The following is a 144,179-nucleotide window of genomic DNA, read 5'->3' as shown; positions in this document are numbered from 1 at the left end:
ATAGATAGATAGATAGATAGATAGATAGATATTATAGCAGTGACTGACTGAGACATCATCGAGCGTGCGTCCGCAACTGGTTGTGGCCCCCATCAAGTGACCTTTTGACCAATGGGGCCCTCGCCCCAAGTTGAGTTCGACACCCCTGCTCTAAAGGGAAGGCATTGGCTCTAAAGCCAATGGATCGGCTCTAAAGGGAAGGCATTGTCTCTAAAGGCAAGGAATATGTCTCTAAAGGAAAGGCATTGTCTCTAAAGGGAAGTCATTGTCTCTAAAGGGAAGGCATTGACTCTAAAGGGAAGGCATCGGCTCTAAAGCCAAGGCATGTGGCTCTAATGCCAATGTGGCAGCTCAAAAGGCAAGGCGTTTGGCGCTCTGATGTGATGCAATACAATGTGAGAGTGTGGACTATCCAACACGAACTTGGGACTCGTGAATCGCTGCCATCGCATCCACATCCTCCTGTCTAGCATCAGGGTCTTGAGCTCTGCAGTGTTGCTGCTAGCTCTGCTGTAATCGTAGCTGCGGCGCTCTATACCGCTTGTGCTAATACACTGTAAGCAATGCACTACAAATTCTATACAATTGTGCAATATGCATTGTGATTGTGACGTCCATGTCAAATAAATGAACATAACATAACATAATGCCGCAGTGTGTCTACGTAAGTGGTGCACCTCTTTGCCTTCCTCACTGTGCCTCTTGGGTGCCTGATGCAGTGCCCAGCCAGCCTCACTCTGTCCTTGTCTGTGACCTGTGGTGCTCCAAGACAAGGCGACGGCTCTAAACTTTAGCGCTTTAGAGCCACTTGGAGTCTAAAGGCAAGGCTATAGGTGGTCAGACCAGTAAGATCACCCGAGACAATGCAACTTCAGGACATATACAGAATATCAACCGCTACATAACCAAGAAGGCAATCCAGGTCTATGGTGAGCCCACCCACTCCATTCACACATCATTCAAGCTGTTACCATCAGGCAGGAGGGCTTATGGTCCCACTTATATATATTTTTAAACCCATTTAGACCTCAGGCTGATTTTGGAGGAAAGAAATTGTAATGTAACCCATTTTTCACCCCTGCGTCAATTATCTAATGTGATCCTGGGCTCTACACACCCTCCACCAACCTGGGGAGAGCAACGGACTTGAACACATGCTTCCTTCATGCCAAGTGTCCAAGTTGCTCCTTTACACCTGACAGGGGGGGGAGTTTCCCTGGTTGGACGTAGCACGTGGAAGGAACGCGTTATTCCAAACAGTTCCTTTCCCCTCCATCAGGCCCCCAGGCTGGCCAGGGGGAGGCAGTTTAGAGACCAGGATTACTGCATGTTTTTGTGAGGGTATACCTACCCTAGGGGACACGGGGAGAACATGCAAACTCCACAAAGAAAGGCCCTTTCGCCAAACCCCGCCTTGGGTATGGGCACTGATGACGCGGAGGAGAGGACACGCCGACAGCTCCCACAGCGTCCCGAGCGGGAATCGAACCCATGACCTTCCAGCTGTGCAGGCGACAGCACTACCGACTGTGCCACTGTGCCCCTGAAGAAGTCTTCTAACACAGTTTTATCAAAGACACCCTAAAACCTGAGGTCTTTTTGCGAAACTTCACAGAACTGACTCCGGAAATGAAAAGTCCCGAACGAAGAAAGACTACAAAACTACAAGGGGACGTGCACCCGACTTCAGGATAGAGTACCGTGGCCGAAGCAGCCGGTCTGAATAGGTTAAACAAGGTCATAAAATACCCCCCCACCCCAAACCCACACTCATTTGCCTCTGAGAAGTAGTGATGTAGAGAAAAGAAGTACCATATCATGGTACTTACAGTAAATAGTACAGTGTATTTGTATTTAGTATAATGTGTAATGTATTTAGTTACTTTCCAGCACTGCTCTTTGGTTTCAGGAGTGTAGGCCTACTGGTAATGTGATTTTTGGGGTCACTTTTGGGGTCCTTTGTTTGTGCAGGGCCTCAATATGTGGGTCAGACATTGAACCAACATGCTATGCAACATCTGATCAAAGCAAAGTGAAGACAAATCAGTGTTCCCCAAAACTCACTATAGCAGGCATTGGACAAAGCCGATATTTGTGCTTAAATATCTGTAGGATATCTGTCCTTGCATTGGGAAATGACCTATACAGTTGTTTAAGAAGTACTCCACTGTTTTACTGTTTTTATTTTTCCATAGGGCTGAGCCACCTTGACTTAGAGGCCACCTTATCCTCAAAGGTCATCATCAAAGTTTACAACAGACTTTCCCCCCCCACTGTCAACCTGGTGTCCGCATTGCGAGTGGGTACAGTAGCTACAGTATTTTGTCATTTTCTTCTTTTTGAAAAAAAAACTTTAATCACATTTTCTCAAATGGATTAGAGTTTACATTTATTTTATTTACTTTTATTTATTTATTTTTTTGGTTACAAAACATTGGTAATCTGTGGGCTATGATCCTCCAAAATTGGGATCGGTATCAGACACCAAAATGTTGCACCGACCAGTCTGACTCTAAAATACTCACATTCAGATGCAAAGGGTTATGCGAGAGACAGATTAAACATGAGTCAAGGCCAAACGCTGACAAACATTTGACACACAACCAATGATGATTCATTCATTCATTCATGATACATCATCTAAAGGTTTATGTAAATTAATTTAGTTCCAACAACCGTTATATTTGACAATTCCCAGTGCTCACGAAGGAAATCCTCCAATATTATTTTATGCCACAAACATGACACAAAACTGTGCTGAGATTTAAAAAGTATCTCGTATGGAACTACATGAAACATACATACGCCCACAGTCCCACACATGAGCAAATGTTCACTGGAATAGCTAAGTAAGGTAAACACACCAGCCGGGTCAAGCCTCGTCAAACTGTATTAAGATTACCTCTAACTCAAAGCGTTTCAAAGAGAAGGAGGTATTAAGTGCTCAAATGTGGATTTGATTTTAAACGGAGAGGTTGAAGGAAAATAAACATTTTCTCAGTGGATTTTTTTTTCATCAGAGGAAGCACTTAGGTGAGGAAAAATAAAAAGGGAGGAGGAGGAGGAGGGGGGAGGTAAGGATCATGTCAGCATAATATTGTTGAGAACACAAAACACTGCATGGGTTTAGTTGTCCTTGTTTTTTCTTGTGACAACTTGCAAAATAGAGGAAGAAGGACTCCGGGATTACAGCAATACATTAATAAATTAATAAATTAATTAATCTCACGAGTGAAAATGTGTTAGTCCAGGCTCCAATATGCGATTTGTGCCGCAGCTTGAAAGGACTATAGCGTGCATAGTTTCCTAAACACAATCCTTAATGTATAAAATCATGACGGTATTATTCCCCAAAATGTATGTTGCTGTCGCTGTACTTTAATACCAGTAGAAGAAATGAAGGGTGTGCATTCCCAACAGACATCGTTCTCACCGTGCATCGGGCCTATATAGTGCGTCTATAAATGCACAACATCTCTGTCCGCTTCACACCAACCGGAACCATTTTGACCGTTCAGCTTCAAACCTGGCATGGGAGGAGTGCAGTGCAGAGTGCGCGAGGTCATTCGATGCAGTGCTTCCGCAGAGTCCAGAGTCCAGTGCGACAATGGACCGTCCTCCATACTGTACTGTTACAGTACAGTACAGTATGGAGATCACTGAATAATGCACAAAATGGCCGTCTGACCGATATCAGTACTATGATCAGATCAGGGACCTCCATATACAGTATGTGTGACTCTTTTTGATGCAGAGACAATCATGGCGGCAAGAAAAACTGTTCAGGAGAGGAGAACAACTGATTTTCTATATACAGCTTTTGTGCCCTGCACACATCTCAATATTTGACATTGACAATGTAAGGAGAAATTAGGTCAAATGTCCGCCAAATATGACATAAATGTGTGGCAACACAAACATTAAAATAATGCCATTGACCAATTGATGCACGATGGCAAGAGCGCCCCTCACTTCACACGGGTGTGATTTTTTTAATGCAAAATTAGTTAAAGGTATATTGAGTGATTCCACTTAATTCAAATATCACTTATTTTTTTGTTTTGTTGTGATAATCCTCTCTACTATAGAGTGTGCTGACTATAAGGAGTTCCTCCCTGTCCCCAGTTAACCCCTGGGGGTCAAAAAAACCTTAGATTTCGTTTTTGACTCTCTATCCTGATTGGACGAAGGCTTAGGTCCCACGGCCAAAAACGAAACCTAAGGTTTTTTTTAGTGAAATCACTGAATATACCTTTAATAGCACAGGCAGACTTAGCCTCGGTCAGAAGGGGTCACATAAGAGGGACACAGGCAGACAGAAAATTGGTAGTATGGGTACAAGGGGTGCACTTGTTCCCAATGGGCATCGTGATAGTAGTAACCAGAATTATAATAAATAAAGTAGCAGTGTTGATCTTGTTAGTAATACGTTGTAAATGATGTGTGTATTTCATTAATCATGTATCTCCATATTTCATAGAGGAATGGCCAGTTGTCAAGCAGGGCTTGTATTGTGCTATACTTTTGCTATACTTTTGAAAAGATCTTTGAGAATGTGTGAAAATCTTGAATAGAATAAAATGGGAAGGCCAGGTTGAAAGGGGTTCAGTGTGTCTGTGCCTTATAAACCTTGAACCAATGAAACAAGAGCTAATGACTAAATCATTATAATACAAAAAAACATTGGATCCATTAGATTAGAACATATAGTCCCCTCCCTCCATTTCCTGAAGACAGACATACAAGGTTTTCACCTGACAGCGACAATGTTACACCTCTAATGGACAGCTCATATGACAAGCTGTGGGGCCTGCGGTGTCTATTTTTACAACAATTATGACATGTTTTGTTTCAACGCATTAATATCATGGATGAATGCTTGAGGAGTGGGAGTGATAGATGTAAATAAACCTTGTGACAGGGTCTATGGCCACTGGAGGTGGTACATCAACCCAGGGCGGGAGAAATATAAATAAATCTCCTCGTATACAATAGCAAACATACGCGGACAATTATATGCCATTGGAGGAACAGTTATCGAACTGTGTTCTACAAGCTGGAGGAACTGGGCTGAAACGGTGCATAAGCAGAGGTGGAAGAAGTACGCTTTTATTCGAGGAAAAATAGCAGCGCCACGAGTCAAGTCTAATTCCTGTATTAAAGTATTGGCCGCAAACTAGTACCAAATAATGCATTAAGTGTTTATCACTTTAAATGTAGCAGTTTTTGAGAACGTGGAGAACGGCATTCGAATCCTTTGAAGTGCCACTATCTTGGCCGTGTGATCCAACACAATTGGCCTTATGCAATAGCATTACTTTCCTCAGTGACGAGTAGTGTAACTTATTATAACTGCCAAATATATGATTACATATCGATGATATGATTACTGGTCTGTGGCCTAAATGCTTATCAAACTGTATTATCAAACTGTACCTTCTTTTAGATTAACCAGTAATGAATCATGCGGATCTCGGTATCCTCATGGGAAAGGCATGGCTTCAACAGGGACCTGGGTCTCCATGGTGACCAGCCTGCATCATCAGTCACCGGCCTACAGTATGACGTTTCACTCCAGATTTGGACGAAAGTATGAAACGTGAGGAAAAACAGTAGAGGTACTGTACTTATGGGACCTGCTGGCAGCATGCTCTGAAACGTTGGGGCTGAGCAGTCCAGCAGTTTGCAAGTATGCACACGCACGCACGCACACACGCACGCACGGGCGGCCACTTCCACCACCGATGTAGTACATCTACATGCTCGTTGTACTGTGGATTAGCTCTTTTCTTTTTTTTAAAGGAGGAAAGCAGGAGCGCAGTGCAAAATAAAGCAGGTATTTGAGTCTCTGCATTGATACGCGTAGGGCTCAGTTGGGACTGGGTGCTGCTGGGTGTCAGTCCGGGGAGACAGCTGGTCCAGACAGTGTTTGGAAGGGGGGGGGGGGGCATTTCCACTCAACTTGACACAGTATGGATTTTGTTCCCGCTCCTAATGGAATTGCAGACATATTTCGGCGGGGGGAATCCATCCCATTACGTAGCATTCAGAGTGGATGTAATAATGTACTCACAGTCATTTCCCCGCTGCGGTTGGCCTCCTCGCGCTCCGCCAGAGCCTTCAGGAAGTTATCTTTGAGTTCTCTTCCTGCACTTGCCAGTGTCCTGGAAAGGAAAACATTCAGAAGAGTTTGAAATGTTGCTTTTAAAAGCCCCCCGAAAGCACATGGAGCCTTTAGAGCAAGGAGAGAGCTTTCCTTCTCCTTAGGCGAGGGCTTTGAAAACACGCCGGAGCTTCAGCCCTGCATATTCCCATCCCTGCATGGCAAAGTCCTTTAAAGCTGCCATCTGTATAACTCGTATGTCTGCGGGATTTGAACCACGGTCTCACGGCTGAGAGATAAAAGGTCTACTGCTCAGCCAATGCCCCGGATAATAATAAGCGCTTGGCCAGGGGGTGTATGAGCTTATATTGTATTTACAAACTCTTACCATACAGATGTACTAGTTACCGTTTATTGTATTAACATACTCTACCATACAGATGTAGTAGCTATATTGTATTAACATACTCTACTACCACGCAGACGTACTAATTATACTGTATTCTACCATACAGATGTATTAGTTTATATTGCATTAAAGTTTTGACAAAAAACGGCAGGTGATTTTTTCAATTCCGGTTGTATCTGTTTGCTTGGCAACCTAGAACCATTCATACGTTGGTGAAGAGCGCAATCTATCATAAACCACTGAAAAGACCACGTGACGGAGATCTCCGTCATCAGCTCCACCATACAGTTTGATTCAAATAATGATTTAATCATTAAAATATAAATCCCGACGAACTTTGCTGTCTATCTATATATATATGTATATATATATATACACACAAGTCACACACACACACACAGCACCTTTTCAAATAATTAGAATATTGTGTAAAAGTTAAATTTCTTCCCAAATATATTTCAAAACGTGAAACTTTCATACATTCTCAATTCATTGTGCATAAAGTGAAGTGTTTAAAACCCTTTTTTGTTTTAATCTTGATTATTATGGCATAAAGCTCGTGAAGAAAAATCCTATTTCAAAATATTAGAATATTTTACGTTTCACACTAAACCCAAGCGGTTTAGGTTCTAAACACTTGTAACACTTTTTATACGTGTCAGTGTTTAGATTATAAACAGAAGAGTTTAAATGCCATGATTGCACTGAGTCATCTGGCTACTCCTCATTGTGAACAAGTAGCATATTGCAGAGTACAGTACTATGCATACCTGGCAGGTGAAAACAAGCCACCAGATTAGCATTTGAATGCCTGATCTGCATGTGTACAATAGGACAGGCAGCGGTCCCCGTCCCCCCCCACCACCCCCTGGCCCCTGGCCAGGACAAAAGAGGTGTTAAGCCGTTCAGACTGTAACCCTAAGGTATATACAGGGGGATTGTTCCTTTAACTGTGTTGGCGGGCTGAGTCTGGGACGAGGAGTATTATGGGATATCTTGTGTTTACTTGGTGTTCTGGTGTGCAGGGAGGAGTCGCATTATTAAGAGGAAGAGATATACTACTTTGTTGTTCACTACGGAGGTTGGATACAGAATAGAACCCTGGCTGATCACGTTTGTCCTTTTTTGAATTATTATTTTGTTTATTAAATCACCAGTTCTGCAACACGGACTCCTTTTCCTTGTCAGCGTAACAAGAAAGCACAAGGATTATCCCGGAGAGTAGAGACACGGTGGTTATAAGACTTGGATGGTTAGAGCGGCGCGATTACATACAAAGTCAATGCAAAGACGAGAATTGCGCGAAGGGTCGCGGCGTGACCTGGCGCGGTAGAAACGGGACGGACCGCGGCGGATATATCTATTCCATAGAGTAATGATATATTCAGGTCTAATTGGGGGCTCGAGCCCCGCCGCCCCCACGGAGTCTACGTAACTGTGTCAAGTATATTAATGTATGTACTATGCAGTCAATACTTTGTCTGGGCTATACCAATGGGGCGTGGCATGGAGGTGATCAGCCTTTGTTCACTGTTGAGGTGTTATGGAAGCCCAGGTTTGCGTTGATAACAGCTGTTATCTTGACAATACAACCTAGATTCTCTGTGGGGTTCAGGTCAGGCCAGTTGGCTCGTCAGTTAAGCACAATAATACCATGGTAAGTACACCAGTTACTGGTAGTTTTGGCACTGTGGGCAGTTCGTCAAAACCAAACCCTGGTCAAGTTTACTACGTATTGGGGGAGGGTGGTGTTAATTGAGGGTGCTGTCGCGCCAAGTCCTTCACATGCAGACCCCACCGCTCGTGCTGAAAAACGTCTCGTTATTGCTGCTGGCTTCGCTTAAAACTACAATAATAAGAGGCGCGGGATCTGAATGTTCAAATATACTAGAATTTGGGAAGAGGAATGTCTTTTGGGCCGGCGCCCCCACACTGAAGCTCTTTAGAGGGAATAGCGTAGTGGTGAAAGTGCACGGACAGCACATACTTGGAGGCTTGAGGCCTAAACTCCATCCTCGGAGAGTGAATGAAGGATTGCTGCTGGGTCATGGGGGGCTGAGGGGCGGCCGAGGGGGGGCCGAGGCCCCAAAGTAAACACAGGTGTTGAGGAGGAGGCAAAGCGACTGGGGTTACCCCCTTCCAGTAGCTAGAGCAACACACACAGTCACGCTTGGAGGTTGAATAATACCCAGCCAAAAAAGCCGGGAGCCGCGGGTGCGTGTTTTCAACTTCTTCAGAGAGTTTCCCCCTCCATCGACAAATTTTCTTAACAAGCCTCATTTGGAAAGCATAACGAGGATTTTCGTTATTGGGGGGCTTGCGGTTATTAGATGTTAATGGCCCCGACCGCGATTCATCTGTGCCTTTCTATCGCGTCTCGGGTTGCCCGCTGTGTGGCCAGGTGGACCCAGACCGCTCCGTTGGGAGAAAGGATGTGATGCCGGCGGCGGGCGCACTGTTGAAAAGAGCAGATCTACAAGCTCACACGGGAGCACCATGTGGATCTGCTCTCTTTTGTGGCACGACGCCATCGTTTGCGACAAAGTTTTAAGACTGCACACACACACACACACACCCTGAAACGGATCTAATTTACAGTAAGTGGAGATATTTCAACGGCGTGAGTTTACTCCATGGGGGCTCCAGTACATTAACACACTGGAGGTCATCTCTGTTGGGGGTAAACACTTGTCACCACTGAGGGACTGTCCAACCAGCGTGTTTACACCTGTTTAAACACAGCGTTAAGACTGGAGGCTGGGGGAGGGGGGGGGGGGGGGACCAATTGGAGAGAAGAGGAACATTTAAATAGACACACGCACGCACGCGCACGCACACAATGCAGTCGTTGGCCTGGATTATGACGAATGAAATGATAAAACAAGATATTTGTGTGCAAATCCCTCAATGTCGATATTGGGATGATAATATCAATAATGTACATTTTTATTTCAAAACAAATTCCTAGAAGTTCCACAACACGTTGTGAGATTATATGCTATATTGAGTCCGACAACCGTTCTCAAACAAATGATCCCCAAGATTTGTGCCAGGGTCACCTAAAAATACATATTCCAATCTTTTTTGGGAAATATCCGTAGGGTTGTTAAACTGACAATGATTCTATATCAACACATTTTGCGGAGAACGCCCCCCCTGGAGGTCCATGCACTTTGAGGCCATTATGTTTATGAGCCAAAGAACCACTTTTGCTGCTGCAATTTATTTAACACCATTTTTCTTTAGTGTGTGCACTATGACCATCTGGTCATCTTCCTGTTTGCACTCCCTCACTAATGACTGATCGTCCAACTACAAGTCTCAATTCACCTCGCCAGGTCTCTGACTCCACTTTATTGTCTGCTTGCACAGCTGAGCTGAGCAGCCATATTTTATTGCAGGGAACTGCAACTTAAATTTAAAAGCACTATTAACCACTGATTCTCAACGTATACAAAGTCTGCGGGCGGGGGACCACCCTGGGGTCCACTTGGTTCAATTTGTACACAGGTGTTTACAGTATAGATTGGGGTCCCAGAGATTTGAAAAAAATAAATAAAAATGATCTGTTGGACAGCACTGGTTCTCAAGCTTTCCTGGATCAGGGCCCATACTTGAACATCTCTAAAGTGTTCCGCGGCCCACCCATCTGACCACATAATGCGGTCGGATGGGTGAGCCCACTGGGCCGTACGTGCGTTTTCAGGGCATGTTTACTTGTGTTCCGGCTTGGATCAGTGTGGAACTAAGATCGGTATCACAATGAACACTCATTTTGTCAAAGTAACCCAGGGTTAGACATTAATAACATGGAAGCCACGGGTGAGGCTTAACCGGCCACGTATGTTGGACTAACGGGACGTTGGACTAACGCATGCCCGCCAGAACAAATACAGTGACTTTTATTTTTGTATTATTGTCTCCACCAGGCCGAAGGCATTGGGAGAGAGTATGTTTTGCACTCCGTCCGTGTGTGTGTCCGCCCGTCCGTCCGTCTGTTACCAGCTTATCTCCGGCACCGTTAACCCGGTCGATGCCAAATTTTGCATACACACTCCCTGGATGCCAACGATGACTTTTCCAGAACGGCCTGTCCAAAAACCCCGCAAATCGTTACACACTAGCTCTATAGACTTTTGCAAACACACATTTTTGGAACAAAATGCCTCAAATCATTCAAATGCCATCCAAGGCGTAAGAAGAAATTGCACCCTTTTCACACTGGCCTATTATAGCGCCCCCCCCCCCCAGGAGGCCACAATCTGACCTGCCCCACTTTATCTAGTTTATGTTATGTTATCACTATAATAGTTTTGTGAGTTTCGTGACGCTATATTAACACATTTTGCTGTGGATCACCCTGGTCCCCCCCCCCCCCACCCACCCACCCACCCACCCACCCACCCAAGGACTCCTGGGGGTCCATGTTGGGCTACCTGGTGGTCCCCGAGCCACACATTGAGAACCAGCGCACCCACGCAACACTTAAACTTTGTGCAATTTCATCACCCCCGCGTGTGAAAAGAATAAGAACGGTCTGTCGAAAAGGTGTGTCCTCTTCGCACGATATAGCCAAGCTGTGTTGCAGCGAAGACTTCCACCCATAATTAATGGAATGTCATTAAAAAGGTATTTGCGGGAAGAAATCTCACATTCCCGCTTAACTCTCGCCCCCTAATTTTGCAAATAAATATTCAAGCTATTGGCTAAAGGGTGTTTTTTCTTTCTTCTCTCAGATAGATTTTGATTTCATGACGAGTAACAGATGTTCTCAATTTGAAATCATTTTTCTTGTGTTCTCCAGTCACATTAATAGAGGGTGGGGGGAGGGGGGGGGGGTGTTCATTAGCCCACAGCTTTTCAACAGCAGGGCTGGAAGAAGTACAATTTTGGACTTATAAGTAAAAGTAGAAAAAACACAAATACCATAGATATCATATCATGTTATTGGACTATAGTTAGTTATCGATATGCCCTCTCTTATACTATTTTATAAATACATTTGAAGATGTTGCGTTTAATAACTTGACTAATCATTAAGTAAAAAGTACAATATTTTCCTCTGAGATGTAGTGCAGTAGAAGTACAGTGTATTTGGAAACCTTGCAGTATATGTGCTACTTGAAAAGCACACTACTTGAGTAAATGTACTTAAATTTACACCACTGGCAGATGGTAACTTTCAGTAATACGGTGATCTTGAGTATCAAAACATACTGTACTAGCATATTTTTCCTGAGAGCGCTGCTGGGGAAAATGAATCTTATGGAAAATATTATTTTGGGCTGGTGGACGTCGGGGGGAAATTCCACGCAGCATGACAATTTACTTTATTTGGGGCTTCTTTTTCTAAAAATCCTCTGTCACCTTTGATTACAATGAGCTGGATGTATCGGTTACATGCGTGTGTCACGTGATACCCTACATGTACCTCCGTGCTCCTCCGACATTTTCATGTCAAGGACCCCCAAATTAATGTGTATTTGTCCGCAGACCTCCATCTGAAAAGAGTTTGTGCCAGGGACATACATACATGTCCAAACCTTTTCAAGACCGTTTCAAAAATACAGCAGATGTGCAAAGCTCACAGTGTTGCACAAAGTGACGTGCTGTGACCTTGTACTATCTGCTATTTTTGAATAGCCAAAGCATGCAATAATACTGGTAAAAATTGTTGACACTATATATTCACTCATTTCCCTGGGGACCCTCCGGTCCAGGGCCCCCAAATGAATTAATTTCTGCGAATATGTCGTGCCAGGGACGCACATTATTAAAAATGATTTTCACATATTTTCACTTCATTTTTGAAAATAGCAAAGCTACTAGCTCGTGACCTAACTAACCATTCAAAAGGAAAACAAAATGAAACAATGCCGAAACCCAACCCTAAACCTAATTTTCCCCCTCATCCTAACCATAAACCTAAACGTTGAATGCAACGTACGTACAAATGTAACATTTTTGGGGTCCAGAAACTGCCAACATTTCCTCTGGCGATTGGCTTGTCTGAACGTAATCATTACTTTAGTGTGTTTGTTCAGTAACCCCGTCTCCCCAGGTCTTTAGTAACCAGAAAACGCATGTTCAGGCCAGGATACCAGTGCTATGCAATCAGGAGTGAGGACCCAGAAAATTGTATTTATCCTCTTAAATGTTCCAGTTCTAATTATATATTTTTTCATCCGTTCCAATTTCACTTGTTGTATAAATTGTTGTATCTTGCATGATATTGGTAATTGGAAATTGGTATCTAAACCTGAAAATGTCAGTTTTTTTTTTTCACTTTCAAGAGCTGGAGAGACAGAGTGACCCATTTTACTGAACAAACACTCTAAAGCAGTGGTTCTCAAGCTTTGCAGTGGTTCTCAAGCCTTTTAATTTAAAGTGTCCCATATGGCAGCTTGATGTTTAAGTGCACCGTCTGGACACGGCGCTAGTATGTCACAGTATGTTGTCCAAGTACAGCCAGAACGTTCCACACTAGCTGGTCACACACGGACAGACCGACAAAACGGACTCACAGGAGTGAAAACATAATCCCTCGCCTTTGGCAGTTGCGGCCTGGTGGGGATAACAATGTTTTTACTGTGCTTCACACAGGGATGTTACATGTGGCAGTTAGCCGAGTTAAAGTTACATGATAACGCATTCAGTATGACGAGTTGAGAACATCCAGGGAGACAGTGGATGAAAGCAAGTCATGATTTTGTGCCACGTCTTGAGAAAAGGCCTCACGCAAACAAACAAAAAAGCCCAGTCACGCTCTCACACGGACAAAATGCAAAGGGCAGTCCATAGCAGTGAGCACCTCTGGTTCCTATCAGCTCCGGCGCTGGGCCCGTCATATGTCAGCAGATGCCCTGACCTGGCGTTGTGCTCTCGGTACGGTAGCCCCCTCTGAGGTTTCCATCTAGGCTCGCCTCGATTGCCCCGCGGTCCAAAACCACAGCCACGCTCTTTGTCCATTGTACTGCTGCTGCTCATGCCTTCGTTTTCACAGCCTGCCTCCAGAATTCTTCGCTTACTCTATATTAAAAAAGGAGAGCCATCAGTTTCCCGTGCCAAGGAAAACCCCATGCCGCGAACATGCACGAACGCTGGATACATTTCGGTGCAAATCCAGCCCCCCCCCCCCCCCCCCCCCCCCCCCCACCCCCATCTCCTGGTGGCTTTGGGAAAATGAGATTGTGGATGTTACAGACACGAGAAGCGGACCCCGCGGCCCGTTTCGTATACGGAGCCAAGGGCCTGCCACTCTGCATCACTGCCATGCTTGCACAAGCCACCGGGCTTCTCACTATATCTGTTGTCCAGACAATTGCCTCCACTGCATTCTGGGATTCCTGGACAGGTGTACTATTCTTTCTCTGTAGGTTCTTGTCCAGAGACACGCTCTACTACATCATGACCGGATACTGCATCAACTAAATCAAGGTGTCTACAAACCTTTTTTCAGTTCCAGACACCAACAGATTTTGGCATCTTCCCATGGGAAGAGAGCGTATACAAAAAAATACTTAATCACTTAAGCCCTATTTTAATATTGAAAATAGCCGGTTTAGAAGCTAAGAGCTTCACTACTTTGGAAAAAGTAAAAAACAAAAAAAAAACTAAAAAAATAAATGCATTGTTACTTTTTTAATTTGAGAAAATCATGTATATAAAAAAAGAAAATGGGGGGAAATGTGGGAATTTTCAGTTTTGTTTGGGGTTTTTTTTTGGGGGGGGGGGGTGAAAACTAAAGAACTTGACCTATTGTCTGGCCCATCCCGACCCATTGTTTGGGAAACACTGAAGGAAATAATCCCAACATCCCCAGTTGAGTTCCGGCTGCAGGTCCTTCCCCTCTCTGACCTCGGTGTCATGTCTCTCTACCGTCCCATGTATATAAAAGCAAAAACCCACTGAAAACAAATAATCCACAGACACGACACTGACTTCATATTTTCCAATGGTTTGGCGCAAATTCATCTGTAAGGCATGTGGACGACTGGACGCGTATACTTGTACGGCCATTGGCGTAAGAAGAAGTGGTCAAAGTATATAGCAATACCGCCACAAGCAATATACCGCCACAAGTATAAGTCTTGTATTCAAAAGTAAGTACTACTCATGCAGAATGGTCGATTTCACGATCCCATTATTGCATTGTAATTATTAATGGCATTAATGTTGCAGCTGGTAAAGATGGGGCTGATTTTCATTACTTCATGTGCTGCTGGGTCGTACAGTATGTAACCCTATAATAACACATTAACACACAACAACACAACAACACTTTTTTCAGTTAATGTCAAAACTAGTTTTCTGTTAATATTCTAAATCTACAAAGTAATTACTCTTGCTTTAAGTTGATTTGGGAATCATGGTTTTAATGTTGTTTTATGCTTTAGCTTTTCTTTTCGTGTTCTCTGTATCGCTCTGTACAGCAGTGGTTCCAAAACAGATTAGACGTTTGTACGGCACCCAAACTAGTGAAAAGAGCCGAATAGAATTATGTTATTCATGGAATTTATTTAATTTGTTTGTTTTAAGATTTTATTTAAAAAAAATCTTTTTAAATATATTTTTTTAAATACAGGAAAAGAAAATGTGATTTATCTTTTTACTCGAGTCGTGACCTATAAAAATTGGTCCAAGAACCACAAATGGGGCCCAAATCACTGTGAGCTGCATTTGATGTAATGAAAGATAATTAATAAACAAATAAAGTTTATTATTATTATTATTATTGTCAAATGTGCCTCAAAACTGTACTCAAGTGCAGTACTTGAGTATATGTACTTAGTTACTCTGATCCGCTGCTTATGGTACAAAAGGATAGACCCTGTTTGTTTTAGTAAGTGACTGAGTCCAACCTCTGTGTGGCACACAAGTGTCAGGCTGTCTGACGCGCAGGGGACACCAGCTGCATGTGGTGGGGCACCTGCTAACAGGGTCTATATGCTTTTTTTTTTAAACAACCAGAAAATAATATCCACAGAGCAGCAATTTAGGGGTTCAAGCCAACACGAACTGTTTAAAGTTGTGAGGCTTTTTTAGACCTTTGACAGTTTCCGACACCTGTGTTAAACCATAACTAACAGGTTTTATGATGACCGGACAGCCAAAACTGTCCCGGACCATGGCCTATTTTTGTCTCCACCAGGCCGAAGGCATGGGGAGAGAGTATGATTTGCAACCCTGCAGTCCGTCCGTCCTTCCGTTGTGTCCATCCGTCCGTGTGTCCGTCTGTGAACAGTTAATCTCTGGCATAATTGGCTTTTACGTTTGTATGACACTACAGTTGTATCTACACACATTATCAATTTCAAATGTGGAAAATACATTGCTAGATAGAAATTCAAACAATACAGGTTACGGCTTCTTACATAAAAATAAAATTGTATAACCCGCCACCCCACGCCGTTCCGACCATCTCACTCCTGTAACTCAGCGGTACTCATGCTTGTTCGTGTCAAGGACCCCCAAGTTGATTTGTTTTTATATCAATTTTGGCTGTGTACCACCATTAGAAAGGAACTGAGCCAGTAAGAGAATTTGATTTGTCAAGATGTGGCAACATAATAAGCAGGGTTGCTTATAGGTAGGAGACAGGAGGGTGCATATCCGTACAAATCTAAATATTGAATATCAAGCAACTTAAAACTGTATACAAAAAGGAGTGGTGTGTGTGTGTGTGTGTGTGTGTGTGTGTGTGTGTGTGTGTGTGTGTGTGTGTGTGTGTGTGTGTGTGTGTGTGTGTGTGTGTGTGTGTGTGTGTGTGTGTGTGTGTGTGTGTGCGCGTGCGTGCGTGCGTGCGGGCTATAGTGGTCACTGTATATTTTTGCTACCTTGGTGTATTTTGCTTCTATTGTTGAATTTTAATATAAAGCACATTGAGTCTGCAGCACCTGCATGAAATGTGCTACACGAAGTAATAAAACTGACTTGATTTGACTTGACTAGTGGTTGATTTGAATGAAACTTTCGGGGTAGATTTCAGGTACTGGACGTATTTGTGATGATTGGCTCAACGCTTTGTTGACTTTGGTCTATTTCTGTGCTGAGCCGTGCCCTCTGAAAGGGCACCCTAGAGGACACTTTCTCCGCTGGCAGCATAGCGTTGGGTACGGAATCTCTGTGCCAGTATACGGCCCGCACGGTAGCCTACTGTACCTCCTATACCAACACCACGATGGCCGCATGGTACCTACTGTGCCAACACCGCGATGCACAACATGTAAAAGAGGAACACGCCAAATGTAACCATTCACTAGGCAAACATTTGTAAATGAATGCCCTACTTGATCATACAAAAGCGTCACACAAAAGTATCAAAATGAGCACATCTGCAAACCTACACCCGACAGAGATATGGGCATCTCTGTATCTGTCTGTCTGCCTCTACCCCTTTGATGGCCATAAGGAGATCTCTTCCTGTCTACGTCTGTGTCCCTTTCATGCCCATACGTACAGCATGGAGTTCTGTGTCAGCCATGCCCAAATATGGGAAGAATATAATGCAGCTGTATCTATATTTGTCTACCGACTACTCGGCGCGCCCCCTCCCTCCTTGTTGTTACACGCACACCGAGTTTGAAGTCGAGCGGTTAGAGTGTTCTCAAGATACTTTATAGAAAGAATGCAGGGGTTGTGTTGGCAAAGCCAAGAGTTTGACCTCCGATTCCTTTCTTATGCGGCCGTCATCACCAGCTGTGCCTGGTCACAACAGGGCAGGGTGTATAGCTGTTAAGAGAGAGAGAAGACGGTGGACCATGACCGGAGGACTGAGCGTATATGAAAGTTTGGTCAGAGAATCCCACGGCACACCTGGACGTCTCTCAAAGCACAGTAGTGTGCCTCGGACACAGAGTTTGAGAAGCATGCACTGACCTACAGGGCACTTCATTACATTTTTAATCTACCGTATACTGTAGAGAGGTGGTTCTCAAAGTGGGGTCCCGGGACCCCCAGGGGGTCCTTGAGGCGGCACCATGCGGGGTCCCCCCCACAGAGTTAGGAAGCAAATGGATCTCCGACAGCATGCGATAATGAAACCAACTGGACACTTACAGTACGTTTTAACAGCGGGGCGACAGCCAGAATTTGCCCGAAAAGATCAAATTATTTCATATTTTCGGGCGATAACGGGCGATGTGTCGGCCGAGGTCTGACTGCTGTTAACCCATTCTGACCTGAGATCAGATTCACACGAGGTTTCCACTGGACACATGGTCTGATGAATAACACCATTCTGACCTGAGATCAGATTCTAAATAATGTCAGTCGTTCTTCGATCTTTCAAAAATAGCAGACCTACAAGCTCGTAGCGCGCCACTCGGTGGCGCGCTATGAGCTTGTAGATCTGCTATTTTTCAATAGCTAAAGCACGACATGATGCTAACACCAAAACGGGTTCCCGGTCAGAATGGGTTAAAACGCACTGTTACTGGGTCCATTTGGTACACTGTCAAGAGTTGAATTAACGCAGTTTTGATGGCATAGATAGGGGCCCCGGAGAGAGATCAAATGCATATCAACCTGTGAGTCCTTGAAATGAGCACTACTGCTGTGGAGCCATCCGAGACTAGGGACTTTTCCCCCGAACATATAGTGACACCAGCCAGTGTGTGATGCCCCCTTACTGCCCCCAGATTCACAAGCGGCAACACAAACCTAACCTATACAACCATGTTGAGCATTCTATTCTTTCTTCTCCCTTTTGTGTGACGCCGCGCGCCATGCCAAGCCCTTTCTCTCGCAAACCCCCCGCGGCACTGTCAGCGGCAGCGAGCGGCGCGTGTTGTCTTTTAACCCATTCTGACCTGAGATCAGATTCATACGAGGTTTTCGCTGGACACACACTGGTCTGATTAACCCATTCTGACCTGAGATCAGATTCTAAAAAAAATGTCAGTCGTTCTTCGATTTTTCAAAAATAGCAGACCTACAAGCTCGTAGCGCGCCACTTGGTGGTGCGCTATGAGCTTGTAGATCTGCTATTTTTCAATAGCTAAAGCATAACATGATGCCAACACCAAAACGGGTTCCCGTTCAGAATGGGTTAAAAAGGGAGCAAAAAAGAACCGGGGCAACACCGGGGCTAACATCTGATTAGCATTCACGGCGCTATCTCTCCCCTAGCTCCCGCTGTATTTTATTACCACAGGTGCAGGGGCATTCATTGATCAGATGCACGCTACAGGCGAGGTTATAGCGCTCTAATTGAAAACAGCTCTATTTGTACACCTGCAGCCACTAAAGGGGTCTCCGAGAGAGAGAGAGAGAGAGAGAGAGAGAGAGAGAGAGAGAGAGAGAGAGCGGTGGTGGTGGTGTGTGTGGGGGTAGGGGGGGGGGAGGGGCGGTTGAAAAGAAAAAAAGAAAGGAATGGAGAGAAGAAAAAAAAGAAAAACAGTGCAAGGACAGAGCGCTGAGGAAAGACAGGCCTTATGGGAGGCATATAGGTTAAGGCCTAGAGAGCAGGCGAGAAAGTCATTCCCGAGAAGCAGCAGGACGGCCCGCTCTGAGCCCGGTTTAGTTGACGGCTCCGCAGGTGCAAGAATATTTAGTGGGCCTGCGATGTCACTTTGATTTCCCCGGACGACTCAGAGAGTTGGCTGTATGAATAAAGGTGGTGTACGTCAGTGGTTCCTGAACAAACACTCCATATCAGAATCACGCAGCAGTAAATTGCTATGGGAATATAGAGCTATACGGGATTTAACACTTATATTAACACAAAAAATATCACTTACAGCACCTACTGTATAATATGACACTGAGGATTTCACTGTGTAAGAACTGCAATCGTGTCGCTTATACTTTGACTGCAGGGCAACAAGCGGTCCAGCTTTAGAACAGAGGGGCGATTGTACCGGACCCCCCCTTCCCTTTGCAGGTGGTACATTGCATCCCGGGCCCTGTGTTTTCACAGTGGAACCACAACACTAGGTCACGGGGTCAGATGGGTTTTAAATCCAATCACAAACCACAGAGGAAGGAGCGGTCTTGGTTTAAACAGTGCAGGGGGACACACAGCCCCCCCCCCCAAAAAAAAGCTTGTCCCCGAGCCCTTCTGATTGAAAATGTCTGTGGCCCACCGTATGTTTTTGCCGTCCTGTCGAGGCCTTTCTTTTCTCCAAGATGTCAAATGTGAGGGAAAGCGATACGCAGGCGCCTCTAATTAGTTCAAAAGGGCAAAAATGTGTGGTATATATATTCTGCGACAATTTATATTTGCCTACAGGTTTCTGCCGTTTGCCTCAAGAATCCAAATTGCATGTGAAATCAGCTAAAACAAGTTATTTAACCACATTATACTGTCAAGCAGGGTTCGGCCTTAATAAATAAAAAATAAAATAAATACTGACTACACTCGGTACGAAATAGCCGATCTCCAAGTTCTCTGTTGGGTGAAAATCCCATACTGTTATGTCCAAAACGGTTACAGTATTCAACCAAAAAATAACAAAAGTAGCGGATCTATGCGGTCAAAACATGTTGCTGCTTTTCGAGCTTTAATGCTTTTAAAGTAGGGCGTAAATTAGCAAAAAAATAAGAGGTTTCTGCCCAACAGAGACAATATACATATAATAATATGAATGACCAGAGGGGGTATCAAAAGCAAAGCGTCCCATCCGCCCCCAGTAAATCCAACCATGCTTTTCCAGGCAAAAAGGACATGAGATTGCAGAGTGTGACAAGCTTCGTGACAGCACATAGTGTGAGGAAGAAAATCTAACTATTCTACAGGCTGTCCCATAATGTACACAGGATAATGTAGGGCCACGTTCAATGCGTTTCTGCATCAATATTATTGGTTAATTACCGTGGAAATATGTCTATACATCCACCTCCAGCCCAGCACAGAGAAAGCAGACTAAACTCTCCCTGCAAGTGATGCCTTCCCCAAGCAACGCTCTGTTATTAAGAACTTCTCCAGCTTGTTACTACTGAGCAACCAGATGAAAAGGCAAAACATGCAGTGATTAATAATAATAATGGCCCGGTTTCCCAAAGGACACATGGTGTGTAAGTGTGCATGGTGTTGCACATGCTCAGATGCCCTCTAGGCCGCACACAGGGCCCCCCCCCCCCACACACACACTTTACTTTATGGATCGTGCCGAGTCTAAAGGAGATTCCGTAATTTTTTTAGGAATTCTACAGAGCCCAGGATGGCCACAGGGAAAGATTGCGCACACAAGATAGATACCAAATCAGTCAAATATGATATATACACACACACACAAACACGCACACACACCAGGACTAGGCCTCACAGAACCATTGTCCACACCCCAGGAACCCGGTTTCCCCGCATGGGAAACCAACCTTCTGCACACATTCACGGTAGAACCCCCCCCCCACGTGCCCCACGTATGGGTTTCTGGAGGGACTACTCTATTACATTGGCTTCTGGGAAGCCTGATCAGGGATCGAACCGGGTTCAAACAACTACCTCTCACTAAAGTCTGAGGAGAATTTGACCCTTTGACCAGGGGAGATGTTATGCTTATGAACCATACCACAAACACTGGTGCAGCTTTTTATACCTCGTTGATACGAAGGAGTCGCATATACCGAAAACATGTTCTCCAGGTATTGTGAGCTTGGAGATCGGCTATCTTCGGCTTTATTGAGTATAAACCAGGCATTACAACGCCATCAAAACACATTTTAGTCGAACTAAACTAAAATGGAATTTTACTGGACTAAAACTAAATCAAAAATTGCTGCCAAAATGAACACTGGCCTGAACCGTATAGTTATCATGATGAAGTGCAGTAAACAGAACATTGTTGTAATCACACTAATAGAGTGACTGAACCATAGTTACCATAATAAAGTGCAGTGTAAAACAGAACACTAGAGTGACTGAACCATAGTTACCATAATAAAGTGCAGTGTAAAACAGAACACTAATAGAGTGACTGAACCATAGTTACCATAATAAAGTGCAGTGTAAAACAGAACACTAATAGAGTGACTGAACCATAGTTACCATAATAAAGTGCAGTGTAAAACAGAACACTAATAGAGTGACTGAACCATAGTTACCATAATAAAGTGCAGTGTAAAACAGAACACTAATAGAGTGACTGAACCATAGTTACCATAATAAAGTGCAGTGTAAAACTTACTTCTCACGCTGGCTTCTGGAGGACAGCCTGGAGGCTTGTGCGGCTGCCTTCCTGGCATCAAACTCCTCTCTCTTTAGGACCTCACCGCTGCCCCTGTAGCCCAACTCCACCAGCTGACGAGCCATCTCCTCATCCTGACAATCAATCAAAAATGTATTGTCACTGGGCGCCCGCTGGCCTAGTGGTTCGGGCGCATGCCACATATAGACTCTGGCCTGACAGCGCGTCGCGTGTTCGAGCCCCATTCATGACGACCTTTGCTGCATGTCTCTCCCCTTCTGTAACTATCAATAAAAAAACGAAAGTAAATTATTGTCACAACAAAAATTGTGGCGAAATCCTCATTTATGGAGGCTTTCACTTCTGTGCGTGTGTGCACACACATACACACACACCAGTACTCGTCTGCAGGGTTTGATACTAATGGTTGCCCAGACTGTCTGCGTGTGCACGCGTGTGTATAACTCTATGAAGGCCAAGTTCATAAAGTCATCATCTCTGGACCGGAGGTCCTGCTGAGTGCTGTCAGATCCGGTGTCTTCTTGTTGGAGTTGGATCCAATTCGTTGCCACGTGTCGACATCATGCCCAAAACATCCCCGCCATGCAGCCAGCCGCCCGCAGCCGGCGGCTGTCTGCACCAGAAAAGGAACCTTCTATTTTTGCGCGATTTTGATGTGGCCTGCCAGAGAACAAGTCTCGGACATTCGCAGCAGGTCCCAAAAATGTCTCTGTAAATCACTGTTCATTTCCGAGGCACATGTATACGTGTGTGTGTGTGTGTGTATAATATATATATATATACACACACACACACACACACACAAGATCACAATGCGTCTGTGAGCTTGTAGATCGACTATTGCCGGTGCTGCGGCTCCTGTCGTACAGCAAAGTATAGATCAAGCGCTCGCAGTCGACTGCCTGGCCTATAGTTATTATTGCATAATAGCCAAACTGGATCCTTGCAGGTTCGTTGGACATTATACTTTTTGTTTCTTTTATTATTAAAACCCATATTTATGGCGGGCTTATCAGTGCGAAAGGGCGGGTTAGGTGACCTGGGCTGGCTGTGTTGTGTCAGAACGTCACAAGTTATTGCAGATGACCCCGGCTGATTAGCGGGTCAAATATGAGCCATTCCTCTCCTCCCTGTGTAGACACAGGTGTTCAAGCAGTGTGGGCAATCATGATGGCAAGTTTACTGTTGGCCACAGTGACACCTGCTGGACAGAAAGGAGCACAAAGGCTCGTCTAATACACTGGGGAGGAAGGGGGATTCAAAAGCAATACATTTACTCACATACTGTGGCAACTGTGTAGTACTTTGGTACAATTTCAAGGTACTTTTACATTTTTTCCCCATGTATTGATACTTAATACTTCTACACCACTACTGTACACCTCAGAGGCAAATAGAGTAACTCCGCTGTCTACATTTACCGGTAGGCTAGTTAAATTGACAGCTCCACTAGATTTAGTTAAATTGACAGCTTTAGTTACTAAGTTACTTTGCAGATTTCGATTATTAATAATTAATCACAAAATGAATCATCTATTTTCTCCAAAATAGCAGGTCTACAAGCTCACAACACCTGTTTTAGATCAGCTAAAATAGCGTTTAAGGGCATGGTTAGAAAACAAAATGGAAGTATGCCTACATTTTTTAGTACATTAATTGTAGCAGTGTACCGAATGTCTCTACATTGTAGTATTGCTAGCTAAGCGGCACTATGTAACTTTGGTTTAATGAATACAATTTCATTCTGTCCATATGGTAGAGTATGTAAATAATACAATATAACTTATACATTTAAGGTGGTTGTATTTTGTCTCCCTGCTCTTCCATTGAGATATATAGACCGTGTCAAAGGTCATGACTTCTCACCTAAACACAGGATCTGACATGACTTTTGACCTGGTGGCCAAGAAGATTACATTTATCCCCTGAGCAAGCAGGCAGGCTCTATTAGCTTAATGGTAAAAATGTCAGCACTTATATTTTCATTTGATAGGTAACCAGGTTCAAATCAGGGAGTTACAAAGCTTTTCTGATCTCATGTAGGCTATTTTGTTTTCCCCCAAAAACAAGTTAATGTGGAATAAACCAATCAATGTAAACAAACAAACAGCAGTTTTAAGGTACGACTCCTTGTAATTGGACAAATTATAGTTTGTGGCCGATCTGAGTCGTGTGACTAATTAAATCAAGAAAAGGGAAAAAACCTCAAATGTTGAGGTTTAACAATATTAAATATTATATCTTCATCAACTATTTTCAGATTTCAATGTTTGTTACATCATTTAAAAGCTTACAATAATGTACTTTCAATCATATTATGTAAAATTCTGCTCTGGCCAATAATGTCAGCGTGGAGAAATGGACCTGTTACCTAATTCACCAGTGTGTGACTACCATCTAGTGGTCGCATTGAATAACTACATCAGCAAACATTATCCCGTGCCCCGAAATAATTGAACGTAATTAAATCAGCAAAAGTATCGCAAATAAGTATGTAAATAATACATGAGTTAGATGTTAAAGAGGATCTAGAAATAGTTTACCAGAACCTCCAACACGTTAATTAGCCTAAAATAGTCTATATAAACCTATAAGCCTGAGACAATTTAAATATGCTACTCTTCGTCGCATACATACTGGGTTCCAGACGTTCAGGCTTGTTCCAGTCCCATAGCCTACGTTTGATGTGTAGGCCTACATTTTCAGTGACTTACCTCTAAATAATACAAGTCCAAAGCAGATATTTGTGACTGGAGGAAATCCTCGTAAGTGTTAAACTGCAGAACTGTGCTGTCGAGCGCTGGGACCGACGACGTCTCCTCCATCTTTTCTTTTGCCTCGATGACCACGAACCTGTGAGCTATGGTTGCTGTAGCAACATATCAACAACAGCAGCGCCACGTCCTAAAATGCTGCATTTCATTTATTATTATACTTCTCGATCCGTACGACCGCAGCACGGATCGGCGTCGTTGCTCATAGAAAAGTGTAGTGCAGAGTAAACTGTGTGGAAGATGGAAATTAAGTGAAAGATAGACAATTTTGGTCACTGCTTGAGGTCCCCTTGATTACCCCAACTGGAAACAGCTGGTGCTCTTCTTGGTACTCAACTAACATTAAACTAAAACGCTGAACACTGATGTAGCCTATTACTAATGTTGCAGTGCAATGCAATACACTGATAAATGCAGCAAAGATGAATAGGCCTAACTATGTAGGCTAGATGATGGCAGATGAAGAGCAATTATAAAAGCATCACACACAGTTCATACTAGTCCAGGGGTAGGCAACCTTTATTATCAAAAGAGCCACTTTTGGGCCAACACATTAATACAAGTATACCAGTAAGCCAGCAGCATTGGTGGTGAAAACAAACAAAGATGTAAGCTTGCAATAATACATTCTTCATTTTCCCTCAGTACATGTGTTTATTTTTTATCTTTGTGCAATATCAAAGTGAAAGAATAGCTTTATGCCTACCACAATATTAAATTATGATTAAAAATGATTACAAAATAAAATCTCTTTTTCATACTTCTTTGCCCAAGCAACTGGGAGCCACGGGAGAGGGCCCAACAGCCACATGTGGCTCTAGAGTAGCAGGTTGCCTGCCTACCCCTGTACTAGTGTGTGTGTGTGTGTGTGTGTGTGTGTGTGTGTGTGTGTGTGTGTGTGTGTGTTTACACGAAACTTGTAACAGTCAGTAGGCCTATGCAGTGCCGGTTGGTGCCACAGGGTGGTGCACTGCATACCGACTTACAAACTCCTGTCTCCTTCTATAGCGTGTGTTTTCAGATGGACGCGTTTAGTGGTTGCACACAACAACAACACTCACTTTGAGACGTTAAGCGCGGCTCCGTCTTATGAGCTAATTTAGAACTTCCTGTCTGAGAGCTAGCTAATTTAAGACATCCGGTTGCCTTCAGAATAAGATAAGGTTATTTAATTCGATAATTAAATAATTATTACATTACATTATTAGTATTATTATTACATTACAGTTATTGTAAAGACACACATTATGTTTCTGTGTAAAAATAAGTAATTAAATAACATAAAAAAGTTATCTAAATGGATAAATGCTATTCAATTCAATTCAATTCAATTCAATGCTATTCACTGGAGTGCATGGACTTTATAAAGTGGACACTGGACAAAAGACGGCTCCGCGAGGCAACTATCTGGACATACCCACGCGTTCGGGAAGATGTCCTCTACCACCCCACAGTCTCCGCTAAGCGGGAGAGGTGTAAAATTCACAGCAGCAGAGCTTCTACTGGGGTCAATGCAAAAAAATGTACCGTTTCCGGACCCAGAATGGACACTGGACAAAGAGGCCTCCGCGAGGCAACTATCTGGACATACCCACGCGTCCGGGGAGATGTCCTCTACCACCCCACAGTCTCCGCTAAGCGGGAGAGGTGTAAAATTCAGAGCAGCAGACCTTCTATTGGGGTCAACACTCAAAAAAGTGCCGTTTCCAGACCCAGAATGGACACTGGACAAAGAGGCCTCCGCGAGGCAACTATCTGGACATACCCACGCGTCCGGGGAGATGTCCTCTACCACCCCACAGTCTCCGCTAAGCGGGAGAGGTGTAAAATTCACAGCAGCAGAGCTTCTACTGGGGTCAACACTCAAAAAAGTGCCGTTTCCAGACCCAGAATGGACACTGGACAAAGAGGCCTCCGCGAGGCAACTATCTGGACATACCCACGCGTCCGGGGAGATGTCCTCTACCACACCCCACTCTCCGCTAAGCGGGAGAGGTGTAAAATTCAGAGCAGCAGAGCTTCTAATGGGGTCAATGCAAAAAAAATTACCGTTTCCGGACCCAGACTGGACACTGGACAAAAGACGGCTCCGCGAGGCAACTATCTGGACATACCCACGCGTCCGGGGAGATGTCCTCTACCACCCCACAGTCTCCGCTAAGCGGGAGAGGTGTAAAATTCAGAGCAGCAGACCTTCTATTGGGGTCAACACTCAAAAAAGTGCCGTTTCCAGACCCAGAATGGACACTGGACAAAGAGGCCTCCGCGAGGCAACTATCTGGACATACCCACGCGTCCGGGGAGATGTCCTCTACCACACCCCACTCTCCGCTAAGCGGGAGAGGTGTAAAATTCACAGCAGCAGAGCTTCTAATGGGGTCAATGCAAAAAAAATTACCGTTTCCGGACCCAGACTGGACACTGGACAAAAGACGGCTCCGCGAGGCAACTATCTGGACATACCCACGCGTCCGGGGAGATGTCCTCTACCACACAATGCGACCGCACAATGTGCCGCGTCATGGGATGCCACAGGGGGGATCATTAAGACTAAACTAACAGAGAAAAGGATTTTGTATTATGAAATTATAGTAAGTTCATTTAATTCATCAACTCCTGTTGCATTCATGATCTCTGAAGAACATACTCAATCGGCTATAGAGGAACTACTCACACAATTGAGATGCAAAGAGAAGGAGATATTTGGTACAAACACAACACCGATTCAGATTAATAGTGACAGGTCCATAGTGCTTTTAAAAGCCAGTATGCGTATCTTCAATCAAGATAGCATGAGTATGTACTTGTTACGCTGCTGGAGAATAGTGGTAGGAAAGGCAGATAACAAAGATTTAGATTTCTGTACCATAAGGGCATGTAAAAGTCATTTGATGAAACAGGCAAGTCACATTTGCAAACAACAATACATACACAGAGATAAGAGGTATAATTTGGCTATGTACATCTTCAGCACTTTAGTTAATGCCAAAACACTACAACAAACAAGTACAATAGTACAAGCTGCTTGTATTGTACTTGGTAGTAAAAGGAACTCTAGCGTGGTGCAAGCCAGTATTGACACCATCATGTCTGAGACACAGAAACTAGCGCCACAGAAAGAAATTGTTGATACAAAGCATGATCGACAAGACAGTCCTTATGACACTGTGATTGATCATGACTTCTTTGGTGATTTTGAGGATGTCAGTGAAAGTACATCTCCCTTCAAAAAACATTTTGAAACAGTAAGGACTGAAGCCAATAAAGCAATGAAAACCACCAATGACACAGGTGAAAATACCTACCATGGGGAACTGATTTTAAACAAGCTGTTCAAGATGCTGTCAACTATTCCAATATGGTCAGATCTCCTCTCAGGTGATTTGCAGAGATTCTCTGGAGCCTATGCTGCACAAATAAACCTGTGTAAGAAAAGCACAGCTATTTCTGAGGCCACATTCAAAAACACAAAAGTGTTGCTTTTACGAAATGAGAAACACAGACTTGACGAATGTGTACAGCACATGCGCTTATTTTACAACCAGTCAGCCATAGATTTCTGTGACAAAGCAGCATACAGAACAACACAGGTAGAGTGTGTAAACCCAGCACCACCTGTAGAAAATTGGAACAAAAAACGAAAATTGCCTAAACATCTTAGGGGCTCTTATCAACACCGGCCATCCCCACATTCAAAGATGTTCTTACAAAATCAAAACTGTGTGCCAGACAAAACAAAGCCACAAATCAGAGGCACAGAGACAGGATTTTGCAATAGTATATGCAGGTTTGCAAATAATGAAAATAATTGTTGGCTAAATGCAACTCTACAATCTATACTGCATCTACAAGTAGTACGAGATAAATTGAAACCATTGACACCTACTTCGATGGTTCAGTTGTCATCTATGCCGGGGAATTTAGCAGCTCTCATTCAAGCGTTTTTTCAAAATCCAGGTCACACATTTGATTGCAAAACAATCTGTGGTGTCACTCAACAACTAGTGAATAGCATCCCAGACTTGGCCGTAGGAATGCACAATGACCCATTAGATTTTATACACAAACTAGTAGATTGGTTGAGTATGTGTGGTGTCCACACAGTTGTTCAAGCAAAACATACAGACATCTGTACATTCTGTGCCTGGACAGTTGAAAGCAATTCTTCTATTACTAATATTTTTGCATTACCGCTGCCACAGAAAAGAGAGTCCCTCAATTCTCTTTTCGAACACTCAATCATGGAAGGTGTAAGTCCAGACAAATGTACAACATGTGGTTATGATATGAAGCGACAAATATGTTGGAATGACTCTCCCGATTTCATTACTCTTTCTCTGTCGCGTGTTACTGATCGTGGGGCGGTGAGCCGCAAGCATATACAACCATCTGGTGTAATCGAAATTCCTATTTGTGACGGCGGTAAAATTAAGTATAAGTTGGCCTCAATCATTTGTCATATAGGCTCTATGGCCAAAACTGGACACTTTTGGGCAGACTTGATTTATGACAATGTTGTAATTAAAGCAAATGACACAATGATAGAAATCTTACCAGCAGCAAATGCTGTGCGAGAGTCAAAAGTAAATGGGTGCTTATATTTCTATGTGAAATGTGGTGATGCTGGCATCACAATAGACAAGGATAATAACAGAACAATAACAGGGGACAATTTGGAAGAAGATGATGATGATGTGGTTTTATGCAATGAAAGTCTAAATGACAATATGTGTGAAGCCATACCATTACCAATTCTAACATTTCTACAACAGACATCTGCTTTCAAAAAATGTCACACACGGCTGGAAGAAGCAGCAGCGCAGGACTCAACATTTAGACGGAAACTTGATAAATTCAATCTAGCCAACACATCAGTGTCATTAGTGTCTCAGAAATGTTCTAGGACAGACGTATGCACCATATTAAACAGCTTTGTAGAAAACACACTTCGGTCTCCTTTCCTTGGAGATGACCTGCTTTGCCTGAAAAGTCTTAGTCTGTATAGTTGTACTCAATGTGGTGACAAGGCCTTGCCATCTACAAAGAACATGTCACAATTCATAGTGCAGCCACTTGACGTGTCACAAAAAGGCATCTTAGACACTATTGCACAAATATTACCTGCTCAATCTGAACAATGTGAAACATGTCAGCAGGAAAAGAGCTTATCAACATATGAAGTAATTAACAGCCCACAGACCTTACTTCTCCTGTTAAGAGTTGGCACAAAAATTCCAACTACGTTCAATTTATCCTGTCTGTACCACCAAAATAAGTATGCTTTGACCAGTATGTGTGTATTTTTCGACAGGCCACCATATGCGTCATTGTACATCCGTAAAGATAACCCTAACCCTAACCCTAACCCTAACCCTAACCCTAAATGGCATATCTGGACAAATGAATCGAATGACACAGCAGGCTATACCTTTGAGCTGATGCAAAGAGCATCCGCTCAACAGCACACAGATACATTAGGCACAAGTAGTTTCTATGTCGTGTCATACGAGAAAATAAAAAGTGAAGAAATAATCAAGTTTCGTCAGGACAAACAAATGCATAAATGCACAGACAGATGCAATCAACGCACACAAGTGACACCCATTCCAAAGCTAGAGGTAACTCCTTCACCTGGCTTAGCTTGCGTAGAGAAAGCTAACGGGTGGCTGTGTGATAAGACAATTGATCAGTACCATCAGCTCTTGCTATCTGTTGCTGTTGACAAAAGGGCATATATTTGTCCCAGCATTTTTGTAAGCCAACAGTTAATGAGTCTTTATTGTGGTGACATCAGCATACTACCAGATGTACCAAGAACATCACAGAATTGGTGGAGCTATGAGTTGGTAATATTGCCAGTCAACCTCCAAAAGACTCATTGGGGAGCAATTGTCGTAGATTTCTCTAAAAAGACAGTGGAGGGTGATAGCATAGTCTTAGATGTTGTTCTAATGGATTCAGTCCGTAGGTATGAACAAGACCTGGTTAATGTATTTGGTCCACTGCAAAAATACTTAGCCTTACAGTATTTTGCAATTCATGGTAGAGGTATGAATATCACATTTAGATATGAGTGTTATGACAGTTGCCCTCATTTCATAACACAAACTGATACCAGTAGCTGTGGTCTGTACACTTGTTTATTTTCCAAAGCTGTTCTGTTTGATGTGAGTCTCAACACTTTCCAAACAGAGACTGAAAAGCGAGATATCATATTGTATGAGCTGACAGGAAAAAGATTATTGCTATGAGTACATAGTTTAAGTACTGCACTGCACTAAAAGGCTCTGTTTTATCTATGTTGTAGGAGAACTTCGCCGCCAATGGAGGATGCGAGGGACGCCAAATGACACCTCCCCACGTGATTTAATCCAATAGTGCTTACTGTGATCATCTAAAAACAAACGTTTGAAATGTTTAGACTGAGCTGGTTTTGCTTTAAAAGTACATCTAACTTTTGATCAATTTGTGTGTGTGTGTGTGTGTGTGTGTGTGTGTGTGTGTACAATGTTTGCACTTTATATTTGCAGTGATGCTTTGCACTATACCTTTTTATACATTTGAGTGATGTGTGCACTTAGGTACATTGCATGTTGTACCATATTATTACATTTGAGTGACGTTTGCATTGAGGTACATTGCATGTTGTACCATATTATACATTTGAGTAACGTTTGCACTTGGTACATTGCACGTCTTACCTTTTTATACATTTGAGTAATGTATGCACTTATAGGTACGTTGCACTTATAGTACCATTTTGTACTTTTGAGTGATGTTTGCACTGATTGACTTTGTAGTTTTTGCATGTTTTGCATGTGTTTGAATAATGTTTGCTGTATTAACACAGATGCGCACACACATGCAGTAAATTGATCAAATCTGTGACTACTAAACTATTAAAGTAGCTTCTCAGTCCACATTAAGACAAATTGTGATGTTTAAAAACAAATATTGTAGGGATTTGGAAACTTTTAAATGAGCGTTTTATTTCTGAAGAGTGAACAAATATTTTTTCTTCTTCTGTGTAACAGTGAATGAGAAACACCGTAAGCAAACTGTATGCCTTTTTCTTTCCATTGAATTGATTGATTGAATGATTAATTAAAAGGTATTTATTTCTAACTTTCAAAGCCTTGTCTGTATTCTTTTATTCTTTTATAAATGTAATGCTTGGAGAGGGCCACTTTATATATATAACGATCGATCGTTGTCACCTCATCTATCTCAGGACAGGACAACAGAACAGGAATGTATAAACACATCACTGTAAAAATAACCTATTAGTGTTAATGGCCCATCTAACATTACCATTGTCGTTCATGCAGACATTAGTGTTCAAACACCAGTAATTACCAAAATAATTAGTATTACTTTGAAATTGCATGCAGAGCCATTTTGAGCATTGACCCCAGTAGAAGGGCTCCAGCTGTTTAGTTTTAGTTTAGTTTATTTCGCACAATAAAAACAGTACAAAAAGGTAACATCAATAAAAGAAGTGTGTGCAGGTAAGAAAAGAAACCCAGGGAGGGCTTATAAGTGGTTCTCACCAAAGTTAATATACAATTTAAACAAATAGTAATATACAAATATTAAGACAAAGTAATCAAACATAGGTATGGAAAATAACAAAAACAAAAACAAGAAATACATTATTTACACTTGTGAAGTGTGTGTGCGTGCGTACGCACGCACGCACGCACACACACGCTACATTATGTTAAATTGGAGAGGGTAACTTCAAGAGGCTGGCCCTCAATCTATGTTTAAAGTTACAGAGTGAAGATGCGGAGTTGGCAATAAGTATGTGTGAATTCCAGAGTAAAGAACCTCTGACTTTTATGGAGAACTGGCTAAGAGTGGTACGGCTGAAGGGAGGATGAATATTGTCAGATTGTCTAGTATTATAATCATGAACCTGAGAGTTGGTCTTAAAATATTCTTTGAAAGTTGTAGGAAGCATATTTGGAAGGTAAGTGCATTTATATATGAAAGAACAGGATTGTACAATGTTAATGTCATAGATAGACAGTACATTTAGGCGTCCATTCTGGGTCCGGAAACGGTAATTTTTTTGCATTGACCCCAGTAGAAGGGCTCCAGCTGTGAATTTTACACCTCTCCCGCTTAGCGGAGACTGGGGTGTGGTACAGGACATCTCCCTGAACACGTGGGTATGTCCAGATAGTTGCCTCGCGGAGCCGTCTTTTGTCCAGTGTCCATTCTGGGTCCGGAAACGGTAATTTTTTTGCATTGACCCCAGTAGAAGGGCTCCAGCTGTGAATTTTACACCTCTCCCGCTTAGCGGAGACTGGGGTGTGGTACAGGACATCTCCCTGAACACGTGGGTATGTCCAGATAGTTGCCTCGCGGAGCCGTCTTTTGTCCAGTGTCCAGTCTGGGTCCGGAAACGGTAATTTTTTTGCATTGACCCCAGTAGAAGCTCTGCTGCTGTGAATTTTACACCTCTCCCGCTTAGCGGAGACTGGGGTGTGGTACAGGACATCTCCCTGAACACGTGGGTATGTCCAGATAGTTGCCTCGCGGAGCCGTCTTTTGTCCAGTGTCCATTCTGGGTCCGGAAACGGTATTTTTTTTGCATTGACCCCAGTAGAAGGGCTCCAGCTGTGAATTTTACACCTCTCCCGCTTAGCGGAGACTGGGGTGTGGTACAGGACATCTCCCTGAACATGTGGGTATGTCCAGATAGTTGCCTCGCGGAGGCCTCTTTGTCCAGTGTCCAGTCTGGGTCCGGAAACGGTAATTTTTTTGCATTGACCCCATTAGAAGCTCTGCTGCTGTGAATTTTACACCTCTCCCGCTTAGCGGAGACTGTGGGGTGGTAGAGGACATCTCCCCGGACGCGTGGGTATGTCCAGATAGTTGCCTCGCGGAGCCGTCTTTTGTCCAGTGTCCAGTCTGGGTCCGGAAACGGTAATTTTTTTTGCATTGACCCCATTAGAAGCTCTGCTGCTGTGAATTTTACACCTCTCCCGCTTAGCGGAGACTGTGGGGTGGTAGAGGACATCTCCCCGGACGCGTGGGTATGTCCAGATAGTTGCCTCGCGGAGGCCTCTTTGTCCAGTGTCCATTCTGGGTCTGGAAACGGCACTTTTTTGAGTGTTGACCCCAATAGAAGGTCTGCTGCTCTGAATTTTACACCTCTCCCGCTTAGCGGAGACTGTGGGGTGGTAGAGGACATCTCCCCGGACGCGTGGGTATGTCCAGATAGTTGCCTCGCGGAGCCGTCTTTTGTCCAGTGTCCAGTCTGGGTCCGGAAACGGTAATTTTTTTTGCATTGACCCCATTAGAAGCTCTGCTGCTGTGAATTTTACACCTCTCCCGCTTAGCGGAGACTGGGGTGTGGTACAGGACATCTCCCTGAACACGTGGGTATGTCCAGATAGTTGCCTCGCGGAGCCGTCTTTTGTCCAGTGTCCATTCTGGGTCCGGAAACGGTATTTTTTTTGCATTGACCCCAGTAGAAGGGCTCCAGCTGTGAATTTTACACCTCTCCCGCTTAGCGGAGACTGGGGTGTGGTACAGGACATCTCCCTGAACACGTGGGTATGTCCAGATAGTTGCCTCGCGGAGCCGTCTTTTGTCCAGTGTCCAGTCTGGGTCCGGAAACGGTAATTGTTTTGCATTGACCCCAGTAGAAGCTCTGCTGCTGTGAATTTTACACCTCTCCCGCTTAGTGGAGACTGGGGTGTGGTACAGGACATCTCCCTGAACATGTGGGTATGTCCAGATAGTTGCCTCGCGGAGGCCTCTTTGTCCAGTGTCCAGTCTGGGTCCGGAAACGGTAATTTTTTTTGCATTGACCCCATTAGAAGCTCTGCTGCTGTGAATTTTACACCTCTCCCGCTTAGCGGAGACTGTGGGGTGGTAGAGGACATCTCCCCGGACGCGTGGGTATGTCCAGATAGTTGCCTCGCGGAGCCGTCTTTTGTCCAGTGTCCAGTCTGGGTCCGGAAACGGTAATTTTTTTTGCATTGACCCCATTAGAAGCTCTGCTGCTGTGAATTTTACACCTCTCCCGCTTAGCGGAGACTGTGGGGTGGTAGAGGACATCTCCCCGGACGCGTGGGTATGTCCAGATAGTTGCCTCGCGGAGGCCTCTTTGTCCAGTGTCCATTCTGGGTCTGGAAACGGCACTTTTTTGAGTGTTGACCCCAATAGAAGGTCTGCTGCTCTGAATTTTACACCTCTCCCGCTTAGCGGAGACTGTGGGGTGGTAGAGGACATCTCCCCGGACGCGTGGGTATGTCCAGATAGTTGCCTCGCGGAGCCGTCTTTTGTCCAGTGTCCAGTCTGGGTCCGGAAACGGTAATTTTTTTTGCATTGACCCCATTAGAAGCTCTGCTGCTGTGAATTTTACACCTCTCCCGCTTAGCGGAGACTGTGGGGTGGTAGAGGACATCTCCCCGGACGCGTGGGTATGTCCAGATAGTTGCCTCGCGGAGGCCTCTTTGTCCAGTGTCCATTCTGGGTCCGGAAACGGTACATTTTTTTTGCATTGACCCCAGTAGAAGCTCTGCTGCTGTGAATTTTACACCTCTCCCGCTTAGCGGAGAGTGGGGTGTGGTAGAGGACATCTCCCCGGACGCGTGGGTATGTCCAGATAGTTGCCTCGCGGAGCCGTCTTTTGTCCAGTGTCCAGTCTGGGTCCGGAAACGGTAATTTTTTTTGCATTGACCCCATTAGAAGCTCTGCTGCTGTGAATTTTACACCTCTCCCGCTTAGCGGAGACTGTGGGGTGGTAGAGGACATCTCCCCGGACGCGTGGGTATGTCCAGATAGTTGCCTCGCGGAGGCCTCTTTGTCCAGTGTCCATTCTGGGTCTGGAAACGGCACTTTTTTGAGTGTTGACCCCAATAGAAGGTCTGCTGCTCTGAATTTTACACCTCTCCCGCTTAGCGGAGACTGTGGGGTGGTAGAGGACATCTCCCCGGACGCGTGGGTATGTCCAGATAGTTGCCTCGCGGAGCCGTCTTTTGTCCAGTGTCCAGTCTGGGTCCGGAAACGGTAATTTTTTTTGCATTGACCCCATTAGAAGCTCTGCTGCTGTGAATTTTACACCTCTCCCGCTTAGCGGAGACTGTGGGGTGGTAGAGGACATCTCCCCGGACGCGTGGGTATGTCCAGATAGTTGCCTCGCGGAGGCCTCTTTGTCCAGTGTCCATTCTGGGTCCGGAAACGGTACATTTTTTTTGCATTGACCCCAGTAGAAGCTCTGCTGCTGTGAATTTTACACCTCTCCCGCTTAGCGGAGAGTGGGGTGTGGTAGAGGACATCTCCCCGGACGCGTGGGTATGTCCAGATAGTTGCCTCGCGGAGCCGTCTTTTGTCCAGTGTCCAGTCTGGGTCCGGAAACGGTATTTTTTTTTGCATTGACCCCATTAGAAGCTCTGCTGCTGTGAATTTTACACCTCTCCCGCTTAGCGGAGAGTGGGGTGTGGTAGAGGACATCTCCCCGGACGCGTGGGTATGTCCAGATAGTTGCCTCGCGGAGGCCTCTTTGTCCAGTGTCCATTCTGGGTCTGGAAACGGCACTTTTTTGAGTGTTGACCCCAATAGAAGGTCTGCTGCTCTGAATTTTACACCTCTCCCGCTTAGCGGAGAGTGGGGTGTGGTAGAGGACATCTCCCCGGACGCGTGGGTATGTCCAGATAGTTGCCTCGCGGAGCCGTCTTTTGTCCAGTGTCCAGTCTGGGTCCGGAAACGGTAATTTTTTTTGCATTGACCCCATTAGAAGCTCTGCTGCTCTGAATTTTACACCTCTCCCGCTTAGCGGAGAGTGGGGTGTGGTAGAGGACATCTCCCCGGACGCGTGGGTATGTCCAGATAGTTGCCTCGCGGAGCCGTCTTTTGTCCAGTGTCCACTTTATGAAGTCCATGCACTCCAGTGAATAGCATTTATCCATTTAGATAACTTTATTATTATTATTATTATTATTTAATTACTTGTTTTTACACAGAAACATAATGTGTGTCTTATAGCATCATTTAAATGCTTAATTTGTAGTTTTAATGTGCAAATTAAACTTTTTTTCCAATACTCTAGAGGTACTCTTATTTTGAAGAGATCGTCCACCGGAAGCCTTAAATTAGCTCACTAGATTAGCTCACTAGACAGTGCCGTTAAGGGCGAGGTGCAGAAACTGAAAGTTTGTTTAGTTCTAAATAAACGACACACATTTCAGTGTTAAAGAAGACTTCTGGGTTCCAGGACTACTGCACTGGATGAAAGACGCAGAGGTATGTTTGAGGTTGTTTTAATGTGATAGATAGCAATGGTTGACTTTTCTTTTCTCTTTTCACTTTCTCCATTAACAATTTCCCACCCGTCCAATTCTACCTATCTACATAAACGTTCATATGTCACATATAAAGTGCTCATCCCAGAGCCACGGATGTTACATAAGTCCTCGTGTGGGTATAATTATCCGTAATTATCTATTCAATAAAAAAAGCATTTTAATCAGAACACGGTGGCATTTTCAGAAAAAAATTCAGCCATGCGATACACATTCCAGCCGATAGGGGCGCGTAGTTGAAAGCGCATGGCGAAACATTGATTAAATGGCCACCGATCTGATTCAAAAGCTTTTAATTGAACAATAAAGAAGACAAGGATACTTTTACCCACCCGAGCAGAAATGTAACATCCGTGGCTCTGTGGTGAGCACTTTATATTTGATATCTGAACGTTTATGTAGATGTAAGGGAGTAAAATGTAGCAAGTGCAAAAAGCCTAAACTGTTAAGTTCTATCATGGCAGTCATATTCCATGGGGTAATAAGACAACTCACCCTTTTTGCACCTCTAAAGGCCTATTCATAGTCTGCATTTTCGGTGGTGAGGTGACCACCGCTCCGGTGGTGAGGTGACCACCGGCGCTGAAATAACATTGAGCGGTGGTGAGTAAAAACAGAGAGAAGGGCTGGAGCGGTGGCGGTGGTTTGCTTTTCACCGCGGCTCGTGACGTCATGTTGTAGTTCCTAACCACCGAAAATCCAGACTAAGTAGGGGGTGAGCTCTTTTATATACTTTACTGAATATTTCACAAGAATACTTTACTGAATATTTCACAAGAGTCAAATGTACGGTCAAATGTGTGTGTGTGTGTGTGTGTGTGTGTGTGTGTGTGTGTGTGTGTGTGTGTGTGTGTGTGTGTGTGTGTGTGTGTGTGTGTGTGTGTGTGTGTGTGTGTGTGTGTGTGTTAAACTTCTGAAGAAATGTGTAAAACTGTGTTGGCAACTTGGCCATATAGATATGTCACTTGTAATTTCTCACATGCTAATATATAACTAGCAGTAGCCATCATCGTTGTAGGGGGGGGGGGTAATATTGCTTTGCTATTCAGATGTAATTCAGTCAGTAAGTAGGCCTATTTGAACTGTGTTCGTTGGGAGTGCAGTCTTAATTAGCAACTTTATACAGCTGTGCCTTTGAAGCGCAAACATTATCCCCAAACGATCCCCCCACGTCCCCCTCAATGCTGCATAGAGAGAAAGAGAGAGAGGCCGAGTCCACTCCTTACAACAGTGTTTCACCTGATTTTACTGTTAAATAAATAATTAGCGCGTGACTGCGCACGTCTGTAGGAACCTATAGTTAGAACCGAAATTGAACTAGAACTGCACTCTGCCGAGTGCATACTTGCTTGTTGCACACTAGTAGGCCATAAATGGCCTACTAGTGCGCAAGCAGAGCGTGCAAGTACTTTCGACCGATGGAAACTATCACATCTCAGTATCTCTGTGAAGGAACGTTTGAAATGTATAATCATTACGTGTAACTATTTGCTACCTAACTACTTTTTTACAGAAAAATGAATCATTGATATGTGATGAAAAAAAGGTATATAAACTGAATTAAAATATATTATACAGTATAATTATTTTATTACTTCAAATTCATTTTGTACTATAGTGATATTCAGTGGCGGAACAACATTGGGCCGGGCCGGGGGGTGAGACAGCACGACCGGGCCTCACCGAACCAGACTCCCAACAGCACCCCCCCCCCCCCCCCCCCCCCCCCCCGAACGGAAGAAAAAATAATTACGTTAACAGTTGCTGCTGAGCTGATCACAGTCACAGATAGAGGCCGGGAAAGTGTTATATTTGGTTGATCGCGTCAATGCAATGCACACACGAGAGAGAGAGAGACGTAGATGTGTGTGAGGAGCTGATCACAGTCACAGATAGAGGGAAAGTGTTATATTTGGTTGATCGCGTCTGTGTCATTGCGCAGCAATGCACACACGAGAGAGAGAGAGAGAGAGAGAGAGAGAGAGAGAGAGAGAGAGAGAGAGAGAGAGAGACGTAGAGAGAGAGAGAGAGAGAGAGAGAGAGAGAGAGAGAGGTGCTGCGTGTTAAAAAATAAATAGGCTAGCCGCTACTACTCATCTTTGTGTTCCGTTTCACTTGCTGATTGATCGCACACAGGGAAAAGCAACAAGAAGGGGTTTAGAATCGAAACAGTCCGTTGTGGAGAAAAGGAAGTCCACACGTGTATTATGCACTCCTAAATTCTCACAGAGTGATTAGCCTACTAATGAGTGACAGGTGCTGCCACTTTTGTAGCCCTGGACCGCTTATACAGCGAGTCTCTCTCTGTGGAAGTCCCTTCTGCAGCCCCAGCTTCTCTATAAAATGCACTATTTTAATCATTAAATAAAATTAATCCAACCAGATCGGCGCAGGCAAAACCCGAAAATGCCATAGTAGAAGAAATGACTGCCCGGTAAAATGCAGGGTACATTGCGTTATTAAGATGGCACAAAGTGTATTTTAGAGAAGCTGGGGACCTGAGACGCTTCCCAGATACGAAAATAGACTTTTAACAAGGTCTAGCAGGCTTTGTGTCGGTGAGTAGTTACGTGGTTTTGTTTATTTGCTGGGATTTGAAAACCCGCGCACGGGAGTGAGAATATCACCAGAGGGCTGCGGAAGGGACTTCCACAGGGCGTCAGAGAGAGACTTGCACTTTTGGAGCGTGGCTGGGATGTCTGTTGGAGAGAGTGTGAGACAGACTCCACGGTGCTTGTACAGTCCAGCGCAGTACATTCTCATCATACATGATATTTTGCTAAAGTGTAGGCTATTATAGGCTATATAAGCTCTGTATCTGGTTAATTGCGGGATTCGTGGGGGCCCGCTGGTTTTATCAGTCGTGAGTGACTGTGTAAAAAAATCGTCAATCGATCATCTGACAGCCCGGGCCCCCCGGAGGTCCGGGCCGGGGTGTGACCACCCCCCTCACCCCCCCGGTAGCTCCGCCCCTGGTGATATTAATACTAAATCATGATCAGAGTAATATGTGTCTCTAACTTCAATTTCTGTAATAATACTTTCAAATAATTGTACTTTAATAATTGTTTAAAGCCTAATCTTGACATGAAGGTCTTTATATTTATATCTTTTTCAGTATAATGGTCTTCATTGAAATCTCCTATTATCATAATTGTGGAAGTCGGAGATGATAGATACTTTACCATTTTTTTGAGAAATGTGTTTAATTCCGAAAGGTTTGTTTTAGGTGATCTGTACATAAGAATGATATATAGATCTTTATTTTTTACATGTATACATACGTGTTCTACTTTTTTCATTACAACTACATACAGAGTATGTAGTTGTAATTTGATTAGCAGTATACTGTGGTTACTTGGTTCCAAAAAGTGACAGCCAAGTTTTTTTCAACCGTAAGTCTGTGCCTGGTTTGCTGGGACCAGTTACCACATTACGTCATCGTTGAGAGCTGGGACCAGAGTACATGGTGTGTATATGTATGACTAGCTCTCAGTGATGACGTAAGAGAAATGGTCATCTGTGTAATCTGGTCCCACCAGATACCACATTACGTCATCGTTGAGAGCTGGGACCAGAGTACACGGTGTGTATATGTATGACTAGCTCTCAGTGATGACGTAAGAGATATGGTCATCTGTGTAGTCTGGTCCCAGCAGACCAGGCACAGATTTACAAATTACAAATCACATTTTATTGATTGTGATTACAATCACACAGTTGTAATTTGATTAGCAGTATACTGTGGTTACTTGGTTCCAAAAAGTGAAGCCAAGTTTTTTTCAACCGTAAGTCTGTGCCTGGTTTGCTGGGACCAGTTACAACATTACGTCATCGTTGAGAACTGGGACCAGAGTACATGGTGTGTATATGTATGACTAGCTCTCAGTGATGACGTAAGAGATATGGTCATCTGTGTAGTCTGGTCCCAGCAGACCAGGCACAGATTTACAAATTACAAATCACATTACAACTACATACAGAGTATGTAGTTGTAATTTGATTAGCAGTATACTGTGGTTACTTGGTTCCAAAAAGTGAAGCCAAGTTTTTTTCAACCGTAAGTCTGTGCCTGGTTTGCTGGGACCAGTTACAACATTACGTCATCGTTGAGAACTGGGACCAGAGTACATGGTGTGTATATGACGTAATGTGTAACTTGTAACTAGTCCCAGCAAACCAGACTACTGGATATGGTTTTACAACCAATCGTCAAACTACACAGAGCAGGTTGGTAAAACCTTCACTACTATTACTATTTTCACCATTATATCTTAAATGCAGTGGTGGAAAATAACGAAGTACAATTACTTCGTTACTGTACTTAAGTACAAGTTTGGAGAATTTGTACTTTTATTGACTACTTTTCTTTTGCTGTATTTTTACTTTTACTTCGTTACATTTACAAGGAAAAAATCGTACTTTTAATGCGCTATATTTAAAATCGGACACCTCGTTACTCGCTACAAATTAAATAATAAAATCTTATATTTGTCTTACTGGAGGAATGCGCAGTTGAGAATTGAACAGGGCTGCTCCACTCTCAGATAATAGGGGGGCGGAGTTGTGTTCTGCTGCCTGGCCTGCTTTGAAGACGGCAAGACGCACACAATGTGTTTTGTCACACGCATTCAACATGGATGACCGAGACACAGTCTTAGCAGAAGGATTTTTTATTTTTGTCCTTGCCTTATGCCTTACGCCCATGCCTTAATATTTAGCGGAAAACCAACCAATAAGTCCCTATCCGACACAAATTAACTAATCTTTCTCAGCCGTCACTGGAGCGCGCATCTAGCTACTGCATGATCATGCACGCTGACAGACAGCAGACACTGTCCCAACTCCTAACACAAACACTGAGGGAACTTGTTGTTGTACACACATAATGTGCCACGAAAAATAGCTTCCAATAGCTTAGTTGGTTATTATCGCTTCGAGGAGGTACGTGTCCATAATATCGCCACGAACGGCCAACAAAAGACATCTCTCTTCCACAGTGAATGAAGCGCAGTGATGCCTAATTTATTCTTCGCCGTACAAAGTGTTCCGTGCTGAAAATAGCTGATGTACAAGCTCACAACTCGTCGCGTCCGGACACGTTGTGAGCTTGTAGATCAGCCAACCCCAGCATGCGGAGATGCAGGCTCTGAGAACGTTCAGAAACTTTTGCCTTCACAATAAAAGCATGCAAAAGCCCATAAGGAAAAATAATTCGGTGGCATTTCACATTGCAAAAGAGCAATTTTTGTAAAATGTAAAAAATATATAAAAATGTAATCAAAAAAAGAACGAAAAAGAACTATAATAGTTTGGAATGATGAACTATGAACGGAACTAGTTCATTTTAAAAATCAACAACTGTGAACTGAACTATAGTTCCTAAAAAAAAAAAGAACTTTCCCAACACGATGTATGCTGTTGGGGGTTCTGTATTTTCAGTATTTGTATGCTATTTCATTTTTTGGAATAAAGCCACTTTTGACAGGATGACAATTTTGGAAATTCATTTCTTTGTATTCATTTTGAAAATAATTTTGTATTTTGTACTTTGTACTTGTACTTTGTAATTTTTACTTTTATACTTAAGTACATTTTACGCCGGGAAATCTTTTGTACTTAAGTACATTTTATTTGAGGTACTTTTATACTTTTACTTAAGTAACTTTCTTAATGGGCACTTTGTACTTTTACTTAAGTAATTTTCAAGTAGAGAATCAGTACTTCTACTTAAGTAAAATATTTTTGTACTTTTTCCACCACTGCTTAAATGGCAATGGTGACTATTTGGAATGGAAGAGGAACTAGTATTAACGACATAATCAAGTAGTAAGTAATAATGTATTTAAATGTTGACCATGAATAATCATAGACTGCTTAAAGTAAGCTAACTCATTAAACGTGTTGCACTCTAAGACAACAGAGGATACATCTGATAGCAAAAGGGTTGTATAGCAAATGATAATTTACACTTGATAAACAAGGGGATGCTTGTTTTAGAAATGAAGCATTGTTCATGTTCATGTTCAAACATGTAATGATGTGTTTCTCCTCTGTATCTTCTGTCTAGACTCCATACACCCCCTTGTGTGTAAAGAGGAGGTATTCCCTGAGCAGCAGCAGGAGAGAACCTCCAGTCTGGTCCAAGAGGATCCAGAGCCTCCTCAGATTAAAGAAGAACAAGAGGAGAGAACCTCCAGTCTGATCAAAGAGGAACCAGAGTCTCTACAGATTAAAGGAGAACAAGAGGAGAGAACCTCCAGTCTGATCAAAGAGGAACCAGAGTATCCACAGATTAAAGGAGAACAAGAGGAGCTACTTCAAAGATCAGAGGAGGATGGTGGATCAACAGAGACATTACTGTCAGTGAAACATGAAGATGATGAAAACATGCTAACAGAACCTGTAGCCAGCACCTCATCTAAACACATGGAAACACAATCTGATGTAGAGGACTGTGGACCATCACAACCAACTAGTGATGATCAGCTCCTCTCTTCACACTGTTCTGAATCTGACATCACTGAAGACAGTGAAGAGTGGGATGAGACCACGGATGACCAGTCTGGTTTAAACACAGTGAAAGCACACAATACACAACACATGGGAGGAAATAGTTTGTCTTTGAGCAACAAGCTGCCCCATGACCTCAAATCACCAAAAGAAAGTCACTCCATGAGTCAAATAGGTAAGCAATGTTTTAGTTGTGCAGATTGTGGTATAATGTTTAAGCGCAAGGAACATCTGAAGAGGCACACATTGATTCATTCAGGGGAAAAGCCATTTGTTTGTACAGTGTGTGACAAAGGCTTTAGTCGAAAGGGTGATCTAAAATCACACATGATGATTCACACAGGGGAAAAGCCCTTTACATGTACAGTTTGTGGCAAGGGCTTTATTCATAATGGGGATTTAAAAGTACACATGATGATTCATACAGGGGAAAGACCCTTTACGTGTACAGTTTGTGGCACAGGCTTTAGTAAAAAGGGTAGTCTAAAAACACACATGATTACTCACACTGGGGAAAAGCCTTTTACGTGTACAGTTTGTGGCAAGGGTTGTACTCATAATGGGAATTTAAACACACACATGAGGACTCATACAGGGGAAAGGCCCTTTACGTGTACAGTTTGTGGCAAGGGCTTTATTCATAATGGGGATTTAAAAGTACACATGAGGACTCATACAGGGGAAAGACCCTTTACGTGTACAGTTTGTGGCACAGGCTTTAGTAAAAAGGGTAGTCTAAAAACACACATGATTACTCACACAGGGGAAAAACCCATTACATGTACAGTTTGTGGCAAAGAATGTAGTCAAAAGGGTGATCTAAAACGACACATGAGGACTCATACAGGGGAAAAGCCATTTACCTGCACAGTTTGTGGCAAGGGCTGTATTCAAGAGGGTCAACTAAAAATACACATGATGACTCATTCAGGGGAAAAGCCATTTACCTGCACAGTTTGTGGCAAGGGCTGTATTCATAATGGGGCATTAAAAGTACACATGATGACTCATACAGGGGAAAGGCCCTTTATGTGTACAGTTTGTGGCAAGGGCTGTATTCAGAATGGGGCATTAAAAATACACATGAGGACTCATACAGGGGAAAAACCTTTTACGTGTATAGTTTGTGGCAAAGGCTGCACTAATACTGGGAATTTAAATGTACACATGAAGACTCACACAGGGGAAAAGCCCTTTACGTGTACAGTTTGTGGCAAGGGCTGTATTCATAATGGGAATTTAAAAGTACACATGATGACTCATACAGAGGAAAAACCCTTTACGTGTACAGTTTGTGGCAAGGGCTGTAGTCTAAATAGTGATCTAAAACGTCACATGAGAACTCATACAGGGGAAAAGCCATTTACGTGTACAGTTTGTGGCAAGGGCTTTAGTCAAAAGAGTGCTCTAAAAAGACACATGAAGACGTGTCATAAAGAGGAAAAGGCTGTTAAATGATGAGTGTTTTTCCCTTCTTCAGATAAGGCATTATGTAAATTATTCAGTTTAGGCCAGCTATATACATTAAACATGATGGACTATACATCAATTATTTTATTCAATTTTCAACTTGCATAATGACCTGCTGATATTGATATAACAATATGAGAAGCAGTGTTTGCCCACATTCTTCAGCAATTAAAATGTCACATTCATTAATATTCACAGACTAGTGGTGCAATTGTAACTTGTCTGTGTTGACCAGGGGGGCAGTCAGACGGATATTTTGTGAAGCCACTAAGGAAATGAAAGTTCATATAATGGCCTGTTGTGGCGCTCTCATTGGGCTCAAAAAAACCCATAGCCCCATAGAAGTCCATGTATTTGGGCCCAACTTCACCTAGACTGTATTACCTTAATAAACATGGTCATGAATACTTTTTGCTTCCAGTCACTAGTTTAAAGTCTCATTTCTAATGTCATAATATTCTTTTTGGAAAATTATGGTCCCATTTATTAGAAAAATGACCATAAAGTCGCGCATGTTCTGAGGGGCGTGGCTACCGTTACAGTCTATGAACGGGATCCCCCACCCACTCGAGTCAAAATAAAAACCAACGAAGAAGAAGGGGGAAGTCCCGCCTCGTTGTCTGGGCCAGCCAATGGTCAGCTGGCCTGAACTGGGCCAAAACGGATCTAGAAAGATGGCGACTTCCATTGCAAGGACTGACAGGCTTCATTTTACGTTCACGTTAGACCCGCGGGACGCTTTGTCCATATTTTTTACAGTCTATGGTGTTGACATGTGTTGTTTGGACTAACATATCATCATAGTGTATTTCAATGACTTAGTTTGATTATATGTTTAGATTCTCTGTATTATGCTGTCTTCATGACATTTTAACATTTACTCTGTAAAACACTGTCCGTAAATTCTTCTTTATTAAATAAAGGGTTGACAGCTACACATCCTTTGTGTGTTCATTAGTATTACATAAAGCTCATCATAAGAAATGCTTCATTTTCAAACAATTGTGTGCAAGGATGGTGACACATTACTTAGTCATACTGTGATGATGGTTAAAACTATGACAAAACTAGAACTGCACTCTGCCGAGTGCATACTTGCTTGTTGCACACTAGTAGGCCATAAATGGCCTACTAGTGCGCAAGCAGAGTGCGCAAGTACTTTCGACCGCTGGAAACTATCACATCTCAGTATCTCTGTGAAGGAACGTTTGAAATGTATAATCATTACGTGTAACTATTTGCTACCTAACTACGTTTTTACAGAAAAATGAATCATTGATATGTGATGAAAAAAAAGGTATATAAACTGAATTAAAATATATTATACAGTATAATTATTTTATTACTTCAAATTCATTTTGTACTATAGTGATATTAATACTAAATCATGATCAGAGTAATATGTGTCTCTAACTTCAATTTCTGTAATAATACTTTCAAATAATTGTACTTTAATAATTGTTTAAAGCCTAATCTTGACATGAAGGTCTTTATATTTATATCTTTTTCAGTATAATGGTCTTCATTGAAATCTCCTATTATCATAATTGTGGAAGTCGGAGATGATAGATACTTTACCATTGTTTTGAGAAATGTGTTTAATTCCGAAAGGTTTGTTTTAGGTGATCTGTACATAAGAATGATATATAGATCTTTATTATTTACATGTATACATACGTGTTCTACTTTTTTCATTACAACTACATACAGAGTATGTAGTTGTAATTTGATTAGCAGTATACTGTGGTCACAAAAAGTGACAGCCAAGTTTTTTTCAACCGTAAGTCTGTGCCTGGTTTGCTGGGACCAGTTACCACATTACGTCATCGTTGAGAGCTGGGACCAGAGTACATGGTGTGTATATGTATGACTAGCTCTCAGTGATGACGTAAGAGAAATGGTCATCTGTGTAATCTGGTCCCACCAGATACCACATTACGTCATCGTTGAGAGCTGGGACCAGAGTACACGGTGTGTGTATATGTATGACTAGCTCTCAGTGATGACGTAAGAGATATGGTCATCTGTGTAGTCTGGTCCCAGCAGACCAGGCACAGATTTACAAATTACAAATCACATTTTATTGATTGTGATTACAATCACACAGTTGTAATTTGATTAGCAGTATACGGTGGTTACTTGGTTCCAAAAAGTGAAGCCAAGTTTTTTTCAACCGTAAGTCTGTGCCTGGTTTGCTGGGACCAGTTACAACATTACGTCATCGTTGAAAACTGGGACCAGAGTACATGGTGTGTATATGTATGACTAGCTCTCAGTGATGACGTAAGAGATATGGTCATCTGTGTAGTCTGGTCCCAGCAGACCATGCAGGCACAGATTTACAAATTACAAATCACATTACAACTACATACAGAGTATGTAGTTGTAATTTGATTAGCAGTATACTGTGGTTACTTGGTTCCAAAAAGTGAAGCCAAGTTTTTTTCAACCGTAAGTCTGTGCCTGGTTTGCTGGGACCAGTTACAACATTACGTCATCGTTGAGAACTGGGACCAGAGTACATGGTGTGTATATGTATGACTAGCTCTCAGTGATGACGTAAGAGATATGGTCATCTGTGTAGTCTGGTCCGAGCAGACCAGGCACAGATTTACAAATTACAAATCACATTACAACTACATACAGAGTATGTAGTTGTAATTTGATTAGCAGTATACTGTGGTTACTTGGTTCCAAAAAGTGAAGCCAAGTTTTTTTCAACCGTAAGTCTGTGCCTGGTTTGCTGGGACCAGTTACAACATTACGTCATCGTTGAGAACTGGGACCAGAGTAAATGGTGTGTATATGTATGACTAGCTCTCAGTGATGACGTAAGAGATATGGTCATCTGTGTAGTCTGGTCCCAGCAGACCAGGCACATATTTACAAATTACAAATCACATTACAACTACATACAGAGTATGTAGTTGTAATTTGATTAGCAGTATACTGTGGTTACTTGGTTCCAAAATGTGAAGCCAAGTTTTTTTCAACCGTAAGTCTGTGCCTGGTTTGCTGGGACCAGTTACAACATTACGTCATCGTTGAGAACTGGGACCAGAGTACATGGTGTGTATATGTATGACTAGCTCTCAGTGATGACGTAAGAGATATGGTCATCTGTGTAGTCTGGTCCCAGCAGACCAGGCACAGATTTACAAATTACAAATCACATTACAACTACATACAGAGTATGTAGCTGTAATTTGATTAGCAGTATACTGTGGTTACTTGGTTCCAAAAAGTGAAGCCAAGTTTTTTTCAACCGTAGATCTGTGCCTGGTTTGCTGGGACCAGTTACAACATTACGTCATCGTTGAGAACTGGGACCAGAGTACATGGTGTGTATATGACGTAATGTGTAACTTGTAACTAGTCCCAGCAAACCAGGCACAGACTTACGGTTGAAGAAAACTTGGCTTCACTTCGAAGAGACCAAGCGAAATGATTACTTGCGCGCTCTGCTTGCGCAAGTAATTACTGTAATGGGTACCACAGAAAGTACAGACAAATCACCCCGCCATGTCAGAAAGTGAAGACAACTGGTTGTCCGGACTTTCTGGGTGAGCCCAACTTGCCCCAGCGGAAAGTACAGACAACTCACCCCGCCATGTCAGAAAGTGAAGACAACTCACCGGGGTGAGTTGTCCAGTATTCATCATCATCATCATCATCATCATCATCATCATCATCATCACCATCATCATCATCATACTATAATTCTAACAATGTCTGAGTGTGTGTCTGTGTGTCACTGTGACTGCCGTAGCTCCTTACTGCCTGCACCAATCACACTTTTCACACAGGCATTGACCATATGAATATGGAGGGCGTAACGAAGCCCTTTTTTCGATTTGACACATTAATGATTATTAATGAATTTATTAGTCAATTACAAACGCACCCGGGCGCAGTACCCCCCACGGCCACAAGGGGGGGGGGGGCAAATATCGCACAACGGGTAAGAGCTAGTACTCATAATTATCCATATTTAGTAATTATGCATTATTTAGATTTGTGCTGCTGAGCCAAAGATCATCTGTGGTGTGAGGTGGAGCTATCTATCGTTTGTAAAACTGTACCACCACCACCAGTCACCACATTGTGTCGCAAAACTACCAAACAGAAAATCCTACTCGCTGCACACACACAGCATGACTTTTAACTAAAATATCACAATACATTAACACCAAAGACAAAATACACAAAGTATTAACTACAGCAGGGGTTCTCAACGTTTTTGGCTGGGGACCCCCGGAAATGCTTTGGCCATGTCTTTATTGTCTTGCGACCCGGGACCCGTCCCAATTTATTTTATTTATTTTTTATCATCTGGGGACCCCCGAAAATAAATTCTGGGTCCTCCGAGGGGTCGCGACCCACAGGTTGAGAACCCCGGGACTACAATAATGTAACTTGTAAAATGACATTTTACATTATTGTAGTCCAGAGAGTTGTAATATTACTGAGTTACTATTTAATGAGATGCATTGCTGTAAAAAATAGGATGTAAGAGTTCACTGCTTGGAACACAGAGTTCTAACTTGTGTTTCCTGCTACTACTTGGCCTTACTGAGTCCCAGAACCCACCTCACCCCCACCCTGGGCAAGACCTACGCTGTAAAGACTATCATTTGTTTGGGTGGAAGTTGAGTGCAACACAGATTCGACTCCTTCAAAACCGCTCTCAAAGAGCACAAACTGGCTAAACTGGCCCATTTAAAAAAAGTTAGTCCCCCCCCCTCTATTTTTCCATACTGTACGCGTACAGGTGTGGGGCGGCTCGCCGGAAACGGGCCGGCATCCTGGCCGCGTTCCTGTGGGTCTGGAACTTCTGTGGAGTTGCACCACTCACTTCACATGGGTGTGATTATTATTATTATTATTTTCATAGAAGTGCGTACTGTATGTCAAGTATGGAAAAGTATGGCATTTCATTTCATGCTTTTCCAGGTCTTAAAGTATGGGGAATGACAAATATTGTATGGATTTCTTTTTGTTTCCAAACTATTACTGCTGTTCTGTTTTCAGGGGGGAGGCTCCTGATACCTGCCTGGTCGGCGCGGTCAGTGATACCTTCTTATGCTGTCGCTTTAAGGCCTATTCATGCTCCAGTTTTAGGTGATAAGGTGACAACCGGAAACTACAACATGACGTCATGCAGCTCCTCACGCAGATCTATCCCCATGTAAGTCCCTCTTGACACAAAACCGGTCACTTTTTCGTTTTGTTGTCCGCAGCTTGCCCGATGATCGACCCAATGGGTCCAACATTTGTCTGTAAAAAATAACACCTGTGTGAACCGAGTGGTGCAAATCCCCCCTCCTCTCTCTCTCTCTCTCTCTCTCTCTCTCTCTCTCTCATTAGCAGGCAACAGCACTGTCTCTCTCTCTCTGTTTCTGCATGGCACAACAGAGCCCCTACTGGTACTCATACTGGTGCTCATTAACGTCACATAGGTTAACCAACCACACATAGGTGAAACACACATAGGTGAACACGGACATTGCTGTTCCTTGGAGTGGTTGCACCACTCAAAAAGGATGGATTACCTTTTTGATTGATTACCGGCGGAGACAGATTTTTTCTTTTTTTAATTTGTCAGGTTAATATAATAACCCCAATGGAAACGGGTGGTTTAAATCTTTTGAAAAAATATATAGATCTGTGCACTCAATATTTAAATGAGGAGAAGAATCTTTATTAAACCAACATGTTTCCACCTATACCGGTCTTCATCAGGGCTAACAATACACTAAGGGATAGGCTACACATCTCTGGATCTTTAGTCTTTCAGCCACACGCAAACGGCGTTTTCGGCCACTCAAACGGAGGTTTAAGGAAACGGATAAATAAGTGGAGATTTTCGAAAATATCCGGATGGTGGAGCTGTGTAGTCATGCGAAACGGAGTTTTTGAGGAATGATGACGTCACCTCCCTAGTCGCACACGACAACAAACACGATGGCAGCTAGCGCTACCCGCGTGGGCGGAAGCTCACCTTAAACCCCATTCTGCCAGCTGCCTCGCTAGCCTAGTGGACTACTACGCCGACTTGTAATATAATGCTTCGCTGGTTCACTGCCGCCACTGTTTTTACAACCGCAGACTTTTTAATAGTTTTTGGATTAAGGTTGCCTTAAAAAGACTGGATTAAGGTTGGTGAAGGATGCGTTGCTCCCCTGCTTGCGGTTATGTTTAGGTTAGAGTTAGAGCTGTATACAGAGCATAGAGATACAGGGCCCTATTAACCACGTCCGTTTTACAATGGGTTAATACATAAATTGGCCTATATTGGCCTCGCTCTGCGCACAATGGTATTATAGAAGTCTTATCGTCCCGTGTTAAACGCACACACGTATGGCATACGGCGTTCCTGAATATTTTAGCATTGTGGGAGTGTCCATATGTTAATTATTTTCGCTTTGCGCAATTTGCTATTAAGCCCCATGACCTGCGTATAAGGATTACACTTGAGCAGCTCTGGGACGCTGCTGGAGGAGTGTTGCCAAGTCTGTTTATTATAAGCGGCTTTTTTTTCTGTAAAGTTGCTTGTAAATATTGGTAGTTGTGGTTGCTTTTCTTGTTTCTAAAGGTTTCTCCTAATGTTGTTTAAACCAGTGATCCTCACACAGCACATTCCCATGTCAAGGATCCCCAGATGAATGCATTTGCCCAACTAAGGACGGCTAATACAAAAATGTAATTAAAATTTTCCAAGATTACTTTTGAAAATAGCAGATCTACCAGCTCACAATGAATCACATGCATTTATTAAAACTATGAACTCTGACTGCAGGCGGATATATAATGATCATTATAACAACGTGCAAGAAAATATTTAAAAAGATGGAAAAACTTTATATTTGTGGACAATCAAAATATGTTTTTTATTTTTTTAATGTGGTGTCATTAAAATTAATCTGGATATGGCAGACTCACTATCTAGAAAATAAAAACATGGCACTTCATTTAAAATAGGTTACAGACTCCTGTTATATGCGCTTATTTTGGGATTATTTTTATAGACCTATTTACTTGTTTCTATGAGACATGGCAACAGCGCAGATCCACGTCTTTCTTTTTTGAAATGTTGAGATTAGAAACGACCATAATTATTTCATTTCTCAACCTTAAAAAAAAATAAAAACATCTCCATAATCCTTGGGAAGTTTGCTTTCATACGCTGTATCACACTCGATCCAAGTCTTCAATAAAATGCTACGAGCGAAGACCATACCATCACGGGACCATACCATCACGGGCATACGCATTCAACTCATTACTCATTTCAAATATAATATAATTATAATTTAAATTAAAATATAATTTTACTGGTGTTTCTCAATAGAAACAACTTATTTTGAGGCATAAAGGTGACAGCATGCAGTGCAATAGGAATAATTAACCCAAATGTGACAAAGTCATATGTCATGTCTTCTATGGTGCCAGCCTGAAGAAATGTAATATAAGATCCCCAAAGTGCGCATTCCGTATGTGACATCAGCTGACTGGTAAAGAAAATAGTACGGAAATGTTGATTGGGTAACTCTCAAACACGCCTTAAACACTCCCATGACTAATTCAAGGCCGTTTTGCGCACTCCACAGGGTGTCGAAAGCGCTTCTTAACATGCTTAAAATTGCAATATGACATACCTCACGCCCCCAGCTCATATTACTGTAATCTTATATGTCATATTATTGGAAGTGCTTAATAGACCTGACAGAGTCATGTATCTTTTCTGGGGCACTGTCTAGTGAGCAAATCCAGTGAGCATATTTAAGACGATCTCTTCAAAAATAAGGCTTGAAAATCCTCATTTCAACTGCTTTGCACTGTGAATATATTTTCAATCCCATAGTTGGAACGGTGGGGCGTTGCTATAGGAACCGGACCAATGTTAAAAGCTTCCGTAGGTATACGTTTGGGTACATTATATATACGTACTTGGGGAAAAGAGTTAATAAAGTATTCAATAAATCAAAGGTTATCATAAATATTCAATTGAAATGTTAAAATAGATTTACATTTTGGCAATACATTAAGTTTCAGCAACATAGTTAATACATTTAAACTAGTGGTTCTCAAATATTTTCATATCAAGGACCCCCACGGACCCCCATCTGAAAATAGGTTTTTGCCAGGGACAATATTACATAAGCAATATTCCATAAGCATTGAAATTAGTTTTCAGAAAAACGCTTCTAAATATCTCTAGAAGCTCACAACGCATTGTGAGCTTGTTCTTAGATTCTATATCAAATGGTCAATGTACACTACAGGCCAGGGTTAAACTGATTTTGATGCTATATTTACACATTTTGCTGGTGACCCCCTGGAACCATGTTCTTTATTTCCCCACTTCCATTGCGATTATCTAAAATAAATAATGAATCAAATCAATCAATCAATAAATAAATGAATCAATTACTTTTCTTTTTAACAGTTTGCAGAGAAAAGCACAGGAAAGTACAGTTCAATACCAGATCCACTAAGATTATCTAAAACCCAAGAAAGCCTGTTGTTTCCATAGTCATATTCAATTCATAGGAATAACACACAAACAATGTCTAATCATTTATTCCAGCTGGCTGTCTGAGGAAGAACGCCCGCGCGCGTGTTTATTTACACGGAACTCTTGTCTCCTATAGCGTTTTCAGACGGACACGTTTAGTGGTTGCACACAACAACACTCACTTGAAGACGTGAAACGCGAGGAGCAGCCATAAAGTTAGTTTAGTTCTAAATAAAAATAACACACATTTAAGTGTTAAAGAAGACTTCTGGGTTCCAGGACTACTGCACTCATTCATTCATATCTGGATGAAAGACACAGAGGTATGTTTGAGGTTGTTTTAATGTGATAGATACTTAGCCATGGTTGACTTTCTTTTCGTTTCTCTTTTTACTTTCTCCATTAACAATTTCCAACCCGTCCCTACATTTACATAAACGTTCAGATGTCAAATATAAAGTGCTCATACCAGAGCCATTATTGTTACATAAGTACTCGGGTGGGTATAATTACCCATCTTCCTTATTGTTCAATAAAAAAAAGCATTTTAATCAGAACGGTGGCCAATTTTCCTCATATGTATAATGTAATCAGCCATGCAATACACCTCCCAACGGATAGGGGCGCGTAGTTGAAAGCATAATTATGGCGAAAATATTGATAAAATGGCCACCGATCTGATTAAAAGGCTTTTTTATTGAACAATAAGGAAGACACGGATACTTTTACCAACCCGAGCAGAAATGTAACATCCGTGGCTTGGGTGAGCACTTTAGATTTTAAATGTGACCGTGTATTGTAGATGGAAGGGAGTAAAATGGAGCAAGTAAAACAAAAACGGTTACTTTCGTTTGAAGCTGACGTTTGCTGTTGAACGTGAACGCCTATAGCCTACCTAATTATGCATCATTTAGATTGGTACAGTTTTTCACCCTTTTTACCTCCTATGATGATTTCCTGTTTATGGCTATAATATAAGTGTTTATTTTGTAGGCCTATGTCTCCAAATGTTATGATGAATTTAATATTGGACCCTTTGGTAAACAAGTATATAATCTTTATGGTGTCACTGTCGTCCACAGTTAACAGATTTGTATTGAGTTGTGCTTGAAATGCACTAATTCTCCAATCTGTTAATACATTCTTTAATCAATCAATCAAACTGCTGAGCCAAAGATCATCTGTGGTGTGATCGTAGTGTGAGGCGTAGAGTGTGGAGCTAGCGATCTATCGTTTGTTAAACTGTACCACCACAAGTCACCACATGGTGTCGCAAAACTACCAAACAGAAAATCCTACAGGCTGCTGCACACAGCATGACGTTTAACTGAAATATAATAATACATTAAGACCAAAGACTAAATACAAAAAGTATTAAGTACAGTAATATAATGTAAACTTGTAAAATGTTATGGCAGAAAGCACTGGTCATGCAGAGAGTTGTAATGCTACTGAGTAAATAGTATAGATTACTAGTATATTTAGTAACTACAGTAGTATAGTTAGGCCTACTAGTAGAGATGCATTGTTGTCAAATTATGATGTAAGAGTTCACTGCTACAGACTAGAGTTCTAACTTGTGTTCAATAAATAAATCAATCAGATTATATTGTCACTTACACAATTTATTTTGCACTGGGCATACAAAATACCGTTCTCCACAACTCATGATGCTTCACATTAAAAAACAATAGACACATTAAAAAGGTGCTGATGCATTCAAAGTGCAATATAGGTAGTAATAAGTTCTATTCATCTCTCAGGATGTTGGCCTTGAGGGCAGTATGGTGAACATATACTGCTAAACTGTTGGACAGCCTGCTGGTGCTTCCTCCTTTTCTGCTATTACTTTGCCTTACTCCCAGAACCCACTTCACCCCTGCTGATTTTGATAGGCTGGAATGGCTTATGGTTGACGACAGAGTACAGCAACTTGCAATGGGCCTGGGCTACAAGATTCTCTACACTAAGATACCAATGTACCTGTCAAAATATTCAACAAATCCACAATCACAACACCAGAGGGAGTTAAGAAATGTGAATCCCTAGACTCCTTCAAAACCGCTCTCAAAGAGCACTCTTTAAAAAGTCCCCCCGCCCCCTTTTTCTTCATTGAAGTGTGTATGTTAAGTTTGGTAAAGTAGTATGGAATTGCATTTCATACTTCTCCCGGTCTGGAAAAGTATGGGAAATGAGAAATAATATTATGGAAAAATGTTTGTTTCTTAAACTATTACTGTTGTTCTGTTTTCCTTGGCAGGATGCTCAGAGGGATGCTCCTGGTCCCTGGTCAGTGATTCCTTCTTATGCTGTCGCCTTAAGGCCTAGAATACAGTTGTAGGTGATAAGGTGACAACTGGAAACTACAACATGACGTCAAGCAGCTCCTCATGCAGCTCCATGTAAGTCCCCCTTGACACAGAACCGGTCACTTTTTCCGAATTCCAAATTTTTCCAAATTCCAAATGTGTAGGAACCCTGTTAAATGTTCTGATGAATTGAAAATGGAGGACCCTGATGTAAACAAGTCTTAAGGTCCCCACACACCGAGCGCGTTTTTCGGATTTTTAGCGGCGTTTCTCCGTCGGTTTTCCGAAAAACGCGTCCAGTGTGCAACCACCTTTAGTGCTTCGTCTGGTTTTATCCTCTGGTTTGAACTGTAGCCCAGGTGGGACCAGACCGGCAATTAACCAAGATGGTCTTATCAGACCTTGTATTGAAGTATTGAAGTGTACATTCTGGTGCTTTTTTTCCTTTTGCAAACTATTAATAAAGTATTTAGTCAAAGGTTATAATAAATATTACATTTAAATATTAATGTAGATTTACATTTTGGCAATACATTAAGCCAGTTTCAGCACCATCGTTAATACGATTAAACATCTCAAACATTTTCATATCAAGGAGCCCCACATTAATATATATTTGGCTATGGTCTCCCATCTGGAAACTGGTTTTCGCCAGAGTCTTTTGTGTTGTTAAAATTAAATATTCCATAAGCATTCAAATTTGTTTTCAGAAAAGAATATATCTCTAGAAGCTCACAACAACGCACTGTGAGCTTGTAGATCTTCTATATCTAATGGTCGATGTACAGGGTTAAACTGATTTTGATGCTATATTAACACATTTTGCTGGTGATCCCCCTTTTTTTCCCCACTTCCCCATACAAGACGGAACACAAGACACACCAAAAACTAGGGCTGACCTTCGAACATTCGAAGCTTCGTTCGATGGCACGGAATTCGAAAAATGTAGTTTATTATTTACATTTTAGAAGTTGACGATTAATTGTCAGTCACACAAGTAATTGCAATTAACAATTTGAGTTTTTTTGTTTTTGTATTGAACATTGGAACGTTAAAATTAGTTTTAGACACTTTTAGACTTCGTATGAGATATGACAAATAATGTAAATATACAGGAGAACTGACACACATGGGAAAAAAATTATATATATACACGTATGTGTGTATATGTATAAATTGCAATTATCTCAAAAATAATTAATCAAATAAATAAATAATTCTAATTCTTTATTTACAGTTTGCAGAGAAAAGCACAGGAAAGTGCAGTTCAATACCAGGTTGTCCACTAAGATGATCTAAAACCAAAGAAAGCCTATGGCTCGTTGTTGTAATATTCATATTCAATTCACAGGAATAACGCACAAACGTGTCTATTAACCATTTATTCCATCTGCTCGTACAGGTCGTCTGAGGAGAGAGAGAGATGGAGAGAGAGAAAGAGAACCAGGAAGAACTGTGTGCTTGTGGAGAAGACCGGGCAGCATCCCGACACGGTCCTAAAAGGCCTGAACCGTCTCCGGCTCAATAGAGAGTTGTGTGATGTGGTTCTGTGCTGTGGGGGACAGGAGTTCCCCTGTCATAGAGCTGTGCTGGCATCCTTTAGCTCCTACTTTCAGGTAAACCTCAATGACATTGACTTTGGCTTTCATGTGAACTGAAGACCGTGCTATAACAACTCACCAATTCATTTATTATTGGCATAATGCACATTTAGAGACCTAAGCCAACCCGTTCACCTTTCCGTCCTCCACAGGCCATGTTTACATGTGGCATGTTGGAGTCCAGACAGGACAGGGTTAACGTCCATGGAGTAGAAGCTCACAACCTGGACCTGTTGCTGACCTATGCATACACATCAGAGGTGGCCATCCCCAAAGAACATGTGCAGGTGAAGTAATGAACACACACACACACACACACACACACATGCTGAAGTCCCCACTGTGATGATGATGACGGAGGCTGTACTGTAGGTCTGTCACTGTGGTTTGACAGACAGGGCTGTTTCATTTGTGGACAGCACTCTGATACTTTATCACCCAGTCAAGTCACCCAGAGAAGCTATAGATGAATCCACGGAGGGGTGACCTGGGCACAGCCATTACTGAGGTGTAATCAGCACTGATTAGGTACACCTGACCTGGCCAACAGGATCCATGGATGCACTGGGGAGTGGTAGCCTCGCGTCACCAGGCTTTCCTTTCACTGGCGCTTCCTCCCCGAAGCGTCAGTGAATCCACGCTATGAGTCTGGCCCTGCCAGGCTAAGGCTTTCCACCTCGGAGGAAAGCCTGGTCTGTGTTACTAAATTGCCGCATGATATCGTTATGTCATGTTGTAGTCATTGTTTTGTAGTCATCAGGCCGGAACCCTCAATCTGGAACTCCCTTTCCCTCAAACCGGACGAATAATACCTTCCCAATAAAAGCGTGACTCGTTCTCTCGTAGCCTGCGTCTGTCTGTCTGTCTGTCTGTCTGTCTGTCTGTCTAATTAAGTTGTTTCTTTTATCTAGGACGTTCTAGCAGCAGCACACATGCTGGATGTGAAGGCTGTCCAAGAGAGGTGCTGTTCTTACATGCGGGATCACCTAGATAACAACAACTGTTTAGGCATTAACAGCTTTGCTGAGGCCCATTCCTTAGAGGACTTGGAGAGATCCAGCATGCATTACATCACCCAACACTTCGGAGATGTCTACATGCAGGTCAGAGAAGTTGTTTGTCTGTTGTTGGCTTTTCCTCCTAACAGCCTGTGGTGCCTCACGGTATGGGGCAGATTAACTCAAGACAATAAGATGCTAAAGGTGATTTATTACCATTACCAGGGGTGCACACTTATGTAATATTTGGCAACCATACCCTAGGATTGGGCAAGGGCTAAACAGGACGTAATATTCCAAATATACATTTTCCATACATTATGAAAAATTAATTATGAAAATATTGCAATATAATGAAATTATATTGTTCACGTCACTGTAACATAACGTACGTTTTTGAACAGACTACATTACATATTCAAATACTGTATCGACCATAAACATAGGATACATAGGGCACAACCACTTCTTAATTAAAATCATCAATTTATTAAAAATAAACAAATGTAAAACATGGATAGAATGAACCAGGTTTAAGTGGTACTTTTGGTGGGGTCCTTGTTGCAGACTGAAAGGAGAATGGAGAAGTGTCTGTGTCAGAGGCAGACATATTTAAAGGCGGAGTCAAATCACCTGATTGGCTGCTGCAAATTGCTAGGATTTGAGAACTGATAATGATGAGCCACGATAGTTCTGAAAGACCGAGGCAGGTGAGACCTGAAATGAAGCAGAATATGGCAAATGACACTTTAATTTAGACAGCATGAAGCAACATGGCAAACTACGATTACTTTGAGCAACCACCACCAGCTATATGCAAAATGACAGAATTGAGGCAGAGAATGACGATTTAGGAAGCATGAAAGCGAGATGGTCGTCTAAGACCTAAGGTTAGCAAGGCTGGAATTTACCTTGCATTTAATGGCATGGGGCAACCAGGTATAGAAGCTGTATGCAACTGTTATAAGGCGTGAGCCACCAGCTATATGAAGCTGTATATGCAAATGATCTTAGGCATGTGCGACCAGCTATATGACGCTGGATATGAAACTGTTCTAAGCATGAGCAACCAGCTATATGACGCCGAATATGAAACTGTTCTTAGCATGAGCAACCAGCTATAGCCTATATGCAGCTGATCTTCAGCATTAATAGCATGAGCGACCATGACCAGCTATATGTAGCTGAATACGGAATTGATCTTAACGAATAGGCTATACGCTGAAGGCTTCAGTGAGATATGCAGCAAAGCCAACCATAGAAGGCTATAAGGCCGACCTGAGAGATATCCCCCAAAAACCTATGAAAGGAGCTGCATAATGAGCGGCTGAAGACCAGAAACGGTCTACTAAATAACAGCTTGAGTTCCCTATGCAATCTGCCTCTATTGAGCAGATTGAGAGCCGATTTGAAACGCACCAATCTTGATACGACAAGGTGCCATAAGGCTTGAGTGAGCCGAGACAGCATACTTGAATATGCAATACTAAAATAAAGGGCAGAATGGTGAACAGACACTGAAACCTAGAAGTTGCTGCGATTGAACTTTATGTGGCACCAACAAGCAATGAATGACATACATGAAATACCAATGAGACTGATTGCAGCTGATGATTAAGCATTGGCATGTATGCCACCGAGGTGCTCATGCAAAATATGCATTGATTAACGACAGACGAGGCCTGGCTCTGGCTGCAAACCTGACCATTCCAGCATCCGAGTCTTCCGAGATGAACGGCACTCATTTCCCATCAGCATTGATCATTCACCATGCAGGAAGCCAGACATGGAAAGGAAGCACAAAGCAGAATATCAAAGAATGCTGATGAATAAGCATTATTATGATCATTGAGTCCGGTAGCTAATTTAGTGCTCTGCTTTAGCATGGCCATTATGTTGGCAGCAGACAGTGACTTTATCTGAGGGCTATTAGCAATGACGTCGGCGGGCACATGACTAACCTTTTAGCAGTTTAAGCATTAGTTGAAGCGAAGCTGAAGGAGCAATGCAGTCGTCATGTGCTAGCAGGCTCATGACCAACCGAAATTTTTGCAGACGTAGCAAAAGGTGAAGGAGCAATGTAGTCAGCACGTGTTAGCAGGCTCTTGACTAACCTTTTGCAGTAGTTGAAGCATTAGCTTAAGCTGAAGGAGCGATGCAGTTGGCAGTGTTATCGAGCTCATGACTGACCTTGTGGTAGCATTGTTGCAGACTGAAAGGAGAATGGAGAAGTGTCAGAGGCAGACATATTTAAAGGCGGAGTCAAATCACCTGATTGGCTGCTGCAAATTGCTAGGATTTGAGAACAGATAATGATGAGCCACGATAGTGCTGAAAGGCCGAATGAATGCGTTGGTTAAGATCTTCCTTATTGAACCTACGCTAAAAGCTACATATTCACGTTAATGCCATAACTTCATGTTCAGTTTCATACAACCTTTTCGCCGGGTATCAGAGTCTGTCGGCATTTAGCGTCGGTTTTGCTCATGGGTTGAGCAGTGTCCCCTGACTCTAAACTGTAGTGTACCCCCAGGGGTAACCCAGTGTTTTGAAGGCAGTGGCCTGTTGTAGCCAGAGGGGAGAACCTGCTTTCCCCCCCAGCCTTCCATCTTCCACAGCCAGGTTGCCACTGTGGACCGGGGCGTGCCGACAGTGCGCACAGGAGAGACGGCAGGAGAGTCGGAGTAGGTCGTTGGCAGGCTGGCGACATGGCCGCAGAGAGAGTAGCAGAGCAGGGCGTTGTCAGGCTGGAGCATGGCTTTCCCGGTCAGTCCACCGTCTCCTGTGAGTGGCATCTCACAGGGTTGCAGAAGGTTGCGTGGTGATTGCAGTTGGAAGAGGACGACAGCCATAGCGGGTCAGAGCCTTTTGTTTGTAGTACAGTATACACCATAACAATGGTAACATAACTATTCTCAGGTCACAGAATATCATAGCATACAGTTTTAATCCACATTTGTTGTTAATCAATTGTGCTCTTGGTCAGAGCCAGTTCAGCTTCTCACCTAATGTTGCGGATGTTCCATGTTTAACGTAATTTCAAAGTGTGTACGTTGTTTATGTCACAGTTGTATGGTTTTCATATCGTAAATATATTACGCTAAAGGTGTTTAAGAGCCACTTGTAATGATTAGTCAACACTAGTTCTCTCAAGAGATTGTGAGAGTAGGAACGAAGATTGCTCGTTAGACAGAGAGCTTTGCCCTCTGGCTCAGCTCTCTTTTCATCACAACAGTGCGGTACAGCAACTGCAATACCGCCCCTGCTAAATAAACTGATCTAGTGTGTGTTTCTGTTTCTAGGAGGAGTTCCTCTCTCTCCCGGTGGATAAAGTGACAAAGATTCTTTCCGGTAAAAATCTCAATGTTCCTAAAGAGGAGGTCGTTTTTGAGGCGGCCATGTTGTGGATCAATAAGTGTCCTACACGCAGACAGCACTTTGAGAAGGTCAGTCACTTCTCAATGTTTCACCTGATTTTCTACAAAGACAAAGTGACTTATTTTCTATCAATTGACAATTACACACCCCATGGCATGAAGCCTTGCATTTGTTGAGATTTGTTTAGTTGTTGACACATTCCTAAGCCAATAATTTGACCAGCGGAGTTTCCGGTAGGGCATTGAGTCATCAAATTATAGGCTTTGCAATGTGATTATTCTACATTAATTCAAGGCTTCATGGGGTGTGTCATTGATAGAAAATAAGCCAGTTTTGTTTCGATATGTTAAGGTTTACATAATATATTTAGTTACTAATATATTGTTACACCCCTAGTTGATATGCATTATGTGCAAACTCTAACATAAAACCTGCCAGATGTCATGGAATTCCCTCAAGGCGTACCTGAGATATCACATTCACAATGTTGCCGTACATACGTATGTTCCTCCAAACATAGGTGTACTTAACCTATGTACGTACAAACGTAAAGATAGAGACTCTTGTCTTGAGGCAGATGTAGAGATTTAAAATGTTGGCTTCGCCCAGTTTGAATTGAAGTGTTCTTTTTTTGTTGTTGAAGTTCCTAGAGCTGATCCGTCTTCCTCTGATCAGTCCCTCTTACCTCCACGATGCGATGGAGTCTCTGGAGGTGGTGAAAGAATCCCCGTGCTGCCAGAGGCTCATCTCTGAGGCCATGGAGCAGCATCGCCTGCCCTACAGTGAAACAGTACACCCACGTAGGACCAAAGGTACACTGCTGCTCTACAGTAAAACAGTACACCCATGTAGGGCCAAAGGTACACTGCTGCCCTACAGTAAAATGTCATGTGTACAAACAAAACTTATTTTTCCTTTATTTGTCTCTCTCTCTCTCCCCTCCTCCCCCCCTTCTCTAGTGTCAACCACTTTCTCTCCCTTATGCGTTACAGGAACACAATTTTTCTCTCTATCTCTACCGCCCTTCTCTCTCTCGGCCACTTATATTGGCTCACACAAACGTTTTGCAAAGCTCAGCCTCCTCTCCCCTTTCTCCCCCCGCTCTCACTCTTTCCCTCTCTCTCTCCTACTCTCTCTCCCCCCTCACTCTCAGCCACGTATATTGGCTCATGTAGCACAAACGTTACGCAAAGCCTCAGCCTCCTTCTCTCCCCTCTCTCGACCGTGCATGTTTATGTGAGTGTTTGAGGTGCTACACTAATGAGTTGCACGATTCCACTTCTTTATCGAGGCTAACTCTGTATTAAAAGATGTTGTGTCTATGTTCGCTCTCTGTATTAAAATGTGTTATGTTCACTCTCACTCTCTCTGTATTAAGAGGTGATGGTGATGGTGGGAGGTTGGAGTAACTGCGAGCGTCTTGACCGCGTTGAGTATTTGGATCCCGGGTTTTTGGATCCTCTGTTCATGGACTCTACAAACTACTACAAGAATCTGGCCCGTCTGCCATTCAAAGTACACAAGCATGGTCTGGCTGTGATAGGTGAGTGAGGAGTAGCATCATGAGGGTCAGGTAGAGTAGAGACCAACACACTTATTGATCCCGCTGGGTCATTTCAGTCGGTAACATGTCATCGTTTCGACCTCACGTTAGTCAGACCGATTACTAACACTATCCCTAACCCTAAACTTCAGTCTTAACCGGCCACGTAGGTTGCTAACCCTATAACCTAACCTCATCTCACCTCACCTAACTGCTCGTGACGGAAGGTTCCGCCAGAAGGAATCCAACCGGCAACTGCTTCTGGCCTAATGTTCCGTCTGCTAAGCTGATATTGATATCAAACCGGATCGCTGATTTCAATTTTTTTATAATTGTTTTGGCTTGGCCTTATCTTCTTTAGCGATCTTAGACCGTGTTGCGCAACAGCGCTGCCGTCCACCTCCCATTATACAGGCTGACTAAAAAGCTGAATAACTGCTAATCTACGAAGCTCTCCATGGTTTGGATAAAATGTGCGATGTTCGGAGGTCTTTGCTGATTATCCGGTAGTTTAGATGGAAACATTGGCGCTTTCTAGAGCAAGGATGGCTTCATTTTAGCTCGCTAGCATTGAAGCTATTTATTTAGCATTAAGATGGACGCTCCAAACAGGATGTCAGTCCCAGTGTGTGCCGCATTGAAATAGCCTCAGCATTCTGCGGTTGGCTCTGTGACCAGCAGGTGGCAGCATATGGGTTAACAATCAAGGCATCCATCCAACTTCAACCGCTCCAGACTTTCCTCTCCGTAGAAACATTAGTAACTTCCTCCTGGGGGATCGGGAGGCGTTCCAAGGCCAGTGAGTTGACGTAATCCCGCCACCTCATCCTCGGTCTGCCCCGGGGTCTCCTCCCAGTGGGACGTGCATCGAGGATCTCCCTAGGGAGACGCCCGAGGGGCATCCTAACCAGATGCCCGGACCACCTAAGCTGGCTCCTTTCCAGGCGAAGAAGCGGCGACTCTACTCCAAGGCCGTTTCAATTCTGCTCTTCTCCCAACATAGGTACTGCTTTGTATGTGGCTGGGGGAGAACTTCCTGATGAAAAAGTCGGTAAGAAGTTGTGGCGCTACGACCCTTTACATGATGACTCATGGACTAAGATGGCTTCCATGATTGAGGCACGCTTTGACTTCGGTAAGACAGATGAACGTATGGTCCATTGGGGCTGGTAGATTACTATCTAACCATTAACACACATTACACAATCTAATCGTACTAATCAAATACGAATCGAATATGTATATTCAATTAGCATGATTAAGTACAAAAAACTATGTATCGTGATATAAAAACAAAAGATATTTTCGATGGGTACTAGCCCCTGCCATATCCAGCTTTTGATGTATGTGTGCACAACCTTTGTCCTACACAAACATTAAAATACCATTGACAATGAATGGACACTTTTACGGCATAGTGTCTGATGATGTCATAGTGTACGTCATGATGACGTATGATGATAAGAGCGCCTCTCACTTCACACAGGTGTGATTTATTTTAATTGTGCTGTTTGTAATTCTGCTGTTTGTACAGTGACTCATTTTCTGTGGGATTCTTTTTTGAGGGGCACTAGCCCCTCCTATATTCAGCTATTAGTGTAGATTTTCCTCTTATACAGACATTAAATTGACCAATGGAGAATTGACGCCATATGTAGACGAGCAAATTGGCTATCCTGGTCCTATACAAAGATTATATTAACATTGACAATGAAGGGAGCAAATCTGTATTTTTGTCCTACACAATAGAATTTACACAGAATGTACGTCATATGTGTCTGACAAATCGACATTTTACGTCATGATGATGTACGATGATAAAAGCGCCCCTCACTTCACACGGGTGTTCTTTTTATAATAATAATCAAATATTTTAAATATATTTTAATTATAGACTATTCAAGATTAATTTCTGAGTACCTAGCCCTATGGTCCATAGGCCTGGTGGTGCTGGATGGCTATCTGTGGGCAGTGGGTGGCCAGGACTGCAGTGAGTGCTTTGTGGAGCGCTACGACCCCCGCGCCAACACCTGGCAGCTCAATCGGGACATGCCACGCTGTTCCAACCACCCTGTTGTGGTCGCACTGGATGGACTGATCTACGTTTTTGGTATGGGACACCTTTATGCACCTGCAGGTTCACCTGATGTTAGCTGGGACTCGAACGGTGTGTCATAGGTTAGCGAAGAGCGCCATCGAGTGTAAAAACTGAAAACCACGTCAAAATCTGTGATTGGCACAGAATGAAGAAAAGGAAAAATGTCCATACATTTAATAATCAGAAATACAGATCGACAAGCTTACAACACGTCATTTTGTGGCATGTTGTAAGATTGTTTTTTTTATTACGTGTCAGTGATTTATTTGCATATTTAAGTTATCTGCCCTGTGCAATTTGGGATTACGAAGCCTTAAAGGGAAACAGAAATACAAATTGTACAAATGTTGGAATTATTATATTTTCATCGTTCTGCTGTTGACAATGCATAACTATTTGTCCTGTGTCCTCCTGGTTCCTAGCTGCTGGTTCCCCTGACACAGACACGGCCCAATTGCAACCCTACAAGCAGAGACATCTGTGGCTACCAAGGTGGGATTAGTTTGGTTCCGGCCCACATTGTGATGTGCGTTCCTTTCACAATGTGTAATGTGTGTTCCTTTCACACCTTATTTGTTTTTCATTTGTTCTGCAAAAACGGTTTTCTTTTCTTTTCTTAGTTTTTTTGCATTTTCATTTCCATACCTAGAACAGATAATTTCTCTAAAAACCCAGGCATTTCTTATGGTGCCCTGCCTAGGCTCTTCAAATGCAACATTGAAATGATGCCGTGACAAACTGACAACGGATATAGGGTATTGGATATGCATTCCCGATTTTCATTGTTCCCAATTTGCATCAAATCCCAAGTAGGCCGGTGCCACGCATACATGTCCGGAGTGACAGTGTTGTCAGACTGTTAGTATGTCTAACCAACGTATGCACCCCGTGCTGCGTCGTTTGAGGCTTTTTTCACAATTTACTTTTTTGTTTCGTTCACAGTCTCATGGTCCACATACCGGTTGGCGGCCCACGGGGGACGGGTCACCCGTGTCCCCCGTGCCACATACGTCCCTGCCTACAAGTACAACCCCAAAACCGCAGAATGGACAGAAGTGGCTCCTATGCAGGTTCCACGTACTGATTCAGCTGCCTGCACCCTCAATGGAAAGATCTACGTTATAGGTATCATACCCGTCATTACTGGCTGTACAGGATCTCCTCACCGGTCAGCAAAAGTACTCTAACAGGAGCCCTCATACAGGGTTTCTTTGACTATGCATGCACCTCATGGTACCACAGCACCTCAAAGGCCCTTAAAACAAGGCTCCAGACATCCCAAAACAAACTGGCTACTACTTGGCCAAACTCCAGAACCAGAACCCACCTCACCCCTTCCCGATTCTGATAGGTTGGAATGGCTTACGGTTGACGACAGAGTACAGAAACTTGCAATGGGCCTTGTCTTCAAGATTCGCTCCATGTACCTGTCAAAATACTTCCTCAATGTCAACAAAGTCCATGATCACAAGTTCACAACACCAGAGGGAGTTCCACAAACCACGTTCAACCTAGATACTGCTCAAACAAGGGGTTAAACTCATTTCGCTCATATGCCACTAAAATGTGGAACACCCTATACCACCAGCCGTGTGTATCCCTAGAATTCAAAGTCGCCCTCAAAGAGCACTTAAGGGTGGCTGCAATTCGAAACTGGCCCATGTAAAAATAAAGTTAAAGTCACGTCACGTCACATGCTACTTAAAGCAGAATGACATTTTGAAGATTGTGCCTGCATATACTGTACAGTAGGTTGTTAATGGACCCCAACTTTCAGCAGTTGTCACAGATTCAGGGAAACTGAATTTCAATCTTTGCGATATGTGTAAGACACCTTTACAAACACAAATGTATTGGTAAGGAATCTATTCCCAGATTGGACATTGTTCTGAAACTATTCCCTATCTGGTTAATTCCTCTTCATCTAATAGGTGGTGATGATTTATCAGCAGACAGTACCACGAACAAGGTGGAGTGCTACGACCCAACGACAAACCAGTGGACCATGTGTGCGTCGATGCAGCATTCATGTAGAAATCCTGGTGTGGTTGCGATGGCTGGAAAGATCTACGTACTAGGAGGGATGGATGATTATGGCGCGTAAGACACTACTTACTGCTTCATATAAACTGGAAATAAAGTGTCTGTTCACACCAAACATTTCTCTCATTGCTATTGGTTCTGTCTTTGTTTAGGGATCTCCGTGACATCCAAGAGTACTGTGGCCAGACGGACAAATGGGAAAGTGCGGGTGAGCTCCGCGACTATCGCACCGAACGGTACAGTTACCGGAGGTGCCGATATGTAAGAAGAGGGCCGGCACCTACAGGTCGCAGCTATTTCAGCTGCGTCTCTCTCTGGCTGAGTACAGATGTAAAGGAGGTACCTTACCCTAAGGCTAAGCCGCACGAATCTGACGATTCCAACGATTACTACTGGTAGACACTTTCATGGGTGCAAGAGAGGCCACATACTGTATGTGTATGCTTTCTGGGTAGCTCATATGGTTTTTTATCCCCCCCCCCCCCCTCTCATGCAAGTAATTGACAATACATAAAGTCACAACACCAACGTTGATGAGACAGTATTGCTTTGTTTTCAAAATATAGGGGTTTCTACTTTCTTCATCTCCTGAAGGAAAAGAAAAAAACATTTTAATTTCCTGAACTTTTGGAGCCAAGTGGTTTCTTCCCGACAGCAGTACAATGTGTTCAGGTAATTGTTTGTGTGTTGCTCATGGTAGTTAATATGGGGTACAGGATTTATAAAAATACAAAGGGTGGCTTCTGATAACATTTCTGATTTCTGTAATGATATAGCACACAAAGGACATGTAACAATGCAACCTTCATGGTATTTATCTGTTTTGTTTTGTTCTGTTTTAAATAAAGAAATAAAACAGACCTTATCTCAATTATTCAATTTAAGTGATGCTATCATCTGTAAACTACAGTGAACATTAACAGTAAACTACAAAGATCTAGCAGCAATTGTCAGCATGTTATTGAAACATTATGACATGCGTATATCAATGATTACAATCTGACAAACCTGGGCAGACACTGATGAGCTGTAGTGTAGAGTACCTCCTACTTACCACCAATTAGTTATATTGCATGCAGCTCTTTACTTGTCTGTTGTCTGAACAATTGTCTGAACAATTAGAGCGATCAGGCACAAATATATATATTTTTGAACCAATAGACCTCACATAGTCTCAACATGGGTTTTGACTTCACAATCTCTGCTTTGGATCGTACCACTGTTCCACCAGGTTCACACTGAACTGAAGATAGAGCCAGGCAGGCACTAACTTGGATTTAAAAGTCACACTTAAACAGCCTTCTTGTCTTGGTCTTTAGTTCTTATACATCTCAGTTGGTCATGGTCATGGATCATGGATGTATGATTCAGTCATTCTGAAAGACCTTTTGATCCGACCTCAAATATGCCCTAAAACATCAAATTGATTGCCGGGTGACACTGTAAGAGAAATGGACAAGCTTCACAATCTGATGATTAGGGGTTTGAAATGTAAGACTTTTATTTTGCGTGGTAGTCACAGATTAGCCTATCTCTAGGCGACAGGTTAGTTTGATTGAGTACGTGCGTGTGCGTGCGCGCGCGTGTGTGTGTGTGTGTGTGTGTTGTTTCTTCAAACTGTAGTAGCTCAAAATAAGGAACAACAATGACACCTAGAGGCACAAGTCAATTTCATTTAATTTCTCAAAACTATTATTGAGTGTCCAAAATTCAGTATTTACACATGATTCATACAGGAATAGAATTATTAGGACTGTACTATGCAGACTGCAGATCATTTCTGTACAACTTAGGATCTATATATATTTACAATTTCATATTTTGTTAATAGCTCAGTCATTTAAAAAAAAAAAAAAAATGTTAGAACAGTGGACAGTTCAAAATCCTGCCAATCGTTAATATGGATAAAGCTAGCATGTGGTGAAATAGAAGCCATTGTTCTTACCAATACCGATAAAACCACTGGGAGGCAGGAGCTGTCCACAGCCCTCCTCTGAGACACAGAGTTAAGTAGAAATAAATGGTGGCATCAGCTAGACAAACAAAATGAAAATCTCTTTTTAATTTTCTCCTTTAACTGAATTAGTTTTTAACTATATCAGAACTGAAGTGTTAGATTCTTCTTCACCAGTGGTAGAAAATCACTACTGTACAGTAAGTACATTTACTCAACTACTGTACTTAAGCAAAAATGTTCAATATTATGCTATATTCTGGTCTACATCTCAGAGGTAAATATTGTACTTTTGACTTCCCTAAAATTATTTGAAAACTCTTGAAAAGTCACTTTCTAGATTTGGATTATTCTTACAAAACATCCATTAACCAATTGAGGTCTAATTTATACTTTGTGTATTAAAAAATAGACAATCTACTGTACAAGCTTACAGCGTGTCTTAGTGCGACTAGTTTTGAGCTTGTAGATCTGCCCTGGCACAAAACATTTTCAGATGGCGGTCCATGGCCAAATACATATCATTTTGGGGGTCCTTGGCACGAAAAAGTTTGAGAACTACTGATTTGGAATCTGCCTCAGGTCTTCTGGGTTAAGGAAAATGCACGTCCTGCAACCCATCCATTTCAGTAGATAAAAAAAACTCCAGGGTTGATGCTGGGTGTTGGCTATGCACTTAAAACTGTTTGTACATCATCAAAACTTCAACTCGAGCAAAACGCCAGCCTCCACTCTACGTGTAAAAGGTCAACATTTCCTGGAGTTTGGCACCCTGCTCTGAGTGTGTGTGTGTGTGTGTGTGTGTGTGTGTGTGTGTGTGTTTCGCTGCTTCAAGCATAAAATGCTTCATAAGGTTTGTTGGTTCGGCAGAGGCTTAGTGGTTACGCAAAGTCAACACTGACCAGCGGAATGGCTTCCTTCTAAAGTGTGCAGTTGTTGAAAGTAATTTGAGTACTTTAAATGTATTTTTTCTTGTGTCTTTATTTAATATTATTTATAGAGGGAGTGACATGCAGTAAAGGCCATCGGGATCGGGAGTCGAACCCGCGGCACACTGCAAGGCTCGGGCTACCGGCCAAGGTGCCTGGACCACTGAGCCACGGCCCAGGCTGTAACTGAGTACTTTTACTCAAGTATTGCAGTTAAGCACCATTTTGGAGGAACTTTTAGACTACTTGTGTACAGTATGTCCATGTTTCGATATTTCATGATCTTCTCCATTATATCTCAGAGGGAAATATGTATTGCGATTACTTGACAGTTCTAAGATGAACCACTTATGCACTGTTTAATTATTTGGCTAACTCAAATGATCGGATCATTGGTGGGGGGTGGTATAATGAGTACATTTACGTATTTTAATGCCAATGATTACATACTTTTACTTAAGTAATATTGGGATTTCATGCAGGGCCGTATTATATAACAGTTTCTATCTTCTATCCTACTTGTTATTTCATGTGTTTCATTTTGTTTGCTCGTCGTCTCTGTAAATGAGGCTAACCTCAGTGCCTTTTACAATGGGTGCATGTATTTAGAAAGACATTAACATTTATATCAAATATCTAAATCAAGCAAGTAAAAACTTCTGGGGGTTGGGTACACACCCAAGCCAGAGTAGACGTTAAAATGTTTTAAAAGTGAAATACCCCTTGAACGTTTCTCGTAAAGTTGTACTCAAGTAACAATACATGAGTGAATGTGCTTAGTGCTTACTTTCCACCACTGCCAGAGAGAGAGAGAGAGAGAGAGAGAGAGAGAGAGAGAGAGAGCGATGAGTTGTCAGAAGTCGGCGTCCCATCCAGACAGCTCGTCGGGAGGTGTTTGTTCATCAGAAGGGTATTTGTCAAAGTAGCTGTGGTCTGTAGGGCCTTTCAGCTGCAATGGAATAGAGAACGCAAACATCATTATCAACAATCAATCAATGTGTACAGAAAGGCTCTTCAATTTGTTGAGTTTTAATCAAGTCATAAGGTGAATCTCAAACCGGAGCGTGGACACTGGACAGGGTGTATTTCGGCGTATGTGACGTCACAACGGTGCGCGACAGTACTTCCCAATCCACAGACCACAAAAAGACAGGCGCTGACACTACACAGGGCACCGCACTATTTTCCCCCGTGCGAGCCCGCTTTCAAAGTCCAGCTCGGATGTACCCTGAGCCATGCAGGGTATATCGCCACGGCGCAGCCGTACTGCGCAACCCATGGAATTTCTCCGAGGAAGAAAGACAGCCGCTGAGACAGAGAAAAATGTCGGAAACTAGTAAGTTTTATACTCTTTTAAAAGTGTTGTTGTGTCACGGAAGGTAATTGTAATATGTTTTGGGATAGTATTTAGTTGTTTAAGCTATCAAATGTATCATGATAGAGCCAAATAAAGAAAATAAAAAATGTTGTCGTCGGAGATTTTGAAGTAATGCTATCGCGTTAGTCCCTCGGTGCATTTCCCCAACAGCAAAACTAAACATGCGTTGTTGTCACGACGAATTTTAATATTTTAATATCTTTGGGATAGTATTTAGTTAGTTGTTTATGCTATCAAATGTATTCATGACAGACTGAGCCAAATAAAAAAGATCCACTGGCAGCCATTACTGTTGTGGTTTTTAAGCCCTCTTAAAACTTGTCACACACAGGCCACGGAATTTACTTTCAAGTTATTTTCGCGGAGTATTTAGTTGTTTAAACTTCATATATGTGGTCAATTAATCATTATATTAGATTATAATCAATCATGTCGGAGAATTCGAGGACCGTGTCGTGACTGTCGTCTCGCATTGGGGCGGCCACAGACGAGATGTACCCGTGTGAGAACTACCCTTTTTCGGCGTAGCCCGAAGCAATTCACCGCTGTATGATATGAATGATCCGTTGTAGATATGTACAGCCTACTAGCCTAGGCTACATGCAATTCGTTTCTAATTGTTTTATTTCCCCAAATGTCAAGTGCATTATAAATAACCGCTATTATATTGTTATTATTACTCAGAGATAGATTGTATAAATGGTACAATCTCTTAGTTGAACCCCGTTCCATTTGTACACTCTGATTTTACAATATACATTGGGGTCCCAGAGATAGAAATGCCATTATGGGGGTTCATAGCCTAATTCAGGTCAAACTGGGGGTCCCTTGAAATGAAACTGTTTGAAAATCACTGCTAGATCTGTAAAAACATTTTTATGGGGGGGGGGCTGTCCCTGGCATATATTTTCTAATGGGGGTACGCAGGATAATTAGTATCATTTTGGGGGTCCTTGACATGAAAAAGTTTGGGAAGCACTGCTATAGAGGACTAGAAAAGTCCACACCAAAAATAGAAGATATACAAGCTCCCAACACGTTGCAGTGCGACATGTTGTGACTTCTGAGCTTGTAGATTGGCTATTTTCAGTCATTTATTAATTCATGTTATTTTAAGGTGAAAGTGATCAAACTAGCAATAGAATACAACCTGGCAACCTGTTGTAAAGTCATCATTGGACCACAACAGAACATATTACCCAAGCACAAAAGCCTTTTTTTTAACAATAAGGGAATTCTGAGTTGTAGCACTACTGCCATACAAATAACCTGTTAAGCCAGTGGTTCTGAAACCTTCATTTTCCACTGCCTTAGGATCCAAAGACGGGTGAGGAGGTGGCCTGCAGCGGCGGGCCTACAGCAGCACCACCACGTGAGACTGCCATGTCTGGAAGTCTCTGGAGCGGAGCCGGACTGCTGGCCTACAGCACCACCAGGCCTAGCCGAGGCCATACCAGACCATAGTGGTACAGCTGCACTGGGGTCTGGAGCAGGGTCAGGAACACCAGGGCCCAATGTGCAGGCTGGCCCGAAGAAGAGGGGGAGAGTAGTAGTAGTAGTAGTAGTTTACATTTAAATGTAGTAGAGACTCTAGAGAACAGCCAGTTCATCCTCTCTCTGCAATGTGTAATGTTCATGTTCAGTGCAATCTATTTTCAGTTCAGTGCAATCTATTTGTTTGTGTTTAATGTTCAATGAATGTACTTTTTATTTATGTATTTGTGTTAATTTTCTACTGGAATGACTTGATTTTGATTGAGTCTGAGATACGGTATCCTTGTTCAATGTTCATTCATTTTTATACTGAAGACAAAATAACAATAAATACATTTTGTATTTACAAAGTTGAATTGAACTATTTACATACCCGTACTCATACATACAGTCATACAATATGCACCGAAAGGGAAATTCTTGGCCGAAACTGCAGTGAATACCGAATATAGGAAACAGTTGGCCCCCCGAAAACCGAATATCCAAATATGATTAATATTATATATTTTTTTTCCTATACCATTGCTGTCATGGCCGTACCTTAAAGCTATCTGATTTATGGCGAAACAACTTAAATTAATCACATTAATCATGTTACCCAGATTGCCTTTTTTCACATTAGAAATATTGCACGAATCAGAGCCTATTTGTCTTTGGACGATGCAAAAACGCTAATCCACGCCTTTGTTTTTTCTCTGCTTGATTTATACTGCAATGCACTTTTTTCAGGACTGCCTAAGAAAACAACTGACAGATTACTTCTACAACATTGCTTTTAATTGATCTTTTATTTTTTGTTATTCATGTCCTCACTGTATTGCATTGCATTACTACTTGTTTTTTAATGTCGTTGCCTTGCTTTTCTTTTTTTCCCTCCATTGCTCTGTAAAGCACTTTGAGCTGCATTTCATGTCATGAAAGGTGCTATACAAATACAGTTTTATTATTATTAAATAATCACTATTATGGGTCCATAAAACATTTCAGCTCTTTTGAATGCATTAATTGCATACACTATTCAGTGATATATTTTCTGCCTAAATTAAATAACTGAGTGACAGCATTTGTAAGATTTGTGTTAGATTACACAGTAAAATAATATTGTGATAAATGTAGCCTATCTATTTGGAGCTGAGAGTTGGCCTGGTTTAACCTTTTCATTCATGTAAATGCAAATGTAATTAACTGATTAAGAGTAGCATTCTGATTAATGAATTTCTCTCAGTTGAATTAACAGTTTATACTCACTTTACAGTAGGCTATATAGGCCTATATGTGGTTGTTTTAAATGTAAAAGTAGACCTATATTGTCAAAGTTAAATGTCATTATAGCAATAAACTTAGCCTATATGAAAACGAACTAGCTGTTAGCTGGCTGTAAAGGTATAGGCATACACAAATTAACCATGAACTTACTTAGAAGATCTACAAGCTCATAGCGTAGATCAGTGATTGATCGGTGCCTGCTAATACAAATCAAACAGCAGATGCGACAATAGTCTGTATTCTATCCAAATGTAAAAACATTTATCATTAAGTGAATAGGCTATATATATGCAGGTTACAGGTAGCCTATATCCTTCCTTTCAGCAACTCTTTGCACGGAATCAGGACTCGGGTTAAATCAGATTCGACCATAGACTCGACGTAATAATAATAACAATAATATAATAGCTGTTATTTATTATGCACTTGACATTTGGGAAAATAAAACAATTGGAAACGAATTGCATGTAGGCTGTAAATATCCACAATAGACGGGCATGGGTCATAATTTCGTTCCGTAGGAGAAACAGGGGAAATTGCTTCGGCCTATGCCGACAAAGGAGAGGTAAACACGGGTACGTCTCTCTGCTGGCAGCCCCCAAAGCGAGACAACACGGTTCTCTGATTCTCCGACATCGTTGTTTGATATTTTTAAATAGGATCTTTTATGATTAATTGACCACACATATGAAGTTCAAACAACTAAATACTCCCCAAAAATAACTTGAAAGTAAATTCCGTGGGCTAAAAAAGTAGTTTATAGACCTTTTAAAAACTCTCCGGTCAGTGCGGACAAAACAGTAATGGCTGCCAGTCGAGAAATCTGAGCTCCGCTTGGCTCCGCCCAGCTCCACTCGGCTCCGCCCAGCTCAGTGTCCCAATCGACAGGGTACACTATTCCGTGTACCCTTTGCCACCTACACAGGGCAGTGCCCCCGTTAGTGCCAGTGCAGTCACCACCCTATTCTACCTAGTATCTACCTAGTAAGTGTGTGCACCGCCAATTGAGATCCACCTATAGTCTTTTGAATTTTGATTTCAATTTAGTTTGTCATATTTTGGTCATTTTAAATGTTTTTGGGTTAAGTCTAGTTTTAGTCGACTGAATATAAGATTTCTGTCGACTAAACCTGCAGTTAATTTTGTCGACAAAAAACATTTTTTGGCAGGGCTTGATGGTGTCAATGCCTCATTTTTTACTCCCTTACGGAGCTGTGTGTGTGGGTGGGTTGGTGGCTGGCTGGGTGGGTGGGTGGCTGGCTGGCTGGGTATGAGCACGAAAACAGCATGGTTGTTTTTCACCACCTGTGCGCAACCTAACACACACACACACACATGCTCATATTAACTGTATGATTTCGGGTGTGCCAGTACAGTACAGTACAGTACAGTACAGTACACTGAGTACAGTACAGTAAAGTAGAGGGACCGCCACACGGTAACTGTCATTTCTCTACCGTTTCGGTCGTGGGTCGGCTCACCGGAACCGGGCCGGCACCCTGGGTGCGTTCATGTGGGTCTGGAACCCCCCCGGAACCCCCACACGAAGTTGCACCACTCACTTCACACGGGTGTGATTTTTACACTTGCATGCTGAAAATAGATCAGCTGTCCTGTGCTCCCCTTGGCTGCAATACGGACCTTCTCAGGGCGCAGTCGCATATATCAAACCTGCTAGATATTAGGAAACACACACGCTTCCATCACCTCTGGCACTGGATCTTCTCGCAGAGCCTTTCACACACAGCGAGCAAAACCTCTGCGATCAAAGCTCGATCTTGTCCAGACAGCATCATCGGAGCAAATATCGTGCAGTGTGTAGCCGGGGACCTCTTGGTCATATCGTAGCTTAGTTTAAATTTTGGTTTTTGGCAGTCAACGAACAATTTTCATCATAGTTTTAGTCGCCGAAATCAACAGTGCTTCTGAGGACCCCTAGAGTTACTGTTCAGTGTTTAGTAGGATTTTTTTTACCAGCTGCAAGCTGGTCAATAAGAGCTTGCTATATATCCGACCGGGTAGTACACACTGTTAGTAGACACTGCAGATCATTTTCTGCCATAACGATACAGCGGAACGATACAGAGAAGAAATTGGAACGATACAGAGACGAAATTGGAACGATACAGAGAAGAAATTGGAAGGAATAATGCAGCTGGTAATTAATTGATTTCATCAATTCGGGCTTGTAATATTTTCTTTTACATTAACCAAGGATTTGACTTGACTTACCTCTCTTTTCAGTAGAGATGGCAAAGTCCTGACCTTCAGTCCCTCCCAGTTGAAACCATTAAACCACCTTAGGGTACATTTCAAATAATGTCATTTACATTGTTGTACAGTTTAGTGTGTGTGTGTGTGTGTGTGTGTGTGTGTGTGTGTGTGTGTGTGTGTGTGTGTGTGTGTGTGTGTGTGTGTGTGTGTGTGTGTGTGTGTGTGCGCGCGCGTGCGTGCGTGCGTTTACATTTTATAAAATAAAGAATTATATAATGGATCCTCCTCACCTGTGCTTCTTGATGTCAGTGATTCCATTCTTCAGGTTGCCTAGACGCTCGGCAGGGTTCCGTCTGTAAAGCAGACGTTTGTTAGAGGGACGCTTTCTACCCACGAAGCCCTGATTTAAGACCTGAGGCCGATTCTAAAAATGTCTTCTGAAATTGTTTTCTGAAAAAATGTCTGTCAAGGATATTCATCTTCACAAGTTCAACACCCACGACAAAATATGGACAGCGAGACAATACAGAAACATGAGATCCCCACTGTATACACAACCATCCTTTTTTATATTATGTTTTTTTGTTTTTCTTTCACCTTTAATCTATATTTTTTTATGGAGGGACAGACAGTAGGCTGACAGGAAATGGGGAGAGAGATGGGGGGGAAGACATGCGGTAAAGGCCGTCGGGAACGGTAGTCAAACCCGCGGCACACTGCCAGACTGGATTACCAGCCAAGGTGCCTGGACCGCTGAGCCATGGCCCAGGCCAGAAGTTCAGAACCATCCTATCAGCGAGGAAGTGTCAGCGCGATGGCTGACGGGACAAAACTACTAAAACTCCTATACTTTCCCTGTTTCAATCGGTTACACTGCATTGCATGGTGGAGTCACGAGCCGTCTGTACCTGCACAGCTTTCGTATGAGATCCTCTGGTCTCTTGGTGACCTTCTTGGGGAAGTCCATCTTCTCGATGCCTTTCAGGATGAAGGTGTACGTCATCATCTGGTCACTGCCAGAGAACGGAGGACTGTAGAATGTAGAGAGATGCAGAGATATATGTCTCAATAGAACAGCGAGACCAAATACAACCACTCCTATTGTTGAAGTTATATATATGTTGTATTAACATACCCAAAATAACATTATAAACACACACTGAAACAGTTACATACTGTGGCTTTTGGACGTTTATTGAGGGGCGCTATCCCCTCCTATGTCCAGCTTTTAGTGTATGTAACCCAAATGTTGTCCCAACACAAACATTAAATGCCATTGACAATGAATGGACAATTTCGATTGTTTGGGTAAACACAAACATTGATGACAAAGGTGAGGACGTTGTCATGTGATTGGCCAGAATGAGATGATGTGTGATGATGTTAGCCTGGTTAATAAACCAGACCGAATCAGCCGTTGGCACAAAAAGATGTGCCTGCCGGCGGATTACGGTCTGGAGAGGCTCAATTGTACGCCCATTTCCTACACCAGAGAAATGGGGCGGCCAATCGGGACACGGTATGCAATATGGGCGGGCTTTGGTACGGTGACTTTCAATGCCTGAGACCTTTGACTGACAGTAGCTCTGACCAATTGCATCAAAGAGAAAATGTTTCAACCCGCCGCCCTGGAAATGAAATCCAAGCTGAGCCTCCCCAGACTAATATCCCGCGGTCCGTGCGATATTAGTCTGGTTTATTAACCAGGCTATGATGATGTACCATATGAGCTCCCTGAGCGGGTGTGAGCGGGTCTGAGCGGGTGTGATTTTTAAGAACGAAATACATTGAATGGTCACTGGACGGTGGGACGTTAAGACAGAAATAAAGTTGAATGGGCGGATAATCGTTAATTAAGGTAAACGGACCGTGTGGAACAGAGTGAAGAAATGAAGTGAAATCTTCACAGCTCCAGTATCATCTACCACAGCCTATATTACATCGATGATGAAAGCTTGGTTTACACTTACAGTGACTTCAAACTCAGGGTTTCCAACCTGAATTCTGAAACTATAGCCCTGGGGCATTTTCACAACCCACAGCTATGCACGACAAGCACTTCAAAAGTAACGAGATAAAACATCGACCGGTCAGGCTGAGCAACGCAACAACTGACAATTTCACCAGGACTACAGCGAGTTTTAATGACAGCGTGGCCTCAAGTGGATCTGCACTACAGCGTGACGTCATGTGGTCAGTCAGTCAGACGGCGGTTGTCAAATTGATACATATTAGGGATTACTGTACGCCGTGGACCACCATTTGATGGATTACTGTACGCCGTGGACCACCATTTGAAAGCGTTCTGTGCCAGAGAGACCCCTGTGACAGGAGATCTAAAGATCCTTATTATTATTTTAACATAGCCGGTCGGCTATATTTGAATAGCACAAGGAGAAAATAGGGGTTGGGTGTTAAACTGATTTAGCATGGTGATTGGTGACCCCTGGAAGGCCAATCTTTGAGAACCACTGATACATACGGTATCTATCACGTATGGCTCTAATATCATGGGCAATGTTTCCAGGCAGGGCAGGGCAGGGACGGACGGACAGACAGACCTGCCAGTGAGGAGCTCAAAGACCAGGATGCCCAGGGACCAGAAATCCACGCTGAAGCTGTGACCCTTGTTGAGGATGATCTCTGGGGCCACGTACTCCGGAGTACCGCAGAACGTCCACGTCTTCTGACCACTTCGGATCTTCTTGGCAAAGCCAAAGTCAACCTGGGTGACGACGATGGCAATATATCATCACCATACCACCGGATGCATGCTGGATATCGTCGCTGTTACTTGACTATTTCCAATTTCCATTGTACTTCTACTCCACTACATCTCAGAAGGCAAATATTGTACTTTTACTCTTATTTGAAAACTTTAAAGTTACTAGTTACTTTGTAGATTTTGATTATTATTACAAAACATACAGTACGCTACCCACTACAGCCCATACATTTCGGGCCATTTGAAAATAGCCGATCTACAAGCTCACAATTCTTGATACAACCGGTGCTGGACCAAAATAATGATCACTTGGATCCCATTGGCTGATAACAGTAATAATAGTTTAGTGGAGTAAAAAGTACAACATTAGCCGGTCTTTATTGTCCATCCTATATAGACGAGGCAGTTTTTTCATGCCGCAATGCCTGAGAGAACAAAACTCATGCTAAAATGAACCTTTTCCCCACTTCAAGGTTGTGTATCTTTGCCCAGATAATGGCATGAGTTTGAAGTAGCGATATAGGGGATGATTCAGAGTGCTAAGCGTGTTATTGTTCATTTCAGAAACATCGTGGCTACGTTCTATCACCAGTTTGATGTAGCCCTCGGCGTCCAGCATGAGGTTCTCAGGTTTCAGGTCTCTGTAGATGACGCTGCTGCGGTGCAGGTAGTCGAAGGCCTCCGTCACGCACGCCACGCAGAACTTAGCAGTGGGCTCGTCAAAACTCCCCCTGCAGGCCAGACAAAAAAACCACAGCTGTGAGTGATCAACCTTTTATAGGCAGTGGTTCTCATCAAGAATGGACTGAGAGAGAGAGAGAGAGAGAGAGAGTTATTTTAGGGGAGGCATAGCCCCCCCCTAAGCCCCCCTCAAAACAAGCCCAATAGAGCGCGGCAGTCCCTCCCCCTTTCAGAAAACCGAGTGGCCCAGGAAATGAAACCCCCATGCATTCTCCCATCGGCACTTCTAATATAATTTATTTAAAGACGGTTACGCCGCGGACAAAGCCAACTCGGATCGTGACAAATCATGACAATGAACACAATGTTTTGGGCCGATCAAATCATTAGAAAGAAGAAAAGAAAGTCAGGAGACAACACTATTTGTTTTGTTTTTCGTCTTTTTTTTAAATACATTTTTTAAATTATTTGATCGGCCCAAAACATTGTGTTCATTGTCATGATTTGTCACGATCCGAGTTGGCTTTGTCCGCGGCGTAACCGTCTTTAAATAAATTATATTAGAAGTGCCGATGGGAGAATGCATGGGGGTTTCATTTCCTGGGCCACTCGACTTTCTGAAAGGGGGAGGGACTGCGGCGCTCTATAGACTGACTTCTATGTAAACCAAGATTCATTAGCCACCCCTCTAAATAGCCGGCCCCCCCATAGCACCCCCAGTCACAATTTTCTGGCGCCAGTAGATAGCTGTTATTCGTATTTTTACAGTATTGTGGTCAAACTAGCAATAGAATGCATGTTCAACTTCAATCTTCCAGAAGATGCAATGATCTGAGATATTTCATGAAAGCAAAAGGTTAACCCTCTGCTGTCTGGCATTTTGTTTTAAAATAAAAATACTATCCTATTTTTGTCAGGGCTGGTATGGCCGACTTAAGCATCAGTCTGCCACTTCTTCAACTGGTGGGTTGTATGGCTAGATGGCTACACCATAAGTCTACTGTACATGCAGTAATCGTGCTAATTGTTTGCGAGTGGGGGCGCTCCGTTCACGCCGTTTCACAAATCACATATTAGGACTTGGCCAAACAAACATTTTAAAATAGTTCAAATAGCCGATATACAAGCTCACAACGTGCCGATGCAGATTGGCTATTCGAACTATTTAAAAATGTTTTTCAAGATAGTAAAATATGGCAAGGAAGTTTAGGGATAAAGGGTAAGGCGTGCCCCAGATTGGGCCACAGACAGCAGATCTCCCTACCTGCTGTCTCGGAGTAGACTCCAGATCTCCCTACCTGTCTCTGAGTAGACTCCAGATCTCCCTACCTGTCTCTGAGTAGACTCCAGATCTCCCTACCTGTCTCTGAGTAGACTCCAGATCTCCCTACCTGTCTCTGAGTAGACTCCAGATCTCCCTACCTGTCTCTGAGTAGACTCCAGATCTCCCTACCTGCTGTCTCTGAGTAGACTCCAGATCTCCCTACCTGTCTCTGAGTAGACTCCAGATCTCCCTACCTGTCTCTTAGTAGACTCCAGATCTCCCTACCTGCTGTCTCTTAGTAGACTCCAGATCTCCCTACCTGTCTCTGAGTAGACTCCAGATCTCCCTACCTGTCTCTTAGTAGACTCCAGATCTCCCTACCGGTCTCTGAGTAGACTCCAGATCTCCCTACCTGTCTCTGAGTAGACTCCAGATCTCCCTACCTGTCTCTTAGTAGACTCCAGATCTCCCTACCTGCTGTCTCTTAGTAGACTCCAGATCTCCCTACCTGTCTCTGAGTAGACTCCAGATCTCCCTACCTGTCTCTTAGTAGACTCCAGATCTCCCTACCGGTCTCTGAGTAGACTCCAGATCTCCCTACCTGTCTCTGAGTAGACTCCAGATCTCCCTACCTGTCTCTGAGTAGACTCCAGATCTCCCTACCTGCTGTCTCTGAGTAGACTCCAGATCTCCCTACCTGTCTCTGAGTAGACTCCAGATCTCCCTACCTGTCTCTTAGTAGACTCCAGATCTCCCTACCTGCTGTCTCTTAGTAGACTCCAGATCTCCCTACCTGTCTCTGAGTAGACTCCAGATCTCCCTACCTGTCTCTTAGTAGACTCCAGATCTCCCTACCGGTCTCTGAGTAGACTCCAGATCTCCCTACCTGTCTCTGAGTAGACTCCAGATCTCCCTACCTGTCTCTGAGTAGACTCCAGATCTCCCTACCTGCTGTCTCTGAGTAGACTCCAGATCTCCCTACCTGTCTCTGAGTAGACTCCAGATCTCCCTACCTGTCTCTTAGTAGACTCCAGATCTCCCTACCTGCTGTCTCTTAGTAGACTCCAGATCTCCCTACCTGTCTCTGAGTAGACTCCAGATCTCCCTACCTGTCTCTTAGTAGACTCCAGATCTCCCTACCGGTCTCTGAGTAGACTCCAGATCTCCCTACCTGTCTCTGAGTAGACTCCAGATCTCCCTACCTGTCTCTTAGTAGACTCCAGATCTCCCTACCTGTCTCTGAGTAGACTCCAGATCTCCCTACCTGTCTCTGAGTAGACTCCAGATCTCCCTACCTGTCTCTGAGTAGACTCCAGATCTCCCTACCTGTCTCTTAGTAGACTCCAGATCTCCCTACCTGTCTCTGAGTAGACTCCAGATCTCCCTACCTGTCTCTGAGTAGACTCCAGATCTCCCTACCTGTCTCTGAGTAGACTCCAGATCTCCCTACCTGTCTCTGAGTAGACTCCAGATCTCCCTACCTGTCTCTTAGTAGACTCCAGATCTCCCTACCTGTCTCTGAGTAGACTCCAGATCTCCCTACCTGCTGTCTCTGAGTAGACTCCAGATCTCCCTACCTGTCTCTTAGTAGACTCCAGATCTCCCTACCTGTCTCTTAGTAGACTCCAGATCTCCCTACCTGCTGTCTCTTAGTAGACTCCAGATCTCCCTACCTGTCTCTGAGTAGACTCCAGATCTCCCTACCTGTCTCTTAGTAGACTCCAGATCTCCCTACCGGTCTCTGAGTAGACTCCAGATCTCCCTACCTGTCTCTGAGTAGACTCCAGATCTCCCTACCTGTCTCTTAGTAGACTCCAGATCTCCCTACCTGCTGTCTCTTAGTAGACTCCAGATCTCCCTACCTGTCTCTGAGTAGACTCCAGATCTCCCTACCTGTCTCTTAGTAGACTCCAGATCTCCCTACCGGTCTCTGAGTAGACTCCAGATCTCCCTACCTGTCTCTGAGTAGACTCCAGATCTCCCTACCTGTCTCTGAGTAGACTCCAGATCTCCCTACCTGCTGTCTCTGAGTAGACTCCAGATCTCCCTACCTGTCTCTGAGTAGACTCCAGATCTCCCTACCTGTCTCTTAGTAGACTCCAGATCTCCCTACCTGCTGTCTCTTAGTAGACTCCAGATCTCCCTACCTGTCTCTGAGTAGACTCCAGATCTCCCTACCTGTCTCTTAGTAGACTCCAGATCTCCCTACCGGTCTCTGAGTAGACTCCAGATCTCCCTACCTGTCTCTGAGTAGACTCCAGATCTCCCTACCTGTCTCTTAGTAGACTCCAGATCTCCCTACCTGTCTCTGAGTAGACTCCAGATCTCCCTACCTGTCTCTGAGTAGACTCCAGATCTCCCTACCTGTCTCTGAGTAGACTCCAGATCTCCCTACCTGTCTCTTAGTAGACTCCAGATCTCCCTACCTGTCTCTGAGTAGACTCCAGATCTCCCTACCTGTCTCTGAGTAGACTCCAGATCTCCCTACCTGTCTCTGAGTAGACTCCAGATCTCCCTACCTGTCTCTGAGTAGACTCCAGATCTCCCTACCTGTCTCTTAGTAGACTCCAGATCTCCCTACCTGTCTCTGAGTAGACTCCAGATCTCCCTACCTGCTGTCTCTGAGTAGACTCCAGATCTCCCTACCTGTCTCTTAGTAGACTCCAGATCTCCCTACCTGTCTCTTAGTAGACTCCAGATCTCCCTACCTGCTGTCTCTTAGTAGACTCCAGATCTCCCTACCTGTCTCTGAGTAGACTCCAGATCTCCCTACCTGTCTCTTAGTAGACTCCAGATCTCCCTACCGGTCTCTGAGTAGACTCCAGATCTCCCTACCTGTCTCTGAGTAGACTCCAGATCTCCCTACCTGTCTCTTAGTAGACTCCAGATCTCCCTACCTGTCTCTGAGTAGACTCCAGATCTCCCTACCTGTCTCTGAGTAGACTCCAGATCTCCCTACCTGTCTCTGAGTAGACTCCAGATCTCCCTACCTGTCTCTTAGTAGACTCCAGATCTCCCTACCTGTCTCTGAGTAGACTCCAGATCTCCCTACCTGTCTCTGAGTAGACTCCAGATCTCCCTACCTGTCTCTGAGTAGACTCCAGATCTCCCTACCTGTCTCTGAGTAGACTCCAGATCTCCCTACCTGTCTCTTAGTAGACTCCAGATCTCCCTACCTGTCTCTGAGTAGACTCCAGATCTCCCTACCTGTCTCTGAGTAGACTCCAGATCTCCCTACCTGTCTCTTAGTAGACTCCAGATCTCCCCTCCCAAGCAGGCCTCTAGCAGCATGTACACATACTTGTTGTCCTTGAACGTACGGTACATCCTACAGACACAAACAAATGACAAAGTTAAACTCATAGTAAACGTTTTTGCATCGTATTATGCGCTAACATTGTTCATCACTTTAACATAGCTGGTAAAGATGCTGCTGGGTAGCTTGGCTTCACCTATAGTACTTAATCATGTATCACTTTAAAGGAGAATTCCGGACTAACCTTTTGCTTACCTTAATCTGATATTAAAGAACGAGTGTTAAAGGTGAAAAATGTCATAACTCCATCCTGAGCTAATCTGAGTTCCCAGAAGTTTTATTTTTCGCCACTAGGCGGGCGAGAAAAAAGGAACTTCTGGGAAAAAAGGAATGTATCCCTGTGAGGGAAGTACGTTGCGCTCAGAATCTGAGCGGACACTCCCCTTTCCGGTCTGAAGCACTGTGCATACCATGAAAATAGAAGGGAATCCAATTCCAAATTGAATTGTAGTACTAGGCCACCACCGCTCAAGGAGCAATTGTTTCCCTTCCGTCTTATTTAGATGTAGCGCCCACTCCATGTGGAACCCGCCCCTGTCTTTTGATTCGCATTTCATTTGAAACGCAACGCACTGGGCCACGCCCCTGCTGCACAGGATCTGAGGCCAATTTTCCTAGACTAATCCTGAGCAAATAAGAAATACATGAACCTGGGGACTGACGCCCTCTACCGACAGTGACAGGACAGGACTTCGGTGCTCTATATAGTACTGAATAAGACTGGAAAGTTTGGTGTATGTGAGTGCAACTGAAGTGGAGATTATTTGTCCCAGGTATGAGGAAAGCTCGTTTAGAGAAAACAGCCTTTAAAGTTTTGTATTGTAAAATTCCAAAACGTTTTATTTGAAGCCACTATTTGAGACAAAGAAATCTCATCCAAACCTTGGCAACAACATATAATGCCATATATCATTGGAAAGGTCTGGACCTCGAGCTGACTGTGGTTTGATCCAAATATGGTCACTTCCTTTGTACCAACAACCAATCATGAAAATAGAGAGGGTGGATTTTCACCCAGCAAAACGAGCTGTCATTGGCTAAAATAAACTACTAAAATAAACATCTAAATCTGTATTTTGAATGTTGATTTTGCTTTAGTTTGAAAGAAAACATGTTCAGGAAGCAAAATAGCAAAAAATAAATCAGGATTTCAACCTGCCACGTCTCGCCTAAGGTAAGAAAATCCTCATCATAGATGGGCGGGTATCATGGCTGACCTGACGATGAAGGGGCAGCGGACCTCGGCCAGGATCTTCCTCTCTGAGTGGATGTGTTCCTCCTGCTTGTTGTCCACGATGTGCTTCTTCTTCATCACCTTCAGGGCAAACGTCATGTCCTCGTTTTTCACCTTCACCTGTGCGCGCACGCACGCACACACACACACACACACACACACACGCACACACACACACACACACACACACACACACACACACACACACACACACACACACACACACACAATTTACAATTTACAATTTACAATTTAGCAGACGCTCTTAATCCAGAGCGATTTACATTAAGCAAGAACAAAAAGCATGGGGAATACATCACATAAAAACATTTATCATGAAACATGCGTAAGCTATGAAAGTAACAGTGGAATATCTATAATGAAATAAGCTATACATCTATACTACTATGATATACATTATGTACTATGACGTGCTATGACTACATACAATGCACTTATGCTGTTTACATACTGTAACATGCTATAAGTCTGTATCAAATGCTATCTAAGTCTACAGAATTGCTATCTAAGGGGGTGGGGTAAGTGCTATGGGCCATGATGGAGTCTGAAAAGGTGGGTTTTCAAACTACGGCGGAAGATTGGGAGTGATGCTGCAGTTCTGACTGCAATGGGAAGTGCATTCCACAGTTTTGGAGCCAGAACACACACACACACACACACACACACACACACACACACACACACACACACACACACACATACACACCATGTTTCAACCCCTTTATAGCCTACTGTACAACATGATCAGCTAGCAGGGGGGGGGGGGGGGGTCTTACCAGCAACACTCTGCCAAAGCCCCCGACGCCCAGCGTGGCGATGACCTCTAGGCTCTCGAAGGGCACGGAGGCCGGAATGGAGGACACGTTGTCCTTCAGCTGGGCCTGCTGGAGGACATCTGGGGACACGACGTGGCTCTGCTGGCGTGACACTGACCTCCTGCAGGGACAGTTGGTGGAACAAAATACAAGATTTGTAGTATATTTTACTTAGAGCTGCAACTTTCCTCTTCTGCCCCGGATTTTAACTCTGTTTCCTGTGCTTATAGTTTTATACCATTGAGCTAATAGAGCCTGCCTGCTTGCTCAGGGGATAAATTGAGTCTTGACGACCAAAACTTGTGTCAGACTTTGACTTTGAAATGTCTCAATAGAAGAGCAGGGAGACAAAATACAATCACCCCAATCGTATGAGTTGTTACAGTATATGGTATTACCATACTCTATCATAGTACAGATTGGACAAAATAAAGATGTATTAGTTACATAGTGCGGCTACGGCTAGTATAGGAATACCACAAGTATTGTCATCAAAATATACTTACTTTACCAAAGATGAAACGTGTTGTGAGCTTTTTAGATCTGCTATTTTTGAACAGCTAAGGTATTAAAATATGGCTTTAAGAGATTAATGCATGTTTTGTATTGCTAATCTATGAAATAACCTTTATTGCAGAGTAACAATTATTTTATTTGTAAAATAATTTTAGTGGATATATACTATTTGTCTCTGACAAGATATAGTGAATATAAAGTATCAAAAGATGGAAACACTGAAGTAAAGTAAAAGGTGTCCTCAAGTACATCACTTGAATAAACCGTCTGTGTCGGGTGGAAAACTTGTCCAAAAAAGGCTACTGTTCAAGATTCAAATAAAAAAATAGCAAAAGTATCAGATCTACAAGCTCAAAACGCGTCGCTTTGAGCTTTGAGCTTGCAGATCTGATACTTTTGATACTTTTGTGTGGGACACTGTACTAGTGGCCTATGATCAAGTAGGGGAGTTAGTTTACGAAAAATCACAAAAAGTTAGAATATGGAGAAAAGAGGTTTCTGCATAAACGTTTGAAAGGAAAGACGGATCTGAAGGAAGTGGAGCTCGCGTGTCAGAGCAGAGGACAGGACTTTGTGTCCCAACGACTCAAATAAAAATGCACGGTGAAATCCTGAGTGTTAAATTAAAAAACTTCCAACGGATCCAATGTACACTACAGTAGTTCTTATTTAGTCACAAGCTCTTGTTAATACTTTTCATTGGTTCAGTACTATTAATTATACTGTAAAGCAGGGGTGTTCAACATGTTTTCATGCCAAAGACCCATAGTAACTGAGAGAGACTTGAAGCATAGAGGCCACCACTACATTGGATGAAATTGTGTTACAATGCAGGTTCATCTTTTTCATTGATTTTTGTTTTGTTTCAAGAAAACCCAACCTCTTTAGCGAAAATAGCATTTCTACAAGCTCACAACGCCTCGCTTGTAGCGTTGAACGTTCCCCTCAGAATAAGGGTTCAAGTGGTCCGAGACCCCCATCTTGAAGACCCATGTAGTTAAGACTACCGGTGGTATGTATATACAGATAATCACTTTCAACCTGGCATCCCTACATTGGGCATGTCATTGTGGGGCGGAAGAAGTTGTAAATCTTTCCAGAAATGTCAAAAATAGCCAATAGACAAGCTGTGAGCTAGCACAGTACGTGGTTCTCAAAGTGGGGTCCAGGTGGTCCCTTGAGGGGGTTCTAAATGGACCCTTACAAGTCTATAACTCTGACAGTATAGTCTGAGAACCACTGAGCTAGTACATACACATAGCTAGTCTATTTTCTCTACATTTGTGCAATATTGTCATATGACAAATTATAAATTATGAAACTAATCTTCCGTCCGACAGTGATGATTATGTGGTCATGATATAAAGAAGAATATTGCTGTTATAACCCAACCATACAGTGTTTCTGATGAGCACAGTGTTCTGTCTTTAGGCCTACTTAGATAAAAAGTAACAATACCACGACATAAATATTATCAAAAATGGTCTAAAATGTATCAGTACCAAAGTAAACGTACTAAAACCTTTTAAAACAGATTAGACGAGTACCCTAAAATCGCAACAGAAGGTCTCTCAACTGTTTTTTGTGGTAGTAGGTGTCCTTATCAACATACTAGAAGTTTACCAAAGTTTGACCATGCGAAAGGTGTTATTTTCAAGATGGCGTCCAGATTTTTAAATAGCCTAACTCCATTATTGTTGCATCGCCATACATTGTGAGTTTATAGGTTCCATTAGTTTCGAATAGAGTAAATATCAAATAGGGCTTAATTGGTTAAGTACTTGTTACAATGATAATTATTAATGATCATTACAACACGTACATTAACCAATTTAAATAATTACTAATTATCTAAATGTACAAAGTAATAACTTAAACTAAAGTTATCAAATAATTGTAGTGGACTTCAAAGTACAGTATAGGCTACTCGGTTAACCCCTTGCTGTCCGAGGACCTACTTGGCGTGTCTCTTCTTGTCATCACGCTCCAGAGTGGCCACATAACCCTGAAGGTACTTCTGCAGCTCACTGAAGGTCCCCACCGTCTGGTCAAATGTCCTGCAAAAGAACACAGCGCCTTTAAACAAACACAACATGTACAATCATGATGTTTTAGTAATATTGTCCCTGCTGTTAGTGTATACACACTGCTGGCAAACAGGTGAAGAAGTCACAGATTGAAGGCTTTAACATTTGCATTTACATGACATATTGCAGACCATTAGGATTTGGCTTTTGAACATATTGCTTGTTTCACCACTTCAAATGCTCTGACCTTAAAATAATAACCAAAAGTCTGCGACGCATCGAGAGCTTCCTTGTAGATTAGGTTATTTTTCGCTGGGCGACATGCTTCGATAAGTCATGCTGCTTTATTTGAAATCCAACTGCCCCAAATCAGTCATGGAGACTGAGAACTTTAATCCATGAGTACCGGTATGTATGTAAACTCAAAAGAGCATCACATTTTTATGAAAAGGATATGGAATATGGATAAGGATATCCATATCCATATCGGTCGATAAGGATATGGAAAAATAAATACGGTACATCCAGAGCTTTTATAAACAATCGCACTTGTGTGAAGTGAGGGGCGCGGCGAGGGCACCCCTCACTTCACAAACAGTAAAGTCCATAGACCATGGCTAGGACGGGAAATGTATAATTAGGCTAAAGGCCTATGACATCATTTCGGAAAGCCATGCATTGGTGGGACTAGTGCCCCTCAAAAAGTGAGGAATGAAAGTATTACTTTCCAAATATATAATCATTTAAAATAACTATAGGGCAAGGCCTGCTAATGCAATATGCATTGTTCCAGTTTTACCAGTTGTTGTCAGAGTACCTATAGCCATTACCGCAGGACATGGAGAACAACCTATGATGTCAGAACTTTGACATAGTTTTGGTGACATCACGGATCTCCATGTGCATCAAACGGACAGACAGAAAGATCCAGAGATCTCCAGAGAAGTGGGCATACATGGAACTCAAGAGGACGTTTGGATCTTCAGTTCTGGACAACCATATGGTCCACAATCACCCAGAAGCCTCTGTGATAAACATGCTCAGTTTGAAGTAGATCAGTCAGACGGTTACCAACGTTATTACCAGACAAACAAACAAGCCAGGCAGACATACAATCTATTCTTCGTCACATGTTCTTTTGAGGGGCGCTATAGCTCTATGTCCAGCTTTGAGGGTTTAACTTTGAATGTCATTGACAATGAATGGCCAGCTTTGAGTGTTTAAACATTGAAGACGAAGGTGAGGACGCAAATTGTGATTGGCCGGCCGGAGTGAGATGATGCATGATGATGTATGATGATAAAAGCGCCCCTTCACACGGGTGTGATTTTTACATAAATCAAACAAAAAGACACATAGCTCATTAAAACCGGGAAAGTATCTGTGTTATTTTAGAGTTTTAGCATTGGCAATTAAAATAAATCAGTGAAGTGAGGGGCGCTCTTTATCATACTCTGCAGATAATCACAGATCGGACATATCGGTCGTAGCTTCAACGTTGTGCATCTCAGAAAATCCGGAACTCAAAAAGAGGTCTCGCTGGAGGACGACGACACAACATCGCTATTAAGCAAGCGCTGCGAATCTCCGCCGTCGGCCGTCCTCCCCCTCATCGCCGCCAACCAACACGCCGCTCCGGCGCACAGGAAAACGAGCAGCAGCACGGACGTCACGGTCGCGGTGAGGAGGGCGGCCGAGGGGAAGGAGTCCGGGCGGGGCCCGGGGGGCACCAGCCTGCCTCCGGGCAGCATGGCCAGGTCAAACAGCTCCTGCATCGCTTCGTGGCGCCACACGTCCTTGGGCGTCACCGCCAGGTACCAGTACAGCCTGAAGAGGGCTGTTTTGTCGTGGAAGATCTCACACTGGTAGGTGCCCTGGTGGTGGTCTCCGGCCGCGGGGATGGAATAGAGCGCGTCCTCCCCGGCGGTCACCGTCTTGAACTGGCCCACCCGCGTGGTGTTCAGCCCCGCCGCGAACTTCCAGACCATCCGGACGTGTCCGGGCAGAGTGACGTGAGCGAACGACACGTTGCACCACATCTGAATGCTCTGGTATTCCGTGACCTCTGTGTTCTCTAGGGGGCAGTCCACGGGCAAACCACAGGAGTCTTTTTCATTACACGTCTCGCAGTTGTTCACAGCGTCGGTGTCCTGGAAGCCGCATGGACGGGAACATTCCTTGGCTCGATCCAGCCGAGAGGCGTTTGCGATGAATATATTGGCGGCGTCTTGCAAACTGCTGTTATACTCGTCTGCGGTGTGGACTCCACTTTTAAACTTATCTGACAGTTGTTTATGGACATTCTTCATAATGGTCTTCAAAGCTTCATAATGGTCTTTCCCCACTCTGGCCGACTCTATGACTTTATCATTGTAGTCAAATTCCTTCTTCACTATCAGCGCACATGCTTCAATGCCGCCATCAGATATAGGATAATCTTCGCAGATTTTACTTTCACTTGCCTTTATAAAACATTCGAAACAGCACAGAGATGGATGAAGCAAGAGAGTAGAACATAATTCAAGCACTAAAAGTATCTTCCAGTGCATCATTCACTGGTTGTTTAAAATGAAAATGTATCATATAAATGCTAAATTATGTTGTGACGTCATTGCATGATGACGTTGTTATGTAAGGATCTGAAAACCATATCATGATTCATGCATTTACTGGCCCTCTCTTTTAACACTGTTAACCTCTTGAACATCATCAGCAACAGAATAAAACTTTATGCACACTATATGCCAGTTGAGAGTACCTGTTGTCAGAGTGCCCACTGCATACCCTAGCGGTCCTATTCTTGGGCCAAACGTTCAGCGAAAATAGCTGATGTGCAAGCTCACAACGCCTCGAGGTAGGGTGGGCTTGTAGGTCAGCTATTTCTGCCCCAAAAAATATTAAATCAATCAAATATAGACCTCCTGCTGAAGACCCCTGCTCCATTCCCGTGGGAGGCGAGCGCCATCACGGTGGCACCTACTGTATGAGGCTGCTCACCTGTGTGAAAATATATATATAGATGATTGATTGATTGATTGTTGTTCTGGACAAAAGTGAATTCATATTGTGCTTCCTCTTTGAATCTTTCTCCAAATGTGATTCGTCTTGACTTTTGTTCCCAATCAGTAGGTTGCATTTGAGGCAACATTAACCAGTATTCCTGCATCGTCACTGTTGGGTAGAAACCTTTTACCTCATATAGCCCTGTTAATTCTCTGTTGGAACATAGGTTCATGTTAAATACTATCTAGGAATACCAAACAAGCTGCAACCATCCTTCAATGTTCAGCAATCTCTCTCTCTCGACTCTCTCTCTCTCTCTCTCTAACTCCTAACTTCTCCCTATGAGCAGGTTTCCTCTGCCGTCAGTGTGCAAATGTAAAGTGTGTTGGAATATAAAGGTGGTATATTGTAAATACACCATTTACCATTTTACACTGTACCTGCTGTGTCAAGTATAGACTAAAAAACAACTAAGAAAAAAAGATTATACTCACTCTCGGTCAATAACAAGGCACTCTACTCCGTTCTCATCAGCAATGATATTGGCTGATCGGACGTCATCACTGGAAGACATGACATGTTTATATGTTAAGTCTGAGTCCTACTTCATTGTGCAACTGCCAGCCCGAAAGCGGCAGATATAGAAGCTCACAATGCGTAGCAACGACAAGGTAATTATGGAAAAAAGAATTGGGGTGCCATAGTTTCACTGCACTCTGGGCTGGATTTTGAAGGTGCGTTTTACCATGAGGTAATACATAAATTGGCCTCGCTCTGCGCACAATCGCATTATGAAAGCCTTATCGTCCCGTGTTGAACGCACACACATATGGAATACGACGTTCCTGAATATTTTAGCATTGTGGGAGTGTCCATATGTTAATTATTTTCGCTTTGCGCAATTTGCTATTAAGCCCCTTGACCTAAAAACACTCAGCGCATAACGATTAGACGTGGGTCTGACCACCTCATAAATGCAAAAAGCACTGTTTGATTTTACACTTGAGCGGCTCTGGGAGGCTGCTGGAGTGTTGCCATGTCTGTTTATTATAAGCGTATTCTTTTTCTGTAAAGTTGCTTGTAAATATTGGTAGTTGTACTAGTTGTGGTTGCTTTTCTTGTTTCTAAAGTGGTTATTTGGGCTTTTCTCCTAATGTTGTTTAAACCAGTGATCCTCACACAGCACATTCCCATGTCAAGGATCCCCAGATGAATGCATTTGCCCAACTAAGGACGGCTAATCCAAAGATTTAATTACATTTTTCCAAGATTACTTTTGAAAATAGCAGATCTACCAGCTCACAATGCATCACATTCATTCATTAAAACTATGAACTCTGACTGCAGGCGGATATATAATGATCATTATAACAATGTGCAAGAAAATATTTAAAAAGATGGAAGAACTATATATCTGTGGACAATCAAAATATGTTTTTTATTTTAATGTGATGTCATTAAAATTAATCTGGATATGGCAGACTCACTATCTAGAAAATAAAAACATGGCACTTCATTTAAAATAAGTTACAGACCCCTGTTATGTGCGCTTCTTTTGGGATTATTGTTATAGACCTATTTACTTGTTTCTATGAGACATGGCAACAGCGCTCTTTTGTGCGTCTTTAGTTGGTAAAATGTTGAGATTAGAAACGGCCATAATTCTTTCATTTCTCAACCTTAAAAATAAAATAAAAACATCTCCATAATCCTTGGGAAGTTTGCTTTCATACGCTGTATCACACCCGATTCAAGTCTTCTTCAATAAAATGCTACAAGCGAAGACCATATACCATCGGGGCCACAGGCACAGCATTACACAGCATTCAACTCATTCCTTCATCGTGACTTGAATGAAATAAAATATAATAAACATTATTTTACTGGTGTTTTTCAATAGAAACTAATTATTTTGAGGCATAAAGGTGACAGCATGCAGTGCAATAGGAATAATTAACCCAAATGTGACATGAAGTCATGTCATGTCTTCTATGGTGCCAGCCTGAAGAAATTTTATATCACGATCCCCTGTGACATCAGCTGACTGGTAAAGAGAATAGTACGGACATGTTGATTGGGTACGTCTCAAACACTTCTTAAACACTCCCATGACTAATTCAAGGCCGTTTTGCGCAATCCACGGGGTGTCGAAAAATTGCTATATGACATTCCACACACCCCAGCTCTAAAAACTGTAATATTATTGGAACTGGATAATCGACCCAACCCAGACACTCGCATGAATGTTGCCATCTTTCAAATGAAAATGCATTAAAATAAACAATAAAGTTCATTCATCCCACATAAACAGGATTATATGGTGAATACTGGGGCTCTTTCAGTGGTGCCCAAACCTTTTCATGTCAAGGACCCCAAAAAGTATTTGGCAGCCGACCCCCTTCTCAAAATATATTGTTCCAGGGAATCCAACAAGAGAAGAGTTGAAAATGTTCGCTTAACAAATATCCAAATATTTGCAAGACCTTTAAAAAAAATAGCAGATCTATACAAGCTCATAGCGCGGCACGAGGTGGCACGATGTGACTGTGAGCTTGTATATCTGCTATTTTTGAATAGCCAATGTAAGAAATAATGGTTACACAGCTGCTTTCCCAGTTTTAATGGGTTAACTCTGAGAGTGTTAAGAAATGGAACTTGGCCAGGTCAGACACTAAAGTATGCGTGTCTGTGGCGAGTACCTTATGAGGGCCTTCTCTCCGAAGTAGTCGCCCTTGTGCAGCGTGTTGATGATCTGGGGCAGTGCCTGTGTCTCTGTGCTCTGCGTCACTTTCACCTGCACACAGTTCAGGTGAATCACACACCATTTATTTTACCCATTTAGGCCTGACGTCGAAATAAATAAAAACGTTCGCTCTGAAAGAATATATACCTATTCAAAGAATTGTGCCGAATTTTTTTAAGATTTTTCAAAAAAGCAGACCTACAAGCTCGGTGGCGCGCTATGAGCTTGTAGATCTGTATTTTTCAATATCTAAAGTATAACATAATGCTTAGTTAAAACACCAAAAGGGGTTCCCGTCCAGTCAGAATGCAAGAAATGGACACGTGTCCGTTTAGATCAGCAGTTATCAACTAAATACTTGCCAACGTGTAGGATTTTGACAGAAGTCAAGTCTGTAAATACATACAGTATGTCTTTATTAACAAGACTCTGTCTATGATGTCAGTCGTACTCATCAATGACATAGGCTGTATTTTGCCTGTCTTAAGTACCAGGTCTTATTCCCTAACTTGAGTAAACTAAAGACCTGGAGGAGGTGTGATCAATGCCATTTGGCTATTCTGAGTGGCCAAAGAGCATTGATCACGCCTCCAGGTCTTTAGTTTACTCAAGTTAGGGAATAAGACCTGGCACTTTGGACACGCAAAATACAGCCCATAGCTCCAAAACAAAAATATATTATTGTTGCTGTCAGGCAGAAACGTCTTATCTCCATAATATTTAAACTTGTAGTGTTTTTTTTTTGTAAAGAAACTCTACTACAAAAGCATCAAAAGTAGCTTTGTCAATTGAATTTGAATCCTTGGACATATGAGGTTTCCACCCTATACTTTGTCGACCAGGGTTCCCCAGGTAATATATTTCCCCCCTCTACACTGTCAAATCTCTTTGGCGTGTTGTAGTCATGCTATTTTCTCTGAATGCTGCTGGCCTATTATGACATTCCCAGAAGAGGGATAAGAAAGCCCATGAGGCCCATAGGGCAGGAGCCTATCTCCTGTTTCTGTAGCGTGAGGCAGCTTGATACATTGTACAAGTACTCACCATGGACATCGATGTACAAGTACACCCCCTGGACATGGCGCTAGTATGACTTACCCTAATCCAAACCTTGATGATTGCCAAGCAGGGAAGCACCAGGTTGCAAGTCTTTGGTATTGTGACCACAAGGCCACTGAGCTGGTTAGAAGAGGGATGCTAAAGTGTGTTTGGAACTTTGGACCAAGCATTCTCTTCATCCTCGCTGGCCACTGTGGTGTATATGTTCTCTCCGGCTGAACACTAGCACATTCTATTTGCTCTATACGGTCAGAGGGTGAGGGATAGATTGGGAGGGAGATGGGGCATTTCCTGTATTAGCCTCCCCCGAAAAAACAATTGTGTCTGGGCTCTGGTTATAGCTGCTATCTCACACAGGCTGCTAATGGCAGTTAAGAGTCCCCAGAGGTTGAGCTGCCGGCTCTCTCCATCTCCCCTCACTGCCCCACCGGTGTCGGGTTGCTGACATTATCAGACAAGACAGACACACAGGCGGGTGGGTGGGTGGACGGTCGGAGTTGCGAGCTGACTCCCACAGGGTGAGTCATAGCTGCGTGCGTGTACGTGTGTGAGTGATGCGAGAGGAAGCGTTTACCTTTCCCTGTGAGATAAAGTAGAAGGTGCTGCCCTCCTCACCCTCTCGGATAACGTACTCTCCTTTGTCGTAGTATTCCTGGAGGAAGGAAGGCGCAGAGGAGACGCAAGTCAGAGGAGATGAAAGCGGTACGCTGGATCGATGCGTGTTCACGAATCACGACGCAAGGTGCATTAACTGCACGTGTGCAAATACGAGTTTGACAGCCTGTCAGCGTCTGCCACTGAGGTGAAGAAACAGACTGTATGTAATGAAATAGCACATTAAAACATGTTTTTATTAATAATAATACACTAGCAGCTGTAGATGTGAAATTAATCAAGATTGAGCAATTGAATTAGCAATTTATTGTCTAAAATGAATGGGTTGTTTACAAACAAGCTGCCAGAAATGAGGAATGATTGTCTGTAGGCTACTTCACTTTTTCTCTCCTGGCTGGGCAGAGCTGTCCCTGCTGCTCCTACCACACTGGGAATAGACTTATGTATGTGTTGTTGTGGGACAAATAGATGAGTGATAGTTGTCTATCTACAACTGCTAGTTTATCATAGTTTAATATACTGCACAACTCAGTTATGGTTAGGTGTGTGCGATAGCTTTTCTACAAGCTCATGATGTGTCGCAATGCGTCTGTAGTATCTGCTACCTATAACCTTTTTGAAATAGTAAACCTAACTTCCCACATCTTATACAACCATATTCAGTAGCAACCATTTATCTTCTGAGTACCAGCACAATAATCCTCACAATGACCATTTTGTTAAATTAATTTGGACACACACCACACACACACGTGCACACACACACACACACACACACACACACACAGAGGGGACCTAATAGGTAACAGTATCTGGGAGTGAGCAGTGTCAGGAACAACATGAGAGCCGTTCATCAACAAGGTAATGTGTGAGGGCTTTCCGACCGGAGGAAGAGAAAACATGCTGACACTCGGTAATAGTATATCGTCGTTGTCGGGCGGAAACCTTGCCAATGCCCACAACTGTTACTTGTTAAATGGAATCAGGAACCTGTGTTCCAGCCGATCCAATAGTATAAGACGAGTTATTAGTTGGTCACAGGCTCTTGTTAATATGTTTCATTGATTAAATATCCTTCCGATGTTTAAATTGCTTAGAGCAGGGGTTTTCAACAGGGGGTCCGGGACCCCTAGGGGACGACAACGTTTGGACTTTGCACCAAACCTGTCACGAGCACAGGTCTACCATGACAATAGTTACATCAGGGGCCATGTTGTACGAGCCAGCTTACTGATGTCAGGGACCTCCGGGTAAGGTAGGAGGCTGCCTCAGCTTACTGTGTCAGGGGCCCTCAGGAGCCATGTTGTACAAGCAAGCTTACTGCTACCAGGAGCCCCCAGAGGCACCAAACGTACGTGGTACAAACACTGGTCAGGGGTTTGACCCGAGAATAGTCGCACCAAAGAACCTAAATTGCATGTTTGGGGGGAAATACAGCAGCGTTTAGCACTTCAAATGTAGAAACTTAAATTCTATTATCTGAATCTGCACCCAGTATGTTTCTGAAACTTTCCAAACTGTCCTCGAGTCGAGTGAGCCTTTCCCTTGAAGTGGGTAGCACTTCAAATGGCCATAACTCTGATGACGACATAAGGCATTACTTTATGGTGGATAGGAAGACATATTTGAAATTGAGGTATAAGAATTCTGCCAGACAGCAACGATATGACCAAAATGGTAAGGATGCTTTGGGTCAGATGGGCAGTGAGCGTTGTGCGGTCGCTTGGTGAGGCAAACCACTTTAACCCTGGTGTCCCAAGTTTGGGAATGGAATTATAGTGAAAAAAATAAAATGTATTAATTCAACCTATTTCAAGGTTGTTTTGAAAATAAACATTTTTATTTAATAAAAAACATTTAAAAATCTCACAACGCATCATGCTTTTACAACTGTATGTAGTATGTACACAGACAACTTACCACTTCCAGGCAGTCCACTATTTTGCTCAGCTTGTCCTCTGGTAGATTAGCCAAGAGTGACACACTGCAGAAAAAGCAACGTCCGAAATCAAAACACACATTATAGTCATCGACATCTTTAATGTTATAGTTTGTTTATAAATACAAATAGACCCTGCCAATGGATCCAGTGTAAGTAAGTAAGTCGGAGAGCCTTATTGTGGGTATATTTAGCCAGACCGCGGAAGTCTATTCCTGTTTAACAATGCGCTAGGCCCACGGGAGGTGGATTGCTGAGGTGGAGCGCAACACCTACCATCGGCTCCCAGTACTTACTGCATGACTTGCCACACACAAACTGTGCTACTCATATGCTGTGTTGGCGGTGCCCGCGAATCTAACCCATGTCCTTGTGGTCGGAAGGCGAGTGCTCTATCGACTAGGCTACCCATTTGGCAGCAATAAACAAGAACAAGCGATGATCTGATGACAGCATGGACTCCACGTGTCCATTCTATGACGTCAGTCATCTAAAACATTCACGGGCAACTGGTGGCCCGGGGGGCACATGCGGCCCCCACCATCACTTAATGTGGCCCGCAGGTTAATATCCGAACATATAATATTGATTTCAGCTAATTACTAAAATGCTATTGTCTTTTTTATGTTCAATGTATTCGTATTTAGTTCATAAAGTTAACTTAACTAATAACTCTAACTAAATGCATTTGAAATTAAATACAAATGTTACTTTTCAGGAAAGATTATTCAGGATTTCAATTAAAATATAGCAAAAATTGCTGATCTCATAGCTGAGCTCAAAATGCGTCGCACTGCGATACGTTTTGAGCATATGGATCGGTTATTTTTGCTATACATTATGCAATGTGGCCCTCTGGAGTGAATGTGGAAATATAGTGGTCCTTTCCATTGTCAAAGTTGCCCCTGATCCCCTGATCTAAAATATGACATATTATCAATGATCCATATTTGGACATGGTTTCATCCTGACCCTCCCCCACACTAACTTCCACTCTATAATGTTGTTTAATACTTTGTTGTTTGTTTAAAACCTTATAAAATATATCATTTTCTGTTGGGTGAAAACCTTGTATGCCCAAAATGCTACGTACAAGAAATGAAAAATAAATAAAATAAACTGTGTTCTAATGAATCAATTTAGTTAATTTGTTGATCTGAAACACACAGCAGCAAAAACATAATATCTGCCTTCCTGCCTCTGGCAGAGATAACTTTTAAATAGGCTGCCTGGTCACAGGCACAATCACGTATCCACAAATGACCCATTGTGATAATAAGTTGTATAAAGCTGGAATTATCACGTGAGGATGTTAAGCGTGCCAAAAATAGCTGATCTCCCACGCTCACAGTCTATATGACTGTATTACAAATTTGGCTTTATCTTATTGGCCAGTTTGGCACCGAACCTTTGCAGGAAGTGGCGGTACTGCTCTTGGCGGGTCTCGGCCGTCCTCCTCATGATGTTCTGGAAGACTTCGCGGTCCAGAGCCCATGTCCTCGCTCTGCTGACCACTGCAAGTTCAACAATTCAACAAAATGCATCAGAGAGCATACCTGCAGTGTATACTGTTTCACGTTTCACTTGAAAATGCATAATATAGCACTTTACATTCATTCGCCTGAACTGCTGGAGCAGTTAGGGATTCAGTCTTGCTCAAGGGCACTAAGACACTAATCAAGGGGGGAACAGGCTATCTAACCAGCTGTCCACAGAGAAGATTGTGTGCACCTCTCAATGCCTATATTTAGGCCAGGTGCTGGAAGTCAGGGCCCAGGGGTCAAGGCAAACATCAAGGAAGAGGAAGAACATCCGCACACTATAAAGTAAGGTCACATTCTCACCTAATACTTCGGTAGACTCATGCGTATGGGCGGAGATTTTGGGATTTAATTTGCTGCGGTTTGCCTTCACACTGTCATCCGTAGCAATTGGAAACGCAGCAGGGGGGACCTTTATTAATGTGTTCCATTCATAAACCTAGCCTACAACACAGCCTACAACACAGTGAAATCTATGGTCCCCCTCCCCCTCTCTCTCTCGCTCTCTCACTATACGCACGCAGCCACACACTGTTCTTTTGGGCATGCAGGCACAGCGCTGAGCGCACTGATATAACAGACAGCAGCGCAAAATGTTTACACGTTTATTGAGATGAAAGTTCCAGTCCCCACTAGTCCCCACACAATGACAGCACTCCATGTTTACGGCACGCACAGACAGACAGAATATTCTGTAGGCTATAATACTATTACACTGCACACTGCACACACTCATTTCGATCAGGGCTTCAGTCTCCTCATTCGACCACGTCTATCCACGGTAACGGGACATCTTTGCGCTGCGTAAAATATGCTTTCTCCGTCTCCAACGGTGTTCAGCTCCTCACCCGCCACATTGTTTGCTTCATTTCCTTTATTTACTGCGGATTGCATTCACACCTGCACCGAATCGTAATCGAGTGCGATTGGAAGCGAAGCGAAACCCCCGTTTTTGCTCGGAGTATAATGCGGTTCTTTGATACGCATTAGGATTCGAATGAGCCTTCACACCTGCCAAACAAAGTGCACTTTCTGAAAATGCGCAGCAGAATTCGTTTTAATCGCAGCAAAGCTCTCTGGTATGAATGTGACCTAAGTCTCGGAGCTCTAGAAACTAGTGTGCGGATGTTCTTTCTCTTCCTTGATATCTAACCAGCTGTGACATTCTGATTTCCAAGCTGCCGCCCTATACCTCCCGAGCCCACTGCCACCCCTATAGGGACACTCTCACAGAGATAGATTGTTATCAGGCATGAACCGCCGAGGGTGAGGGATGTTGTTTTTGGAACAAATTTGAATTGTATTTATTTATTTTTGAAAAACTAAAAACTAAACTAACAAACACTCTGAGTCTGAATGTAACCGGATCCAGCCACTGGCCAGCATGAGACTCAGATGTGTCATTAGAGAGAAGCAAACAAGCTTCAGCGGGGGCGCGTTTTACAAAGGCTTTACATTGCACCCCATAGCCCTGCTGCCCTCTGGTTTGTCGTCAGCCCATTGGCATTTGGAAGGCACCATGTATGTGAGAGTGCTCTTTGTCCCCGGGCCCGCCCGGGGTCTGTGAAGCACATATTTGTATATGTTGACTGGTAATTGGCTGGCGGCCTCGTATGGTGGGGTCAGAGGGTACGGTTACTTGACCTTACTGTGCAGGGTAGGAGACGAACGCATCGACAACTCGCCATTTTATGATGCTTATTGGTTGGGTTTTGCATTGTAAAATACATAAATAAATAACCGATCTTCAAGCTTGTAGATCGGCTACTTCAGTAATATAAGCGACACCACCAAGAATAAATCTGACTTCGTTCTATTTGTGTCTCTTAACGTGTAACTGGCACACAGCAAACCAAACGTGCACTATAGTGAATCCAGCTGCTGTCCGTATTAATTCCTAGTCAGGGGTCAGAGGTTAACTAGGGTCTTTGTAAAGGCCATAGCAGTGGTAGAAAAGTACTGCACTAAAGTGACATTTCTAGGTACTTTTACTTTTGGTACTATAAGTATATTTTGATGCCAATACTTTTGCACTTACTTACTCAAATAAAATGTTGAATAATAGAACATCACTTGTAAAAGTGTAGTATTGCTGCTTTTACTTAAAGGTTAACACAATTACTGGCCACAGTAACATGATAATCAAGAGTTGTTTACCTCTGACAGACGCCGTTCTCGTGCAGTTATACAGGATGGCCAGTTCGCCAAATGTGGTCCACACATTTATTGAAGTTAGCAGTTTGCAGTTCTGAAAGACGTCCAGCTTTCCATCTGTCAACATAATAACAAGGACAATCAAGGTTCCCAAACCTGCTCCTCAATTAATATTCGATTAACCTATACATGAGCTAAGGTGAAGTCGCTTATTGAGTCAGTTCCAATATTTATTTTTGGTTAATTGCTCATGCCCTTAACTGACACAGGAATAGGACATGATGCAGCCTCAGAGACCACAGGCGTTCTGCGAATTGATTTGATTTAGTGTATGGAAGCCTGAATGTATAGACATTATCAAAAGAGCAGAATGAGGAATATGTTTTGCTAATGTCGGTGTTGATTTGCACCCTTAATCACATGAAGCCTATGGAGCGTCGCAGTCCCGCCCCCTAACAAAGAATTAGAAAGTAGAAAGAAACGGCAGGTTACAACACTTTTTTGTTGTTTTTCTTCTTTGTAATTGTTTATTTGGTCCAAAATATTGTGTTTATTTGTCATGATTTGTCACGACTGGAGTTGGCTTTGTCCGTGGCGTAACCATCTTTAAATGAATACTTTTTGAAATGTCTATGGGGAAAAATGCATTGGGATTCATTTCCTGGGCCTGGCGTCGTCATGACAGGGGGCGGGACTGCAACGCTCTATACTGGCATTCCTATTCTGAGCTCAACCTAATAGACGGACATTTTTGTGAAATGATCTACAAGCTCACATTGTGTCATGAGATTTCAGTTCGGCTATCGTCAGCCAAGACATTTGGGGCTCCCTTTTTGGGGCTGCCGTTTCCCCCGACGCGGCCCGCAATTCAGCCGCTGCCCAAAGATTACGAGGATAGGAGCTTTCTCTGTCCCTTTTTGGTCCAGCGTCACCCGCTATAATATATACCGACACCGGTATTTGCGCCTAGAGCTGTGGTCATGGGCGTGTTGGCACGCTTTCCCCTAAATTGCATCACAAGTGAGACTTCAAGGCAGCAGCACATCACTCTTCCATGGGCTTTAGACCATAAGGCTATGAAGCAATATAGAACTGGGCATAACGGGCAATGGATATGGGATCTCTTAAAGGTGGAGTGCTGTGATCCCCCCCCCCCCCCCCCCCCCCTAAAACATGATCATCAGGTCTTATTGTTATTATAAGGAGGTATAATATTTTCAAGTGTACAGTATTTGTTAAAATGTAGTTTTTATGTGGACACCAGTTCATTAAGTATGCCTGGTTTGCCTGGTGCACCCACAGTAAAATAGGGCTCAAGTGGTTAATGGTCAATATATCACTTCAATAAAATTGAGCAAGTCATGGTTATTTAAAAAGGACATGCCCCATAGACATGTGTTATGATGAGTAGCAACATGTGGCGACGTCTCTCCATTGGCCAGCAGCGTAGCCTTTCTTATCTATAGATATATCCATGTGCTCATACCTGCCAGCACAAACAGATGGTTGCCAGGCTCTCCCTGCTTGGTGACGTAGTCTCCCTGCTGGTAGGTCCTCTCGTACATGCACTCCACCATGTCTTTGATCTGCTGCAGCTCCAGCCTCTTCAGGTACTGGTTCTTGTTCAGGGCGTCCGTCAGCAGCCTCTTCACACTGTCGCGTGCGCGCGCACGCACGCACGCACGCACACGCACACACACACACACACACACACACACAGCACACGAATGACAACATTTGCATGAGAGGGTATCAGATTATAGATAGGTGTAGCAGAGTGCCTAATGACCTTAAAAAAGTGAGTGGCTCACGAACATTCGGTGAAAATACTACAAGCTAAAGTGAGGGTGTTCTGCCTCCCAGGCAGTTAATTTTGTGTTTAGCACCACCTGTGCCTCTAGTGTGGTATTGCAACAGAAGTAGGACTGGGGGATGGGTAATTTCAAATTTGACTGAGTGTTCAACCTCTTGTGAGTTGTTGGTTGCAAGAGTATCACCTGTTCTTTATTGGGAGTAATTAGGGCACAGGCCAGCTCAGCCATTCATGAAAAAGTTTATGGATTAAGTTTGTTACAGCACATGTTGCAGATTTCTGTGTTCACCATCATAAGCATTGTCTGTTTAGTGGATATATTTATAGTTTGCATTTACATAATTCAAAATGTTACTTTTTGGTGTTTTCTGTTTTGCTTTATAATGCAGTTTACTATGTACCTTACACACATAATTAAAACCGGAGCTATAGAACGCTACAACCTGACTCTCCGTGTGGTGTTTTAAAGGGAGTTTGGCTGGCTGTCAATTAACGGTAGACAGAGACACTGTTAGGAGGACAGCACAGAGGGCATTGGATGCGAGCTTATAGGCCTACATCTGCTATCTTTGAAAATCCTGAAAGTTTTTTAAACATTTTGAATCATTTTGAATAAAGAAACAAACCGACACAAACATATCAATGTGGGTGTCCTTGACACGACAGCGTTTGATTTTGTGGAATGGGCCTCAGGTCTCTCACCTTGCGTCCTTGGGTACGCGTGCCTCCTCAAAGGAGAACCTGGGCAGGCAGCTGGAGTCGTAGGTCCTGGAGCTGGGCTCAGCCGACACGCCTGCCTTGGCCCCTTTCCTGCTGTTGGGGGTCTCCTTGACCGGACCGCCGAGGTTGGAGCCGTTCCTGGCGATGCCTTTCAGCGAGGGAGGCCGCACTGCCGCCGCCGCCGCCGCCTGGCCCGGTTCAAACCCCACCGCTGGGGCTGAGGGGTAGGGCTATCACCATCATGACATTTTACTTGACCAGTACTTGTCATATACGAATAAGTTGCGACAAACTATTTCATTGTGTGGGGGGGGGGGGGGGGGGGGGATTTGGGGGGGACGGACGGACGGTGTATTGAACATAGCAACACAATTTAAACATTACATTTCTGTTTGGTATTTTAGGCTTCGCAACCAGAAATAGCACGTGACAGATATTAAAAATACATATCTCCGATATACAAAGATAAATTACTGACAATAACTGGTAGGCCTACCAAAATAAATAATGTAAGCCTACTATGGAGAAAATAGGCCATTTAATAATGTTATAATTAAACATAATACAATACCAGTAAGACGCGCAAACGCGGGAAGCAAACGCAGCTCGTACATATTTGGGGTTTTTTTAGATTTATTTTTAAGTTATTTTTTTAAGTTAAGTTTTTTTTAAGTTAAGTTTTTAACTTAGCCATAACCATATAAGGAGTCCCCAAAGCAGCTATACGTCCAAATATGGAGTGTGTTGCATCAATCACAAACAAATCACTCAGCTCCATATATTATGGGCACAAACAGACACACACACACACAGACAGACAGACATGAACTGCTAGGTCTCATTGCGAATGCAGTGAGCACCTACTATGAGACCTAGCAGATCATGTCTGTGTGTCCGTGCGTCCGTGTGTCTGTCCCGCTATCCAAATATGGAGTGTGTTGCATCAGCAATCACTCAGCTCCATATATGGGCACAAAAGGGGCCAGGTCCACTCAGCTCCATATATGGGCACAAAAGGGGCCAGGTCCACATATACAGTAACAGCGGGACAGACACACAGACAGACAGACAGACAGACATGATCTGCAGGGTCTCAGCTGCGTTCGCTTCCCGCGTTTGCGCGTCTTACTGGTAGTAAGTGCTCACTGCGTTCGCAATTAGTAGGTATAAAAAGGAAAACGATGCTGACAATCATGCACATTTGCGATTCTATTTCCAATAACTAGGATGCTCCAGACCTACCGGTGGTGGCGGGGCCACGGTGGCCTGCAGGCTCTTCAGCTGCTCCTGCAGCGCGTCGATCTGGAGGCACTTGACCTGCAGCTCCTCACTGAGCTCGGCCAGCGTCCGCGTCTGCCCGGCCAGCTGCTCCTGGAGACCCTTGATCTGGCGCTCCTTGGCGCGGAGCTCCTCGTCCCTCCTCCTGCCCTCCCTCTCCGTCTCCTCCAGTCTGGCTCTCAGGGCGCTCAGGGGGGACGGCGGCCGCGGGGTGCTCTTCTTCTCGGGTCCGGCGGCTCGGTGTCGGCACGGCTCTTTGAGGGCCCTCCCGTTGGACGCGGCGCCGCCCTCCGCTCGTTTCAAACACTTGGACTTGACGACGGAGCCGTTCCCGTTCCCCATCTCGTCGACGTCGGGACCCCTGGCGGGGGAGAGAAAGGGCAGAGATTCTGCTCTTTTTTTCCTACGTCGTCGTTTACAGCAGGCGTTCCCAAAAGCATCTCTCTGGCTCCCCGGTAGGACGTACTATACTGACATGTGGCTCCTCGCCGGTCAATGTCACAGCTGTTTGAGAAACCCCTTGGTGTTTGATTTCAGACTAAAAAGGCTGACATGTCAATGAGGAACACTGGGGGGAGAGAGAGAGAGAGAGAGAGAGAGAGAGAGAGAGAGAGAGAGAGAGAGAGAGAGAGAGAGAGAGAGAGAGAGAGGAGAGAGAGAGATTGAGTATGTAATGGTCTATGAATGTGTCTTGTCCATTTATTATTCAGAAGGCAGGAAGTATTGGGTTACATGAACAGTTAGGCCTACTTGTGCGAAATTGGAAGCAGTGCAAGTTAAGCTCTCAATCTGAAATGCGTTGTGGGAAGGGGGGGGAGAGAAAAACAAATATTTTATTTTTGTTAAACTAATTTTAAAGCATCTTTTAGGCTACTGGCAACAGCACACAATATTTAATTAAGGTGAGAATCATAGGAAAAAAAGTGACTCCCTATATAGTATGGCATGGTGTGTATATGAGAAAAAATGTCAAAGGAACAATGCAGTCTTTGTTTGGGGACCACACCGCCAACTCACATACATACAGAAGACACCATTCATGAGATTCCTGTTGTGACAAAAGTGGAGGCTCAACTCGCCCATTATCCAATTCATTTATTTTATCAATTCTTAAAAGTGTGCAAAATGGAACCAAATGGGCACGTATAAGGGTCCATCCATTTGGTTCCATTTCGTACACTCAGGATTTGCAGGCCTACAGGGTATCACGATCACACAAATTGGTTAAACGAGAGTAGGCCTACTTTGTTACTTACATGGTCTTCTTGGTCCGAGGATGGAAATAACGTCAACTGTGCTTCGGAGCATCAACGCACGGCAGCACCGCAGCACCGTCTGGACGCGCTGCCTGCAGAAGACCACGCACGCACTCCCCTGTCGGCAGCGACAGGGCTCGACCCGCCATACGTGTTGTATTCCACTGGGATGCACCGACTAACTGACTGCACTGCCTAAACAACAATGACCATCCTTGGCCACTGGTCACAGTGGTCACACACTGTATACACACTACACACTACACAGAGACAAAGATGAAGATTTGTCAGTTTGCGGAGTGAAGAAAATTGTGTTTATCATATATTGTTTATTCTGCACTGTAATAATGTAAATAATAATAACCATTTGGCCCCCAGAGCAGGGTTCCGTGCCGAGGTCTGAAGTTTCTTCTTAAGGGCCTTAGCAATGCCAGTATACCAAGATGTATAGGCATGTACAGGTGCTGCAGTATGAAGTAGCAATGTAATTCTGTGGATGAAAAGGTTAGCGCTTTTTCTTCCAAGTGCTCAAAGCGCTTTACAATGGTTCATTCATTCATACATAATGGGAGGTGAAGCGGCAAACAGTCGACGCCAGCATCCTCACTTCCCACATTCACACATGCACCAATGGTGGCAATTATAAGCTCACACCGACCAACTCATTGGAGGCAATGTAGGGTTCAGTGTCTTGCCCCAAGGACACTTCAACATGTGGACAAGAGGAGCCAGGAATTGAACCGCCGACCCAGGGATCATTGGACGACCATGCTCCACCTCCTGAGCCACCCGACAAGGGTGACCTGAGTCAAAGATGTTTGAGAACCACATGCCCGAGAGCGAGAGGCCTCAAGGGACTACGCAGGTTTCTCCAATCAACTACTAACTTGGCACAAACACTGGTCACTTGGTCAGGGATCTGCCGTGGTGTGAACAGGCAGGCAGGCAGGCAGGCAGGCAGGCAGGCAGGCACCTCGTGACAGCATGCGTGCTCTGATGATCAGCGCAATATGGCCTACTGTGGGATATAAAATCTAGGGCAAATGAACCTGCCTTAGTTGCTACACACTGACATTCCATATTGTGAGGACAAAAAGTATTTTCCCAACATTATTATTAGGAACACCTAAAAGGGCCGTTCTCTCTGTGAAATATGCCTACCCTAACCTTATTCCTAATCGTAAACTCAGAAAAAAAACTATATGCTTAACCCTAACCTTGTTCCTAATATTAACCTCAGTAAAACCATGCCTTAATTAAACCTGACCTTATTCCTAAACGTCAGTGGTATAGTCTACCGTTATACGCTACGTAGTATGCTGTGTCAAAGTTTTTTTTTAAAGCATATACCGTCAGCTGATCATTTCATCTATTTACCACGCACAAACGTAAACAAATTATAGCCTATACTGTACGTTCGCATGTCGCGCAGGGAATTATTCAAAGGCGACAGGAAGGCAGCAAGGCTCGCTTATTCATTGATAAACTCTACATCGATGGTAATCTGTACAGGAATCCCCGCATCACATACTGGCTGAATGGATGCGATGACATTTTTCACGATGCTCAGGAGGACCCGGACCCACCGACTCTCACTCTCCAGCATGCTTCCCCAGCTGCTGTAAACATTGACGCTCGTTGATGACGTCAGCAGCGCGTCCTCATTGCCATGACGACCCGGGGCCGCATCTGAATAAAACACTGTATGCAGAACGCCGCATACAAGTCTTACCTTGACTTGGATTGGATTGGATACTTCCTTTCCTTCATTCACCTATTTCGTATGTATTCACTTGTCTCTTCTCTCCACACTCTCTCTCTTGGACAAGAATTGATGAACGAGATCTGATCGCGCTCGCTCTCTCTCTCTCTCTCTCTCTCACCATCATTATTACTTATTTTTAAGTAATATCCATCATCCAAATCCTTGGGCCTATGGGTCTAAGGGTAAATGGGGTGGCCTGGGGTTGTTTTTTGTTTTATTCGTTACTTTTTCATTTTCTCTGTATTTGTTTATGCTTGTTGTCTAATTGTCTTTTCTATTGCTGTTGTTGTTGTTGTGTGTCTGTCCTGTGTACAATAGGTGTATAGGCTAATTAATTGCTAAATAACTCATTTTTAGACATTTGGGAAATAAATAAATCCGCGGCGGCGACAGTTTTTCTTTATTGTCTCCACCAGGCCGAAGGCATGGGGAGAGAGTATGTTTTGTACTCCGTCCGTGTGTGTGTGTGTCCTTCCGTCCGTCCGTTATCAGCTAATCTCCGGCACCGTTGGCCCGATCCATGCCAAACTGTGCACACACACTCCCTGGATGCCAACGACGAACCTCTGCCCCAAATATTCCTCAACGGCCTGTTATAGCACCACCATGCCACTATTCCCCCCCCCCCCAAATCAGCCTCACGGTGGCGCTATAACAGGCCAATTCCTGTTTTAACAACTTATGTACTCCCTAGAGGCCATGGAAAAACTTTTTCCCTGCATCCCTCCACATCTGCCGCTTATAGCGCCACCATGAGGCCGATTTCTGCAAAACACATTGTTTCTGTTACTTCATCCAAATCTCACGAAAATCGGCACACATGATCTCTGTAGTCATGTGATCAAGAAGAGCCTGTTGGATTTCTCAGATTCTACACCGATTAGCTAACATTGCCTTCCAAAGTTTTCAGGATGTCCTGCTCATCCAGAATTCTATCCTCAGAGATGCTATGAATGATCTGGCTCTGCATTTCCTCAACAAAATGAAGAAAAAGAAAGTTAACAAACAAACAAAAAAACATGTTTATATTACTCCTAAACATTTTGCCAAACAGCACACACACTCCTATCCTCCTGGTGGAGACCTGTGCCGAGAAGGGCACATTTTCTAGTTTTTCTATTTTAGTTTGTTTTGTATTCATGGACATGTTTCTTTGAAGATTAGTGTATGTGCTGCCATTTGGGTGAATGAAAAAATATATGTGAATTTTTTTTAAGAATACTATGTCGTAATGAAAAATCAATAAACATGTTTTAAAAAAAGAAACAATTACTACAACTATTACTACCGATACCACCATCACTGCCATCATTGCTATCATTCTCACTACTGTCCTATACCTCAACATTTAATATAGGCTACTAATTATCCTGTGATATAATGTATTTAGACAAGAGAATACGCCTGAGCAGTAATTTGAATAGAGAGATATTTCTGCTGTGTTTGTGAACCTGTTGCTCCGCAAAGTGTTAAACAACCCATTTGTATATTAGTTACTGCGAGAGTGAGATCTAGCCAACACTATAGTGTGTCGCAGTCCCGCCCCCTTCCATGACGACGCCAGGTCCAGGAAATTAATCTCAATGCATTTTCCCCATAAAGTATTTATTTAAAGACAATCAGGACAACAAACACAATATCTTGGACCAAACAAATAATTACAAAGAAGAAAAACAACAGGGGCATTCGTCTCTAGATCTTTTGGGTGAAGATTCAGTGTATTGCTAACCCAGGACGGGAAGTTCGGGAACCCCTTATGTTATGCTTTGGATATCTGCTATTTTTGAAAATTTGTGAAAATGTGTCGCAAATGTTTGAATATATATTTTTTGCTTCTGTGGGGGGGGGGTATTTTCAGATGGGGGTCGGCGGTCCTTGACATGACAAAGTTGAGCACCACTGACATTAAAACATTTTTAATCAGCCTCAGGTCTAAATGGGCACAGGGAGGTGGTCTAGTAATAACTAGTGTCATCCAGTTAATCGACAACACAGAATTAACTATGACTATGTGCTCATTAAAAAAATACTTTTCGATCAAACCTGTGTAAAAGTACAGAATGAAACTGAATTTTGTAACTGCCTGCTTCTTTAATCCTTTCGTTGATTACCCTAGTAACAGTAAGTCTTTGATTACAGCTCCCCCATGTGGCCATAATAGCAATTTTATTCTAAAGTGAGTAGAATCTATAATTATCTCTATCAACAATATACATCTTAAAATCTCTCTCTCTAATATACATCTTAAAAATGATAATAATAATATATATAATACAAGAAAATCCCACCCCTTAGAACTTATTGCGAACGCAGTGATTGCGAACGCAGTGACAGACAGACAGACAGACATGATCTGCATGGGTCTCAGCTGCGTTCGCTTCCTGCGTTTGCGCGTCTTACTGTTTTCCTACACAGTAAAGAAAATAAATCCTCAGTGTTCACTCTGTCTGAATATTAAAAATGTAACATTTGAGTAAAATACTCTCTGAGAAGTCTTCTCTTATGGGGGGGGTCCCTATGAAATGTTTGAGAACCAGAATTTGAACCAAATGTATCCATATGTAGCCTCAGCGATCGGTTAAAAAAATTAAACAAAAAGCCTGGGCAAAGTAACCAGGAAATGTGGCCTATAGGAGGTGGGAGTGAACCGTGTATCCCGGGGAGTGGAGGGGAGGAGGGCACATTGGTTGGTGAACCAATGGGGAGTGGGGGGGAGGAGGGCACATTGGTTGGTGAACCAATGGGGAGTGGAGGGGAGGAGGGCACATTGGCTGGTGAACCAATGGGGAGCCGGCGTCGGTTTCCAGTGCTAGTTTGAATCCGCCCCTCTAGTCCATGAAAATCCCGGGTTACTTTCAGGCCAATCCATTATGTAACTCAGACAGTGTTATGTCGGTGACCTCGGGATTTCACTGTGCGCGCGCGCGCACGCACGCACGCACGCACGCACGCACGCACGCACGCACGCACGCACGCACGCACGCACGCACACAGGTCTTAAGGTCCGTTCATACGGCGAGCGAATCGCCCCGATTATCTGCCGTTGATCCAGACGACAATGCGTGCGTCGCCCGCTCCCCGTTCCGAAAGGAGCTTAACTCTCAGCGTTATAATGGATCCATTTCACCGCAGCGGCTCCGTCTCCTCTCAGTGGCGCTGCTGAAGCTGCAGACTGCTGATGAACACGGCCTGCAGCTCGTTGATGTCCTCTGTGGTCTCGATGGGGACGCTGGGCCCGCCCGGGGAGCCGCCCGCCGCCACCGCTGGCCCCGCCGCATCACCGGAGGAGAAGGCCCGACTGGCACTGAGGTTGTCGCGATGGCGGTGAACCCCGCCGCCCCCCATAGCCCCATGTAGCGGCTCATAAACCTCCAGATAGGGACCGGGGCAGTGGGGGGACAGACGGCCATGGGCTAGCTGCTGTTGATGATGATGATGATCATGATGATGATGGTGGTGGCGTTCAGACCCGGGGCTGTGGCAGGGGCTGTGGGACGGGCTGTGGGGCATCGGGCAGGTCTGCAGGCAGCTGTTGCAGCGCATGGCTCGGTGCAGGTCCAGCCGGGCGACCAGCGGCTTGCCGATGCCGACGCTCCTGGTCCAGTGCACGGTCTCGTCTCCCAGGGCTGCGAAGGCACCCTGGAGGCACACGGTGAAGACGAGCTCCTCCTGCGGCGAGGACATTAAACCCCATTAAGACCTGGAACGCAGCTGTGTCACTTTAACCACATCAACCATTATTTTATACTCATTTGATCAAATAAAAAAACAGATATACAAGCTCATATAGCACGGCACAGAGTGCTGCCCTATGAGCTTGTAGATCTGCTATGTATCACAAACAACCAAGCCTGTGGTGACAACGGACCAACGGACCAATCGATACGTCTGTAGACAGTAGATGGTCTGTAGGCATTCATGTCCTTGCCACATGTTGACAATACTCAGCTTTCTGCACCACAGGTTGTTTTGACTGTTCAGCAGAGGCAGACATGGTCCTCTCTGTCACTGAACGACTGTCTCCTGGTAGCCGTTTCGCTCCACCGCACGCCTCTCGTGAGAAAGAGGCAATCATTGTGAAAATAGCCGATCTACAAGCTCCGCGAGGCGTTTGTAGTTCGGCTATTTTCACTATTTATCTGTGGAACCGAGTCAAACTAAATGTAATGCCTCCGGTTCCAAATGCTTGTCAGGGTGGGGGGAGTTCAAAGACTGAAAAGATTGGGAACCCTTGCTGTAGTGTGCGAGCCCAGCATTAGTATAGTGTCACTAGGTGATAATAATAGCATGTTTTGTACCCGGAGCTTCTGTAGGGAGCTCAGCCTGGTGTAGAGGCAGTGCTGGGGCAGGTTTCTGGTCAGGAGGTAGATGCCCGTCTCCTCTGGAGTCTGTCTGTTCATCTCTTTAGGATCCACATCAAGGTCCTGGAGAAAGGAAGGGTGGCTGTTAGCGCTTCAATTCAATGTACAAGTATTCACACTGTGTTTGGAATGTGCTTGGTCAGTGATGAGCATTATTAGGGCTGCAACTGCTCAACTTTCTGAGCTATTATTCTATTACGGGGGCAGTGCAGAGTACTCTAGTGCAGGGGTTCTCAAACAGAAATTAGATATTCACCTGGGACCCAAACTAGTGAACATGGAAGGTCTACTGTATTAGTGAAAATAGCTGATCTATACGCTCACTTGTTGTGAGCGTATAGATCAGCTATTTTCACTAATTCTTAAAAATGTTAATTTTGTCATGACATTACTGAAAACAATCTTTGGATTTTGTTATCAATTCATGAAAAGTTGCTTTTTTTGGGAATATATTTAGAAAATGTTTTGAAATAATAAAATATAATAATTAAAACCAAATATTTAGGAAACAAACTGTTTGGGAAACAGTGTTCGTCTAGTGTGCACTAAACTAAAGCACTCATTGTTAAATTAAACACTGCTGTAAACCCGAGGGGGGGGGGGGGTGTCTGACCAGGGAGAAGTCGGTGACGTGAGCCTGGCAGAAGGACATGTCGTCAGGCTTCTTCACGATGTGGGTGTAGATCACCAGGACGTTGGAGAACTCGGCTGCGAAACCCAACTTGATCTGAGCTCCACAGTCAAAGTCCAGACGCATGGTCTCAGGGAGCTCTGGGACAACAGGCAAGACAGACAACAAGACCTGGGTTAAAATCAAAAAGCAACACTCCAAATCCCTCCGACTGGAGATCAGTTAGCCCATTTTGACCCGAGATCAGATTCTAAAAATGTCTTCTACATCCCTACACAGTTTTCTGTCAGTGGTTCTTCGATTTTTTCAAAGATAGCAGACCTACAAGCTCGTAGCACGCCACTCGGTGGCACGCTATGAGCTTGTAGATTGTAGCAGATAGCACACCAAAAGGGGTTCCCGCCCAAAATGGGTTTAAAAATCACACCCGTGTGAACTGAGTAGTGCAACTCCCCTCTCTCTCTCTCCCCCCCCCCCCCCCTCCTCCTCTCTCTCTCTCTCTCTCTCTCATTAGCAGGCAACTATCTCTCTCTCTGTTTCTGGCACAACAGCGCCCCTACTGGTACTAATAGTCATACTCGTGCTCATTAACGTCACATACATAGGCGGACACATACTGTAGGTGAACAACAGGGACATTGCTGTTCCTTGGAGTGGTTGCACCACTCCAATATGCAGCTGCGTTGGAGCAGAGAGAGATCTCATCCTACGTGCCGTGACAGTGGTGGTGAAAGACACATGCGATAGGCTATGGATTATTGTGTCTATTCTGTATGGATAATGGCTATAATCTGACTCCGATTATTAATTATAAAAGGCAAGAGATAGTTTGTCGCGAATACAAGTGGCCGAAATGAGTTTTCTTCGACGGGTGGCTGGCATGGCATCTCCCTTAGAGATAGGGTGAGAAGTTCAGTCACACGAGAGAGACTCGGAGTAGAACCGCTGCTCCTTCGCCTGGAAAGGAGCCAGTTTATGTGGTTCGGGCATCTGGTTAGGATGCCTCTCGGGCGTCTCCCTAGGGAGGTACTCGACGCACGTCCCACTGGGAGGAGACCCCCGGAGGGCAGACCAAGGCGCAGTTGGAGGAAATACATTGACCAACTGGCCTTGGAACGTCTCGGGATCCCCCAGGAGGAAGTCACTAATGTTGCTCTGGAGAGGGAAGTCTGGAGCACTTTGGTGGAGCTGTTGCCCCCGCGACCCGACTACGGATAAGAGGTTGAAGATGGATGGATGGAAGAGATAGTTGTAGGCTAGCTGAGGTATTGTCAACTAGCCTACCAGGTAGTGTGAACTATTCATAATATGTTCCACATCTGTTAAAAATAACTATGGATTTTGTTCATAAAAGTCGCTCTGAAGAGGATCCTAACGATATCGTTCAGCATCATTGTCGTGTAGTTGTGCTGTGGACTGTAGATATACGCAATGATCTTTAAAACTACATATTTATAGATGTTGTTATAGTTATCGTGCTTGGTGTGAATGGACCTTACCAGTTGTACTAGTCACGGTTTATACTGTACTAGCATTGGCTGCCAATTTTTTATCATTAAGAATACAATATTTTTTCCATTTTCTACATTCTACAAGTAGCATACCTACTGAGAAACACTCCCGTAGAATGGTAATCACCCAGAAACCCTCAACCATCTTAGGACGGCATGGGAGCAGGACCTGGGGCTAGAATTGCCCGACCCGACATGGAAGACAGCTCTGAGACTGGTTCACAGTTCCTCAATCTGTGCTAGACATAATCTTATCCAATGTAAGATCATTCATCGGGTTCATTACACAAATGCAAGATAAGCACAGATATTTCCAGATATTAATGATGCATGTAACCGGTGCAGACAACCCGCTGCTAGCCTGTCACACATGTTTTGGTCATGCCCTAGGTTGGTGGACTTTTGGACAGCTATATTTCAATCATATTCTGACATATTGGGTGTACCTATCCCACCCAACCCGTTAACGGCCTTGTTTGGCATTCCCCCAGGGACTAACATTCCTCTACAGAGTCTACACCTTAAGAGAATAATGTCCTTTACCTCTCTTTAAGCCAGACGTCTTATACTCCTGAAATGGAAACAAGTTTCCCCACCTACACATAACGGATGGATAAAGGACGCACTATTCTACCTTAAGCTTGAAAAGATTAGATTCTCACTTAACGGTTCCATGACAACTTTCCAGCAAACATGGACGCCCTTTGTTGACCATGTAAAAACCCTGACGGTAGTCCCAGAGAGGAGCCATATTTGAACTATATAATGGTGAACGCATTAGGCCTATGCATTGTACATGCGTCGTGTAAACCGGTGGCGGCGCGCACACACAGGTGGCTCCCCCCTTCCTTTCCTCCTTTCTTCTCTTTGCCCTCCCCCCTCTCCTTTTTAATTTAATTAATTTACTTTAACTTTTTTCCTGTATTTTTCCCCTTCTCCAGTATTGTCTCTGCATTGGGGAAGAGTGGGTGGGCATCGTGGGTGGACGGGAGGAAAATGAGGGGTGCCTTAAGACTTGTGTATTAACAAAATATATGCTGACATGAACAAAAAAAAAAAAAAACCCAATAAAAAGATATTAAAAAAAGAATGGTAATCGCCAAGTTGGGTTCATGCTTTAAGTTTATGGAGTAATAACATCCACACAGATAGCGAGTTAGCACGCATGCATCTCACCGTGGACTTTAGCCCACTGGCGGCTGTGTGCCAAGGTCATGTCAGCGCTGTCGCCAGGCAGAACAGGATCGGTCAGCGCTCTCCTCTCCGATAGGCTGCTGCGGATCTCCAGGGCCTGCTTCCCCTTGGTAGCGTCGAACTGACCCATATCTGGACTCGACAGAAGGTTAACGTAATTCAAAGCAACGTGATGAACGACTCCTGCAGTGCACATGGTTTTATTAACCAAACAACACCTGAGGCCAAATCTGCAAATGCCTTCTAAATTTGTAGTTCTCACACTTAAAAAAAAAAAAAAAAAAAGAAATAGCAGATGTACAAGCTTGCAGCACGGCACGAAGTGGCCCGATGTGAGCTTGTATGATTGATAAATGGGGACTCTCTCTCTCTCTTGATTGGATGAAATTGGCAACCCATCTTAAATTTTATTTTCAGAGTTGGAGCAGCACTATAGCAAAATCGTATTGTTTAACCATAACATATCACACCAACTTTAACTTGCAATTACATTTTCATTTATCTTTATTTTTGAACATTTGCCGAGCTATTTTCGTCGAGAGAGAGATTTGGTGTGTAGAAGGAAAAAAGCGCAGCAAGATATACTGTAGATAAAGGGTTTAAGTGGTTAAATTAATAAAAATTAGGAAACCTTTTCATGAAACTCGACGGGAAATATGTATGTAGTCGAAGAGATGAATCACTTTTGAAGCATTGTCACGGTCAAAATGACTATACCACTCATATATCTGAGGTGGAAATGACATATCTTTGGTGGAAGTGATATCCAATAATCCAACAATAGCACAGTGTTGGTGGAGGTATGTACCGGCACGTGTTAGATAATGTAGTCTAGTGTAATCTTACCCTCAGCTACTCTGTCCAGCACCACTGTGATCTTCTCATCATCCAGAAGACGTTTCTTCAAAAACTTCACAAAGACGCCGTTGGTAAACCCACTGGAGCTCAGCTCGAACGCTTCAGCGTCTTGGCAACTGTGTAGCGACAGAGAGAATTATATACATGACAAAACAAAGCTTTGCATATGCTTTAGCCACTCTCACCTGTTGAAATGTAGCAAAAAGAAAAACGCTGATCTTTATTTATTTTTATTTTTATTTGGATCTCTTTTAGCCTAATCTTCCAAGAGTCCAGAAATAAATTAAAACATAACACAATACATTATATTACATTACAAAATAGTACATTTCATTTCAAAATTACATTTCAAATTACAACAGTAAGTGAGTTAAATGTTACAACATAATAAAAATACCTATACCTCTAATACTCTACTCATATAGCCGCACACACTCACGCACACACAGGCACAGCATATGCCTGCCCACAGACAGATACAGTTCATTCACCTATCTATGGTGGACTATGCATGGCAGGGTCGTCCTCTCCCCTGAGCCAGCTGAAAACATGACCACATACCAACACAGAAACTACAACTAAAAAGAACAAAGCTTAACAGAAATCACAACATGATAGTGCATCAATAAAATCAATCTCAGCTATAGTGAGGAGTTCCATAATTTAATCTTTGAACTTGTAGATCGAGCATAACCTGACAAATCTGCCACAGGAAAAATAAATCCCTGGGGAGATTGGTCTGGCACTCGGTTTGAATTACATGTCGCTCACCCCAAAGTTGTGGGTGACCTTTTGCTGTGACATTGGAATTTGTTTGTAACCGCCCCCTTGGAAAGAAATCTTCCACACAGAAGTACCAGACTAATAGCTACGTAGCGATATTATTCTGGCCATGCCCGGATAAATTTCACTAGGGCTTATGTGGCATTTATGGTGAAGATAAACTTACGTAGCGTATCCGAAGACAATGTTAGCCGTGACCCTCAATACAATGTTTGGAGTGGTTTCATCGTGAATGTTCCTGAAATAAACGCAAAGAAACATTATACAACAAAATAACAGAAATACAAGGATGTGAAGCCGCCTTCCAGGCTGTGTTTTTTCCACGCACCTCTTCCTGCACATGTCCAGGAGGAAGACATTGAGGCCTGTCTCCTTCTCCTGCATCAGCTTGAGGATGCTCTGCACACACAGGCAGTTGGCAGAGCGGTATGGGTTTGGCGCGTCTACTGGCACCATGAAGCTGTTGCCATAGTTTTCATACCCATGGCCAGCGTAGTACAGCAACCCTAGGCATACATTAAAACAATTAGCCCATTTTGGGGCGGTGTTTTAAACATTGTTATAATTTTGCTATTGAAAAAATAGCAGATCTACAAGCTCATAGCGTGCCACCGAGTGGCGCGCTACGAGCTTGTAGGTCTGCTATTTTTTGGAAAATCGTGAAAATGTGCCTGGAATCTTTGAAATCTTTGCTACTGAGAGGGTCCCTGGAACTATTATTTCCAGATGGGGGTCAGCGGCCAATGTCATAATATATTTGGGGTTCCTTGACATGAATATGTTTGAGAACAACTGACATAGTAGAAACATTTTTTTAATAAAACTGTCAGGATTTAGAAGCTTATTTATTTATTTCGACGTCAGGCCTAAATGGGTTAATCACACTAGTCCATACCCATTGGGGGATATGACATACCCGATCCCTCCCCTCTCTCTCTCTCTCTCCCTCACCACGTGTTTATGTCTTCTCTCATTGTACAGTAAGTTGCTTTGAGTTTCTGCTAAATGCTTCCAAAATATATACCATACACTCCCTTGTGGAGCAGCAGCAGGAATTCATCCACGGCGTTCCTCATCTCCGACTCGCTGAGGTCCAGCAGCGACACGACCTTGAAGTTGAGCTGCCGCAGGAGGTTGGTGAGGTCGTACACGTCCACCATGGGGGCTTTGAGCTGGGGGTGGTTCTGGTAGGACAGATTGCCTATCAGCAGTGCCACTTTGTCAGCCGCTGACACGGGACATGCAGGGAGAGAGAGAGAGAGAGAGAGAGAAATGTGGTATTTGTTGTAGTAGTTGATCCCTGTGGGAAAATAACCTTTTCTGTATTTGCTATAGCCAGCCCCAGGAGGCATTTGGGTAGCCTGGAAATCGGACGAATCTGCCCCCGAAGTTGTGGGGCACCAATCAAGGCAAATATTTGGCCGGGTTCATCACCAGAGGCATTTTAGAAATCCACCCCTTGGAGTGGTACTAGTCTGGCCATGCCAGGCTAGCACTTGGGGGGAGCTTTTATGCGTTCAGCAGTGTCTTTTACTCAGGGATACTTACTTACTTGCTACACAAAGCAAGGAGGAGCTGGGGATTGAACTGGATACCTTCCAGTTCCCATGTGACAGCTCTAATACCTGATTGTGCCCCTCTTCTATTAAAAGAAAGCTATTTATGCACAAAGACATATCAGAATAGGTCTTGGAACAAAAACAGTGACCAGGTTGAGACAAATAACTAGGGGTAGCTTGAATGGCTGATCTATAACTTCACAACACGTTGTATGGCAACAAATTATGAGCTTATAGATCCACTATTTTCAACATTTTTGAGAATGTTATAATTGTTTTGGGGACGGCAGGTTGAAAGAGGTTAAGTCCAGGTTGAAGCTACAGTGGTCTACAGCTACACCATCCCCAAACCATCCAGTAGGGGTCAGCAACACTCTGACCGGGACATTATCCACTCCCAGGCTGACAAAAGATATCCCACAAAGCACTCACCATAAAGCTGTTCAGGTGTGTTATTTATGAAGAATTCATTGCCACCTGAGAATACAATAAGAGAAAATGAAACAAAATGGAAACACAACATGCCTTGATCTTTGGAAAGGAAATATTATGACAAAACCTTCAATGATTAAACTGCTACTTACTTGATCCAAAGGCATAAATGTCATCTAGGGAAACAGAAACAGAAGTCAGCTCCATGTAACGTACAACAACAACTACTACTACTAACAAAGTACTACAACTAATACTACTACTACAACGTATTTCTCTGTTAGAAATAACATCTGTGGATGAGTGCTTAAGTGAGTAGGTTGTTAGAAATCAACTCCGTGGATGTCCACTTCAGATCTGCAGCAAATAACTCAAAATGAAAGACAGAATGCAATTTCTTTAAATGGCATTGAAACCCAGTGAAATCAATCACTCATGCAAAACAAGGAGAGCCCACCATCTGAGCACTGTGTTCTAGTTAGTATTATGAAGGACATTGACCCACATGCAACTACAGAGTTTAGTGTGTTGAATTACCAAGACGATTCTAAGTGATTACAGTTATTAAACGGAGCATAAGTGACATGTTTTAAAAGGTTAAAGCTCTATATTCTGACAGTAATCATTGCTGAGTCTTTCTTTGTTCAGTAACAGTGTTTCCTCGTCTCCCCAGCTCTTTAGAAAAGACACAATACATTTTCAGTTTGGGATACCAGTTTGGAAATCCAGTCAGGAAAAATAACCCTGCAGAGATAATTGAACTGCTTCAGCTGTATAGAGTTCCAGTTTTGTCTGCCGATTTTTTTTGTATTTAATCTTTTTTCAATTGTAAATTGTAAATAGTTTTAATTGTTTATCCTCGAGTCTAGTGTAGTCTATCCTATGAGTTCTCCTGGTTGTATAAAATTGGTATCCTGACTTTTGACATTTATCAAAGACTTTTGTTTTACAGTGCTGGAGAGACAGTGAGACACCCGTTATTGAATAAACACCCTATTAGCAACGATTGCCTTAACACCCCTTTAATCTTTTCATGCAGCAAAGTTTAACCATTTCCAATAGTTGTCTCAAAGTTTGAGCCAAGTGGCAAGCTTTTTCCACTCTACCTTCAGAGCACTCCATTGCTCCTGAAACCTGGACAGATATCCTTGGTCCTTACGGTCAAGAAGAAATTGAATTATCCGGTTTGTTTTGTTGATTTGATTTGCTAAGCTAACACATTTACATTGCCGTTTACTGGGACTGGAAATGATGGAAATTGCGTAGAACAAGATACGTTTTTTTTTGCTAAAAAGAAAAGTTACAGTACATAGTAGGGCATTAACATAAAATCGACTAGTCGACTAGCAAAACTGTAGTCGACACTGTAAATCAAAAAAAATTGTAATCGTTAATATTATTATTATATTTTTTAATGATTATTCTTTTTTTTTTGCTTTTCTACAGCAGACATGCAGCTGTGAGCTCTGTTGTTTTGTTGGTAGTTTGCCAACTTCAGTACTAATCCATTCCTGGCTGATTGTTTTCATATCATATACAAGCCTACTGTACGTGGGTTTTGCCGTCACCCTCACTCGTGTAGGTGCGGTGTGCGGCGGACTGGCGGTGACACTAGCAGCATTCAAGACAGATTTTCTTTGGGAAAAGCATAATGCGATATGCCTCATACGCTCAATGGGGACAACTACAGTGTGAAAATACTTTTACTATTGGTGAGTTTATTACTGTAGTTTGTTCAACAAGTTAGATTGGAGACATGTCGTCGTGTCGTCCGGTACAGTAAAGTATAGCAGGAGTTCCTCCTCACTCTGCCCAATATTATCCAGTTTGGTGACAGTCAAACTACAGTAGCTCTCCCGTGATGTCATGTTTCTTCATGCTTATCCAACAAAAGTGCAGGCGTGCCGCGTGCAGCATTATTAAAAACAAACAGCTATTCCGCACGATCATAGTTCTAATAGTCGCGATGGAGTTAAGTAGTTCATCATCTGATTCATAGCCTGGCAGCCTGCTAGCTAGAAAACCTAGTATGTAATCATAACCTCCTCCTAGCTTATAGCTCCTTCTAAAAAACAAAGGCACTGTGGTTGTAACTTGTTGTTGAACATTTAGGGTTGTATGAAAAACATCGCATCGCTCTCCAACTGAACAAACATTGTGAACAACGAAACATGCTATGCTGCTCCGTAGAAAGGTCTTGCGCATCAAAGAATAGCAGATCTACAAGCTCACAACGCGTCCATCCGTGAGTCATTGTGGACTTGCAACTTTGATTTGAAACAGCTGAGCTAATTTCGGCCAATCAGAGCGGCATTCAGCGTAATCTAGTAAGAGAGAGTAGCGACACTAGCGTTGACTCCCACTGTGACAATGGAATGCGGAAGTGCTCTTTCTATCTCAATGGGATAGTTCCAATGTTTGGAACTATAGCCCATAGGTACCCGCTTTGTGGCGAGATCACAGTGTGTCGCCACTCTCTTACTATTCCACTCGGCCTGCATTCACCGGCTGTTTTGCAGTTAATCCTTCACTCGCTGGCTGTTTCAGAACACGATGTTTTAATGCTTGATTGGATAAAAAAAATATCATATTTTACCGCCGACTATAAATCAATTTTGATGGTAGTCGAGTCGACTATCAAAAATCACGTTTTGGTTAATGCCCTAGTACATAGTGTAAGTTTTGAACTGAACATTTGTTTCCATTTGGCCTCCAAATTTCGGGCATGTCATAAATTCTTCAAGATGCGTTGCGATTCGACCCATAGTGAGCTTGTAAAGCAATTTTCACTAACACTATATTTTCTAGCTAATTAATCAATTAATCACATGGGAAGAATGCCTGCAGTCTTTTAGGACCTATTAACACACAGGACTGTACAGTGCATAACATAACATAACATAAAAAAAACGTACCTATCAAAACGTCCACTTCACTGCTCCACATTCTCTCAGTGTTACTGCTGATCTCACAGCGGTACCTCCCCTGGTGGTCCTGCATCACAAACGGGATCTGTGGAAATGCCACACTCCCTCCAGTCAGGCCAGAGATAAGCCTAATTTATGCTCCGTCGCAGGACCCCGAAAATAGCAGACCTAGAAGCTTGTTAGGCCTGGCTTTATGATTTGTGTTTAGTTTTTAGTTGGTTTTAGTTTTAGCGATGGATTAGTTTTAGTGTCTATGTACGATACAGTATTATGTCCGGACAATGAACAATGACATGAATTGGTGGCGGTCCTCCCCTCACCGTCAGTTTCCTCTTAGAGGCGTTGGGGAGGGGGACTCCGTTCCTGTGCCACTGGTAGCGAGGGATGGGCTTCCCTACAGCTCCACACTCCAGCTGTAAAGTGTCTCCCAGCAACTGAAGCTGGGCCTGGGGTTGGACCACCACCCTCAGTCTGCCTTCCAGGGAATGGTAGCTCTGACCTGGGTGACAAGGAAGAAGAAACAGTTCGGCTGTATGCCTTCACCCACATCTCTGGAATCCAAAAACTGTAATAGATATGGCTAAGTAAGCCACACAGCTGCAGCAATTATACAGTATTGTCAATACCGTTTTAACCTGAAACAGAAAACAAACTACAAAATCAGCATAGAGTCTCATGCCCGTGAGAACTCAAACCAAATGGACCCTAACATTTGTACACTCTTGGCGTTACAGAGGGAGAAATTAACACAGAGGATCTTTTATGTTGTTGAAGCTTATGTTCTTGTCATCCCCTGTAAAACAAAGATATGCATTTGTTGATCAAAAACAAAAAACAATTTGCACTAATATTATTGGGAATTCCCAGTACTATTGTTGGGAGGCCAATATCCAGATGTGGACTAAAGATCTCATCTGGGTTTATTTTCCCCATAACGGCTGTTTTTATAGACTCTGTCCAGTGGTCCGGCCTCATTGAAGCTGCAATTTAGAACTTTTATGTCTTACCCAGGTCTCCCGAGTGATTCACCAAACATCTAGCACTCATCCAAGAGGGAATACCCACTTTTGAACAAATCACAAAAGTTCAATATATCCCTGGTTCACAAATGTACAGAATAGATTCTTGCCCTTCCCTTTCAGTCTCCAGCAACCAACAGTCTAGACTCCATCCTACTAGGTATAAAGAGGTAATTAGCACAATATACTACGTCCTCAACTCGCAAGTCACAACCCAGTTTTATACTAAATTTTACGAAGAGAAAATCTAAAGCTTGCAATGTGTTACGACGCGTTGTGAGCTTGTAGATGAGCTATTTGTTCAAAGTGTGTGAACGTTTTTAAACATTTCTGCCTACAGTGACATTTCCAAAAAACTTTGAAAGTGGTCAAGCGAATCCTGGTCTCTAAACTGCGTCCCCCTGGCCAGCCGGGGGCACCTGATGGAGGGGAAAGGAACTGGTTGGAATAAAGTGTTCCTTCCACGCGCTACGTCCAACCAGGGAAACTCCCCCCGTCAGGTGTAAAGGAGCAACTTGGACACTCATGAAGGAAGCATGAGTTCAAGTCCGTTGCTCTCCCCATGTCCCCCATATATGGGGACTAGGTTGGTGGAGGGTGTGTAGAGCCCAGGATCACATTAGATAATTGACACAGGGGTGAAAAATGGGTTACAAATTGTGGGATTAAAAAAAAGTGGTCAAGCGAAGGACACCGTTGCATGCACTGCGAGTGTCGTCGCTCACCATGACACGCGGCAGTGTCCAGGACGTCCACCTGAGCCCACTGGCTGAACTCAAAAGCATCGCCACAGTTGACCCTGCAGATGTAATAGCCTGCATCCTGCAGTCGGACAGGACTAATCATCAGGTCTGGGGCGAAGCCGTTGGGTACCTGTGGGCAGGTGAAATACCAATTACATTGTTATTATTTATTAAATGGCAGTGCAAACAGAGGTTGTCACATTTGACGTGAAGCTGAACAGACAGATATGATGTGAAAATGCCCAACATGAACACCCAAACTTGAGATTATCTTCTGCAGTATATTACTGCTCATGTCATATTTCAATACTTGACGACAAATATATCCAACCCATTCAAACTCATCAAAATGCACTACTAGAGACACTAGTTAATAGAATAGAATAATGTGCACTGGGTAAGTAAGGTAAGGTCATTTTATTTATAGAGCGCCTTTCAAAACAGTTGTTACAAGGTGCTGTACAATAAAATAAAAGGAATAAAACAAGAACATCTCAATCAAAAATAAACCAACAATGAAATAAGAAACAGAGCAGCAAAGACAGTACCTAGAAATAGATAAAAATTTAAAAAAAGTTGAAGCAATCACTGGAGCAAACCAAAATGTTTCCGGTACAAATTAGTTTTTAGTAGCTTCTTAACCCATTCTGACCTGAGATCAGATTCTAACGCACAGAAGAATGGTGGTTCTTTAACGCATTTTGACCCGAGATCAGATTCTAAAAATGCCTTCTAAATCCTGACAGTTTAAAAGAAATAGCAGACCTACAAACTCGTAGCGCGCCACTCTGTGGCGCACTATGAGCTTGTAGATCTGCTATTTTTCAATAGCTAAAGCGTAACATAATGCTAACACCAAAAGGGGTTCCCGCCCAAAATGGGTTTTAAAGATGTCAAAAGACACAGCGTTTCTCAAGCAGAGTGGTAAGTCATTCCGCAGCGTAGGTGCAACAAACGCGTAAGCTCGATCTCCTTTGGTTCGCAGCTTAGTGGCGGGGATAATGAGAAGACCTTTGTCTGGAGACCTAAGTTGTCTCATATTCACCTTGGGGTGCACCAGTTCACTTAAATAAATTGGGCCCAGCCCATGAAGAGATTTATTATTAATTAATTATTAAGTAATTATTAAGTAATTAATACACTTTTAAATTTAATTCTGGAGTCGATTGGTAGCCAATGCAAGGCTATACAAGACGATACGAGAAGTATATCTGAGAGTGTACAAATGTTTATGAATAGATACATTAACACTGATGATATTAATGTTTACCTTACCTCCTCTTTAGTCTTGAACCACTGATATTGTACAGGGGTCTTTCCAACAGCGTAGCAGCTAAGGCGAAGCTTGTGGCCAGAGATGAGAGACACAGACTGGGGCTGAACGAGGATCTGAAGACCTGTGTGTTCACATGTGTTGTCGTTTTAGCAACTACCTGTACTGTTCACAAGCCTGCTAATGAAGTATTCAATCAATCACGGAGGCTCCCCCAGAGTTAGTGTCGAAGTGTCTTTGAGCAAGACTCTGAACACCTAATTGCTCCCGATGTGCAGGTTGGTGCCTTGCATGGTTTCCTCCGGCATCAGTGTGTGAATGTGTGTGTGAATGGGTGAATGTAAAGCGCCTTGGATAAAGGCGCTATATGAATGCACCATTTACCATTTTATTGAACAATAATAACAGAAAACACTACCAGCCTATCTTCAAGACAGTAGATACTAGGCTGTGCAACATACATACTTCCATAGAAAACATGCTGGCTTCTATGGAATCCAAATGATAATTTATCTGAAATCAGTCGTGGCGACTGAGGACTTTAATCCATGCATATTATTGTAAGAGAAGCCCTTCAGAAAATGACAATACACATACATTAAGCATTGCATTAGAACTACAACATTGTAATACAAATCAATGCCAAATCAAAACTCCTAATGTGGTTGACAGTACAGAGTAGAGTAGACAATACAATTCTAATTCACCTGGCGGTTTGAGGCACTGGATCGCCTCCGAGTTGCCAATGGTTTGCATGTAGTCCAGCAGGTGACCCATGGTACACCCCCGCTCTCCCAGGAGTCGGAGCAGCGCATGGCTGGGACTGCCCTCGATGTCCAACACCTTCAGAGAGCACATCTCCATGTCGTCTGAGCTACGAGGAGAGATTCAACAACTTCAGAAGAGTAGGCCTACAGTTCTCAAACTCCTATGCCAAGGACCACCAAATTGATATGTATTGCCGCCCCCACATCTTAAAATGTGAACATTTCTGTTTGAAAATAAAAAATCTAAATTATTCAAAAATGTCCAATTTTTTATAAAATATTTTTCAAAGATTTTCAAAAATATCAGGTGTACAGGCTCAAGCTTGAACATTGTTATCAACATATAAATGATAAATGGATAAAGTGGTTACAACAGTGATGCCGTATTAACAAATGTTTGACTGGGGGGGGGGGGTAGCCTGGGCACCATTTCATTTCGGTATATGATCCGGGCTGGAGCCGGATGATATGCTTACGTCATGTTGTGGGCAATGGTTTGCCTACAACAAACAGGAAGCTGTTTGTTGCTTCCCGTTTGAATAAAAGCAATAAAAGCTCTCGTAAGCGAGAGCTTTTATTGAGAGGGAAAAGGAAGTTGTTGCCGCCTGTTCATCCTGTCTGGCGACTACAAAACAATACTACAACATGACGTAACCACATCATCCGGCCCCAGCTCGGATCATACGGACTTTTGAAACAGAGACCAGGCTTTCCTCGGAGGCGGTGGAAAGCCTGGTGAGGCGAGGTTAGGGGGGGGGGGGGGTGTGGGGATGGCCCAGGACCTCCCCTTTGAGAATCACTGCTTTAGAGATCTCCATTACACTACATCCAACAACTTTATTGTCACATCACTGGTTTATATAAGATGTAAAACAGTTGGGTGAAATTCAATGACATGATAATTAAAAGACAATTTACGTTTTAGGCAGGGTTTTAGCCTTTTAGGCATAGCAGCCTCTGACAGTCTAATTGTCTAGTGTTCAACAATACACATTCATTGTATTTATAATGTTCAACAATACTCCGTCCGTGTGTGTGTGTCCTTCCTTCCTTCCGTCCGTCCGTTATCAGCTAATCTCCGGCACCGTTGGCCCGATCCATGCCAAACTTTTCACACACACTCCCTGGATGCCAATGACGAACCTCTGCCACAAATTCCTCAACGGCCTGTTATAGCGCCACCATGAGGCCGATTTAGGCAAAACACATTTCTGTAGATTACTCGTACACATTGTATCCATACATCACACAATTCGGTATACACCATCTCCATAGTCATGTAATCAACACGGAGTGGCACCATTTCCCATCTTCCATCCTGATTGGCTAAGATTGGCTTCCAAAGCTCACACGATTGGTCCGTTTCGAAAAAATGCCACAAATCACAAACACAGTGTGCAATTTCCGTGAAATTATACACGCACATTTCCACAAGGCCGAGGACAACATGCCGCAATTTTTTCCCCAAAATCAGCCTCACGGACGGTGGCGCTATAACAGGCCAATTCATGTTTTTAGCTATAACTGCATGATCCGTATACAACTTATGTATGGCACTCCCTAGAGGCCATGGAAAAACATTGTACCTGCATCCCTCCACATCTGCCGGTTATAGCGCCACCATGAGACCGATTTCTGCAAAACACATTGTTTATGTGTTAGTCGCACAGATTTCATCCAAATCTCACGCAAATCGGTCCACATGATCTGTGATCAAGACGAGTCTGGCCCGTTTCGTTCAAAATGCTGCACATGTCCTGCTCATCCAGAATTCTATCCTCAGAGATGCTATGAGTGATCTAAGGCTCTGCATTTCCTCAATAAAATGAAGAAAATTGTTGCAAAAAACTAAAACTAAAAAACATTTAAGTTTATATTACTCCTAAACATGTTGCCAAACATCTCACACAGTCCTATCCTCCTGGTGGAGACCTGTGCCCAGAAGGGCACTTTTTCTAGTTGGGGGATACGCCTGTGTAGTGTGGTGTGGTCAGTGCCTGAAGAGCTGATTACATATTGGGGAACATCTTGCGTGGATTGCTTGTACATTGGGGTTGGTTGATTACTTAGCCACGGGTGGAGACTGTAGAGTATAAAGGGTCCACCGGTCCAGGTTCAGTTGCGTGAGGGCCGGTGTATCCCGGTCCGGTTACACCGGTGCCATTACATGGGGATCGAGAGAGGCTGTATCTCTCTATTATGTTGTTTGAGTTGCCTTTTCTTTATTTGTCATTCACTTATGCCAGGCATCCAGGCCAGGGAAACATTATAAACTTGTAAGGCACCTGTAAGCCTGCCTCCTGTGGTCTTACACAATACACACTCTATGCTTAATACAGCACCCTACACATCTGTAACTGTAAGTCCAAAACGAGAGGTCATGCGACTCATGCCGTGCTAAAAAAAAAGGGAAGAAAAAAACCTAATAAATAAAAATAAATCTACGTGAATCTGGAAAAGTTAAACATATATTAAGTAAAAAGTTTTACCTGACTCTAAAGCGTCTATCACCGCCCACTATCTCTCCGAGTTTACGCCATCCTTTGTCGGTAGTAGTTTGGTCCAGGATTTCACAGAGCCTACGCAGAACGGGCTCCTTCAGGAGGCTGAGGTTCGCAGAGCGGTCGCACGAGTCCGTCATCTCGGCTTTAATCTATCGATCACTGACCATCATTGATAAACTGACCGGTACTGAAAACAACCATACTTCAAGTACAACTACAAACAGATTCATTTACTTCCTGAAGAAAAAAAAAGACAACACGCCCACACGAGTTGTTTCGGCTGGTGAAAAAAATAACTGATCTACAAGGTAACACCGCGTTGCACTTCGAAGGGTTGTCAGCGTGTAGATCAGTTATTTTCCACTAGCAGCAGCCGCTTCTGCGCATAGCTTCGACGCTCACCAGTCATGGCACCATGAGTGGGACGTGCAGGTACCACGGTGCATATATCACATAGCCAGGAGGGACAGTCGATCGTCATTGGCTGCCTGGCTGGTTGCCGAGCAACCTCTGGATTTATCTGATAATTTTGGCCTTTTTGTTTGAATGATTGATTGATTGATTGATTGATTTGTATGATGATGATGATTTATTTAATAGTATTGCAGAATGGGTACATTTCAAACGAAGGTTTTGGGGAAAAATCCTGTTCACAAAAACTAGAGCTCAAACATTAACTTAAGTTACTATAGTTTAGCCCTGGATGGCATTGGTTGGTCAACTGAACAGCTTTTTATGTGAGTAATAATGTGATATATTTTATCCATAGAACCCCAAACGATTAAGAACATATTATCGTTAGACATTAATTCCTATCTGTGTAACCGAGAAACTCTAAAATACCCTTACATTCTCTACTTGACTTGTGCAGCATTTATTTGTACATTTGTAGGTCTGCTATTCTTGAAAATATGGCGCAAATCTTTGAATATATATATTCTTTCAGAGTGAACATTTTTAACTCAAATCTTTGCTTCTGGGGGGGGTCTCTGTAACAACATACCGTATTTAGAGATGGGGGTCCGCAGCCAAATACAGATAATTATGGGGGTCCACATGGAAAAAGGTTGAGCACCACTGACATAGAAACATAGGATTTTCAGAAAACTGTCATGATTTAGAAGACATTTGTAGAATCGTCCTCAGGTCAAACCACTAGACACAGATAGACAACCAACTATAGCCAATCACTGCTTGGCTGTATTATACCTGCCTGACATCAGTGTCACAGGCTCCACCTTGAGGACTGGACGTTCGACGCACCTGGCAGAGATGTTAAGAGTTACTTTATATGCGGCAGACATAATCACCCTTTCCTTTTCATGTTTCTTTTGACAGAAGTATATGTCTCTCTTGCCCAGGACAAGGTCATCATCCATTGCATAGAAGAGATCAAGCTCTCCATACCATCCAGGTGAGTGCAGAACCACATCTCATTTTATTGCTTAAGCGTTTTCAGGCCTGAAGTAAAACAAGTAAGAACAGACAAAAGGATCCAAGCTTAGGAAATATGCAAGTATATCCTACATAGTACTACAGTTAGGTAGGTTAGGTTGACATACAATTGAGTACGTTGGACCTATTTTCTTTGTTTTTAAATAAACACAGTGACGAGTGCTTTCAGTGTATGCCAGGATTTCAGAGGTCACTATAGTGAGGCAATAATGGAAATAATAATATTATTTTCCGTCTTCAGATAGTGTCTCTCATGAAGCGCTATTGGTTTCTCTCCTCTGTGTGCATATACAGTAGGCTATGTCTATGGGTTTCTCAGCTCTTTCTGTGTCAGTGTGTCAAAATAAAGGCATATAATAGCAATAGATTAAACTTGTCTAACGTTAGACAAGTTTTATCTAATCATGGACGTATACGAACATGATTGTGCTCACCTCTAACCTCTAAGCTAACCATTAGCCATCATGACATTCTTAAACCCTATTGACCAGGGTCCTCCAGGGGTCTCTAGTTGGCCCCCTCCTTTTCCCCCTCTACAACAAGGGTCTTCATTCAACAGGGGGTCCCCTAGGGGGGGCACCAAATCTTAAATATCAATCTTAAATTAACCACTTAACTCATTGTGAGTTTATAGATCTGCTATATTCATGTAGAAGTTTCGCCCATTTCCCCACAATGTTTACCTATTATGACATGCCCAGAATAGAGACCATTTAAGGCTTACAGCAGCATAAGAATGAGTGCAATCCAAAATACATATTTTAGATTTACCACCTATATGTCTTCTTAGCCCATGTGGGAAACACATACAGAGACTTATTGTCTGTGTCACTTGTTTTCCCTCCACAACAATTGTTTCAGGTAGCAACAACGCAATCATAACAGCTCATTAAACACCAGTGGTGGAAGAAGTACTCTTTTGAAAGTCAAAGTAGCTATACCACAATATAAAAAAAAAAACTCTGTTGGCTGCACAAGTAAAATGCATTGTATTGTATTAAAAATAATTACTTTAGTATACAAGTATTGGCATATATATATATATATATATATATATATATATATATATATATATATATATATGGGTTAGTACCAAAGGTAAAAGTAGGCCTACCCATTATCCAGGATGTCCCATTTCACAAGTTTTCAAAAATTGTCAAAATCGTTTATAAATAGCAGATCTACACGCTATTTTTGAATAGCCCAATTATAGTGTATATTTTGTAATAACCAAATCAGCAAAGTAAATTGTAACTACAATTATTTGAACTACACTACAGCTCAGAGACAAATTGTAGCCTACTTTATTAAAGTACAATTTGTCTCTGAGTTGTAGTGTATAAGTGTAGTAGAAGTAGCCTACCTAAAGAAAAGTAAAGCATTGAGTAAATGTGCTTAGTTACTTTCCACCACTAACACATAATAGGCCTACCAACATTGTCACTTCCTTTTTCCCAGGGCACATTACAGCATAGCTTTGTACAAGGATGAGAAGAGACCTTGGTGTGAAACTGTTGTTGTGGCTTCTCATCACAGCTCTAGGATGCCATTGTGAGTTGAAGCAATGTATTCGCATTGTGGCCATTTTTTGTGACATAAGCATAACATAGCATTTTTTATCTGACACAAAATATCCACCGTGTGAATATGGTTGGGCTAATTTTAAAATAAGTTGGCCTTTCAAAGTGGGAAGGTTTTGTGGCTAATGCTTATTATTATTGGTGTGATTGGCAGGTGTATCTTCCCCAGAGAAACCAGTTCACATCAATTGCCGGTCCCCTGACAAGGAGACTTTTACCTGCTGGTGGGAGCCGGGCTCTGATGGGGGACTCCCCACCACACATCGCCTCTTCTACCAGAGGGATGAGTGAGGATGAAATGCCATTACCAGCAAAAGTGCTTGATCCATATAAATCAATGTTCTGCCATCTGATAAGTGAAACAAATTGTCAGTGGGAGACTGGCAGCTGAGAAGTTGAGAAATACAGTCCGATTTGTATTCATACTCAGTCAACCGAGCACATCATGTTATTGTTGAGCAAGTTACGCCTGACTTCAACCACACACATGCCTATGAGACTCACACACCACCTGCATTTTATACAAGCATTAGCTCTATATACTTTGTCATATGACGAATATAGCGAAAATACCGATCCACAGTAGCGTCCTACGAACCCAATCCTTGACAATCTTTGCCTATAATGACATAATAATTATATGCTCAAAATAGGGTGCACCAGGTTAATACCTTAACTCTCAGGCAAAACAGATAATTAATCTGTTTTTACAGATTTTACTGTGTATAATCACGGTGTAGGTATTTGTCCATATCAACTCATCAGTTGTCTATTTCTTGAATGATTGCATGTGTGTATAATACCCCCTCAAAACACACACACACACACACACACACACACACACACACACACACACACTCGTGGTATACACAAACGCACTGGGCAGCTTTTCGCCCGTATCAGTGTCGGCTCGCTAAAGGTCTTGTTTTGTATATATATAATGCACAGTTTGGATGGAATACACGAGTGCCCAGATTACCAGTCGGCAGGGAGGAACTCGTGTTTCTTCAACAAGGGTCACACCAAGATATGGGTCAACTACAACCTGACGGTGGTGGCGTCCAACGCCCTGGGAAGCGTCACCTCCGACCCGCTGGACCTGCTGGACGTCACATACATTGGTGAGCTGCTGCTCCTGTAATCTGTGTAGATCATTGGTTCTCCGCAGTGTTGATTTCCAGGTTTATCCCATAGAGGATTTGTGCTATTACAAAAAATATATTCAAAAATATATTCAAATGTCATTTATGATAATTTATGATTTGGTGTGGTTTAATTAATTTATTAAAGCCGATGTGTTTCTCTGTTAAAAAGAAAAGTTTAAGCTCTATATTCTGATAGTAATCATTGCTATACACTTCACAAATCACAAGTAGGTAATGCATTCTCAAGATGCTGTTTTGCTGTGTGTGTGTGTGTGTGTGTGTGTGTGTGTGTGTGTGTGTGTGTGTGTGTGTGTGTGTGTGTGTGTGTGCGCGCGTGCAACTTAATTTAAAATGAGCCCAACCATATTCACACGGTGGCCTTTGGCTGCACACACTCCACACAGTGCAGCCCAGTGCTCCTGAGAATGTGACAATGATTGTGGAAGAGGAGAGCGGGGAAGGCCCACGTCTGCTGATCAAATGGGAGCCCCCTCGTGACACGGACCCCCGCTCTGGGTGGGTGACCATCATGTATGAGCTACGGGTCAAACGAGAGGATGACAAGGAGTGGGAGGTGCGTGAAACGCAATTAAAGACTGTTGAAAGGACCAATGCTCTTGAAATTACCTCGGCCAATGGATCTCAAAGGGGTTCATGTGTTTGGTAAGACGGAGCATTGGTCCGAACGACAACCTACCTCACACCCTAACCCTAACCTCCCCCGGGGCAGCACACCTAACCTAACCCCAACCCTCTCCCGGCCCCCAGTGCACCACGGACCAATGCTCCTTCGAACCCATCTCAAAGTAGGGTCCGGGGGTCCACAGGGGTCCTTGGGGGGTGCCCTCAAGTGAGGAACTGTTTAATTTCACTATTACATTATTTCACTGCAGGCTAGAAGAACCAAACATTAAATGTCCATATAGACTTGGCTGCTACTCTGCTAGTTTAAAGTGCTCTAATCAAACTGCCATATATGACGTAATTCCGAAAGCCAGAAGTTGCCCTCAACAACACAAATGGTCTCTTACAAAATGTTTTCTGCAGCCCAAAACGCATCATTTTGTGTTTCCTTGACATGAAAATGTTTGAGAACCACATTAAGAAGAACCACACCTCTACCACTACCACAAAGTAATATATTGTCTGCCATTTACATTTGATGCAGATAAGCTGAATGAAGCCTGATTTATACTTATGTGGCGTTTGAAAAATAGCCAATTCTGCAAGCTTGTCGATTAGCTATTTCTTGGAGAGAAACGTCATTGTACGACAGTATATTAAGTATTAACCACTTCAGGAAATAATGTTGCACATCTGCCAAATCCTTTTGAAATGAGCAGATCTCTATAAGCTAATAAATCCGGAATCCGGAACGTTTTCGAAAATATTTGCCTATAATAACATGCCCATGAAATATAGCTTTAGTTTTGTTTGTCTAAGTCTTTAGGAGTACACGTCAGGCAGGCAGACACATTTCAGTGTCTACAGCATCCACCCCGGGGATGTGTACATGGTGCAGGTGCGCTGTACACTAGACCACGGCTACTGGAGCGAGTGGAGCTTCACCACCTACACAGCAGTCCCTGAATGTAAGCCTTACTCCTGTTTGATCTTTGGTAGAACCTTGGGTTATACCTGGTCATATTGTATATCATTATCGTCGTATCTGTTCCTTATGTGCTCTCGCTACTCACTGTGATATAGAGAAACTAGTGATTAGTGATGTTTCCTTGATGCCTTGACGTCCTAACCTGACTCCTCGGGCCCGGGGTGGTTATTGACGTCCAGCACCTGGCCTAAATACGGGCAAAAGATGTGGACACAATCCTCTCTGTGAATACATTCCAAAGTATATATACAACTCATGGTTCTACCAAAATCCATCAGCAGTAAAACAAGCTGATATTACATTGTTCTGATAAGATTTCATTATCATTATTATTATATTAGGCCTATTATTATTATTAAAATATTTTGCAGACACTGTCAAGGAGAGCCCAGAGAGGATTTTGCTGTCCATTTTTACATGTGTACTTTTCGCAGTGGCATGTACCTTGGTCATGAAGAGGAAGTGGTATGTACAGTACAGTATAAAAACAACATGTAATTCCGCTGTTTATCAAAAGCAAAAGTTTGGAGAAGAATGTGACTTGTGACTTTCCATTTCAGTGTGAAGCAATGTCTTCTGCCGCCTATCCCTGGTCCAAAGATAAGAGGATTTGATGCTGACCATCTGAAGGTAACGTCACATTACTATTTCTTGCAGATCAGAAAGGGGGGAAAAAAAGGGTTTCCCTGATATCAACAGTGAAGTAATTCTATATGTTATTTTCAGAGAGGACACTCAGAAGAGGTTCTCAGTGCCTTGATCACCAACCAGATTTTCCCTCCTATGGTGGCCTGTATGGACCAGAATGAGGAGCATCTAATCGTGTTGGACAGTGAAGACAGAGGTCCGGGTTCCCACGAGAACCAGGAGATACGGAGAAGCCTGATCACTCCCAACTTGTACTCTGACGCTCACGGTCATATGCCAACCACTGTCCAGAGCAACATGGAAAAGGCTGTGGAGCTGAATGAGGCACACGTTCCAAAAAGCAACAAACGGCCGCCCGGGAAGACCTTGTCTGCATTAGAGCAACTTAAGCTATTCACGCCACAGACGTCAGCCAGTGAGCGGTACACAGGGACCCTGTCAAATCATGGCAGTAACAGCATTGCCTGCGTTGCTGGGACAATTGTGGGCCCTTTTGCAGACAGCGGTTACGTGGACGTTCGGACGAATGAGGAAAGAGGGAGACAGGAAGACTACAGTAGAGTCAGTGGAATGAACAGTGACAATGCACTGTTCCTCCAGGGAGACCCTGCACCGCTCAACATTTCATGTAAAGAGAAATGCCAACACGCAGGTGGCTTCAATCTGATGCAGTGCAGTAGGCCTCCTTTGACTGTCAGTTCAAAAGAGGGAGTGTGCATTGGAGTAGATAATGGCTATGTGGAAACTATTCCCCAGTTGCCTTTAATGTAACATGTCTTTGTGAAATAGCCTCCGCAACACATTTTTATTTTTTGTCTTTGTCAAAAACGTTTATATAAAAAACGTATAACATTCCACCATTCCACCACCATGCTTGCCGCAGTTCTGCCTGTGTGCGTAGTAGAGACTAGAGCAGCCCTTACACGGCCTGCACAGGGCCAAATACGGCCCTTTGGCTGACTGACCGGCCTGTGAAAGGTTACTTGATAATTAGAAAATAAAACGTCATTTCTAATTTTACCGTATGCATGGACTAAAACGGTATTGCTTTCATTTTGAAGCCTGCTTATTCACGTACACGCAATCTGTTTCCTGCATGCCGTGAATTGTGTGTGATTGACAACCTAGCTGTTTCCTTAGTTGCCATCCCCCTCCAGAAATGCTCATGCCAAAAAAAAGAAAGGTGGGTGCCGAATGCAGAGGTTTCAACAAAATATTGACAAGTATCAAGTATTTATTCCCTGAAGTCAGAGGTAGTAATAATAACACTCTTACCAGCTTGTCAAAACAATGCCATTTACTGCTTTTTATATATAGAAAAAGAATCAGACCCGTCTGAAGTGAGTGGTGCAACAGTGACACTCGATGGTGACAATATGCTATTTCCGTGCTCGGACACAGGGACACACATACATTCCATGCTCGGACACAGGGCCACACACACATTCCCTGCTCGGACACAGCCAGGGACACACACAAATTCCGTGCTTGGACACAGGGACACACACATATGAGTGGTTGTAAACTTGTACCACTCAAAATATATATTATGCAGAATTGAGTTCAGCCCTTAATTTGGCCTGGCCCTCCACAATATCTTCTGTTTCTCATTTGGCCCCTGCACTAGATACGGCTGTAGAAGTGATAATGGGCTTCAACACCAGGTTAAAACCAGGTTCATTAGCATTAAAAACATATACCAAACCATTTGATTGGTAGAATCTGTGTTCTAAAAATCAATCATGATGCCTCACTTTTCACTTATATTATACTAGAATTTCGTGCGCGCTTCACGCGCACTCATCCCAGAGCTACTTCGCCACGCACTATGGGAAGAAATAAATGGCGGGAGTTGACTCCACCATTGTTTTGTCCTGAATATTTCCACAGCCTAATTACTAAAGGATTGTGACTGTGGGACAGACATACAGTCTAACATACAATAGGCTACACAGTGAATAAACAATGACCTATATGCCCAGAGTTCTTAAATTAACATACCGTAGTTGGATTTTAACAGAAAGACAATGCCATAAATCAGTCAAAGTAAGTGACAGACTCAACAGTAGCACACAGCATGCAAGGCAGCGATGCATGCATGCAAACATGTTTGTCCAGCTGAGATTTAGTGTCTCCATCTCTCTGTGGAAGAGGTTGCACATGACCTGTACGGCCACACTGAGGCGCTCCAACACAAACACAGACACAAAACAACACCACGCTGTTTGTCCAGTTGACCCAAATCAACACCAATACCTAGCCTGTTTGTCCAAAACACACTATCTGCTCGCCATGTTTCTACTTCGCCACAACCTAATGTTAGTAACAAATGTAGGGGAGAGCCGCCAAGGTTGTAACGCTTCACGGTTGTAACATGGACGTTATCTCTTGATTGGTCAACGCCACCATGACGCCATCGCGTCAGTATGTGTACAGCAACGTACTCTATGTGCCCAGGAAGTTTGAAGTGTTTACCTTTGTCCTACGGGGAGTTATTGGCGAAAATCTGACTTTTTTCAAAATGCGTATAATTTTACACCTGGAGTATATGTGTGCTCCTTTTTTTTTCTTTGGTGTTGGTGAATAAAAATCCACATGGATGTCTTCAATGCTTATGTTCTTCATTAGTTTGCATCGTGTTTAGACGGAATTCACGTTCATTCTGGTCTGTAAGCAACGGCAAAGAAAACTTGCAAAAGCGGGTCATTTGTAACATGTGTTACAAATGGTCCGCTTCCATTCAATGCCATTATATGTAATATTTACATATTTGACATATTGGCCAATATTATATGTTCTAAAATTGTATTGTATTGTGTAGTGTATTCTAAAATTAGTTTAGGGTTGTATAACATTGTACAACTCAATCAATCAAACGTTTGTTGAATCAATGTATTGCCCCATTGGAAAAAAAGAAAAGCCCAAACTGGTACACCCGATACTATTTAATATTTCCCTTATGTTTGATACATTTTCTTATCACATCCATGGTGTGAAAACAATGCTAAGGAGTTGCTTCAATGAAATATAATTGCTTTAAGCTGAAAACGATATGTTTAATGGTGTTTTTTAGCGTTGTTACATTTATCATGCATGCCGTTACAATTAATCCGATATGCGCAGCAAATGTAACACTGAAACAGCGTCCACATTCGGTTTAATAACTCCCGACCTGTTTTATCAAAAAAATAACTTGAAGTGGTTTATGGTAGCTGACATGTGTAGGTCCGTTGCCTGAAAATATTACATGTGTAGCTAAACGGATCTCTGAGTAAAAAAATGAAACGTGCAAAATGTTACATCCTTGGCGGCTCTCCCCTATTAGTTTACTCACAGCACAGCACCGTCACTCCTGTCAGTTATTTCGTCCTAATAACTTGAAGTGGTTTATGGTAGCTGACATGTGTAGGTCCGTTGCCTGAAAATATTACATGTGTAGCTAAACGGATCTCTGAGTAAAAAAATGAAACGTGCAAAATATGTTCTAAAATTGTATTGTATTGTGTAGTGTATTCTAAAATTAGTTTAGGGTTGTATAACATTGTACAACTCAATCAATCAAACGTTTGTTTAATCAATGTATTGCCCCATTGAAAAAAAAGAAATGCCCAAACTGGTACACCCGATACTATTTAATATTTCCCTTATGTTTGATACATTTTCTTATCACATCCATGGTATGAAAACAATGCTAAGGAGTTGCTTCAATGAAATATAATTGCTTTAAGCTGAAAACGATATGTTTAATGGTGTTTTTTAGCGTTGTTACATTTATCATGCATGCCGTTACAATTAATCCGATATGCGCAGCAAATGTAACACTGAAACAGCGTCCACGTTCGGTTTAATAACTCCCGACCTGTTGTGTGTAAGTAGCGTGGTTAAAAGGCCGTGTGTTTCTGTTGTAAACAACTCATGTTAGGTCTGCGCACACTGTATGTTGCTATGGCAACCTGTCATGAAATGCTGCTGACGTTAGCATGTGTGCTATCAGGCAAAAGCTGAGATAGATATGCAACTACTACTGGGGAAAATGTCATACAAAACACAACACCTAATTTCGGAATGTTATTGTGACCTATTGAGCACAAACAGACCATCATGATTTGCTTGCTGGACCTATAATTAATTTATTTGCATTAAATGTCCACTCGCCCATCAAAATGAAAAGCAAGATGGCTGCGACAGATTGTGAGCTCGACGGACAGAACAGAGCTGGTGACGTATGAGCCAGGGCAGTGTTGCCAGGTTTGCGAATTGTAAGCGAGTTGTAGTGTATGTAAGTAGCGTGGTTTAAAGGGCTTGTTTGTGGGCTTGTTGGGCTTGTTTCTGACCCTGTTGGGGCAGTAGTGATTCCGTGTTCCGTGTAGGAAAGCCTCGGGGATGTGGGTGTTTGGGTGTTTGGCCCGAGAATGTGTGTATTAAACAAATGCATTGGCGGCGTGAGTGTGGAAGTGAGGCATTATTAGTGCGAATGCCAAGACTATTCTTTGTGGGCTGGTGCTGAGTGTTAGCGAACGACGGGTTTTGAGGAGATAGGTCAGCAACACTGCGAAGGCCTACGAAGGGTAAGTGTGTGACGTCACTGCCGTGTGAGTGTGTGTGGGTGTAGTGTGTAAGATGGTGTTGTGGGTGTTGCAATAGCGACGTAGATGTTGTGGCTTTGGGTTTTTCTTCTGAATATGGGTACCACTTCTCTCTTGTAATAAAGGATGTAGTTCTATGTAGAGAGGACTTTGGCTTTGGCCTAAAATAATTGTCTACATTCTTGAATCCACCTGCTGACCAGCTATCTGAATTGAGCAATTTATTTTACAGGGGGTTATACAGTATGTGGCCATACCTCTATGACAAAAAAGATATTTAAATGTAATCCATATGCCTAGTGTATGAAACATAAAAAAAAGTTGCAAAATAAGTTAATGTTAATATTGTTTTGAGACTGTGCAATTGTGCATAATTAGGTAATGAATGGCCTATACACGTTCAACAGGACCGAGAGGGGTATATATGCTTACTGCTTATGGTTACATTTGACCCATTTTTTTTTATTAGTGCAGGTAATTGCAACATCCACCGCTCTTGTGAAATATTCATCATAATCATATTCTTTGAGACATGCACACATCCGAGTTTCAGCGAGGTCAAACAAGGAATCACGTGACATCGATCCCCTTCCCCTATTGGCTCATTCTAGGACATGACGTATATGTGTATAGGGAGAAGAACAGGTGTAACCGTGGGTCTCAATGGTTGCCCAGGCAGCCCTGAATCAGGCCTTTCTAGTCCTCGCCAGCCAAATGTCTGGCGTGTCGCCTCATCATCACCCCCAGGAAGACGGTCACGGCAACGCTGCCCGCCAGACACAGGGTGGTCACCACCACGCACACGGTGTGCAGCAGGGGCTTAGAGGCCGTGGGGGCAGGCAGGGTGGGCAGCGTGAGGGGAGGCCGGGGGGTCTGGGCGGGCACGGGGGCCACGTGGAGTCGAAAGGTGAACTGGGAGACGGGCGTTCCGCTCGGCGGCTTTCCACTCAGAAGCTCGCAGCGGTACGTCCCCCACTGGTCCAGCTGAACCTGGTTGAGCACCATGCCGGACTCCTCTGTCACCAGCAGACGCTTGAAGTCGCTCTCGACGGGCACGTGCGTTCCCTTGGCCCACGAGTACCGGTACTCTTTCCTCCCCGACACCAGGCTGTGCCAAGGCAGGAAGCAGTCCAGCACCACTTGGTCGTCCTCCGTCGCCCGCACAGCGCGCTCCCCACAGTCCAGCTGCATGGAGCAGTCATAGTCCTCGTTTGGGCAGGCACCGTTACTATTAAGCTCGCAGCGTTTCACCTTTCGACGGAGCAAACCACACGTATTGGGGCATACTCCTCCTTCACTGACAAACGTTTTCAGGTGTTTCTCCAGGTTCTTTGTGCCTTGGTTTGCCATCATCATAAGGAAATCAAACGGTTTTGATTGTTTGTTTTCCTCAAAGGTTTTAAATGCATTTAGGAAGTCAGTGGTGACTCTATACAGGGTGGTTGGATCAATGACTCCTTTGCTTATCTTGGCCAACCTTTCGTATTCTTCATATGCATTGTTCCTTATATTTATGTAGTCCGTCTGGGTTTTTATGTATTCATTTATCGTTTCCCTTACCCTGCGGTCACACTGAATGCAGGCCGAGGCCAAATGGAGGCAGAACAGCAGGGCCAACAGGCTCCTCAGCCTTGGAACAGAAGGAATAACGTTCATCATGGATGGGGGGCTACCTCTTCAGCTCACTGAATGACACTAATGTTACACCTGAGTCTGTTCTGGTTATGCTCCCAAAATAAGTGTACTTATTAGTTTCGGACCTGAAGCCGATTCTCTACAAATGTTGTCTAGATTGTAGTTCTCACACAAATAGCAGATGTGCAAGCTCGCAGCGCGGCACTAAGTTTTGGAATAATCGAAGCAAAACTCTAAAATTGGTTAACATACTTGACCGATTCTAACTAAACACGTGTACCCTATAATACGCATATAATGTATAACCACAAGGAACAGTTAGTAATAGTATTAGTGTTGCCTTCCAGTGGAATTTATACGGCAATTTGTAAATTGTTGCCTAAAGTTGGTAAATAACATTGTCAATGTGTGACGTCATCACGCCGATGCATGATGTCATTGTTACAGTGACGATGAATTACAGCAATGGTTCTCAACGTCCAGTAAGGGGACCTCCAGGTGGGTCCATATATGGACCGTTATGGGGCTGTAAAGAGATGCAGTAGTAGTTCTCAAACTTTTCGTGTCAAGGACCCCTAAAAATGTATTTGGCCATGGACCCCCCCCCATCTGAAAAGGTTTTGTGCCAGGGACCCCCAAGACGAGAAGAGTTGTGTGATGATTGTATTCTACATTTTCCAAAAATTTGATATTTTTCAAAAACCTTTTCAAAAATAGCTGCTATACAAGCTTGTAGATCTGCCGTCTTTGAATAGCCAACATATTAAATGGATAAAATGGTTAAAACGACTCTGATGCTACATCAAATAGTTTTGCTGGGGACCCCCGGGAATCCCCCCAAGGACCCCTGGACCCCACTTTGAGAACCAATGCCTTAATGTACAATGGTGATTTGTACCTGCCAGACTCCAAAGCTTAATTGGTTGTCACAGATTTTACCATAGTTTTGCAACGCTTTGCAGCTCAAAATAACTCAGCTCAAAATAGGGTGAATCAGCCTCCTTGTCAACATACAAACAGCATCCACACTTTTGTCACACATTCGTTTTAATGAGAGCAACTTTTTTTACAACTTTAGTTTTTTTCAACCGGTTCATGTTCTAGGTTGTTATTAGAGATAACATTGTTGTTTATCTTGTTATAAGATTTTTTCTAAAAATAAATTCATAGAGATTTTAGCTATTTTTGACAGGGGGGTGGGGGCATTCGAACATGGGGCTAAATATGTATTGTTTTTTTTACAAAATTTGATAGCGATTTATTTTTTTATTATTTACTATAGTCCTACTATAGACCCCAGGAAATTACATCTGGCTACAAAAGATCACTGAATGTGAAGGGGGTGACAAACTGACCTGTTGAGCCATACGACACAGTATGGCAGCCCCAGTACCCCCCTTCACATTCAGTAGATCCTGTGAACTTTTGTAGCCAGATGTAATTTTCCTATGGGAAAAAAACTAAAGTTGTCCTTTAACACAACCATTACATCCTGTTGGCAGCAAAGGAATGGCCAGGACACATGAGCATTTATATAAACTTCACCAACTTACTCACATACAAAGTTTTTTTGGCTTTAAAACGTCTTGCTCAAAACTCGCTCCTCAGATACTCATACAACATCCTTCAAAATGGCGGTTACGCGATCGATGAGGACGCGAGGAGAAAAGCCTCTTGAGTGTGCAAAATCAATCATCACTAATGCGAAATGTTGAATTGTGACGGTGAAATTAAACAAAACATTATGTCGTAGCAGTAGCTGTCGGACAGAAACCTCTTATCTCCATATTCTAACTTTTTCAGTTTTTTCATGAATTAACGATCACACTACAGCGTAACACAAACACAAAAGTAGCAGATCCACAAGCTCTGCATTTTTAACTGGTAGAACTGCTACTTTTGCTATTTTTGAATTTGAATGCTGTCATGTATGTCATGAGAGCAGGACCTAGTGACTTTTGTCTCTTATTGTTGACTTGTTGATTTCCTAATGTATGTCTACAACCAATT

General features: G+C 43.1%; 6 protein-coding genes across 8 annotated transcripts in view; 2 read left to right on the top strand and 4 right to left on the bottom strand.

The window, feature by feature from the left end:
* The window catches only part of cfap299 (cilia and flagella associated protein 299), a 117,477-nt gene extending 92,996 nt beyond the window's left edge, over positions 1-24,481 (bottom strand). Inside the window, exons 1-3 of the mRNA XM_080765060.1 lie at positions 24,376-24,481; positions 21,641-21,774; positions 6,074-6,164 (exon numbers count right to left, since the gene is read on the bottom strand). Coding sequence (XP_080621186.1) covers positions 6,074-6,164; positions 21,641-21,765 — 216 coding nt within the window. The 5' untranslated portion in view covers positions 21,766-21,774; positions 24,376-24,481. The remainder of the gene's footprint in view (positions 1-6,073; positions 6,165-21,640; positions 21,775-24,375) is intronic.
* Positions 24,482-55,626: 31,145 nt separating this feature from the next.
* LOC308316851 (kelch-like protein 24) lies at positions 55,627-67,690 on the top strand (the record flags this gene model as incomplete). The annotated part of the gene is made up of 13 exons (XM_080765639.1): positions 55,627-55,658; positions 56,968-57,181; positions 57,319-57,453; positions 58,078-58,269; positions 61,467-61,610; positions 62,186-62,354; positions 62,921-63,085; positions 64,089-64,220; positions 65,025-65,195; positions 65,606-65,675; positions 66,126-66,308; positions 67,115-67,283; positions 67,379-67,690. 11 exons carry the CDS (start codon positions 55,627-55,629, stop codon positions 66,265-66,267), a joined length of 1,566 nt encoding a protein of 521 aa, XP_080621765.1. The 3' UTR covers positions 66,268-66,308; positions 67,115-67,283; positions 67,379-67,690.
* Positions 67,691-69,004: 1,314 nt separating this feature from the next.
* On the bottom strand, positions 69,005-107,574 carry prkg2 (protein kinase cGMP-dependent 2). Its single transcript, XM_080766701.1, has 21 exons — positions 107,546-107,574; positions 107,182-107,441; positions 105,890-106,493; positions 104,630-104,877; positions 103,601-103,767; positions 102,118-102,231; positions 99,828-99,933; positions 98,401-98,464; positions 96,440-96,517; positions 94,763-94,857; positions 92,558-92,626; positions 88,992-89,090; positions 86,479-86,638; positions 85,665-85,801; positions 84,370-84,459; positions 79,776-79,917; positions 79,023-79,186; positions 77,370-77,492; positions 76,752-76,814; positions 76,480-76,546; positions 69,005-71,058 (listed from the first exon to the last, which is right to left on the bottom strand). The coding sequence occupies exons 3-21, from the start codon at positions 106,265-106,267 to the stop codon at positions 70,963-70,965; spliced, it is 2,460 nt and encodes an 819-aa protein (XP_080622827.1). The 5' UTR covers positions 106,268-106,493; positions 107,182-107,441; positions 107,546-107,574; the 3' UTR covers positions 69,005-70,962.
* A 2,960-nt stretch (positions 107,575-110,534) lies between these two features.
* Positions 110,535-129,723, bottom strand: malt1 (MALT paracaspase 1). 3 transcript variants are annotated; one of them, XM_080765968.1, is made up of 17 exons: positions 129,494-129,723; positions 126,945-127,111; positions 126,240-126,361; positions 124,947-125,094; positions 123,523-123,701; positions 123,191-123,287; positions 121,382-121,429; positions 120,428-120,451; positions 120,276-120,320; positions 119,309-119,512; positions 118,613-118,790; positions 118,451-118,522; positions 117,490-117,617; positions 116,626-116,775; positions 113,921-114,078; positions 113,245-113,370; positions 110,535-112,615 (listed from the first exon to the last, which is right to left on the bottom strand). In XM_080765968.1, the coding sequence occupies exons 1-17, from the start codon at positions 129,643-129,645 to the stop codon at positions 112,094-112,096; spliced, it is 2,520 nt and encodes an 839-aa protein (XP_080622094.1). In that variant the 5' UTR covers positions 129,646-129,723; the 3' UTR covers positions 110,535-112,093. The 3 variants fall into 3 exon arrangements, with proteins under 3 accessions (XP_080622094.1, XP_080622096.1, XP_080622095.1); XM_080765970.1 differs by having other exon boundaries at positions 126,945-127,106; positions 129,494-129,635; XM_080765969.1 differs by lacking the exon at positions 121,382-121,429.
* A 1,063-nt stretch (positions 129,724-130,786) lies between these two features.
* Positions 130,787-136,741, top strand: prlrb (prolactin receptor b). The gene is made up of 9 exons (XM_080766730.1): positions 130,787-130,922; positions 132,422-132,514; positions 132,698-132,830; positions 133,492-133,664; positions 134,093-134,262; positions 135,139-135,280; positions 135,672-135,765; positions 135,861-135,930; positions 136,027-136,741. Exons 2-9 carry the CDS (start codon positions 132,451-132,453, stop codon positions 136,717-136,719), a joined length of 1,539 nt encoding a protein of 512 aa, XP_080622856.1. The 5' UTR covers positions 130,787-130,922; positions 132,422-132,450; the 3' UTR covers positions 136,720-136,741.
* Positions 136,742-141,230: 4,489 nt separating this feature from the next.
* Positions 141,231-142,388, bottom strand: izumo1 (izumo sperm-oocyte fusion 1; the record flags this gene model as incomplete). The annotated part of the gene is made up of 1 exon (XM_080765638.1): positions 141,231-142,388. The coding sequence occupies exon 1, from the start codon at positions 142,191-142,193 to the stop codon at positions 141,231-141,233; it is 963 nt and encodes a 320-aa protein (XP_080621764.1). The 5' UTR covers positions 142,194-142,388.
* Positions 142,389-144,179: the final 1,791 nt, after the last annotated feature.

The sequence above is a fragment of the Protomyctophum bolini genome (assembly GCF_963924005.1).
Source record: "Protomyctophum bolini genome assembly, chromosome: 6".
Taxonomy (NCBI): domain Eukaryota; kingdom Metazoa; phylum Chordata; class Actinopteri; order Myctophiformes; family Myctophidae; genus Protomyctophum; species Protomyctophum bolini.
This window is presented reverse-complemented; position numbering and strand designations above follow the sequence as displayed.

Bases quoted from the DNA above. Each gene is read 5' to 3' on its own strand.
- prlrb (XM_080766730.1), top strand. From the start codon at position 132,451: ATGAGAAGAGACCTTGGTGTGAAACTGTTGTTGTGGCTTCTCATCACA. The intron at 135,281-135,671 runs GTAAGCCTTACT...AATATTTTGCAG, and splicing joins CTACACAGCAGTCCCTGAAT to ACACTGTCAAGGAGAGCCCA. The intron at 135,766-135,860 runs GTATGTACAGTA...TTTCCATTTCAG, and splicing joins TTGGTCATGAAGAGGAAGTG to TGTGAAGCAATGTCTTCTGC.
- prkg2 (XM_080766701.1), bottom strand. From the start codon at position 106,267: ATGGGGAACGGGAACGGCTCCGTCGTCAAGTCCAAGTGTTTGAAACGA. The intron at 99,934-102,117 runs GTAAACAACTCT...TTGAACTTGCAG, and splicing joins GAGAACGGCGTCTGTCAGAG to TGGTCAGCAGAGCGAGGACA. The intron at 77,493-79,022 runs GTCTGTCTGTCC...TACATTCTACAG, and splicing joins TTTGAGCTCCTCACTGGCAG to TCCTCCGTTCTCTGGCAGTG.
- malt1 (XM_080765968.1), bottom strand. From the start codon at position 129,645: ATGACGGACTCGTGCGACCGCTCTGCGAACCTCAGCCTCCTGAAGGAG. The intron at 119,513-120,275 runs GTGAGTGCTTTG...GTCCCGTGTCAG, and splicing joins CACACCTGAACAGCTTTATG to CGGCTGACAAAGTGGCACTG. The intron at 114,079-116,625 runs GTGAGATGCATG...CTGTTGTCCCAG, and splicing joins CCAGTGGGCTAAAGTCCACG to AGCTCCCTGAGACCATGCGT.